The 144179-nt window shown below is 38.4% G+C and overlaps 1 non-coding gene across 1 annotated transcript; it reads right to left on the bottom strand.

The window, feature by feature from the left end:
* Window positions 1-21221: 21221 nt before the first annotated feature.
* LOC132651760 (U6 spliceosomal RNA) lies at window positions 21222-21328 on the bottom strand. Its single transcript, XR_009589325.1, has one exon. It is a non-coding gene; the product is annotated as a U6 spliceosomal RNA (small nuclear RNA).
* Window positions 21329-144179: the final 122851 nt, after the last annotated feature.

Genomic DNA, 144179 nt, shown 5'->3' with positions numbered 1-144179 from the left:
TTTTCCTGGAGGATCACTGCAGTAAACTCTTCTGTTTTTCTGTCCTAGGCATATAATACGGACATATTTTTCTGTCCTGAAGGACTAGTTTGTACTGTTAACCAAGATAAGGAGAAATGCTCACTGACCACTGAGTAAGACACAGCTGCCAATCCAGCAAGGTCAGCCAAGGCAATACTGCTCATAGAGTGTTGGCAACTCTAGTGTGGAATAGCAACAGATGTCAAATAGTTTATTGGCCCTCAGTTCTCCTTTTAAAATCACAGATATTTCTGTTTCAGCCAAACCAGTCACAGGAGTTATCTGTTTTCCTTCTCTTTTCCCTGCTCTTAAAGAACGAATACCACAGGGAACCCTAGGCCCTATTATATGGAATGCCTATTATGTTGATAAGAATGTGAAGACACATTTAGTGAGTATGCCAGTAAATGCTTAGTTCACAGTCACAACCTAGGAAATTTCAGATCAAAGACAACAGTAGGAGTCCACCTTGTCATTCAATACATTCCCCTTAATCCCACATCACTTTGAAAAGCTGTCCAATTCAATAAACAATAAAGTTTCATTTCCTACATGACATTGGCACACAGGTAAACAGGAGTAATAAAGGTGTGGGATCTGGATAAAGGGATGAGATAAAGGTTTCTTGGCTTTCAAAGAAAAAGTCTGGTGTGCACAGGATCAGAGATACTGGACACTGAGGAAAGTTTCTTTACTCATCTCCATGGAAACCTCAAGGTTCTCTCAGGTAATGATTGGCTGAGAGAGAGAATGATGTCAAGAAACAGGTGAAAGCAAATAAGAGTTTCAGGAGCCAGTTATTAAAAGGGCCAATGGACAGCATGCTTGAGAGAAAGACTGAGCAGCCCCTACAAGCCTCAACTGGTCAGCTGAAAGCACACAACCCAAAATGACACTTCCTGTGCCTGATACTCTTAGTTCAGGCAAAGTGTCACATTTAGTTCAAGTGGTCTTTAATAAAGTCACTAGTCCCTGATATGTGACTTTCACATTATCACAAATTTCATTATTATTGGTTAAATGCACATGTATTTCCACACTCAGGGAATTACTGACTGTGAAAATGCTCTCTGACCAAGGCAACTCTTTAAGCAAAAAGCATTTAATTAGGACCTTGCATATATATTTACAGAGACCATGTAGGATATCACAGTAACAAGCAGTCATCTTCTTGTTGTCTGTCAGCCGAACTCAGAGGTTTTCATACTGAATCACAAGCAGCAAACAGAGGGTGACAGAGTGAGCAAGAGAGAGAAAAAACTAGAGAAACAGATTCATGTCAACACCCATGTCAGTGTCGCCATAGTAGCATAAGCTATAGGGCAGGGGATACGCTTTCTCCAGAAATTCGCCCCCTGTAAGGTCCCTGGCAAACTCATCCCACTTGGAAAAGAGACATGTTCTGAGATTTCTACGATTTTTCAGTTGTGGCTATGGGGCTGGAATAATGAATTCTTTGATCTTTCTCTGTGACTCCTGAAACAGCACAACTAGTTTTATAAAGAAATTTATTATTACTAGATTATTAAAGCTTTAATAAAAATAGAATGTAAAAGGGATAAGTTTAAGAAAAGTAATGAATTAGATTTAGTATTAAGAATAGTAAAAAAATAATAGGCCCCTTCTTAAGAAAAAATAGCATGAGAGGTGCAGCTGGTGGGAGTTTCTCCTCCCTTCAGTGCCTTATTCCTGGGGAAGATCGTAAATCTTAAGCACGACATATGGGAGGATGGTTAACAAAGGTGTAGTTAGATTTTGATACAGAGAAAGATTTTGGCAGGCATCTGACTTAGCTCCTGACTTTCCTCTTCACTGGTTAGCAATAATGAAACTACATTTGAGGTTTCTTTTTTTTTTTTTTTTCTTTTTTTGCTTTGATCAAAAAGTTTTTAGGCCAAGATTTCTTGTGGGCACTGCTTTATGTTTGACTGTATTTTGAGTTAAGATGTAAACTTTGTATTCTTGGTAAAAGTCTAAATGTTTTGGGAAGTATGCCAATTTTAAGGTGCCTTTTATGAGATCATTATAAAAATATTAGCTTTATTTCAGTAAAGTTGTAGCAAAGTCAAAACCATCAAGGTGTCTCTGTCTGTCAATTCTTCACTGAAACCATGTCTTTCTGTCCAAAGCCTTGGTTCTCCAGCAGCGGAAGGGAGCCTGACTGGGCCAGTCCGTGGCAGATTCAGAAATATCAACAGCAAGATGGGAAGAAACAAAGATAGAAATTGACAGACACCAAGAGACTCCATTCTGCCTGGTTACTGTTATTGGCGTATCAACCTCAAAGCACACTCTCCTATAATATAGCACAAAATGAATTATATTTTTAATATTTTTTATTTTAATTTTTATGAAGTACACTTTTTTCACTATGTAGCCCCCAATAAACCACTCCCTCTCTCCTCCCAATCCCAACATCCATCCCCCCTGTCCACACATGTGCCTCCCCAAGTCCACTGATAATCTAGATCTTCTACTTACTTCTATCGTAATCCATCAGATATCATTAGGAGTGGCTGCACTGTTTTCCTCTGTGGCCTGTTAAGGCTGCTCTCCCATCAGGGTATGGTTTTCAAAAGGCAGTGCAATCATTTCATTGAAGGGCAGATCCTGTTCCCATTACTGTAAAACTCCCTTGGACACTCTATTGCCATGGGCTACATCAGTACAGGGATTCTAGGTTATCACCATGCATGGTACTTAGTTGGAGTATGAGTCTCAGGAAAGACACCTCTGCTCAGATTTTTGGTTCTGTTGCTCTCCTTGTGGAGCTCCTGGACTCTCCGAATCTTACTATTTCCCACTTCTTTCATTAGATTGCAAGCACTCGGCCCAAGAGTTGGACATAATTCTCAGCATCTGCTTTGATACTATACAGGGCAGAACCTTTCAGATGACCTCTATGGTGGGCTCCTAACTTGATCCCTGTTTTCTCCTTCGGATGTGCATCCTTTTTGACTTTTGGGATGGGGATTGAGCATTTTAAACAGTTTCTTCCCTCTTGAGGAGTTTATTTAGGTGTACCATTTTAAGTAAGTTAATCCTATATCATATGTCTATATGAGTAAATATATACAGAGTGTGTCTTTCTGCTTCTGGGATAGCACACTTCCAGTTCCCACCTTTACCTGCAAATTTCAAGATTTCCTTGTTTTTTTATTGTTGAGTAATATTCCATTGTGTAGATATTCCACAATTTCTGTATCCATTCTTCAGTTGGGGGGGTCATATGGGTTGTTTCCTGGTTTTGGCTATTACAAATAAAGCTGCTACAAAAATGATTGGGAAAATGTCTTATTGTGTATTTGAGCTTCCTTTGCATATATGCCTAGGAGTTTGACGAAGCACTATTAAGAGTTGTCTGAGGGAGGAGGGGCAAGATGATGGCGCCAGGAGGACTCTCATTCTGAGCAGCAGCAGCAGGATCAGCACAATGACCAGCAGTCAGAACTCGTGGCCATAAAACACAGTCATTGTGTTTCCCAGGTGAGAGGATACCCCACGGTGGAGGATTCAATCAGCTTTTAACTCACCCGGCTAAACCGCAGAAGAGATCCCGGTTCTGCCAGACACTGGGCTGCCAGCTGCCAGCCCCAGCCCCAGCCCAGAGCCACAAGCCAGTGTCTCTGGTCACGGTCTCAGACTGAACCGTGTGCACCACATTATCAGAGACTGGAATTTTCAGTCGAGAGATAACCCCAGGGTACAGGAAACAACTGGGATCGGCCTTAGGTCACCCAGACATCCCCTGGAAAAGACTCGGGGTCCACGGGCACCCCAGGAGCCAGCCCGGAGCGAGAGCCGGGGACCCAGGTTCCGGCACTGAGCCCTGCCTGCCTGTGCACTTGACTCGCCGCCTGAGATAGAACTGTGGGCACCAGGGCACCAGTGAATCAGTTTCACTGTCCAGTGCAAACACACAGGGAGGGAAATGGCTGGTCTGATCTCAGAGCACTCAGCCGGCACCCTCAACCTGAAAAGGTCCCCGGAAAATTACCCAGCTTAGGGAGGCACCCAGGTTCCCAAAGGCCGCAAAGGCAGACACAGGCAATCTCTGCTCACCAGACAGCTGGCAGAGACTGAGCCACCATCACACAGCTGTGCTCCAGGCACAGGCAGTTTCTGTGGCCAGCCAGCTGGTGGACACTGAGCAGTGTGCACCAGGGCAAAAAAGACACTGGGAGCCGGGTCTCCAGAAAATCCACAGGGAAGGAAGGAGACTGTACTGGCTTAAATCACCCAATCCTTCCCTAGAAAAAGTCTAGCAGACCAGTGGGGCCAAGGTGCCAGCACTCAGCTGTGCTCCAGACACAGGCACAAACGGTTGATGCACGCCTGATGTCCAACTGGGTCACAGCAGCTGATCATTAAATTTACAACCAAAAACCCAGAAACAGGGCAGCTGCCCTCAGGACTTCCCTGGGTGAGAGAAGAACCCTCTCGACTAACAAAGACCACAGTTACCACTCAGGTTTATATCTCTGAGGTGAGCAACTCCTGAAAAAAACACCAGCCATCCAGGGACTATACCAAAAAAGCTGAGAAGACATCCTTCAGGAAAAACCAGCTTTCTGCAAAGGGGATTCTCTCCATCACAGGATCCCCAGGAACCACCAGAAAATAACCCCAAACACCTAAGATAGCACAATGGGTAGAGGCCAGCGTAAAAGCTCAAGCAACAAAAGACAGAGCAATATAGCATCTCCAGAACCCAGTTACCCAGGGGCAAGTAGCCCTGGACACCCCACCATAATTGAAATCCAAGAAGATGACCTAACAAGTATGCTCATGAAGATGATAACAGAAGAAACAAATAAGATTCATAAAGACAAGAGGAAGATAAACTCAAAGAGAATATTGCCATCCGTAAAGAAATAGAGGAAGCTGCAGCCAAACAGTTTATGGCCTTTAGAAAGGAAATGCTTAAAACACTGAATGAAATGAAAGAAACAGAGTTGAAGAAACTAAAAGAAAAACAGGAAAGTACAATCAGACAGGTGAAGGAAGTAAACAAAACAACTCAAGACCTGAAGATAGAATTGGAAAAATTAAAGAAAACACAAATGGAAAAAATAATGAAAAGGAAGAATATAGGGAAGAAAACAAGAACTACAGAGGTAAGCATCACCGACAGACTACAAGAGATGGAAGAAAGAATCTCAGGTGTAGAAGATACAATGGAAGAAATCGATGTATCTGTCAAAGAAAATGTTAATTCCGAAAAATTCCTGACACAGACCATCCAAGAAATTCAAGACAATATGAAAAGACAAAACCTAAGAATAATAGGTATAGAGGAAAAAGAAGACTCTCTTCTCCAAGGCCCAGAAAATATTTTCAACAAAAATCATTGAAGAAAATTTCCCCAAGCTAAAGGAGAGGCCAATTAGAATACATGAGGCCTACAGAACACCCAACAAATTTGACCAAAAAAGAAAATCCTCCCGCCACATAATAATCAAAACAATAAGTATACAGAACAAAGACAAAATACTAAAAGCTGCAAGGGAAAAAGGCCAAGTGACATATAATGGCAAACCCATTAGAATCACACCTGACTTTTCAACAGAGACTATGAAAGTAAGAAGGGCCTGGATGGATATCATGCAGACCCTAAAGAACACAGATGTCAGCCCAGGCTACTATACCCAGCAAAACTCTCAGTTCTCAGAGACAGAGAAAACAAGACATTCAATGACAAAAACAAATTTCAACAATACCTACAAACAAATCCAGCATTACAGAAGAAACTGGAAGGGAAAATACAACCCAAGAAAGCTACATTCAAGAAAACACAGGAAATAAATAACCCCACTTCAGTAAAACAAAAAGCAACCAAGCACACAACCTGATGACCACAGCCAACATCAAAATCAAGAGATCTAACAGCCACTCTCAACATCAATGGACTCAACTCTCCAATAAAAAGACACAGATTAACAGAATGGATATGTAAACAAAACACAGCAATCTGTTGCATACAAGAAACACACCTAAGACACAAAGATAGACATTACATGAGGGTAAAGGGTTGGAAGACGACTTTCCAAGCAAACGGACCCAAGAAGCAAGCAGGAGTAGCCATTCTAATATCTGATAAAATAGACTTTCAACCAAAATTAATCAAAAGAGATGGGGAAGGACACTTCATACTCATCAAGGGAAAATTCCACCAGGAAGACATCACAATCCTGAACATCTATGCCCCAAATACAAGGGCACCCACATTTGTGAAAGAAACATTGATAAAATTTAAAGCACATATAGATCCCCACACATTAATAGTGGGAGACTTCAACACCCCACTCTCAGCAAAGGACAGGTCAACAAAACAGAAATTAAACAAAGAAACAATGTCTCTGACAGAGGTCATGAATCAAATGGACCTAACATACATTTACAGAACTTTACACCCAAACACAAAAGAATTTAACTTCTTCTCAGCACCTCATGGAACGTTCTCCAAAATAGACCATATAGTGGGTCACAAAGCAAGCCTCAACAGATACAAGAAGATTGAAATAATCCCATGTATCTTGTCTGATCACCATGGAATAAAGCTGGACCTCAACAATAACAGAAATAACAAAAAGCCTACACACACATGGAAACTGAAAAACTTGTTACTAAATGACAGCTGGGTCAGGGAAGAAATAAAGAAAGAAATTAAAGTCTTTCTAGAAATCAATGAAAATGAAGACACAATATACCCAAACTTGTGGGACACAATGAAAGCAGTGCTAAGAGGAAAGTTCATAGCACTAAGTGCCTTCAAAAAGAAATTCGAGACAGCTCATTCAAGCACCCTAATGGCTCACTTAAAAACCCTAGAAAAAGAAGAAGCAGATATTCCAACAAGGAGTAGATGGCTGGAAATAATCAAACACAGGGCTGAAATCAATCAATTGGAAACAAATAAAACAATTCAAAGAATCAATGAAACCAAGAGCTGGTTCTTTGAGAAAATCAACAAGATCGACAAACCCTTAGCCAGGCTAACTAAAAGGCAGAGAGACACCACCCAAATCAACAAAATCAGAAATGAAAAGGGGGATATAACTACAGACACTGAGGAAATCCAAACAATCATTAGGACTTACTTCAAAAGTCTATATGCAACAAAATTTGAAAATCTAAATGAAATGGACAATTTTCTTGATCAATTTGACTTACCAAAGCTGAATCAAGAACAGGTAAATCAACTAAATAGTCCTATATCCCCCAAAGAAATAGAAGCAGTCATCAAAAGTCTCCCATCCAAAAAAAGCCCAGGACCAGTTGGCTTCAGCGCAGAATTCTACCAGACCTTCAAAGAAGAGCTAACACCAATTCTCTTCAAACTATTCCACAAAATAGAAACAGAAGGAATATTATCAAATTCATTCTATGAAGCCACAGTCACCTTGGTACCTAAACCTCACAAAGACTCAACAAAGAAAGAGAATTTCCGGCCAATCTCCCTTATGAACATTGATGCAAAAATACTTAATAAAATACTTGCAAACCGAATCCAAGAACACATCAAAGATATTATCCACTATGACCAAGTAGGCTTCATCCCAGGTATGCAGGGGTGGTTCAATATACAGAAATCCATCAATGTGATCCACCATATTAACAAACTGAAAGAAAAAAACCACATGATAATCTACCTAGATGCTGAAAAAGCATTTGACAAAATCCACCATCCATTCATGTTCAAAGTATTGGAGAGATCAGGGATACAAGGCACATATCTAAACATAGTAAAGGCGATATACAGCAACCCTATAACTAACATCAAACTGAACGGAGAGAAACTTAAAGCAATCCCACTGAAATCAGGGACAAGACAAGGCTGCCCACTCTCTCCATATCTCTTCAACATAGTGCTGGAAGTCCTTGCTAGAGCAATAAGACAGTTGAAGGAGATCAAGAGGATACAAATTGGAAAGCAAGAAGTAAAATTATCACTATTTGCAGATGATATGATACTATACGTGAGTGACCCCAAAAACTCTACCAGGGAAGTCCTACAGCTGATAAACACCTTCAGCAAAGTGGCCGGATACAAAATTAACTCAAAAAAATCAGGAGCCCTCCTGTATACAAAAGACAAAAGGGCTGAGAAAGAAATTAGGGAAACAACACCCTCACAATAGCCACAAATGACATAAGGTACCTCAGAGTAACCCTAACCAAGAAAGTCAAAGACTTGTATGAAAAAAATTTCAAATCTCTGAAGAAAGAATTAGAAGAAGATATGAGAAGATGGAAAGATCTCCCATGCTCATGGCTTGGCAAGATTAACATAGTAAAAACGGCCATCTTACCAAAAGCAATCTACAGATTCAATGCAATGCCCATCAAATTACCAACACAATTCTTTACAGACCTGGAAAGAAAAATTCTCAACTTCATATGGAATAACAAGAAACCCAGAATTGCTAAAACAATCCTCTACAATAAAAGATCTTCCAGAGGTATCTCCATCCCTGGTCTTAAGTTGTACTATACAGCAACAGTTTTAAAAACTGCATGGTACTGGCATAAAAACAGAATGGTGGATCAATGGAACCGAACAGAGGACCCAGAAATAAACCCACACACTTATGGACACCTGATCTTTGACAAAGACACCAAAACCATACAATGGAAAAAAGATAGCATCTTCAACAAATGGTGCTGGTCTAACTGGATGTCTACATGTAGAAAAATGAAAATAGATCCATACTTGTCACCCTGCACAAAACTAAAGTCCAAGTGGATCAAAGACCTCAACATAAACCAGACACATTAAATCGCCTTGAAAAAAAAGTGGGAAATACCCTAGAACTCATTGGTACAGGGGAAAACTTCCTGAACAGAACACCAACAGCACAGGCTCTAAGAGCAACAGTCAATAAATGGGACCTCATGAAACTGAAAAACTTCTGTAAAGCAAAGGACACCGTCATCAAAACAAAGCGACCACCTACAGATTGGGAAAGAATCTTCACCAACCCTTTATCTGACAAAGGACTCATATCCAGTATATATAAAGAACTAAAGAAGCTGAAAAGCACCAAACCAAGTAATCCACTTAAAAAATGGGGAACAGAGCTAAACAGAGAATTCTCGACAGAGGAATACCAAATGGCAGAGAAGCACTTAAAGAAATGCTCAACCTCACTAGCCATTAGGGAAATGCAAATCAAAATGACCCTGAGATTTCACCTTACATCCATGAGAATGGCCAAGATCAAAAACTCAGGTGACAACATATGCTGGAGAGGTTGTGGAGAAAGGGGAACCTTTATGCAGTGCTGGTGGGAATGTAAACTTGGAAAACCACTCTGGAAATCAATCTGGCCCTTTCTCAGACAACTAGCAATAGCGCTTCCTCAAGATCCAGCCATACCACTACTGGGCATATATCCAAAAGAGGCTCAAGTACACAAAAAGGACATTTGCTCAACCATGTTTGTAGCAGCTTTATTTGTAATAGCCAGAAGCTGGAAACAACCCAGATGCCCCTCAACTGAAGAATGGATGCAGAAATTTTGGTACATCTACACAATGGAATATTACTCAGCAATGAAAAATAAGGAAAATCATGAAATTTGCAGGTAAATGGTGGGATCTGGAAAGGATCATCCTGAGTGAGTTGTCCCAGAAGCAAAAAGACACACATGGTATATACTCACTCATATAGACATACAACATAGGACAAACCCACTAAAACCTGTGCATCTAAAGAAACTAAGCAAGAGAGAGGACGCTAACAAAAATGTCCAATCCCATCCGGAAAGTCAAAGAGGATGGATATCAGAAGAAGAAGAAAACAGGAAACAACCTAGGAACCTTCCACAGAGGTCCTCTGAAAGCCTCTGCCCTTCAGACTATCAAAGCAGATGCTGAGCCTGATGGGCAAGTGTTGGGCAGAGTGAATGGAATTTTAGGTAAGAGCTGGGAAATAGTAAGAGCTGGAGAGGACAGGGTCTTCACAAGGAGAGCAACAGAACAAGAAAATTTGAACACAGGGAACTTCCCAGAGACTCATACTCCAACCAAGGACTATTCATGGAGATAACCCAGAACCCCTGCACAGATGTAGCCCAGGGCAGTTCAGAGTCCAATTGGGTTACACAGTAATGGGAAGAGGGACTGCCTCTGACATAATCTGATTGGCCTGCTCTTTGATCACCTCCCCCTGGGGGGGAGCAGCCTTACCAGGCCACAGTAGAGGACAATACAGCCACTTTTGATGTGAACTGACAGACTAAGATCAGAAAGGAGAGGAGAACCTGCCCTATCAGTGGACTTGGGGAGTGGCATGCAAGCAGAGGGAAGAGGGAGGGTGGGATTGGGAGGGGAGGAGGGAGGGGCTTATGGGGGGATGCAGAATGAATAAAGTGTAATTGATGAAAAATTTTAAAAAAAGGGAAAAAATAATTTAAGAACCTTAAATGACTTTCAAAAGTGGAGGAAAACATGGAGTTAGTCAATTGGCGTGGAGCACGTCTTGCCCCTGGGGGCAATGGTCTTCTGAACCTACTCAGACCTCGGACACCACCACTGCTAGTTCTAGAACTGATGCAGGATATTCCAAAGGGGGTTTAAGGTTCTCATAATATTTCCTATAAGCCCACACCTGTTTGTTTATATCCCCCATTTTTATTCATTATTAGCCAGATAGAACCAAGTAATTGTGGTAATGATACTTGCTTTTTTGCCCAATGCTGGAATGCTAGTAAATTTAGGTATGCCCTGGTTACTCCCATGCCTCACTGGGTGCCTGTGCCCATTGATGCCCCTCACGCTATGACTCTCTTCAGACAGAAAAGGGATCTTGGAACTACAGCCACCATTGTTACTGCCATCTCATTGGCGGCTGTTGGAGCTACCACCGGGGCATTAGCCATGAGTCATACTGGGCAGACTGCTCAGACCCTGAATAATCATTTAGCCAATGTAGCTCATGCCTTACTTGTACAAAAAGGAATTAATGCTCAACTAAAAGGAAGCTTGATGGTGTTCAGTCAGAGGATTGACCTCGTGCAGGAGCAAATTGATACCCTATGGCAAATCGCTCAACTTGGCTGTCAATGAAAATATGCTGGACTTTGAGTCACTAGCATATAACATGAGAATTTTTCCTGTGCTGCAAATCTGTCTAAACAATTGTTGAGCTATATTTTAGGTAATTGGACTGGAGAATTCGATACTACGATGGAGCAGCTGAGAGTGGCCATTGTCACAGTAAATTCTACCAGAGTGGACGCAGGACTAGCCACAGGATTATCATCATGGATTGCTGCAGCCATGAATCATCTGAAGGAATGGGCGGGCATGGGAGCGTTAGCAGGCCTTCTGATGTTGGTCTCCTTGGTTTGCCTGTGGTATATATGCAAGATTAGAGTCTCACAACAGCGTAATGCAGCCATGATCATTCAGGCCTTTACAGCCATTGAAGCAGGACAGTCTCCCCAAGCATGGTTGGCTACCATAAAAAGCTAAAATGTTATGCTCAGGATGTGAGGCTAAGTACTGCACTCAGGGTCAGTTGCTTTGGACCCAGAGAAGAGCATGTCTGATTGCATGCGGGTTGATGCCCCAGGTCCCGTCTCTCAGAAAAAGGTATTGGTCGGGTCTGATGCTCTTTGGGTGGATGACACCTAAATGAACATCAGTACAAAGTCCTAATTTATTTCTAATATCAGAGATCAGACCTCTACTTTTGCCTGATGTGTCTAAAATAAAAAGGGGGAACTGTAGAGAGCTGCGGAATGCTATACCTTAAAGATGGAGCTGGTTTCCCGCCTTCCACCTTCCCGATGGTGAGTGCTCTCTGTCACGAACAATTCCACATTTGGCTAAGGCTGAGGATTTGGCTTGCTTCCATGTATGTGGACCTATCTGCATTGCCCATGTGGCACGCTGGGGTTGGCTACCCAGAGGCTATTTAAGCTGTGGGCTGGCTTTCCCCAGGGTCAGATGATTGTTCAAGGTTCCTGAATAAACTGCTTTGAAAAAAAAAAGAAATTTTAATATGGATTATAGTATATTACTTTTGTACTATTACACTATTTCACATTACTTTATGTAGTGATGGTTAATGTTTACTGAGACAAAATAAAAATTAATCAAGGGAAAAAAGAGAAAAGATATCATAAAGTGAATTTACACAGCTGAAAAAAATTTAAATCACAATCATGATTGGGGAGTAGAGAAACAGCAGAAATCTGGGAACTGAGATAAAGAAATAACATAGAAAAACATGCAGCTTTTAGAGAAAAACAGAAGCCGAAATACCTGACCAAGAAGAGCAGACAACTTATATTTTATAAAGTTCTTTTATTTTTGAGATTATAATATAAGACATAATTTCCCTTTTCCTGTTTCTCTTTCAAAGTCCTGTGTATATCCCTGTTTGCTCTATTTCCAATTTGTTCACTCTCTTTTCCTTGATTAATAGTTGTTGTGTAGATGTAGCACATGAAAACATATTGTTAAATACATAAATATAACCTCTTCAGTTTATACAAAAAAAAAAAATTTGTCTGAGCAAGCACTAGATTGATTTCCAGAGTGGTTGTAAAAGTTTATAATCCCACCAGAAGTGCAGGAAGGTTACTCTTTCTCCACAACCTCTGAGCATGTGTTCTTACTTTAGTTTTTTATCTTTGCCATTCTGAATGTTGTAAGTTGAAATCTCACAGTCATTTTGATTTGCAATTTCCTGATGGCTAATGACATTGAGTATTTCTTTAAGTGCTTCTCTGCCATTCAATATTCCTCTATCAAGAATTCTGTTTAACTCTGTTCCCCATTTTTTAATTGGATTACTTGATTTTTTGCTTTTCAGTTTTTTAGTTCTTTATATATACTGTGTGGTTTAAGTTTTATGAATGTTTCTTTTACATATGTGAGTGCCCTTTTATTTGGGCCATAGATGTTCAGGATTGTAATGTCTTCCTGGTGGAATTTTCCCTTGATGAGTATGAAGTGTCCTTGCCCATCTCTTTTTGTTGAATTTGGTTGAAAGTCTATTTTATCAGATATTAGAATGTCTAACCTTCTTTGTATAGTTCCAATTTTGTATATGTGCTGCCGAAGCAAGCACCACATAATTCTTTCAAGTGGTCAATAATAAAGTCACGTGTCCTTGCCATGTGACTTTCACGTTAACACAGATTCCAATATTATTTATTAAATGCACAGTCAGTAAGTAATTTTCTGTGAAAATGCTCCCTAATCAAGGCAAATCTTTGAACAAAAAGCGTTTAATTGGTACATTGCTTATATTTTTAGGAGACCATCCATGATATCATGTCAGCAAGCAGTCATTTTGTTGTAGTTCTTCACCAAAACTGAAAGCTTCTCACAGGGAACCACACGTGGCAGGCAGAGAGAGGGAGACAGAAAGAGAACTAGAAAGACAGATTTAGAAATACAGATATGAGACCAACAGAAACAAAGATGTGGAGTGACATAAATCAAGATACAGTGACTCCATTCTGATTACTTTCATTGGCATATCAACCTCAAAGAACACTATCCTGTAATATAAATCCAAAAGGAATTATTTATTCACTTTTTTATCCCCACATAAAACCTTATCTTCTCCCAATCACACCTTCCCTCTCATTTCTGCATGCATGCCCCTCCCCAGGTCCACTGAGAGGGGAGGACTTCCTCTCCTTTCTTTTGTTCCTAGTCTTTCAGATCTCATTAGGAGTGGCTGCATTCTTTCTCTCTGTGGCCTGGTAAGGCTGCTCCCCAATCAGGGTGAGGTGATCAAAGAGCAGGCTAATCAGTTCATTTCATTGGTAGTCCCAGTTCCCATTACTGTGGAACCCACATGGAACTGCCATTGGCTACATCTTTGCAGAGGTTCTAGGTTATCTCCATGCATGGTAATTCATTGGGGTATGAGTCTCAGGAAAGGCTCAGATTTTTTGGTTCTGTTGCTGTCCTTGTTGAGCTCCTGTCCTCTCCAGATCTTCCTATTGCCCACTTCTTTTATTAGATTCCACGCACTCTGCCCAAAATTTAACCATATGTCTCAGCATCTACTTTGATAATCTGTAGGGCAGAGCTTTTTAGAGGCCCTCTTTGGCAGGCTCCTAACTTGTTCCCTGTTTTCTCCTTCTTTGCGTTTTGGTATGGGGATTGAGTATTTTAGCCAGAGTCCTCCTTCTTCATAAGTTTCTTTAGGCGTACAGATTTTAGTAGGTTTATCCTATACTATATGTTTATATGAGTGAATATAGACTGCTTGTAACTTTCTGCTTCTGAAGTAGCTCACTGAGGTTGATATTTTCCAGTTTCTACCATTGACCTGGAAATTTTATATTTCCTTGGTTTTTATTGCTGATAAAAAAAACTTGTTAATATTCCATTGTGTAGATGTACCACAATTTCTGTATCCATTTTCAGTTGGATGGCATCTGGGTTGTTTCCAGGTTCTGGCTATGACAAATAAAACTTCTGCAAACATGGTTGGGCAAATGTCCTTATTGTATACTTGAGCCTCTTTTGGATGTATTCTTAAGAGTAATATTACTGGATTTCGAGGAAGCACTGTGCCTAATTGTCTGAGAAAGCACCAGATTGATTTTTAGAGTGGTTGTACAAGTTTATATTCCCACCAGCAAGGGAGGAGTGTTCCCCTTTGTCCACAATTTCATCAGCATGTGTTGTCACTTGTGATTTTGAGAGAAACTTAAAACAATCCTACTGAAATCATGACAAGGCAAGGCTGTCCACTCTTTCCACATCTCTTGAACGTAGTTTTGGAAGTCCTTTCTAGAGCAATAAGATAATTGATGTGACTAAGCGAATAGGAATCAGAGAGTAAGAAGTCAAAGTACCAGTATTTGCAGATGACATGATAGTCTACCAGAGTGACCCAAGATTGTACCTGCATACTTATACAGATGGAAAAGTGGCTGAGTACAATATTAACTCAAAAAAAAACCAGTAGCCCTCATATATACATAAGACAAAAGGGCTGAGGAAAAATTAGCGGAACAAAAGGAATTATATTATCTACCCAGGCCATATATCCTAACCCTTCCAAGACATTTCCTTACTGAGGACTCCACATTTAAGTAGATGAGCTTCAAGGGAAAACTTCAACTCAAATCAGCAGTAAGTGGAAGAAGATGTAGGAACTTCTAGGCTAAAAGAACATAGTCATTCTAATACTTTGTCATTCAATACAATGATTAAAGTTCCTGTAAATTCCAAGGATAAAAGAACAGGACTGACAATCTCCTCTGGGGAAAACATGGAATATTTCCATAATAGAGTATTAGTCACCTAAGAAAATAACATAATATTTTCAGGCAATTGGATGGAACCCTGAGAAATCATCCTGGGTGAAGTAACTAAAATGAAGAAAGACAAATATGGTATATATTCACTTATTAGGATGTCTCCTAATAGTGGGGTTAAAGTTCCAAATGGCCATCTTTTGTGACTATAACAGTCTTCTACTAGGGGAATTGAGTGGCAGTTAATTGAGTTAACAGAAATTTTCAAGCAATGCAGGTTGTTGTTATTAAAGTATGTGGCTCTCTACTCTCAACTAATTAATCATTGCCATTTTCTTCTATCCAGAGACAAGCTTCTTTCTGCATCAAATGGGATTCCATATAAAGACCCACAGTCCAATATTATGTAGAGAGAAAACTTAAAACACCTAGAACTGAATGGAATTTCCCTTTGAAATTCTCCTTCCCCTCAGAGCTCTGGGAAGACTACAGGAGAGTTGGCAGAAATTGTGTGATAGAGGGAATTGAGGACACAAGGAGAACAATGCCCTGAGAATCAGGCCACAGAGAAAATGATTCAGCCAGCCTAGTTGAAACCTGATAGGCTAGGGTCAGATAGAAGGTGGAGGAGGACCTCCCCTGTCAGGGAAATATAAAAACATCATAGAAGAAGGAGGCTGAGTGGGAATGGAAGGAGAAGGAGGGGGTAGCAGTGGAGATACAAAATGAACAAATCATAAAGAATAAATAAGAAAAACTTTGATCAAAGTGATGAAGTATGGAGCTCTTCAGGATAGATGGCTTTTTCCTGGGGCTGGTTCCAGGGTGCTGGAAGGATGAACTCAGTTTTCTTTAAAGGACTTGGCATTGAGATTTTGATTATGTTCCAATGATTATATGAATGACACATACTTCAATTCATGTATTTTAAAGAAAAAAATTAGTATGACACATGGGTAGGAATTTGAACCTGGGAGCAATGGAAAAGTAGTACAATGTATATTAAATGAAATTCCCACATAAGAATGAAAATAATATGTTCTCAACTTTTACATTGACTTTTAATATTGAGAAAGATTTCACTAAAGAAGCAAAAAATTTGACTTTGTAGGGCATAGTTTCTAGCCCTTTCTAGGCCATTACGTAGCAGAGTATCCTAGCCATGAACTAGTGATTACACAGCTAATTCAGACTGCATGAGCACAGGTGGCACTTCTGAACAAGCAGTTCTAGCACTAACACTACATTTAGAGTGTTTGTCTGGAAGACACCTTGTAGAAACTCTTCTGCTCTTGTGTCCTAGGCATAAAACAGGGAGCCATTTCTCTGTCTGGAATGAGCAGTTTAAGTGAAAACCCCAGGATCAGGAGAATTTCTCAATGACCATTGAGTAGGACACAGCTTCCCATCCAGCCTGGTCAGCCAAGGCAACTCTGCTATCACAGGGTTGCTAACACTACAATAGAATATTACAAGCTGTCAAATAGTTTATTGTCCCCCAGTTCTCCTTTTACACTCACTGATCTTTCTCTATTTCAGCCAAACCAGTCCCAGGAATTCTCTGGTTTCCTGTTCTTTTCCCTGCTCTTAAAGACTCAGTACCCTAAGGAACTCTAGACCCTGCCAGCCTATTATATCACTAAGAATGTAAAGGTCCATTTAATGAGTATGAAGGTAACTGTTCAGTTCAAAGACACAACCTAGGAAATTGCAGATCCAAGACCACAGTATGTGACCACCTTGTCATTCCTAACAATCAATCTCCTTAATCCCATAGCACTTTGAAGCTTCCCTACTTAGGAAGCTGTCCAATTAAATAAACATTCAAGTTTCATTTGCTACCTGACATTGACACAGAGATAAACAGGAGTTAAAGTGTGGGATCTGGATAAAGGGTTGAGATAAAGGCTAGTTTGGTTTCACAAGAAATAGTCACAGGTGCACAGGATCAGAGATGTTGGACACTGAGAAAAGTTTGTTTACTCATCTTCATGGAATCCTCAAGATTACCTCAGGTGCTGATTGGCTGAGATGGAGAATGATGTCATGAAACTGGTGAAAGCCAATAAGAGTTTCAGGAGCCAGTTGTTAAAATGGCCAAGTGGACAGCCTGTTTGTGAGAAAGCACACAACCCATAGATGACATTTCCTGTGTCAAAAACTCTTAGTTCAGGAAAAGTGTCACATACTTCTTTCAAATGGTCATTAATGATTATCATGTATTCTGACATGTGACTTTCACATTATCACAGATTCATTTAGTATTTGTTAACAGCACTGATATGCCCTCTTTCATGGAAACATGTACAGTAAATAGTATTTACTGTAAATGCTCCCTGACCAAGGCAGAGACCATCCATGATGGCATGTCAGCAAGCAGTCAGTCATCATTTTATAGGCATTCTGCAAAAATGAGAGTTTTTCATACTGAACCACAAGTGGCAGTCAGAGAAAGGAAGAGTGAAAGAGAAAGAGAGAGAGCTAGAGAGAGATACAGAAATAGAGAGACCTAGACCACCAGAAACATACATGAAAAGTGACAAAAGAGAGATAGACACTCCATCTCTTTGGTAACTTTCATTGGCATGTCAACCTCAAAGTACGCCCTCCAATATTATAACTCCAAAAGGAATTTTTTTAATATTTATTTTAATTTTTATCAATTATACTTTTTCAACTTTGTATACCCTGATAACCCCTCCCCCCTCTTAATTATACCTTTCTTCCCACTTGTCCACACTTGCCCCTACCCAAGTCCACTGATAACAGATTTCTTTTCCTTTCTTCTGATTCTAGTCTATCAGATCTCCTCAGAACTGGCTACATTGTCTTCCTCTGTGGCCTGCTAAGGCTACAACTTCATCAGGGTGAGGTTTTCAAAGAGAAGGCCAATCACTTCATGTCAGAGGCAGTCCCTCTTGCCATTATTGTGAAATCCACATGGACACTGAACTGCCATGGGCTACATCTGTGTAGAGGTTCTAGGTTATCTCCATGAATGGTACTTGGTTGGAGTATGAGTTTCAGGAAAGACCCCTGTGCTCAGATTTTTTTTGGTTCTGTTGCTCTCCTTGTGGTCATCCTGTCCTCTCCAGAACTTACTATTTCCAACTTCTTTCATTTGATTCCATGCACTCTGTCCAACAGTTGACAATAATTCTCAGAATCTGCTCTGGTAGCCTACAGGGCAGAGCCTTTCAGAGGCCCTTTATGGCAGGCTCCTAACTTGTACCTGTTTTCTCCTTCTGCTGTCCATTGTCTTTGCATTTCCAGATGGGGACTGAGCATTTTAACCATTTTAACCATAGACTTTCCTGTTGATTATATTTTTTTAGGTGTAAAGATATTAGTAGGTTTATACCACCTTAGATATCTATATGAGTGAGTGTATACCATGTGTATCTTGGTGCTTCTGGGCAGCTCACTCAGGATGATCTTTTCCAGTTCCCACCATTGACCTGCAAATTTCATGATTTCCTTGCTTTTTATTGCTGAGAAATATGTCATTGTGTAGATGTACCACAATTTGTGTATCCATTTATCAGTTGGGGGGCATCTGAGTTTTTTCCAGGTTCAGACTTTTATAAATAAAGCTGCTACAAATGTGGTTGATCAAATGTCCTTATTGTGTACGCGAGCCTCATTTGGAGATATGCCAACAGTGGTATAACTTGATTTTGAGGAAGCACTATTCCTAGTTGTCTGATAAAGTGCCACATTGATTTCCATAGTGGACTTACAAGTTCATATTCCCACCAGCAGTGGTACAAGTTTACTTTTGATGACCGCTTCTATTTCCTTAGGGGATATAAGACTATTTAATTGATTTATCTGGTCTTGATTCAGCTTTGGTAAGTGGAATCAATCAATAAAATTGTCCATTTCTTTTACATTTTTAATTTTTGTGGCTTGTAGAATTATGAAGTAAATCCTAATGATGGTTTGGATTTCCTCAATTGTCTGTAGTTATATCCCCTGTTCATTTCTGTTTTTATTGATTTGGATGAGATGTCTCTGCCTTTTAGTTAGTTTGGCTAAGGGTTTGTCTATCCTCTTCAATTTTTTAAAGAACCAGCTTTTGGTTTCATTGATTCTTTGAATTGTCTTTGAATTGAATTGCTTGTTTCTAATTGACTTCAGCCCTGAGTTTGATTATTTCCAGCAATCTACTTCTTATTGATTGGTCTGCTCCTTTTTCTCTAAGGATTTTAAGCTGCTTCAATGAGATGTCTGAAATTTCTTCTTGAAGGCACTTAGTGCTATGAACTTTCCTCTTAGCACTGCTTTCATTGTGTCCCATAAGTTTGGGTATGTTGTGCCTTCATTTTCATTGAATTCTAGGAAGACTTTAATTTTTTTTTTAATTTCTTCCCTGACCCAGGTGTCATTTAGTAGCAAGTTATTCAATTTCCATGTGTATGTAGGCTTTTTGCTATTTCTGTTGATGTTGAGGTCCAGCTTTATTACATGGTGATCAGAAAAGATACAAGGGAATATTTCTTTCTTCTTGTATCTGTTAAGGCTTGCTTTATAACCAACCATATAGTCTATTTTGAGAGGGTTCCATGAGGTGCTAAGAAGAAGGTAAATTATTTTGTGTTTGGGTTTAAGGTTCTATAAATGTCTGTTAAGTCCATTTGATTCATGACCTCTGTAAGAGACATTATTTTTCTTCAATTTGTTTTGCTGACCTATCGTTGTTGAGAGTGGGGTGTTGAAGTCTCCCACTATAAATGTGTGGGGATTTATGTGTGGTTTATACTTTATTAATATTTCTTTTAAATATGTGGGTACCCTTGTATTTGGACCATAGATGTTCAGGATTGTGATGTCTTCCCAGTGGAATTTTTCCCTGATGAGTATGCAGTGTCCTTCCCCATCTATTTTGATTAATTTTGGGTGAAAGTTCATTTTAATCAGATATTAGAATGGCTATTTCTGCTTGCTTCTTGGGTCCATTTGCTTGGAAAGCAGTCTTCCAGTCCTTTCCCCTCAGGTAATGTCTGTCTTTGTGATTTAGGTGTGTTTCTTGTATGCAACAGATTGTTGGGTCTTGTTGACACATTCATTATGTTACTCTGTGTCTTTTTATTGGAGAATTGATTCCATTGATGTTGAGAGAGATTAATGACCAGTGGCTTTTATTTTGATGTTGGCTCTGGTAGTAAGTGTGTGTGCTTGGTGCTTTTTGATTTACTCTAGTGAAGTTAATTATTTCCTGTGTTTTCTTGAAAGTAGCTAGTTTTCTTTGATTGTATTTTTCCTTCTAGTCACTTCTATTAAGCTGGAATTTTGTGTAGGTAATGTTGAAATTTGTTTTTGTCATTGGATATCTTATTTTCTCAGTCTGTCTATGAGTTTTAGCCTGGATGGACATCTGAGTTCTTTAAGGGCCTGCTTGGTATCCATCCAGGCCCTTCTGGTTTTCATAGTCTCTGTTGAGAAGACAGGTGTGATTATGATGTGTTTGCCATTATATGTTACTTGGCCTTTTTCCCTTGCAGCTTTTAGTATTTTGTTGTTGTTGTTCTGTTCTTTTGATTATTATGTGGTGGAAAGATTTTCTTTTCTGGCCTAATTTATTGGGTGTTGTGTAGACCTCTTGTATTCTTAGGGGCCTCTCCTTTAAGTTGATAAAATTTTCTTCAATGAGTTTGTTGAAAATACTTTCAGAGCCTCAGAGGAGGAAATTTTCTTTTTCCTCTATTCCTATTGTTCTTAGGTTTGTATTTTTATGTTGTCTTAAATTCCTTGGACGGTCTGTGTCAGGAATTTCTTTAGCTTTATCCATTTCTTTGACAGATACATCAGTTTCTTCCATTGTATATTCCACACCTGAGATTCTTTCTTCCATCTCTTGTAGTCTATTGGTTTTGCTACCCTCTGTACTTCCTGTTTTCTTCCCTAAGTTCTTTCTCTCCACAATTTCCTCTATTTGTGTTTTCTTTAATTTCTCCAATAAAAAATATGAACCACTTAAAGAATTTGCATGTTGTCCTAGTGGATGGGTCATGCTAATCCTCTCTGTATTGTTCCAATTTTAGTATATGTGTTGTCAAAGCAAGCACCACATATTTCTTTCAAGTGGTCATTAATAAAGTCACACGTCCTTGACTTGTGAGTTTCACATTATCACAGATTCAATTATTATTTATTAAATGCACAGATATGTCTCCAGTCAATAAATTTTTTTCTGTGAAAATGCTCCCTGACCAAGGCAAATCTTTGAATAAAAAGCATTTAATTGGGACATTGCTTACATTTTTACAGTGACCATCCATGATGTCATGTCAGCAAGGAGTCTCTTGTTGTAATCCACCAAAACTGAGAGCTTTTCATACTAAACAACAAGTAGCAAGCAAAGAGAGGGAGACTGAAAGAGTCGCAGAGACAGAGTAAAAGAGACATATTCAGAAATAGAGAGACCAAGACCAACAGAAATAAAGATATAAAGTAACACAGACTGAAAGAAAGAGACTTCATTCTGTCTGGTCACTTTCACTGGCATATCAACCTGAAGGGGCAAACTTTTATAATATAAATAAAAAGGGAATTATATTTTTAATATTTTTAATTTTTATTAATTACACTTTATTCATTTTGTATCCCTCCATAAACCCTATCCACTTCCATTCCCAACTTCCATACCCCTTCTCCATGCATACCCCTCCCCAAGGCCACTGATAGAGTAGGTTTTCCTCTCTTTGCTTCTGATCCTAGTCTATCAGATCATATTAGGAGTGGTTGCATTGTTTTTCTCTGTGGCCTGGAAAGCCTGTTTTCATTATTAAGGTGAGGGGATCAAAGAGCAGTCCAATCAGTTCATGTCAGAGGCAGTCCCTGTTCCCATTACTATGGGACATACTTGGACACTGAACTGCTATGGGCTACATCTGTGCCGGGGTTCTAGATTATCTCCATGCATGGTATTTGGTTGGAGTATGAGTATCAGGAAATAACACTGCACTCAGTTTTTGGTTCTATTGCTCTCCTTGTGGAGTTCTTGTCCTCTCCAGAACTTACTATTTCTCACTTCTTTCATTAGGCTCCATGCACTCTGGCCAATGGTTGGCCACAATTCTCAATATCTGCTTGGATAGTCTGCATGCAGAACCTTTCAGAAGCCCTCTGTGGCAGGCTCCTAACATGTTCCCTGTTTTCTTCGTCTTCTGATGTTCATCCTCTTTGCATTTCAGGATGGGGATTGAGCATTTTAGCCAGAGTCTTCCCTCTTGATTTGTTTCTTTAGGTGTACAGATTTCAGTAGGTTTATCCTATTTTATATGTCTATATGTGTGAGCATATACTGGGTGTATCTTTCTGCTTCTGGGATAGCTCACTCAGGATGATCCTTTCCAGTTCATACCATTGACCTGAAAATTTCATAATTTCCTTGTTTATCTTTTTTTTTATTGCTGAGTAATATTCCATTGTGTAGATGTACCACAATTTCTGTATCCATTTTTCAGTTGGGGGGCAACTGGGTTGTTTTCAGGTTCTGGCTATTACAAATAAAGCTGCTATAAACATGGTTGAGCAAATGTCCATATGGTGTACTATGGCCTCTTTTGGATATATGCCCAAGAGTGGTATGGCTGCACTTTGAAAAAGTGCTATTCCTAGTTGTCTGAGAAAGCACCAGATGATTTCCAGAGTGGTTGTATAAGTTCACATTCCCACCAGCAGTGGAGTAGTGTTCCCCTTTTTCCACAACCTCTCCAGAATGTGTTGTCACTTGAGTTTTTGATTGCTGTAGAGGAATATAGAATGGCAGTGAAACACTTATAGAAATGCCAATGTCGTTAACCATCAGTGAATTGCAAATCAAACTGAACCTGAGATTTCACCTTATACTCACCAAAATGGTTAAAATGAAGAACTCAAATGACAACATATGCTGGAGAGCATCTCATTATATAGCAGAGAATCCTATCCATGAACTTGTGGTTATCCAACTACCTCAGACCCTATGAGCTCAGGCAGAAACTCTGATCAAGCAGTCCTGGCACTAACACTATATTTAGATGGTTTGTCTGGAGTACCACAGCAGGAAACACAGCTGCTCTTTTGTCCTAGGCATATAACATGAACACATGTTGTTTTATAGGATTAACATTAGAGCAGATGATAAAGGTAGACAAAAAGTAAGTAAAAATTTGTGGCCCTCAGACTTGTCAAAGATTTTAATACATATGGCATTTTAATATATGTAATCTTATTATGACAGAGTCCATCCTGTTAAGGCAGAAAATAAAATTAATTCAGCTTTTATACAGCTATACATTTAAAACAAAAGTTTGCCCAATTGTTGAAACTTTAATGGTATTTACTGATGGTTCATTGGTGTGCTGCCTATGCTTATAAAAGAAAAAAAAATATTTTCAAGTGACTAACAGAGCTGAGCAAATAAGAGTTATCTGCAATATTGGTTATGTTTCAAAGTTTTAATAAGCAGTCTTTGAACATTTATACAGATAGTGCATATGCAGCTCATTTGCCTAGTTTAGAGACTGCAAGTCAAATTCAGACATGTTCTCCTGAATAAATATTAATTTTTACAAATTAAAAATTTGATACAAAAAACTTTCCCTTTTTTTAATAGGACATTTGAGGGCACATTCTAATTTAGCAGGACCCCTTCTAAAGGAAATGCATTGGCAGATAGTCACCAAAGTTTATTGTTCACAGTTAAAAAGAGCCCAGGATGCCCATAATATGCATCATGTTAATAGTCAAACCTTGAGACTTAAATATGGATTGCCTAAGGAACAAGTGCATAATATAGTCAAGGCTTCCAGTACTTGTCCTCAATTTCAGCCTGTTCCTCATTTGGGAGTCAATCCTAAAGGATTGGCTCTAAATCAAATTTGGCAAATGCATATTACTCATATTCCTGAATTCAAACAATTGAAATACGTGCATGTTTGCATAGATACCAATTCTGGATTTTTTTTTTTTTTTGCCACTCCTTAACCACGGAATGCTGTAAAGAATGTTATTGCCTACAGACTTTTAAGGTTCTAGGAATTCCTAAGCAATTTAAAACTGACAATGGAACAGGATATACTAGTAAAACTTTTAAAAGATTTTGTTAACAGTTTCAAGTTTCTCATATAACTAAAATACCTTATAATCCGCAAGGACAAGGCATTGTAGAGCATGCCCACTAAACAATTAAAATTCATTTGCAAAAACACAAAGAAGGGGGAGGTAATCCCCTGGATACCTAAGAATCACCTTAATCATGTTGTTTTCATTCTGAAATTCTTAAATTGGAATAAGCATGGTAAATCTGCAGCAGATATATTATGTCATAGAGAAAACTTTTGCTAAGGTAAAATTGCTATGGAGCCGACCCTGTACTCATATTGGAATGAGGATCTGTCTGTGTTTTTCTGCAGGAAAATGGTGTAGTTACCAGAATGTCTGTTGTGTCAAGTGGATAAGGAGTTTCTTCTGACAACGATAATGATGTCAATGAAGACAAAATGACTCTTTATTGGGCATAGTGGCAAGTTACTAATCCACCTCTACTACATTCACCTTCCTGAAATGATGCTGAAGTCCTTGTTTATGTCAGCAACACTTGGTTGCTGGGTTTTCCTGCTTTTGAAGCAACACAAGTAAAACAGATTCTTAACTTTTCAGAAATAGGAAGAGGTCAACCTCTTTGCTTTACCAGAGAGAGTATTCATCACAAACCCTATCAATCTCCCATGTACAGGTCATAGCTTGGAATGCCTACTACTCTAAGTTGGAGTGGCAGCTCAAGCCTTCCTTTGCAACCAGGCAAAGTGGAACATTGGAGGGATATTATTTTCTCTTTTTTTTACAAGAATTAAGTATGAGTCTTACATCTCCAATGAGTTACCCACCCTGTGAGAAATGGGATCAATACACTTGTCCTCAAATGATGGTTCCTTGGACAAGATGCATCAGAGAAACTGCCACCATATACTCCTGGGACAATGACCAAGCATTTGCAGTCATGGACTGGACTGGTCTATCGTTAAGGGTATTAAGAACTTGGCTTCTGGTAAAGGCAATCAAAATTCCTTTGTTTTAGAAAGAGCTGTTAGTGCTGGACTTTGGAGTAAATCAAATAAAAATTGGCAAACCAACATATGGAAATTGGGGCCTGAGTTTGGATATATAGGCAATTCTCTCTGGGAATTCAAGTAGCTTTGGGAAATTAATCAAGTATACTTCTGTTTTGGCATGTGTTAATCCTCCTTATTTACTCCTAATTGGAAACATTTTGGCAAGACATTTTGAGAACAATGATACCTATTCAATTTGATGTGTATATTACAAGCATCCTAATTGTTTTAGTGCTGATAATAATACTTTTTCAGTATTAGTTGTTAAGCAACATGCTTTTGTTATGATTCTTTTTTTTTTGTTGTTGTTGTTGTTTTTTTTTTTTTTTTGTTATGATTCTTATTAGGGTTTCTGATTCTTGGTATGATGAAAGAGAATTTAATTGGGCTCAGGTCTAGAATCACCTAGTTAGTATTTGGTCTAGCAAAAACTTATCATTGGACTTGTTAACTATGAGAAATAAGATCCATCACATAGAATCTGCCAAGAAACCTAGGTTAGAATTGGCCAATACAGCCTGTCACCTCCTCAGGAGGTGCTTTCCATCCTTTACTGTGTGCTTAAGTGACCCTTTCAAGCATGGCTGATATGGCTTAATTGGTCTGTGCCTGCTATCCTTGTGTGTTACAGTTCAATAACATCAACACATACAAGTGCAGTTGCATGAATTTAAAGTAAAGATCTCTAACAAGCTCATTTGATATGGAAGTAAGGTCATGACTGATAAGAGTAAAATTTTGTTTTTTACAACCTCAGATAGAGGCTTGTAAAAAATTGCATCTGAGACCTTGATGACAAGTAAGGAAAAATGCACATTTTGCCGACCTAATACAGGCTTTCCATAGGACAAAGAAGGGGGACTGAAGGAATCTGGTAATTGGAATTCTGCCTCATGGCCATGGCAGATGCGGTCTTACCTAAGTTTCATGTTTCAGAGACAGTCCTTGGCGGTCTCTGCAAGTAGGCTGTTCTGAGCCTGAGAAGTAGGTAGCAAGCTCCCATGAACTTTGGGAACTAGAGAGCAAACTTGGTGTAAACTTGAGTGAATTTCTGGATATCTTGGAGGTGGCACAGTTGTGTTGATACTGTGAAAAAAATTGCTTGTACCCTTTGTTTTACCATGGTTGTTTGCATGTTCATTAAACTGAGACTTGAACAGGAATCTGTCTTTTCTCCATTCTGTGCATCTCTGTTCCCCATTTATGCTCCCTCTTTCAGATAGACCCTGTTAGATGAGTCCACAGGACTGTCAGGTTACCCCTCCTTTCCCTGCTCTTAAAGACTCAATACCCTAGGGAACCCTAGATACTTCCAGTCTATTATTGCAATAAAATGTGAAGGTACATTTAGTCAATATGCCAGTGAGTGCTCAGTTCAAAGTCACAACCTAGTAAATTAGAGATCCAAGATCACAGTAGGAGACCACCTTGACATTTTGTACATTCCACTTAATCCCACATCACTTTGAAACTTTCCTACTTAGGAAGCTGTCCAATTAAATAAACATTAAATTTTCATTTTCTACCTGACATTGTCAGAGAGGTAAACAGGAGTAAAGGTGTGGGATCTGGACAAAGGGGTGAGATAAAGGCTTGTTGGGTTTCACAAGATAGGGTCAAGTGTACACAGGATCAGAGAAACTGGACACTGAGGAGAGTTTATTTACTCATCTCCATGGAAACCTCAAGATTCTCTTAGGCACTGCTTGGTTGAGAGGGAGAATGATGTCATGCCAATGTTGAAAACAAGTAAGAGTTTCAGGAGGCGGTTATTTAAAAGTCCATATACCCAAAAGAGGCTCAAGTACACAATAAGGGCATTTGCTCAACCATGTTTGTAGCAGCCTTATTTGTAATAGCCAGAATCTGGAAATAGTGAAGTTGCCCCTGAGGGGAGGAATGGATGCACAAATTGTGGTATATCTACACAATGGAATATTACTCAGCAATGAAAAACAAGGAAATCATGAAATTTGCAGGTAAATTTTGGGATCTGGAATAGATCATCCTGAGTGAGCTATCTCAGAACCAGAAAGATACACACAGCATATACTCACTCATATAGACATATAATATAGGATAAACCTACTAAAATCTGTAACCCTAAGAAAAATAATCAAGAGGAAGGACTCTTGCTAAAATGCTCAATTCTTACCCAGAAAGGCAAAGAGGATGGTCATCAGAAGAAGGAGAAAAGAGGGAACAAGTAAGGAGCCTTATACAGAGGACCTCTGAAAGGCTCTGCCCTGCAGACTATCAATGCAGATGCTGAGATTTATGGACAAACTTTGAGCAGAACAGGGAATCTTAGGAAAGAATTGGGAAAAAGTAAGATCTGGAGAGGACAGAAACTCCACAAGGAGAGCAATAGAACCAAAAAAATCTAAGCACAGGGCTCTTTTCCTGAGACTGATACTCTAACCAAGGACTAACATGGAGATAACCTAAGACCCGTAGACAAATGTAGCCTGTGGCAGTTCAGTATCCAAGTGGGTTCCATTGTAATAGAAATAGGGACTGTCTCTGATATGAACTGATTGGCCTGCTCTTTAATTACCTCCCCCTGAGGGGGAAGCAGAATTACCAGGTAACAGAAGAAGACAATGCAGCCACTCCTGATGAGACCTAATTGACTAGGATCAGAAGAAAGGAAAAGAAGACCTCCCCTATCAGTGGAATTGGAGAGGTGTATGCATGCAGAAGGTGGAGGAAGGAAGGGATTGGGATGGGAGGAGGGAAGGAACCACAGAGGCGATGCAAAGTGAATAAAGTGTAATTAATAAAGAATTACAAAATACAGGTGAAAACCAGTAAGAGTTTTAGGAGCCAGCTATTAAAATTGCCAAGTGGACACCCTGCTTGAGAGATAGGCTGAGCAGCCCTACATGCCTCTCAATCTGGACAGCTGAAAGCACACAACCCAGTGATGACAGTCACTGTGTCCAAGAATCTTAGTTCAGGATAAGTGCCACACATATCTTTTAAGGTGTCATTAATAAAGTCTCGTGAGCTTTACATGTGCCTATCACATTATCACAGATTCCATTATCATTTGTTAAATGCACAGATATTTCCTTAGTCAAATCTTTGAACAAAAAGCATTTTATTGGGACCTTACTGATATTTTAACAGAGACTATCCCTGTTGTCATATCAGAAAGCAATCATCTTGTGGTAGTCCTTAAGCAGAACTGAGATTTTTCATACTGAAACTCATTCAGCAATGAAGAGAGAGTGAGACTGACAGAGACAGAAAGAGAAAGACTAGAGAAAGAGAGAGGTTCAGGAATAGAGAGACTGACCTTGACAGAAACAAAGATATAAAGTGACCGAGACTGAGAGATAGAGACTCCATTCTGTTTGGTCACATTCATTGGCATATCAACCTCAAAGCACACCCTTTAATAATGTAACTCCAATAGGAATAATATTATCTAGCAAGGCCATAACTCCTAAACCTTCCCTGAAATTTCTTTACTGGGGATTCCACATGTAAACAGGGTAGCCCCAAGGAACATTGAAATTCAAATACCAGGACGTAGAAGAAGACGGTAGGACTTATAGGCTAAAGAACATAGTTATAATTCAATACAATGATTAAAATCCCAGCAAATTCCAAGTAATAAAGAAGAGGACTGACAAATCTCCATATTTCCAATCTCCAATATTTCCAATCTCCAATATTTCCATAAGGGATTATTATTCAGCTAATAAAATGACAAGAAGATATTCTCAGGCAAATGGATGGAACCAGAAAAAAATCATCCTCCGTGAAATAACTAAAATGCAGAAAGACAAATATGGTATGCATGAGGGGTCAGTTGACCCCTGAACAAGTGACCTTGAAAACCATGGGCAACATTAGAAACACTGTTTTTCAGAGCTCAGGATGCCTATGCAGAAAAGTGCTTTATGATAATTGCCCGTAACAGGAAGGAAGACATGGTAGGCAGGCAGGGAAATCATGAGGCAGAGATACAGCAGAGAGATTTTAATGAGGACTTAAAAGTCAATGCTAATAAAATTGAGGAATTGGGAGAAATGGCCTTATCCCCTTTAGCTTGTAAATGAAGGTTATTCCTGGTTCCCAGTTGAAGGCACAGTCAATTTGGAAACTTGGGAAAGGAATCTCACAAACTAAAGAGTTACTTGGGAAAATTAGAGCAGCCAAATAAGCAGAAAAAAAAGTACTTCCAAAGTTATTTCAAACAGTCATAAAGGAGCTCAAACAGATTTGTGTAATTTGAGAGTAGAAAATGATTTAGGAGCTAGATAAAACGGAGGATAAAACGGAGTCAGAAACATAAACTGCCAAGTCTCATAATTCAGACTGGCCTCCTGCTCACTCTGCCCCTGTGGCTTTCCTTACCACATGTGCAGGAGATACAGGAGCACTGAAGGAGGATACTACTCTTCTCTGAGAGAAAGTCCAATTAGAAATGGAACAAGTTCAGGTATTAAGGGAATTAGAGAAAATAAAATTACAAAATCATTATCATCATCAAATAGTAATAATATTAATAATAATAATAATTTGGATTGTTTGCACTAGTAAATTTTAAAATATGGTTTTGACTTTTAAAAGTATAAGTGTGTCTGCTAGCTTCTGTTTTGGTTTCTGGTTTTGATTTGCTCCCTTGCTAATGAGGTCTGGGAAACTTGGATAGCTTCCAATCTGGTCGAGGAAATTTTGAGGAAGCTCCAGTTCCCCAGGAAGAGGTCCCTATAGGTTCTACTCCTTTTGGGAACAGAAGAGAGGGTCACTGGGACACTATTCTCTTTGATAAGAGGGCTGCTGGAGCCTGCTCTTCATCTGGAAGCTGTGGAAAGCACAGTAGATCTCTGCTCCTTCAGGAATCTGTGTGTAGGGGACCCATGAGGCGGTCCACTCCTTCTGGAATCTGTGGGACTTGTGTCCTGTAGGAGCTGCTCAAGTTCTGATATTTGAGTATTCTGGTTATTCTAAGGTAATGATGTTACATTTCTATGTTCCTTATATATCTGTGTGTGTGTGTGTGTGTGTGTGTGTGTATTTTTATCTGTAGACTTGGATAATTTTAGACATGAGACAATTTGAATCAACACCTCTGAATTTGATCCTGGACCATCACAGTTAAATTCTGTAAAACACTTTAAAATTGATCAGGTATTTTAAAACAGTTACCCTTTGGGCAGTCTAGCAAAGAACTTAAAACCATTTCTCAAACCATTGGGGGAAAGAAAAAACCTTGGTATTTATTTTATTAAGTTTACAAAGTAAAACCAAACCATGCTGTTTAAGCCAATTAAACAAAACTGCAGTTATTATAGTATATTCTTGTAAAAAACTATAAAATATGTTGAGCTTCATTTAAAAAGGCTAGAGATTCTTCAATGCAAAATGTTTGCTTATGCTCTTTTACAGGAAAAAAAGGACTACAATTCCATGATAGCACAAGGTTATGCAGGTTATGTTCAGATCATTATTAACCATTATATAAAATATATGCCTGGCTGCCAGAATCTAAATAAATGATTTAATGTAGTTTCTTTCTGGCCTATAGATTTGGTACGGGCAGAATAGTACACTTTTGCTTAGGGCTACAGACTAAGTTTAGTTCTCTGTTTAATGATAAATAAAACTTTTGTCCTTTAATTTTTTGATGGTAAGTCTTAATACAATATGATAGGATTAATAAGGTTTCCTAGCACCTTTATAAAATTGGTAACCATTAAGTATACCTATATTGATGTACCTAAAATTTGGTTCTAAAGCATACTTTTAAAAAATATGTGAAAATTGAGATTATAACATCCTCTTTTATAGGATGAAGTTTAGAACAAATGATAGAGGTAGACAAAGAGTAACTAATATATGCTGGTCTTCAGACTTGTCAGAATTCTGATATATATGGTATTTTAACATATGTAAGGTTATTATGACAGAGTCCAACCTGTTGAGGCACAAAACAACAAATTAATTCAGAATTAGGCTGTTTTGTTTTTTTTGTGTCTGTTGGGAGTAAAATTGTTACACACTTCCAACATGGTGGAGCATGGTGACCTTGCCCAAAATGGTGGAGCATGGTGACCTTGTGCTCCTGCCTCTGGGGCAGGGCATAGTCATCCCACCACACTGTAAGCTCTGGAAGGCCAGCTTTCACAGGTCTAGACTGCCTGGTCTCAGTGAGCAACACTTGATGTCTCCTGGGACGACAGCCCACTTTGGTGTCTCCTGTGGCAGCAGGCCCCATGCCTCCTGTTCTCACTGAGGTGTAGCAGCAGGAGGAATCAGTATGTTTGGCCTGCCTCAGAAGAGTCAATTTTGGTCCCAGTAAATTTGGCCAGCTGGTGAGTGTTTTTGTTTCAATGTCTCTGTGCAGCATTTATTTGTGTCTAACTTCTGTTTCTTTTGTGAAAGCCCTCATGGTGTTTGTAGAAGTGGTGGGAGGTGACTGAGTAGACACACTTGAGAGTCACAGCTGTGGGACTCCAGAGGAAAAGTGCCTGGTATTGGTATTGGTTTTAGAGATTGGATTGTTTTCACTGGTGAATTCCGGTTTTAAAATCTTGTTTTGATCTTTAAAATTATGGTTATGCTTTGTACTTCTCTCCTATAAAAGTTGTACTTTATTTTGATATTGCAAAAACAGGTTTTAAAAAATGTTGAAATGTTTAAGGCTATACACAATGTTTAAAGTTTAACAGACATTTCAGACAATAATCTTGGATAGTCTGACAGAAAACTTGAAACAGTTTCTTGATCCTTTGGGGAAGAACAAAAAAAATGGTATTTATTTTTACTAATTTTACTAAATAAAACCAAGCCATATGGTTTGAGCTAATTGAGAAAATTGCAGTTTTTACAATTTATCTTGTGGAAGTTGTTTGTTTGTTAAGCTGCTTTGTTTACAGAAACCAAGGTTCTACCCTGGTCTTCACCTTGAGACAGAAAGGAGGAAGTTTCACCAAGTTCTTTAAAATTAGTTCTAAGTTCCTTAGAGTTTGTTTATATGACATTGGACCACCTTGTCTGCTACTGGGAAGTAATTTTAGAAGAAAGAATTTGGCAGTTTCAGAACTTCTTTTTGTATTAATGTAATTTGTTTTTGCTTTGCCTATAAAAAGCAAATCCTGGATACTGGGCTCCAGCAGAATCATATCAAGATGGAAAGGATTTTGATGAGAGGCTTTTATATTGTCTGAAAAGCAAGGGAGAGAGCAAGAGATATTAAAAAAAATAACTTGTCTAAAGTAAAAATGTCTGGTTAAGCCAGAAGAACGAAGCTAGGAACCTGAAGGTATATAAAATATTGCAGAAGGATAGTAAATGTATTATAAAAAGCCAGAGAGTTAATAGATTTGAGAAAGAACTGTAATTAAAAATATGTTGTAATTCATTTAAAAGGCTGGTGATTCTTCATTGTGTGTTTTTTTTTTTTATGCTCTTTTAAGGAGAAAAAAATTCTGGCTGATAGGTTTGATAGGGCTAGAATAATTTGTACAGTTTAAAATTGTTCTGTACCCTTCTGTCATCCAGTTGGTTCTAAAACTTATTTGATCACAATGTTAAAACTTTTGGTCATGAAAACAATGTAAATTTTTCACAGAACGTATTGTATCTTGGGAGGTAATAATGCCATCAGCAACACCTAATAGCTATGTTTGGTATTGTCAGTCACAGCCTGTCTAACACATGGCTAGCCACCATGATGGTTGGGGAATAGAGAGGGTGGAGCTGTAGTTTTGTTGCCATATATGTTTAGGGCTTACAGCTGAGTTCAGTTACACATGGCCAGCCACCATGCTCGTCCAGAGATAAAGAAGGTGTATCCATGAAGTTGTGATCATCTTTGTTTAGGTCTCTCAGTTATGTTCAGTCCCTGATTAGTGCTAAGTGCAAAGCTTTGTACTGTTCAATTTTAATGAAAGTGGTAGGATAAGCAAGATTTGCTAACCTTTCTATAAACTGTATCTGATTAAAAGGTTTGCTTTGATTTTAGTTCAGAAAGAGCAGATTTAAAGCTATGCTAAATACTGCAGTTGAGCCTTATCTAGTCTATTTGCAGGTGACAGCACACAACACAGAGATGACAGTTCCTTTGTCCAAGACTCTTATTTTAGGAAAAATGTCACATATTTCTGTCAAATGGTCATTAATAAAGTCATGTGTACTTAACATGTGAGTTTCACATTTTCACAGATACCATTATTATTTGTTAAATGCACAGATATGGTCTTAGTCAGTGAATTACAGTGAAAATGCTTCCTGACAAAGGCAACTCTTTGAACAAAAAGCATTTAATTGGGACCTTGTTTATATTTTACAGAGACCATCCATGATGTCATGTCAGCAAGCACTCATATTATTGTACTCCTTCAGCAGAACTGAAAGCTTTTCATACTAAACCACAAGTATCAGACTGAAATAAGGAGGCTGAGAGAAAGAGAGAGAGAGAGAGAGAGAGAGAGAGAGAGAGAGAGATAAGAGGTAGATAGACAGATTCAGATATGGAAAGACTGAGAATGACAGAAACAAATACATGAGGGACATAGACCAAGAGACAGAGATTCCATTCTGTTTTGTCACATTCATTGTCATATCAACCTAAATGCGCACACTCCAATAATATAACTCTTATAGGAATTATATTATTTAACAAGGCCATACCTCTTAATCCATATGAGTCATTTCCTGACTGGGGATTCAACATCTTAATAGATGAGCTTCATGTGGACATTTCAATTCAAATCACCAGGAAGTGTAAGTAGATGGATGGACTTCTAGGCTAAAAGAACATTTTTATCCTGATCGTTTGTCATTCAATACAATGATTAAAGTCCCATCAACTTCCAAGCTCTAAAGAACAGAACTGACATTCTTCTTTAGGGAAAATATGGAATATTTCCATACTACAGTATTATTCAACTAAGAAAATGACATCATGACATTTTAAGTAAAAAGATAAACCCAGGAAGAGTAATCCTGGGTAAAGCAACTAAAATGCAGAAAGAAAATATGGTATGTATTCATTTATTTGGAGGTCTCTTATAGTGAGGGATAAAGTTTCATTAGGCTATCTAATGTGACCAAGCCAGGTTTCCACTATGGGGATTTGATGGCAGGTAATTGAATTTTTGGGTCAGGGCATCCTACAAAAATTTTCAAGCACCCAGGCTGTTGTTATTAAAATATGTTGCTCTCTGCCCTTAAATGATAGATCAGGGCCATGTTCTTGGCTCCATAGAGATGCTTCCTTCTGCATCAAATGTGATTCCATACAGAGACCCACAGTCTGCTATGCAGACAGAGACCTTAAAACACCCAGCACTAAAAGGGATTCTCCTCCCCTCAGAACTCTGGGAATCCTGCAGGAGAGGAGGCAAGAAGAGTGTCATAATTATAAGGAATTGAGAACACTAAGAGAACAATGTCCTGAGAATCAGGACACAGAGGAAGATGATGCAGCCAGCCTTGATGAGACCTGATGCCAGAGGCTGACCACCCCAGTAAAATTCTTATGACTCAAACTCCCCTGTTCCTGGCCTTGGGTAATTGTCTAACAAACATCCTTCAAGATAAATTGTCTCCACAGAGAGAGACAGGCTGGAACTTCCTAAGAGAAACTACAAGATGTTCCTTTTCCAGGCCTGCTGAGGCTGACTCCCCCCACCCTGCTTGCCTGCTTCCTGATAAGACTGCCTTAAAAAGAAGTAGCTTTTTTTCAATAAACAAGACTTTGACAAGACTTTGGTCAGCTTGGTCTTGCTTTTCTTTCTCGCCCATTTTGCTTTTCAGGTGAAGGCCTTTTCGAATCCCCAAGAATAACCAGTCCTGCGGGCAGGACACCTGATAAGCTAGGATCTGATAGAAGGGGGAAGAGGACCATTCTTATCAGGAAAATAGTGAAAGGGTACAGGGGTAGAAGGAGGAGGGTGGTGGGACTGTAAAAGAAGAGGAAAGGGACACAAGAGGAGATACAATATGTACAAATCATAATAAGTAAATTCATAAGAAAAACTTTGATTAGGGAATTGAAGTATAGAGCTCTTCAGGATGGATGGCTTGTTCTTAAGGGTTGTGCCAGGGTGCAGCAAGGATGAACTCAATTTTCTTTGTGGGCTGTGGCACTAGGACTGTGATAAAATTTCAATTAGTATATGAACAATATATACTTCAATTGTATTTTACAGAAAATAAAATCTTTAGTGTAACACATTGGTAGAAATTTGAAACTAAGATCCATGGAAAAGGAGTGTGATGTATGTTCTATAAAATTCAAACATAATCAATAAAAATAATATGTTGAAAACTTACAATGACTATTAATATGGAGAAAAGATTCCACTAAAGGGGGGGGGCTGAGTTTGACTTTATAAGGCATGCTTTCCAGGAACTCATTATGTAGCAGAGAATCCTAGCCATGAACTAGTGTATACCCAGCCAACTCAGATCCCATGAACTCAGGTAGCATCTCTGAACAAGTAGTCCTGGAACTAATACTATGATTAGAGGCTTTGTCTGGAGGACTACAGCAGGAAACACAGCTCTTCTTGTCTCCTTGTCATATAACACAAACCCATTTTGCTGTCCTGATGGCCCAGTTTTTACTGTAAACCCCAGGACCAGGAGGATTTTCAATGACCTCTGAGGAGGACACAGCTGCCAATCCAGCCAGGTTAGCCAAGGCAACTCTGCTTTGGCTAACAATGAGAGGGTTTCCAATACTAGTGTGCAACAGCACCAGCTTTCAAAGAGTTTACTGCCCCAGAGTTCTCTTTTTACACTCACCCATCTTTTTCTATTTCAGCCCAACTAGTCCCAGGAATTGTCTAGTTTCCTACTGTTTTCGCTGATCTTAAAGACACAATACTGCAGAGAACCCTAGGGCCTGACAGCCTATTATATCAATAAGAATGTGAAGGTATATTTAGTGAGTATGCAAGTAACTGCTCAATTCAAATTCACAACCTAAGAAATTTCAGATCCAAGAAAACATTATGAGACCACCTTGCCATTTGGCACATTCCCCTTAATCCCACTTCATTTTGAAGCTTTCCTGCTTATTAAGCTGTCCAAAAAAAAATTAAAGTTTCATTTCCTGTTTGTGGTATGCCATTAGAATGGAATTTTGACATGACAATGATATTATGATATCACAATGCTATTATGACATCACAATGATATAACATCACATTTCTATGATGACCTCACAATGATATTTTGACATCACATGGCATCATGACTTCAAAAATCATCATGACATCCCAATGCTATTAGGATATCATAATGCTATAACAACATGATTTCAGTAACACATCAGAATGGAATTATGATATTACAATGCTATAATGACTTCACAATGGTATGACTTTACAATGATATTAGGACATTGCAATGCTATCACAATATCTCAATGCTATTATGTTATCACATGATGTTATAACTTCACAATGCTATTATGACATTCCAAAAGTATTATGACTTCACAATGGTATTATGACATCACCATGATATTGTGATATCGCAATGGTATTATAACATGATTATGGAATGACATCACAATGAAATTTTGACATTTAAAAGCTATTATGAGTTGACAAAGGTATGAGTTCACAATGTTATTAGGACATCAAAATGCTATGATGACATCACAATATTATTAGTACATTACAATGATATGAAATCACAATGCTATTATGACATTACAATGCTACTACGACATCACAATGTTGTTATGACTTCACAATGCTATTATGAAAAAACAATGATATATTGACATGATTGTGTATGACATTGCAGTGGAATTTTAACAGAATTGTTATTGTGACTTCACAATGGAATGACTTCACAATGCTATGATAACATCACAATGTATTATGACATCACAATAGCATCATGACATCAACTTTCAACATGACATCCCAATTATTTTATGACATCACAATGGTATTATGACATCACAATGATATTATGACATCACAATTCTATTATGCTATCAAAATGCTATTATGATACCACATGATATCACTTCACAAATGTTATGACATTAAAATGTTGTTATGTGTTCACAGTGCTATGATGATATCACAATGGTATTATGTCATCATAATGGTATTTTGACATCTCAATGATATTATGATATCTTAATGCTATTAAGACATAACAAAGTAATGACATCCTAATGATATTGTCACATTACAATAACATTGTGACATCACAATACTAGGATGATATCACAATGCTATTATGCTATCACAATTGTGTCATGATTTCACAATGCTTTTATGAGATCATAATGAAATTATGACATCACAGTGCTATTATGACATGATAATGGGGTCATGACCTCAATGTGGACATCACAATGCTATGATGACATCAAAATTGTGTCAAGACCTCCCAATGGTATTATGACATCACAATGGATGACATTACAATGTTATTATGACTTCATAATAGTGTGACATTATAATGATATTAGGACATCACAATGCTATGATGATTCACAATAATATTATTCAATCACCATGGTGTTAGGATTTCACAATTGTATTATGACATTACCATGATATTATAAAATCAGGACCTGTTTGTGTTATGACATCAAAATGCTATTATGACATCTAAATGATATTATGACTTGAAACAGTATGATATCACAATGAAATTTTGACATCACAATGCTATTGTGACATCACAATGCTATTATGACATCTCAATGCTACGATGACTGTTATGATATCACAATGGAATTAAAACATCACAATGCTATTATGTCTTCACAACAGTATGACTTTAAAATGATATTAAGATGTTATGATAACATCACTATGCTATTTTGATATCACAATGCCATTATGACATTACAATAATGACATCATATTATATAATATCACAATGGAATTATGACATAACAATCGTATTATGACTTCACAATTGTGTGACATTTCAAAGCTATATGTCAACTCAATGATATGACATCGCAATGCTATTATGAAATCACAATGCTCTTTTGATATCACCAGGCTATTACATCATAATGCGATGACAACATCATATCATATACTATTACAATGGAATTATGATATAATGATATCACGAAGTTATTTTATCATTAAAATGCTTTTTGATATCACAATGGTATTATGACTTCACTATGTTATTATGATAATCTTATGATGAAATCACAATGGAATTATAATATCACAGAAGTATTATGATCTATTATGACATCACAATGCAATAATGACATCATGTGGTATAATATCATAATGGAATTATAACATCACAGTGATAATATAACATAATAATGTAATTATGACTGACATCACAATGCTATCATGAAATAACATCATTGTTATCATATCCCAATGGTATTATGACATCACAATGCTATTATGACATCATTTTTTAATTTTTATTTTTTTAATATTACAGTTACAGTTTGTTAACTTTGTATCCCTGCTGCATCCCACTCCCTCTTTCCCACCCAAACCAACCTTCCCACGCTCATCTCTTCCCTGCCCCTCTCCAAGTCCACTGATAAGGGAGAACCTCCTCTGCTTACAAATGATATTGGTTTATCAGGTTTTTTCAGGACTGACTGCAAAGTCCTCCTCTGTATCCTAGAAAGTCTGCTCCTTCCTGGGGGTGGGGGGGTCAAAAAGCCTGCCACTGAGTTTATGTCAGAAACAGTCCCTGTTCCCCTTATTAGGTACCCACTTGGATACTGAGCTACCAAGTGCTACAACCTGAGCAGGGGATTTAGGTTGCATCCATACATGGTCCTTGTTTGGAGAAACAAAAGACCCCTATGCCCAGATATATTTGGTCCTTGTGGAATTCCTGTCCTCCCCAGGTCATATTAACTCTCCCCCTCACACCTTTTTTTTTTATTCCCTGCATTCTGCCAGAGGTTTGTTTATTAGTCTTACTCTCTGCTTTGATACACTGCTAGGTAGAGACTTTCAGAGGCCCTCTGTGGTAGGCTCCTGTCCTGTTGTTTGTTTGCTACTACATCCAATGTCCATCCCATTGTATATTACATCCCATCTTTCTATATTACAACATTGTTGTTTGACATTGCAATGGAATTTTCACTTCACAATGGCATTGTTACCTCAAAATATTATGATATCATCACAATGTTTTTATGACAAAACAATGATATCATAATAACACAACGGTATTATGACATCACAATGCTATGTTGAAATCCCAATGGAATTATGACATCACCGTGGTATGATGACATACCAGTGTTGTCATAATATCCCAATGGTTATATGATATCCCAATGTATTATAATATCACAATGCTATTATGACATCAAAATGCTATTATGATGTGACAATGCTATTATATCTTCACAATGATATGACATTGCAATGCTGTTAGGAGGTTTCCTGCCCTCTAGCTCCTCTCTTCTTTCCTGTCTTCTGGCTCCTCCCAGCTCAACATAGTTGCTTTATTTTGGCCTGTTTACACCAGTTGAGATAGGATGCTTAGAATAAGTATCACAATGCAATATCTGGATTGAAACCAGAGAGAGGGGGGTGGGGAGAAATCAGCAATTGAATGAATAAGGGTAATGTGTATATTTTTCAAAAGAACATTATACCAGCAACTTCACAATGTTATTATGACATCTCAATGTTATTTTGACATCACACAGATATTATAATGTTTAAAAATGCTATTATGATTTCAAAAAGGTATGAGTTCACAATGGTATTAAGATATCAAAATGATACGACATTACAATGCTATTATAATATCACAATGTTATTATGACATGAGAATGCTATTATAATATCACAATGGTATTATGGATTCACTATGGTACTACAACATCACAATACAATAATTACATTAAATATGATATCTGAAAGTATCTTAAGTATGATATCTCAAAGCTATTATACCATCACAATGATATGACATCAAAATGCTATTATGACATTACAATTCTATTATGATGTCACAACAGTATGGCTTCACAATGTTATTAGTACATCACAGTGATGTGATGAAATTAAAATGCTATTGTGGCATCACAATCGTAGTATGATATCACAATGCTGTTATGACCTCACAATGCTATTAAGATGTGATTGGGTTATGATATCACAATGGAATTATGACATCACAATAGAATTTTGATATCGCAATGGCATTATGATATCAAAATCTTATGATGCCATCCTAATGCTATTGCAACATGATTGCGTTATGTCATTAAAATGGAATTATGAAATGACAATGCTATTATGACTTTATAATGATAATAGAACAATTCAATACTCTGATAACATCACAATTCTTATATGCTATCACAATGGTATTAGGACTTCACAATGCTATTATGACATTATAATGGCATTGACATTATAATGGCATTGTGATATAACAACTTTGTGATGTTATAATAATATGGTGAAATCATAATTCCATTGGGATGTCATAATACTAATGTAAGGTCATAATACAAGTGTGATGTCATCATAGCATTGTGATGTCATTCTGTTGTGATATCCTAATACCATCTTTTCGTCATTGCATTGTGATATCATAATAGCATGGTGATATCATAATAGTATTGTGATATAATACCATTGTGAGGTCATCATAGCATTGTAATGTTATACTATTGCGTTGTCATAAGACCATTTTGGTATCATGATACCATTGTGGTGTCATGAGAGCAGTGTGATATCATCATAGTATTGTGGTGTCATAATACTATTTTGATGTCATAATTGCACTGTGAAGTCATCAAAGCATTGTGATGAAATAATAGTGTTGTGATGTCATCAAAGCAATGTGATATCATCATTGCATTGTAGTGTCTTAATACTATTTTGAAGTCATGTGGTTGGGAAATCATAATAGCATTGTGATGTCTTGATAGCATTTTAATTTCATACTATTATGTTGTCATAAGACCTTTGTGATATCATAGCATCACTGATATGTCATGAGAGCATTGTGATATCATCATAGTATTGTGGTGTCATAATACCATTTTGATGTCACAATATCACTATGGCATCACCAAAGCATTGTGATGAAATAATAGTATTATTGTGATGTCATCACGGCATTGTACTGTCATCATTGTATTGTAATGTCTTAAAACAATTGTGAAGTCATCAGTTGTGAAATCATAATAGTATTGTGATTGTCGTCAATACAGTATTGTGATGTCATGATAGCACTGGGATGTTATAATAACATTGGGATGTTATAATAACATTGGCATGTCATAATACTACTGTGATGTCTTCATAGCATTGTAATGTCATAATAGCACTGTGATGCCTTTATAGCATTGTGGTATCATCATTGAATCATGATATAATAATATCATTGTGATGTCATAATAGCATTATGAATTCATAATACCATTGTGAAGTCAAAATACCATTGTGATCTCCTAATACCATAGGGATATCATACAATTGTGATGTTATAATACCATTGAGATTTCATAATAGCATTTGAATGTCATCATAGAATTTTAATGTCCTAATTACATTATGATATTATATCATTTGATCTCATTATTGCAGTCATAATAGAATAGTGATATAATATGTTTGTGATATCATAAATCCACTGTGATTTCATCATAACATTGAGATGTCAGAATACCATAGTGAAGTCATAATACCATTGTGATGTCAAAAAGCAATTTAATGACAAAATAAAATTGTGATATGATTATATCATTGTGATGTCATAATTCCATTGTAATAGTATATAATATGATGTTGCATTGTGATATCAAAATAGGATTGTGATGTCATAATAGCATTGTGATGTCATATCATTGGGTTGTCATATAGCTTTGAAATGTCACACAATTGTGAAGTTATAATACCATTGTGATGTCATTATAGCACTGAAATGTCCCAATAGCATTGTAAAGTCATACCGTTATGAAGTCATAAAAGCATTGTAATGTCATAATTCCATTGTGATGTCTTAACACATTCATGTCATATTGGCATTGTGATGTCATAATAGCATTGGGATGTCATAATATCATTGGGATGTCAAAATACCATGTAATGTCATACCATTTTGGCTTTGTTTTTGTTGTCAGAGTCATGGATCTGGTTGCCATATATTTAATGGTGTTGATTCTTCTGGAGGACTTCTTCAAGAAAGTGCAAGGAGAAAATGGGAAAAACAACGAAGGAATGGAATACTAAGTTACAGACAATAGAAAGGGCATCCTCCCTTATAAAAATTAGATTAATAACAGCTAAAAATCAAAGCTTTCCAGCTGCAAGATACTTCTAAGCTCTTTCTGGTAATGTCCAACAATTCACTAAAACACTAAAATATGAATTCCAAAAAACAACCAACTAGGCTTTGCTTGTTAGAGCATAACAACTGACCCAAAACTTGAAATTTTCTTGTCTCTTTGCTTAATTTTCATTTAAAGGCCTTGAGTTACAATTATATTGATTTGAGAAAAAAATATTTGAACAAGTTGATGAAGGCACAAGCCTTTAATACCAACACAATGTAAGAAGAAATAGGCATATCTGTGAGTCCCTGATCAGCTTAATTTACATAATAAAAGCCAGAATGACAACTCCTGCTGTTTAGCCACTTGCAGAGATATTGTAAGATTCAAAATGACAAATTGATTTTTTAGGTTACCATGTAATTTTTTTTTTCTTAATGATAGATGTTATGTCCTTACTGGTTTACAGATTGAATTCACATCAATTTTAGGTTTATATGAGGATAGATGATGTCACAGTACTCTAAAAACACCAGCCAATCTCAGAAAGTGGGACTTCCACAGAAGAACTGGTGCAAAAGGGCAGTTTGCTTAAGAGATATGTTTTGTTGGTCAATGTAAGGATTCAAAAGTAGGCTGGGAAACAAACATGCAAACTGCATGCCTGCCATGTCAAAAACCTTTTTAATGCTGACTAAATTAACATGTCACACTGCTCTGGATTTATCCTTTCAACATGAGATATTTTCACGGGGATAAATATTGGTCGTGCCTAATGCAAGATCGACAAAGGAGGCTTACAGCTGGAAAGTTCACACCAGCTGAGTTAAGTATTAAAAACTCAAAAATTAAAATGTTTTATGTTTAAAAGGCAAAATTGTCATAACTCCATTATGATGTCATAATATCACTGTGATGTCTTCGTAGCATTGTGCTGTCATAATACCGATGGGATGTCATAATACCGATGGGATGTCATAATACCATTGGGATGTCATAATACCATCATAATTATAGTATTGTGATGTCATCATAGTATGGTGATATCATAATAGCATTGTGATGTCATAATACCATTGTGAAGTCAGATACCATCAGGGTATCATAAAAATATAATGTCATAATACCATGGGGATATTATGATAACACTGGAATATCATCACAGAATTATAATATCATAATTCTATTTTTATATATACCATATGATATCATTATTGTATTGTGATGTCATTAAAGCATAGTGATATCATAATACATTTGTGATGTCAGAAATCCACTGTGATGTCATCATAACATTCTGATTTCAGAATACTATTGTGATGTCATTATACCATTTTGATGTCATAATTCCATTGTGATATTATATGCTTTGATGTCCTTATTGCATTGTGATATCATAAAAGCATGGTGATATCATAATAGCATTGTGATGTCATCATAGCATTGAGATGTCCTAATATCATTGTAAAGTCATACCATTGTGAAGTCATAATAGCATTGTCATGTCATAATTTCATTGAGATGTTATAGCACAGTCATGTCATAACAGTATTTTTATATCATAATATTAAGATCATGACCCCCATTATCATGTCTTAATAGCACTGTGATGTTCTAATAGAATTGTGATGTCATAAAAGCATTGTGAAGTCATAACACCATTGTGATAGCATAAAAGCATTGTGATATCATCATAGCATTGTGATGTCATCATAGCATTGTGATGACATAATAGTATTGTGATGTGATACTGCCATTGGGATGTCATTACCTTGTGAAAGTCTTAATACCACTGAGATATCTTTGTAGCATTGTGAAGTTAAAATAGCATTATAATGTCATAATACGATTGTGATATCACAGCATTGTGAACTCATAACAACATTCTGATGTCAGAACACCATTGTGAAGTGATATTATTGTGATGTCATAATTGCATTTTGATATCTTAATAGCTTTGTGATTTCATACAACTATCATGTCATAATAGCATTGTGACATCATGTTGAAGTTTGATGTCATGATGCTATTGTGTTGTCATGATGCCACTGTGATGTCATAATACATTGTGATGTTATCATAGCATTGTTAAGTCATAATAGTAATTCTGTGTTAGAATTCCACTGTAATGTCATAACACAATCATGCTGTAATACCATTGTGATGTCTTAAAAGCATAGTGGGGTCATAATACCATTGTGAAGTCATTATACCATTGTGATATCATAAAAGCATTGTAATGTCATAATAGCATTGTAATGTCATAATAGCATTGTGAAGTCATAATTACATTGTGATGTCATAATAGCATTGAAAATCCTAATTTCATTGTAAAGTCATACCGTTGTGAAATCATAATAGCATTGTAATGTCATAATTCCATTGTGAGGTCATATTACAATCATGTCATAATAGTATTTTGATGTCAGCATAATATTGTGATGTCATAGTACCATTGTGATAGCAATATTCCATTGTGATGTCAAACCACAATCATGTCTTAATAGCATTGTGGTGTCATTAAACCATTGGGATGTCATGATGAATTTTGTTTTCATAATGCAATTGTGATATCATCATATCATCGTGATTAAATAACAGCATTGTGATTTCATAATAGTATTGTGATTTCATAATAGCGTTGTGATGTCATATCATTCTGATGTACTAATAACATTGTGATATCATTTTACCATTTTGAGGTCAGAGTAGCATTGTGATATCATAATAGAATTGTGATGTCCTAAAATCATTGTGATGTCATCATAGAATTTTGATGTTCTAATATCACTATAAAGTCATAGTTTGTGAACTCATAATAGCATTTTGATGTCAAAATTCCAATGTGATGTCATACCACAATCATGTTGTAACACCATTGAGTTATCATAATAGCTCAATGATGTCATAATAGCATTGGGAAGTTGTAACACAGTTGTGATAACATAATAGCATTGAGATAGCATCATTGCATTGAGATGTCCTAATATCATTGTAAAGTCATACCATTGTAAAGAAATTATAGAATTATAATGTCATAATTCCATTGTGATATGTTACCACAATCAAGTCGTAATAGCATTATGATATCAATAGGATTGGAATGTCATGATGAATTTTGATCTCAGAGTATCATTGTGAAATCATAATAGCAATGTGACGTCATGTCATCATATGTCATCATATGATTGTGATGTCATCACAGCAATGTAATGTTATATGATCGTGATGTCATAATAACATCGTGGTATCATAATATCATTGTGATGTCAAAATTCCATTCTGATGTCATAGTACAATGATATAATACCACTGTGGTGTTATCAAACAATATAATGTCATATCATTGTGATGTCATAATAGCATTATGATGTCATTATACTATTAATAATCATAATGGCACTGTGACCTCATACCATTGCCAAGTCATAAGAGCATTGTGTTGTCCCAAAAGCATTGAGATGTTATGATGAATGCTGATTTCATGATGCCATAGTGATGTCATAATACCATTGTCATGTCATCATAGCAATACAATGTTATATCATTGTGATGTCTAATAGCACTGTGAAGATCTAACACCATTATGATAACATATTATTGTGATGCCCTCATAGCATTAAGATGTCCCTAATATAGTTGTGATGTTATAATAGAATTTGAAGTCTTTTTTTTTCAGAGATTTAATTATTGGATTTATTTATTAATTAACTTAATGCATAGCGCATACAATTCAGTGTTATACACATATTAAAATCACCATATCTGGCTACAGTTGAAAGTTTACACGTTCAAGCTAGATGTAATTAATCTGATTGAAGCCCAACTGTTGGACATTGGCACCTCCAGCATGCTGTGTTAAATCTACGTATGTGGGCTCCGTGATGACAACACATATTGTGGCTGTAGAGTCAAGTGGAAACACCATTGGGATGACATTTCTGAGGCCTGCCACATCTGGCAAATGAAATCACAGTATATTTGCCCATAATTTTATAAGGAAAACCCTCAGGAGAAGCCAGTAAGTCTGTGGAAAGCAAATTGCCCCAGGTCCCGCCTCTGAGAAAAAGGTATTGGTCGGGTCTGATGCTCTTTGGGTGGATGACACCTAAATGAACATCGGTACAAAGTCCCAATTTATTTCTAATATCAGAGATCAGACCTCTACTCTTGCCTGATGCGTCTAAAACAAAAAGGGGGAACTGTAGAGAGCTGCAGAATGCTATGCCTTAAAGATGGCGCTGGTTTCCGCCTTCCACCTTCCCGATGGTGAGTGCTCTCTGTCACGAACAATTCCACATTTGACTAAGGCTGAGGATCTGGCTTGCTTCCATGTATGTGGACCTATCTGCATTGCCCACGTGGCACGCCTGGGTTGGCTACCCAGAGGCTATTTAAGCTGTGGGCTGGCTTTCCTCAGGGTCCGAGGATTGTTCAAGGTTCCTGAATAAACTTGCATTAGAGGAATTAGTGCCTTGTCCTGAATGCCTTGGTCTGAAAAGCTGGATCTTGAGTAATGGAGGATGTGAGGATGCAGAAACCACAGACACTGAAGACATGGAAGGTACATATGCAGAAAACCTAAAATTCCGTTCACCTGCCCAACAGTTGCCCATCCGGCTCAGCATCTGCTTTGATAGTCTGAAGGGCAGAGGCTTTCAGAGGCCCTCTGTGGTAGGTTCCTAGGTTGTTTCCTGTTTTCTTCTTCTTCTGATGTCCATCCTCTTTGCCTTTCTGGATGGGGATTGGACGTTTTAGTTAGGGTCCTCTCTCTTGCTTAGTTTCTTTAGATGCACAGGTTTTAGTGGGTTTGTCCTATGTTGTATGTCTATATGAGTGAATATATACCATGTGTGTCTTTTTGCTTCTGGGACAACTCACTCAGGATGATCCTTTCCAGATCCCACCATTTACCTGCAAATTTCATGATTTCCTTATTTTTCATTGCTGAGTAATATTCCATTGTGTAGATGTACCACAATTTCTGCATCCATTCTTCAGTTGAGGGGCATCTGGGTTGTTTCCAGCTTCTGGCTATTACAAATAAAGCTGCTACAAACATGGTTGAGCAAATGTCCTTTTTGTGTACTTGAGCCTCTTTTGGATATATGCCCAGTAGTGGTATGGCTGGATCTTGAGGAAGCGCTATTCCACTGTGATGTTATCAAAGCAATATAATGTCATATCATTGTGATGTCATAGTAGCATTATGATGTCATTATACTATTAATAATCATAATGGCACTGTGACCTCATACCATTGCCAAGTCATAAGAGCATTGTGTTGTCCTAAAAGCATTGAGATGTTATGATGAATGCTGATTTCATGATGCCATAGTGATGTCATAATACCATTGTCATGTCATCATAGCAATACAATGTTATATCATTGTGATGTCTAATAGCACTGTGAAGATCTAACACCATTATGATAACATATTATTGTGATGTCCTCATAGCATTGAGATGTCCCTAATATAGTTGTGATGTTATAATAGAATTTGAAGTCTTAATAGCATTTTGATGACATAATACCATTGTGAGGTCATAATAGCATGATGATGTTATAATACCATTGTGATGTCATCACAGACTTGATTTCATAACATCATTGTTATGTCATATCATTGTGATGTCATAAGTATTTAGATGTAATAACATTTTTGTTTCATAATAACTGTGTTGTTATAATAACATTGTAATGTCAAATTACATTATGATGTCAAAATTCCATTGTGATGTTGTACCATAGTCATGTCATGTAATAGCACAGTGATGTCATAATGGCATTGTGATGTCTAAGTAGCAAAACATTGTGATATCATAATAGCATTGTATTGTCAAAATATCTTAGTGAAGTAATTACATTGTGATTTCAAGTCATTGTGTTATCCTAATAGCACTGAGATGTCATGATGCCGTTGTGAAGTCATAATAGTATTGTGATATCATAAATGCTTTGTGATGAAATAATACCATGGTGATGCCATTATAGCATTGTGATGTCTAAAAAAATATTTTAGTCATAATCCCATTGTGATGAAATGATAGCATTGTGATGTAATATTAGCATTGTGATTCACTAATACCATTTTGAAGTCAGCTGGTAGTGAAGTCATGATGGCGTTGTGATGTCATGATAGCATTGGGTTATTGTAATAGCATTGTGCTGTCATAATACCATTGTGATATCATAATAGCATTGTGATGTCTTAATAATATCATGGTGTCTTAATAACTTTATGATGACAGAATATCATAATGATATCATAAAACCATTGTGCTATCATCATAAAATTTTGTGGTCATTAAAGCTTTGTGATGTCATTATACCACTGTGATGTAATAACAGCATTGTTATGACCTTTTTGAGGTCATAAGAGCATTGTGATCTCATAATATTGTAATGTCATAATAGCATCATGATGCCTTAATACTATGATATTATAGCTTTGTGATGTCATAATAGCATTGTGATATCATAATAGTACTATGATGTCATAATACAATATTGCGATCATAATAGCATTGTGAAGTCATAACACCATTGTGATAGCATAAAAGCATTTGATGTCATAAAAGCATTACAATGTCATTATAGCATTTTGGGGTCATAATAGCTTTGTGAAGTCATAATATGATTGAGGTGTGATAACAGCATTGTGATGTCATAATAGCTTAGTGATGTCATACTATAATTTTGAGGTCATAATATCATTTTGAGATCATAATAGCATTGTGAAATCATAATAGTATTTTGATGTCAAAATAGCATTGTGATGTTATAATACCATTGTGATGTCTTAATACCATTTTGAGGTCATAAAAGTATTGTAATGTCACAGTAGAATTGAGATGTCATGAAAGCATGGTAATGTCATAATTGCATTGTGAAGTCAAAACACCATTGTGATACATAATAGCATTGTGATGTCATCATAGCATTCTGATGTGAATAAAATGATTACATTGTGATGTCTTCATAACATTGAGATCTCCTAATATGATTTTAAATTCATACTGTTGTGAAGTCATAATAGCATTGTAATGTCATAATTCCATTGTGATGTCATGACACAAGCATGTCGTAATAGTATTGTGATGGCATAACAGCATTGTTATGTCTTAATAACATTGATCTCATAAACCAATTGTGATGTCATTATAGCATATTGACTTAATAATGTGATTGTGATGTCATAATACCCTTGCGATGTCATCAAAACATTGGGATGTCTTGATGAATTTTGATGTCATGGTGCCGCTCTGATGTTATAAAATCATTTGGAAGTCATCACAGCATGTGATGTCATCATACCATTGTGATGTCATAACATCATTGTGATTTCATAATAGGATTGTGACATCATAATAGCACTATGAGATCACATCATTATGATATCATAATAGCATTTAAATGTCATATTAGCATTGTAACATTATAATAACATTGTGATAAAATAACACCAAATGTCAGGGGTGTGTTATAAGGTATGGCCTTGTTAGATAATACAATTCCTATTGGAGTTATATTATAGGAGGGTATGCTGTGAGGTTGATATACCAATGAAAGTGACCAGAGCGAATGGAGTCTCTGTCACTTTCTATCTTTGTTTCTGCCAGTCTCAGTCTCTCGAATTCTGAAACTGTCTCACTAGCTCTTTCCTTCTGTCTCACTCTCTCTGACTGCCACCTGTGGTTCTGTATAAATCTTCAGTTCTGCTGAAGGTTTACAACAAGACTGCTTGCTGATGTATGTCCTGGATGGTCTTTGTAAAAATGTACGAAAGATTCCAATTAAATGTTTTTTGGTCAAAAAGTTGTACTGGTCAGGGAGCATTTTCCCAGTAAATATTTCACTGACTGAGTACATATCTGTGCATTTAGCAAATAATAAAGGAATCTGTGATAATGTGAAAATCACATGTCAAGGACACGTGACTTTATTAATGACTACTTAAAAGAAATATGTGACACTTTTCTTGAACTAAGAGCTAATGATGTTCCACACTAGTGATGCCAAACTTCAATAAGCAGGGTTGCCTTCGCTGACCTGGCTCAACTGACATCTCTGTCCTACTGAATGGTCAGTGAGCAATCCTTATGTTCCTGGGGTTTACAGTTAAAACTGGGCCTTCCAGACAGAGACATGTGTCCATGTTATATACCTAGGACATAAGAGCAGCTGTGTTTCCTGCAGGGGTCCTCCAGACAAACCCTCTATACATTGTGTTAGTGCCAGGATTGCTTGTTCAGACATGCCACCTGAACTCATGGGGTCTGAAGTAGCTGGGTAACCACTAGTTCATGGTTAGGATTCTCTGCTACACAATGAGTTCCTGGAAAGCATGCCTTACAAAGTCAAACTCTGCCTTGTATTAGCAGACTCCTTTCTCCATGATAAAAGTCTTTCTAAAAGTTGTCAACATATTATTTTTAATACTTATGTGGGAATTTCATATAATACATATTACACTCATTTTCCATTGCTCCCAGGTTCAAATTCCTACACAAATGTCATATTAAAAATAAAATTGTTTTTTTCTTCATGATTTATTCATTATATATCCTGATTGAAGCTCCCTCCCACTATCCCTCACTCTTCTCCTCGTTTCCCTTCCCTTAGTCCACTGAAAGGGGGAGTCCTCCACTATTGCCAAGATTTTGAATTAATGCTGGAAAAACAAAACAAAACAAAAAAGTTTGGTAAAAAAATAATATTGTTACAAAACTTCAGAAATATTTATTTCTTTTTTTAACATTCTAATAATTTTTATGTAATATTAGATATGAGTCATATACATATGTTACATTGTAATGACACATACACCATTCTTCCTTCAATTCAACTATGTTGTTCATATACTCATGGGAACATGATGAGAACCCCAGTGCTAAGTCCCATAAAGAAAACTGAGTTCATCCTTGCCACACTGTGGAACCACCATCAAGAATAAGTAATCAGAACTGAAGAGCTCTATACTTCATCCTCTTAATTACAGTTTTTCTTATGTATTTACTTATTATGATGCATTCAATTTGTATACCCTCTGCTGCCGTGTTCTTCTTGTCTTTCCAGTCCCACACCCACTCTTTCTTTTACATAGTCATATCTCTAATTCCCTGATAGGGCAGGTACTCCTCCCACTTCTATCTGACTAGTTCATCATGGCTCATCAAGGCTGGCTGCATCATCATCTTCTGTGTGCTGATTCTCCTGGCATCATTCTCCTTTTGTTCTCAATTCCCTCTACTTATGACACTCTCCTTCCCTCCTCTCTTGCAGGCTTTCCAGAGATCTGAGGAGAGGGAGAATTCCATAAATCCTAAATGGGATTTAGGGTTAGAGATGGGAGTTTTAAGGCCTCTCTCTGCATAATATTGGACTGTGTGTCTTTGTATGTAATTCCATTTGATGCAGAGAATGCATTTTTTCTGGATCCAAGACATGGCACTGATCGATTAGTTGAGGGCAGAGACCAACATATTTTAATAACAACAGCTTGGGTTGCTTTAAAATTGTGTAGTTGTTGGCTTGGCCCAACAACTCAATTAATTGCCATCCAATATCTCTAGTAAAAGTCACAATTGATGGCCAAATGGATCTTTATCTCCCACTATTAGGAGACTTCCTAATAAGTGAATACTTACCATATTTCTTTGTGCATTTTAGTTACTTCACCCAGAATGATTTTTCCTGGTTCCATCCATTTGATTGAAAATATCATGATGTCATTTTCTTACCTGAATAATACTCCATTATGGAAATATTCCAAATTTTCCCCAAAGGATATTGTCAGTCCTCTTCTTCAGAACTTAGAAGTGATCCATTGAGTTTGATGTTAGCTATAGGCTTGCTGTATATTGCCTTTACTATGTTTAGGTACATGTGCCCTATATCCCAAGACTTTAAACATGAATGTGTGTTGGATTTTGTCAAATGCTTTTTTGGCATCTAAGGAGATGACCGTGTGGTTTTTCTCCTTCAGTTTGTTTTTTAGCCTTTAAACATTGTAGCTAATGACAAACTATCAGGATAACTATGTTCTTTTAGCATAGAATTTCCTCCATCTTCTTCCATTTTCTAGTGATTTGAACTGCAATGTCCCCAAGAAGCTTATCTACTTACATGTTTAGTCCCCAGTAAAGAAATGTCTGGCTAGCTTTGTATCCCTGCTCTATCCTGCTCCCTCATTCCCTCCCAATCCTACCCTCCCACCATAAACTCCTCCTTTCCCCTTTCTAAGTTCAATGATTGGGTAGAACCTCCTTCCCTTTCATCTGATACTGGTTTATCAGGTTTCTTCAGGACTGGCTGCAAAGTCCTCCTCTGTGGCCTAGCAAGGCTGCTCCTCCCTGTAGGGGGAGGTCAAATAGCCTGCAATTGAGTTCATGTCAGAAACAGTCCCTGTTCCCCTTATTAGGGTACTCACTTGGATACTGAGCCACCAAGGAGTACATCTGAGCAGAGGTTCTAAGTTGCATCCATACAAGGTCCTTCTTTGGAGAAACAGTTTCATAAAAGACCCCTGTGCCCAGATATATTTGGTCTTTGTGTAACTCCCGTCCTTTCCAGGTCATATTAACTCTTCCTCCTCTCCACTTTTTTTATTCCCTGAACTCTGCTGAAGGTTTGGTTATGAGTCTTGTTATCTGCTTTGATACACTGCGGAGTCTTTCAGAGGCCCTCTGTGGTAGGCTTCTGTACTGTTACTTGTTTGCTCCTACATCCAGTGTCCATTCCATTTGTCTTTCTAAGTGAGGATTGATCATCATACCATGGGCCCTCTTGCACGTTTATCTTCTTTCAGTGTATACATTTCAGTATGTTTATCCTACCTTATGGGTCTATATAAGTGAGTATATACCATATGTGTCTTTCTGCTTTTGGGATACCTCACTCAGGATGTTTGTTTCGAGCTCCCACCAGTTGCCTGCAAATGTCATGATTTTCTCATTTTTAATTGCGTAGTATTCCATTGTGTAAACTTAACACAATTTCTCTATCTATTCCTCGACTGAGGGACATCTGGGCTGTTTCCAAGTTCTAGCTATTAAAAATAAAGCTGCTAGAAACATGGTTGAGCAAATGTCCTTATTGTGTATTTGAGCATCTTTTGGATTTATGCCTAGGAGTGGTATAGCTGAATCTTGAGAAAGCACAATTCCTAATTGTCTGAGAAAGCACCAGATTGATTTCCAGAGTGGTTGTAAATGTTTGCATTCTCACCAGCAAAGGATGAGGGCTCCCCTCTCTTCACAACCTCTCCAGCATGTGTTGTCACTTGAGTTTATGATTTTTGCCATTTGGTGGGTATCAGATGAAATCTCAGGGTCGTCTTGATTTGCATCTCTCTGATGGCTAAGGACATTGAGCATTTCTTTAAGTGTTTCTCTGCCATACTGTATTCCTCTACTGAGAATTCTATGTTTAGCTCTGTACCACATTTTTTTTTAATCGGATTGCTTGATTTGCTGCTTTTTAACTTCTTCAGCTCTTTATATATTCTGGATGTCAGGCCTTTGTGAAAGAAAGGGTTGGTAAAGATGCTTTCCCAGTCTGTAGGCTGTCATTTTGTTATTATGACACTGTCTGTTGTTTTACAGAAGCTTTTCATTTTCATGTAGTTCCATTTACTGATTGTTGTTTTTAGAGCCTGTGCTGTTGGTGTTCTGTTCAAGTAGTTTCCCCCTGTACCAATGAGTTTCAATGTCTTACCCACTTTTTCTTCTAACTGATTTAGTGTATCTGGTTTATGTTGAGGTCTTTGATCCAATTGGACTTTAGTTTTGTGCAGGGTGATAAATATTCATCTATTTTCATTGTTCTGCATGTAGACAACCAGTTGGATCAGCATCATTTGTTGAAGATGCTGTCTCTTTTCCACTGAAGGTTTTGGCTTCTTTGTTAAAAATCAAATATCCATAGGCATGTGGGTTTATTTTTGTGTCTTTTACTCATTTCCATTGATCCACTATTCTATTTCTATGCCAATACCATCCCATTTTTATTAGTCTTGCTCTATAGTACAGCTTGAGATCAGGGAGATGCCTACAGACAATCTGTTGTTGTACAGGATCATTTTGAAAATTCTGGGTTTTTTGCTTCTGCATATGAAGTTGATAATTTTGCTCTCAAGATCTATGAAGAATTGTGTTGGTATTTTGATGGGAATTGCATTGAATCTTTAGATTGCTTTTGGCAGAATAGCCATTTTAACTATGTTAATCCTACTGATTCATGAGCAAGGGAGATCTTTGCATCTTCTGATATCTTCTTCAATTTCTTTCTTCAGAGACTTGAAGTTTTTCCTTATACAGGTCTTTTACTTGCTTGGTTAGAGTCACTCCAAGGTACTTTATATTAGTGGCTATTGTGAAGTTTGTTATTTCCCTAATTTCTTTCTCTGCCCTTTTGTCTTTGGTTTATAAAGGGCTTCTGATTATTTTGAGTTAATTTTGTGTCGAGCCACTTTGTTGAAGGTGTTTATCAGTGGAAGGAGTTCTTTCGTTTAATTTTTGAGGTCTCTCATGTATACTCTCATATCATCTGCAAATAATGATACTTTAACCTCTTCCATTCCAATTTGTATTCCCTTGATCTCTTTTAGTTGTCTTATTGCTCTAACTAGGACTTCAAGTTCTGTGTTGAAGAGATATGGAGAGAATGGGCATCCTTGACTTGTCTCTGATTTCAGTGGGATTGGTTTGAGTTTCTCTCCATTGAGTTTGATGTTAGCTATAGGCTTGCTGTATATTGCCTTTACTATGTTTAGGTACATGTGCCCTATATCCCAAGACTTTAAAAATGAATGTGTGTTGGATTTTGTCAAATGCTTTTTTGGCATCTAAGGAGATGACCGTGTGGTTTTTCTCCTTCAGTTTGTTTATATGGTGGATTACATTGACGGATTTCATTGGTGGATTTATATTGAATCAACCTTGCATTCTTGGGATGAAGCCTACTTGGTCATGGTGGATATTTTTTATGTGTTCTTGAATTCGGTTTTCCAGTATTTTATAGAGTATTTTTGCATCAATGTTCATAAGAGAGATAGGTCTGAAATTCTCTTTTTCTGATGGGTCTTTGTGTGGTTTACATGTCAAGGTGACTGTGGCTTCACAGAATGAGTTTGGTAATGTTCCTTCTGTTTCTATTTTGTGGAATAGTTTGAGGAATACTGATTTTAGCAAACTGTAACTAATAAAAATAAAAATAAAAATAAAGAAAATACTCTATAAATTATTCTTTATTCTATTACCATGTCTCTTTGGAATGAGATTTTGTTCAGAAATTCTTCTGTGAGTACTTAGTTTAATTGGACATTCTTTTACATTTTTATTATAGTACTGTTTTTTAATACTTAAAGCTTCATTCAAAATTAAACACATATTTTTCATTTTGTTTTTCCTTTATGTACATGGATGTTTTGCCTGCATATATGTCTGTCTACCCCTTGTATTCAGTCCCCATAGAGAAAAAAAAATGAAGTTAGATCCAACAGAACTAAATTTACAACTAGCTGTGAAGTATCATGTGAGTGCTGTGAATCAAACCTCTCTCCTCTGTGAAAGTAGCTGCTATTCTTAGCCACTGAGCTCTCTCTCTTGCCCCCATTCAGTGTCTTAATATAATGTATGCTACTTGTGTGATGAACAATAAATTTTCCTTAGGTTAAGGTTGTTATTCACTGACATTTAAAATTTTCACTAATCCCCCCTATCTGCTATCAGAAATACATAAGATGTTAATAATTTTGAGATCTTTTATAGGGAGAGGGATTCTGGTGTATCCTGTACAATATGAAGTTCTAAACAATGTTTACATATTTATTATTTTACTCTGTGTGTATCAGGGGTCAAGACATGCCATAAGACACATGTGGAGTCCAAAGGGCAATATATGGGAGTCCTTTCCTTCCACTGCATGGGCCCCGATAATAAAACACAGGTCATCCTAATTGATAGAGGAAGCCTTTATGTGATGAGGCATGCAGTGGCCCAGATATGTGCATTTGTATTAGAATACTTATGCCAAATATGTTACAGAATTATATTTTGGAAGAATCTATACTTAGTACATACATATTTTGTTTGTTTGTTTGTTTTCAAGAGTGTTTATCTGTGTAAACTTGGCTGTCCTGGACACATTTTGTAGACCAGGCTATCCTGGAGCTCACAAAGATCTGCTTACCTCTGCCTTCCTGGATGATGGTATTACAGGCATGTGTCAAATATAGTATATTTTAAATGTTATCCATTTTAAATTTTCACCTTCAAATAGGTGTTTACTTTAATGAATTGATCCTTTTTTTTTTTTTAAGAAATGTTTGGTTAGGGTTAGGAGGTATGACCTTGTTAGATAATATAATTCCTTTAGAAATGATAATATAGGAGGGTGTGCTTTGAAGTTGATATGCCAATAAAAGTGACCAGACAGAAGGGAGTCTTTGTCTCTAAGTCTCTGTCACTTTATATCTTTGTTTCTGTCGGTGTTGGCCTCTCTATGTCTGAAGCTCTCTCTAGTCTTTCTCTCTCTGTCTCTGTCAGTCTCCCTCGCTTCATTGCTACATGTGTTTCAGTATGAAAATCTCTCAGTTCTCCTGAAGAATTACAACAAGATCACTGCTTGCAGACGTGAAATCATGGATGGTCTCTGCTAAAATATCAGCAAGGTTCCAATAAAACGCTTTTTGTTCAAAGATTTGCTTTGATCAGGGAGCATTTTCATAGTAAGTAATTCACTGACTGAGGACATATCTGTGCATTTAACAAATAATGGAATCTGTGATAATGTGAAAGTCATGTGACTTTATTAATGACCACTTGAAGGAATTATGTGACACTTTTCCTAAACTAACAGTCTTGGACACAGCAACTGTCATCTCTGGGTTGTGTGCTTTCAGCTGTCAAGATTGAAGCATGTAGGGCTGCTCAGCCTTCCTCTCAAAGCAGTCTGTCCACTTGGCCCTTTTAGTAAACTGGCTCCTGAAACTCTTACTGGATTGCACCTCTTGCATGACATCATTCTCCCTCTTAGCCAATCAGCACCTGAGAGAATCTTGAGTTTTGCATGGAAATGAGTCAAGAATCATTCCTCAGTGTCCAGTATCTGTGATCCTGTGCACATGTGACTTGTTTTTGTCAAACCCAACAAGCTTTTATCTTATCCATTTATCCAGATAACATACCTTTATTCCTGTTTATCTTGGTAACAATGTCAGGTAGGAAATGAAACTTTAATCTTACTTTATTTAATTGGACAGTTTCCTAAGTAGGGAAGCCACAAAATGATGTGGGATTAAGGAGAATGCACAGAATGACAATATGTTCTCATACTGTGGTCTTGGATCTGAAATTTCCTGGGTTGTGACTTTGAAGTGAGCAGTTACTCTTGTACTCACAAAATGGACCTTAACATTCTTATGGATATAATAGGCTGGCAGGGTCTAAGATTCCCAGGGTTATTGAATCTTTCAGAGCAGGAAAAAGAGTAGGAAACCAGATAATTCCTGGGACTGGTTTGGCTGAAACTGAGACAGTTTGGTATCTGTTAAAGGAGAAATGAAGGGCAAGATATTATATAAGAACTTGTGCTATTCCACACTAGTGTTGGCAACCATTTATGAGCAGGGTTGCCTTGGCTGACCTGGCTGGATGGACAGCTCAGTCTACTCAGTGATCAGTGAGCAAGTTTCCTGGTCTTGGGTTTATAGTTAAATCTTGGCCATCAGGACAAAGAAATGTGTTGATCTTTTATGCCTAGGATACAAGAGTAGTTGTATTACCTGCCGTGGTCCTCCTGACAAACCCTCTAAACATAATGTTAGTGCCAGGACTGCTTATTCAGAGATGCCACCTGAGCTCATGGGGTCTGATATAGCTGGGTAACCACTATTTTATGGCAAGGATTCTCTGCTACATAATGACTTCCTGGAATGAATACTTAACAACTTTAGACTCTGCCCTACTTTAGCGGAATCTTTTCTCCATATAAACAGTCATTGTAAAAGTTGTCAACATATTATTTTTATTGATTATCGGGGAATTTCATATTACATACTTTACACTCCTTTCCATTGCTCACAGCTAAGGACACTGTCTTCAAAACAAAACGACAGCCTACAGATTGGGAAAGGATCTTCATCAACCCTATATCTGACAGAGGGCTAATATCCAGTATATATAAAGAATTCAAGAAGTTAAAAAGCAACAAATCAAGTAATTCAATTAAAAATGGGGCACAGAGCTACACAGAGAACACTCAATAGAGGAATATCAAAGGCAGAGAAACACTTTAGAAATGTTCAATATCATTAGCCATCATGGAAATGCAAATCAAAATGACCCTATGATTTGTAAATAATCTAGAGCCCCTGCACAGACACACCCCATGGCAGTTTAGTGTCCAACTGGATTCCATAGTAATGGATGAGGGACTGCCTCTAACATGAACCTATTGGGCTGCTCTTTGATCACCTCTTCCTGATGGTGGAATAGCCTTACAAGGCCATAATGCAAGACAATGCATCCACTCCTGATGAGATCTGATAGACTAGGATCAGAAGGGAGGAGAGTAAGACATTCCCTGTCAGTGGATTGTGGAGGGGCATTCATAGACAAATGGGAGGGAAGGTGGGATTGGGAAGGAAGAGGGGTTATGTGGATATACAAAATGTAATTGATAAAAATTAAAATAAAAACAAATCAAAAATATATTTCCATTTAGAGTTATGTTATGGAAATGTGTATTTTGAGGTTGATAGGGTAATTAAAGTGAACTATGAGATGGCATCTCTGTATCTCAGTCTCTGTCACTTTGTATTTTTGTTTCTGTAGGTCTGTGTCTCTCTATTTCTGAATTTGTCTCTCTAGCTCTTTCTCTTTGTTTGTCTTTCAGTGTCCCTTTCTCTGTCTGATGCTTGTGGTTCTGTATGAAAAGCTTTCAGTTCTCCTGAAGGATTACAACAAGATCACTGCTTGCTGACATGATATCTCTGTAAATATATAAGCAAGGTCCCAATTGAACACCTTATGTTCAGAGAGTTGCCTTGGTCAGAGAGCATTTTCCAAGTAAATATTTCCATGTCTATGAATTTGACAAATTAAAATTGAATCTGTGATAATGTAAAGTCACATGTCAAGGACAAGTGACTTTACTAATGACCATTTGAAAGCAATGTGTGACAATTTTACTGAACTAAGATTCTTAGAAACAAGAACTGTCTGTCATCTATGGGTTGGGTGCTTTCCACTGCCTAGATTGAGGTATGTAGGGTTGTTCAGCCTTTCTCTCATGCAGGCTTTCCACTTGGCCCTTTTAATAACTGGTTCCTAAAATTGTTACTGGCTTTCACCTGTTGAATGACATCAATATCCCTCTCAGCCAATCAGCACCTGAGTGAATCTTGAGGTTTCCATGGATATGAGTGAACAAAGTTTCCTCACTGTCCAGTATCTGTGATCTTACATGTGACTTTTTCTTGTGAAACCCAACAAGTTTTTATCTCTTCCCTTTATCCAAATCACACACCTTTATTGTTTACCTCTGTGACAATGTCAGGTAGGATATGAAACTTTAATGTTTATTTAATATGACTGCTTTCAAAGTAGGGAAGCTTCAAAGTGATATGGTGTTAGGGGGAATGTACTGAATGATATGGCGATCTCCTATTGTGGTCTTGGATCTGAAATTTCTGAGGTTTTGACTCTGAACTACTATTTACTAGCATACTCACTACATGTACCTTCACATTCTTATTGATATAATAGGCTGGCAGGGTCTAGTGTTCCCTGGGGTACTATGTCTTTAAGATCAGGGAAAAGAGAAGGAAATAGACAATTCTTGTGTCTGGTTTGGTTGAAACAATGAAAGATCAGTTAGTATAAAATGAGAACTGAGCAGCAATAAATTATTTGACAGCTGGAACTATTCTACATTAGTGCTGGGGAGGATTGCCTTGGTTAACCTGGCCAGATCAGCTGTTCTGTCCTACGCAGTGGTCAGTGAGCATTCCTCCTGGTCCTGGACATTACATTTAAAACTGGGCGATGAGGACAGAGAAATGGGTATTTGTCATATGCCTAGAATATAAGAGCAGTTGTGTTTTCTGCAGAGGTCCTGCAGACAATCCATCTAAATGTAGTGTTAGTGCTAGGACTGATTGTTCAGAGGTGCCGCCTGAGCTTATGGGATCTGAGGTACCTGGGTAACACCTGTTCATGGCTAGGATTCTCTGCCACATAATGAGATTCTTGAAAGAATGCCTTACAATGTCAAACTCTTCCCTCTTTTAGTGGAATCTTTTACCATGTTAAAAGTCATTATAAAAGTTGTCAACATATTATTTTTATTGATTATGTGGGAATTTCATTTAAAATACATTGCACTCCTTTCCCATTGCTTCCAGGATCAAATTCCTACCCATGTGTCACACTACTTCTTTTTTCTTTAAAATACATCAATTTTAGTATGTGTTGTTCTAATACTCATTGGAGCATGATCAGGTCTCAGGGGCCAGTCCATTAAAGAAAACTGAGTCATTCTTGCTGCACCATTGTACCACCACCAAGAAGAAGCCATCAGTTCAGAAGATCACTATATTTCATCACCTTGATCACAGTTTGTCTTATGTGTTTATTTATTAATTGTTGTTCATTTGTATCCCATCTGCTACCCCCTCCTTCTTCTCCTTCCAGTCCCACCCACCCTCTTTCTTCTACCCCTATTCCCTTTCTCTAATTCCTGAATGGGGTAGGTCTTCCTCCCTCTTCTATGTGACCTTAGCTTAGTAGTTTTCATCAATGCTGACTGCATCATCTTCCTCTGCAGACTGAATTTTCAAGGCATTGTTCTTCTTGTGTTCTTCATGACAGTTTTCCTGCCTCCTCTCCTACAGGCTTCCCAGAGGTCTGAGGGGAGGAAGAATTTCATAGGAAAATCCATTTTAAGTGCTTGGTGTTTTAATGTCTCTCCCTGCATTATATCGGGCTATAGGTCTATATTCACAATCCAATTTGATACAAAAGAAAGCATCTCTGTGGATACAAGAACATGGCACTGATCTATCAGTTGAGAGCAGAGAGCAACATATTTTGATAACAAGAGTCTGCGTTGCTTGAAAATTTCCATAGGATGCCCTGGGCCAACAACTCAATTAACTGCCACTAACCACCCTAATGGAAGATTGGTTGTTCACAAATGATGGCCTATTGAAGCTTTATTCCACATTATAAGGAGTTCTCCTTATAAGGGAATACATGGCATGTTTGTCTTTCTTCATTTTAGGTATTTTACCCCAAACGATTTAACCTGGTTCAATCCATTTGCCTGGAAATATCATGATGTCGTTTTCTTAGCTGAATAAGAAATATGTTGTTATGGAAATATTCCACATTTTCCCCAAAGCAGATTGTTAGCCCTTTACTTTAGAACTTGGAAGTGGCTGGGACTTTAATCATTGTATTGAATGACAAACCATCAGGATAACTATGTTCTTTTAGCTTAGCATTCCTTCCATCTTCTTCCACTTCCTGATGATTTGAATTGCAATGTTCCCTTGAAGATCATCTCTTTACATGTTTAGTCCCCAGTGAGAAATGTCTGGGAAGGGTTGGGAGGTATGGACTTATTCGACAATATAGTTTCTTTAGGAGTGATAATATAGGAGGGTGTACTGTGAGGTTGATATGCCAATGATTGTGACCAGACTGAATGGAGTCTCTGTCACTTTATATCTTTGTTTCTGTTGGTCTCAGTCTCTCTATTTCTGAATCTGTCTCTCTATCTTTCTCTCTCTGTCTCCCTCTCTCTGCTTGCTGCATGTGGTTCACTATGAAAACTCTCAGTTTTGATGAAGGACTACAAGATGAATGTTTGTTGATGTGACATGTGGCATCCTGGATGGTCTCAGTTTAATAAAAGATGAGTCTGGCAACTGATCTTCTATGCAAGAGATTTATTAGTTGGATATTAAGGAAATAGGGGAAGGTAGAGCAGGACATGAGGGGGAGAAAGAGGACGGGGTGCTCCAAAAGAGAGAGAGAGAAGAATAAGAGAGAGGAAGAAGAGTGGGAGAGGGACCATGTGTTGTGTTGTCACTTTAAGGGGCAAGGTAACCATGCCTTCCAGGTGTGGCCACCTGGCTGGCAACACATGATAACATCATAAGTTGCTAGGTAACCCAGAAGCAGGTTTTGTTACAAAATACTAACATTCTCTCTTTTTTCTAAAATTAAAAAAATGAGGAGCTTGGGCTGCTTTTTATAATGTAAGTTAAAGTATATAAATGTATGGATATTGGCAGCAGCTGTTGCTTATCATGCAAGGGGTTGAGAGAGAGAAGAATTACAGCAACAAAATGGTCAGATTACAACATCAGGAGTAAGGGAAGTCTGCTCTGGAAAATTTAGGGTATAGGATTGTCAGTAGAGAGTTGCCAGCCATGCAAGGCAGCAAGTAGGGACCAGCGAACACTGGGATAACCTGGAGCTGCTTTTCCTGGTCCTGAAGTACATCATTTCAGCCTTTTTGTTAAAAATAAGTGAATAATGGGTGTAGATTCTCTTCTGGTTACTTCCTGCAGACACTGGGGTTGCTGTAGGGAGGTCAAAAGGCTGAAATGTTGGCCAAGTCAAGGAAGAACAGGCTGTTTTGATGCTTTCCAGGGTTTGTAAGAACATCCGTGGATGGGTGGGAAAGTGCAGGTCCAGCTTGATGAGGTCAGAGTTGAACACTCGTAGCTGCTTTGACGATGTTCTGGCTATAGGAATCATTTCTGTCTGGCAGGACACTGTAACATATATATAGGCAAAAGATAATGTTAAATAGCTTATGGAGAACATCCTTTAGGTATACATTGAAAACTTTTGGAAGAGCAAACAGAGGTGGAAGGTTTGGATCAATGAGACTTGAACATGGGAACCTCTGTCTACCTGGGGGGACCTTTATTTATCCAATCACTGGCAGTATTTAAAGAAGGCTTTGTTTTGAATTTGTCATTGAGGTGAGGTTGGGTTATAGAAGAGTGTAAACTTAGAGGCTCTGGTGCCAGCTGCACTAGGTGTAGAAACCTGAAATTCTCCAGAGGACATCTTATCTGGAGGGATGGGTGTCTGGGCATCTTCCATTGGGGGCAGAAGTCAGGGACATTCCAAATGCATCATAATGGCAAGGTGTGAATTGACTGAGAGGTGGTACCTGGTCCAATTGCTTATCATCTTTTGGCCAGGGACCAGGGCACAAATGCCCAGTGAGGTACATCTGAGGTGCAGATGCCTACCAGGGCATGGCAGAAGCTCAGATGCCCAGCAGGGCATGGCCAAGGGCATGACAGTTTACTTCGGTAGAACTTCCCACGAGCAAGCACGCATGAGAGGGGGAGAAGAGTATGTGTGTAAATGGGGACATACCGCCCAAGGGAAAGTGGGGCCCTAAAATGGAGGTCAGCATAGAGGGGCAACCCTAGAGAGTTAAGGCTATGGCTTGGGTGGGGAGCCTGTTTCTTAAAAGATAATACAAAGTTGCCAGACCTCTGTGGTCAATCTTCCTCTACCAAGAGGCGCATTTTTATGCTGAAAAAAGAAATGGAGTAAACTCACCAATCTACTGGCTGTTCAATTAGGAGAACTCAACAATCCAGCCAGTGTTGCATGCAGTTAATAAGCAGTCTGATAGCCATGAAAGGAAGTCCCAAAGCCAGGGAAAGGGGAGGAGTCCCAACTTTTGAGATAGGCAATAAGTGCCTAAGAGGTGGATTTAGGTGGACTTTCTGCATCTTTCAAGAATTACTTTTAAGTTCTAAGAAGGAGATAAAACTTTAGACATGTTAGTATCACAATTGTACTCTGTATTGAAATATAGACTGTACATATTTGTGTTAATAGCACAAATAATTTTTAGGTGAGCTATGAAAATGCAAAAGCCTTTTATGAAGTAAAAGGGAAACTCACTTGATCTAAACTTTTAATATAAGCATACATATTATGGAGGCTTACAATCTTGGGCTTAGAACGATAATAGTACATGGTATAGTGCCATGTTTTTGTATGAGAGTCAGATTAATAAATTAGAGCCCTATTGATAAAGGTTAAAACTCTGGACACTTAATACAACAGTAGCATAGCAACAGGAGGAAATATTAAGTCTTTTTACCTATTTAAGATACCTTAAATCACCTTATACCTTGTAACCTTTATAACTTGCATTTACCAACCTTAAAACACTTTCTTAGACCCTCAAACATTTATAATTTGCATTACCAACCTTAAAATACATGTTAGACTCTCAAACATGTATACTCTCAAAGATTGTATTTATCAATCTTGAGACACCTTTTTAGACTTTCAAACATGTCTTAAAACATTTTCTTAGACCAGCAAACACTTATAATTTGCATTACCAACCTTAAGACACATTTTTAGACTCTCAAATATGTTTTTTTTTTCTTTTTTTGAGCGGGACCTTTGTATTTAGTTATTTTCCATGAGACATAGTTGAGACTGCTATGAACACTCATTGTGCTTTAGCTAAATGGATGATAAAAAGGTTTCATTTAGGCCTGTTTTTGAGTCTAGCAACAAGACATATTGTGTCTAGGCCTGACAATAGCAGCTCTAGGCTTAAGGCCAGAAAAGAACTGAGAAGTCATCCAACACAGAAGTTGGCAATATGTCTGTGGGACCTCATTGTGAAGTCAAAAACAGACCAGTGATATTATTGCTCAGGGTTTAGCCAGAGTTGTGGAGGTTGCTGAGTCAAGGAGCCATTTGTTCTCTGCCAGGAAAAAAGAGTTAGAAGGCTGGAAGTGTCTGTGGTTCTTATGCTGGTTGAACCTCCATGGCTGGGCACAGAGGACAAGCCTGCATGAGAGCACTTTGACTTTCAGAGGTCAGTCTACCAGCAGACAGCTATGATATGTTGCAGCAGCAGCAGGACCAGCATCCACTTTGGCTGCATTTGAAAAAGTCACCTGTCAGAACTAACTTTTGGCTATGCAAACTCTTGCCTTTTTTGCTCAAGCCTCTATGAGCAGGGTTGCTTTGTCTGACCAGCGGCCTCAGAGCGCAGCTAAGGTCTGGAGCCAGTCGGGATGGCTCTTACTATTTTTATCAACTCCTATATGGTGACCCAAGGACCATCCTCAGCTGTTTATTAAAAATTGCAGTGAGACCATCTGTAGGGCTTTAAATATGTATCTATTAGATGACTATTAACTTGCACTTGTTAATCATTAAATATTAGGACTTTAGGTTTTGTCCTTGCTAAGTTAGAACCTTAAAAGCCATGTATATAATTTATTAAATTGAGAGCACTGGAGTTTTTATATGATTTAATATATAAAAGTTTATAGCTTATAATAGTCTAAGGCTCGGGAGGGGCAAGATGGCGGCGCCGGGAGGACTCTCATTCTGAGCAGCAGCACAGCAGGATCAGCACAGTGAACAGCAATCAGAACTCTCGGCCATAAAACACAGTCATTGTGTTTCCCAGGTGAGAGGATACCCCACGGTGGGGGATTCAATCAGCTTTTAACTCACCCGGCTAAACCGCGGAAGAGATCCCGGTTCCGCCAGACGCTTGGCTGCTGGCCGCCAGCCCCAGCCCCAGCCCAGAGCCACAAGCCAGTGTCTCTGGTCACGGTCCCAGACTGAACCTTGGGCACCACACTATCAGAGACTGGAATTTTCAGTCGAGAGATAACCCCAGGGTACAGGAAACGATTGGGACTGGCCTTAGGTCACCCAGACATCCCCTGGAAAAGACTCGGGCGGGTTCCACGGGCACCCCAGGAGCCAGCCCGGAGCCAGAGCCGGGGACCCAGGTTCCAGCACAGAGCCCTGCCTGCCTGCGCGCCTGACTTGCCGCCAGAGATAGAAACGGCGGGTCTGATCTCAGAGCACTCAGCTCACCCCCAACCTGAAAAGGTCCCCGGAAAATTACCCAGCTTAGGGAGCCACTCAGACTCCCAAAAGCCACAAAGGCAGACACAGGCAGTTTCTGCGCACCAGACAGCTGGCAGAGACTGAGCCGCCATCACACAGCTGTGCTCCAGGCACAGGCAAATTTCTGTGGCCAGCCAGCTGGCGGACACTGAGCACTGTGCACCAGGGCAAAAAAAGACACTAGGAGTCCGTGTCTCCAGAGAATCCACGGGGAAGGAAGGAAACTGTACTGATCTAAATCACCCAATCCTTCCCTAGAAAAAGTCTAGTAGTCTAGTGGGGCCGAGGCGCCAGCACTCAGCTGTGCTCCAGACACAGGCACAAACAGTTGAGGCGCGCCTGATGTCCAACTGGGTCACAGCAGCTGATCATTAAATTTGCAACAAGAAACCCAGAAACAGGGCAGCTGCCCTCAGGACTTCCCTGGGTGAGAGGAGAACCCTCTCGACTAACAAAGACCACAGTTACCACTCAGGTCTATATCCCTGAGGTGAGCAACTCCTGAAAAAACACCAGCCATCCAGGGACTATACCCAAAAAGCTGAGAAGACATCCTTCAGGAAAATCCAGCTTTCTGCAAAGGGTATTCTCTCCACCACAGGATCCCCAGGAACCACCAGAAAATAACCCCAAACTCCTAAGATAACACAATGGGTAGAGGCCAGCGTAAAAGCTCAAGCAACAAAAGACAGAGCAATATGGCATCTCCAGAACCCAGTTACCCAGGGGCAAGTAGCCCTGGACACCCCACCATAACTGAAATCCAAGAAGATGACCTAACAAGTATGCTCATGAAGATGATAACAGAGGAAACAAATAAGATTCGTAAAGACATAGAGGAAGATAAACTCAAACAGAATATTGCCATCCGTAAAGAAATAGAGGAAGCTGCAGCCAAACAGTTTATGGCCTTTAGAAAGGAAATGCTTAAAACACTGAATGAAATGAAAGAAACAGAGTTGAAGGAACTAAAAGAAAAACAGGAAAGTACAATCAGACAGGTGAAGGAAGTAAACAAAACAACTCAAGACCTGAAGATAGAATTGGAAAAATTAAAGAAAACACAAATGGAAGAAATAATGGAAAGGAAGAATCTAGGGAAGAAAACAGGAACTACAGAGGTAAGCATAACCAACAGACTACAAGAGATGGAAGAAAGAATCTCAGGTGTAGAAGATACAATGGAAGAAATCGATGTATCTGTCAAAGAAAATGTTAAATCTGAAAAATTCCTGACACAGACCGTCCAAGAAATGCAAGACAATATGAAAAGACAAAACCTAAGAATAATAGGTATAGAGGAAAAAGAAGACTCCCTTCTCCAAGGCCCAGAAAATATTTTCAACAAAATCATTGAAGAAAATTTCCCCAAGCTAAAGGAGAGGCCAATTAGAATACATGAGGCCTACAGAACACCCAGCAAATTTGACCAGAAAAGAAAATCCTCCCGCCACATAATAATCAAAACAGTAAGTATACAGAACAAAGAAAAAATACTAAAAGCTGCAAGGGAAAAAGGCCAAGTAACATATAATGGCAAACCCAAAAATAGTCTAAGGCTATACTATAGATTAAGAGAACAAGACCAAGCATATTTTAACCTTTTGATAGTAGAGATAACAGCAAATTGACCAGTTTTAACATAAATAAATACCTCTAAAATTAATAGATCTTAATTTAGAATATTGGTAAACAACTTGTATGTAATAACAAACCAACAATATAGTAGAACAGTATAAAGTAATTTTAAGTTTATATTTGAGCAGGAGACCGTAATAACCTTTATTAATTTAGGAACTGAAAAGACATAGGCCTTTAGATTTATATTTTAAACCAACTGAATTTGAATAGATATTTATAAATTTGAAATTTTATTATTATATAAAATTTACTTTGAAGCAGGGTTGAATTATAAGATAGTAAAATGTAACTTTGAATTTTTTAAAAATCCATACCAATTTTAAATGAGGCTTGTTGCTGTAGCCTAATCTAAAAGATAAGACTTATAAATGTAAACCCAATGAGAAAATTATATAAAGCATTAGATTAAGAATTTAAAGCATTTTAAAATATAAGAGTAAAGTGTACAGAAATCAGAAAAAAAAAAAAAGCTTCAAAATAGGCTCTTAGTCAGAAGAAAGCACAGAGCCAGGAGCTAAACTAAAGCAGTTAGTGGGGGAGGGGCAAGTGCTTGAAAAGGCAGGAGTCTCTTTGCTAGAACTCAAGATGGCAGTGGTACCATGTTAAGTCTATCGTCCTACCCATTTCCTCCTAAAACCAACATGGCATCGGAAATCTCACAGGAAATTTAAAAATCTCTGCAGCTATCTTCTGCAGGGTTTTTAGAAATTTCTTAGCTAAAGCAGTGCATCAAGTTTTCCAAAGTTGATTTTTGCGTGTGTGAGTCTCCTTGACTGGGAGAACTGGCCAAGGTGGAGTTTCACTGTCTGCCAACATAGGCAGTGGCTGTTGTGGCAGGCACATACAGGCAGTGCCATAGCAGGAGTGGAGCACGGATACCACGCCTCTAAAGCAGCACACCAAGTTTTCCAAAGTTGACTTTTGAATTGGGACTCAGGGCACTTGCCAGGAGGCAGACACCATAGTGGAAATGGAGCACAGGTACTGAGCTGCTGCCAGAGTAACTGTTCTCATGAGAGCAGTTAAAGTAGAGGTCTTTAGGTATAGAGCAGAGAAAATCAGTTGAAACAATCCTATAAGATTATGGGAGTCCAAAAGGGGTCCTGGCAAAGCCAGGAGAGATGCTTTCCCAGTGACATGCACCAAAGTTAGATTAATAATCAGTCTGGCAACTGATCTTTTATTCAAGAGGTTTATTAGTTGGATATTAAGGAAAGAAGGGAAGGGAGAGCAGGACATGATGGGAAGAAAAAGGGGGGGGTGCCTGAAAAGAGAGAGAGAGAGAAGAAGACTAAAAGAGAAGAGTGAGAGAGGAACCACGTGTCAGGTTGTCCCTTTAAGCGGCAAGGTAACCATGTCTTCCAGGTGTGGCCACATGCCCAGTGACACATGATAACATCATAAGTTGCTAAGTAACCCAGAAGCAGGTTGTCTTCCAAAATACTAACAGTTTCTGAACTGAGCAGTTACTAGTGGACTCACTGAGTGGACCTTCACATTCTTATTGATGTAATTAATAGGCTGGCAGGGCCTAGGGTTCCCTGGGGTACTGAGTCTTTAAAAGTGGGGAAAATAGAAGGAAAACAGGCAATTCCTGGCAGTGTTTTGGCTGAAACAGCAAAAGATCAGTGTATATAAAAGGAGAAACTGAGGGGCAACAAGTTATTTGACAGATTGTGCTGTTCCACACTAGTGTTGCCAAGCCTCTATGAGCAGGGTTCCTTTGTCTGACCCGCTTTGTTCTACTCAGTAGTCAGTGAGCACTCCTCCTGATTTACAGTTAAAGATGGTCCAGATGGACAGAGAAATGAGTCCTTGTTATAAACCTAGGACAAAAGAGCAGCTGTGTTTCCTGCTGTGGTCCTCCTGACAAACCCTCTAAACATAGTGTTAATTTCACGACTGCTTGTTCAGAGGTGCCACCTGAGCTTATAGGGTCAGATGAAGCTGGGTAACCACTAGTTCATGGTTAGGATTGTCAGTATATAATGGTTCCTGAAAAGCATGCCTTACAAAGTCAAACTCTGTCTCCATTAGCAGAATCTCTTCTCCATGTTAAAAGCCATTATAAAAGTTTAAAACACATTATTTTATTGATTATGTGGTAATTTCATTTAATATACATTACACTCCGTTTCTTTTGCTCCCAGGTACAAATTCCTACCCATGTGTCACACTAAATTTTGTTTTTCTTTAAAATACATCAATTTTAGTATGTAGTGTTCATATACTCATTGGAACATGAGTATATAATCATGATATGAGTACATGATATGATATGATATGATCGTGAGTACATGATCTCAGTGCCAACTCCCTTAAAGAAAACTCAGTTCTTCCTTATAGCACCAGGGAACCACCCCTAAGCAGAAGCCATCAGTCCTGAAGAGCTCTATCAATTCATCACCTTGATCACAGTTTTTCTTACATATTTATTTATTATGATTTGTTGATTTGTTCACTTTCTAGCCCCTCTGCTATCCCCTCCCTCTTCTCCTTCCAGGCCCAACCACCCAACTTCTTCTACCCCTATGCTCTTTCTCTAGTTCCCTGATAGGAGCGGTCCTCCTCCCCTTTCTATCTGACGCTGGCTTATCAGATCTCATCAAGGGTGGCTGCATCATCTTTCTCTGTGGCTTGATTTTCAGGGTATTATTCTCCTTGTGTCCTCAATTCCCTCTACTTATAACACTCTTTCTGCCTCCTCTCCCTCAGGCTTCCCAGAGCTCTGAGGGGAGGGAGAATTTTATAGGGAAATCCCATTTAGAACTGGGTGTTTTAAGGTCTCTCTGCATAATATCAGACTGTGGGTCTCTGTATGCAATCCCACTTGATGCACAAGGAAGTATCTTTGTGGATCCACCACCATGGCAATGATCAATCAGTTGAGGGCAGAGAGCAGCATATTTTAATGGTCTGGGTTACCGGAAATTTCCATAGGATACCCTTGCCCAACAAATCAATCAACTGCCAGCCAATTGCACTTGTAGAAGACTGGTTTGTTCACAATAAACAGGCTATTGGAACTTTATCACCCACTATTAGGAGACCTCCTAATAAGTGAATACATACCATATTTGTCTTTCTGCATTTTAATTACTTTAACCAGGATGATTTTTCCTGGTTCTATCTATTTGACTGAAAATATCATGATGTCATTTTCTTAATTGAACAATACTCTGTTTTGGAAATATTCCACATTCTCCAAAGGAGAATGTCATACCTATTCTTTAGTCTTTGCAAGTTACTAGGACTTTAATCATTGTATTGAATGACAAATTATCAGGATTACTGTATTCTTTTAGCCTAGAAGTCCCTACGAAGGTGTGTTTTGAGGTTGACATGCCAATGTAAGAGAGCACACAGAATGGGTTTCTGTGCCTTTGTTTCTGTCACTTTTTATGCTTGTTTCTGTAGGCCTCGGTCTCTCTGTTGCTGAATCTGTCTCTCCAGTTCTTTCTTTCTCTCTGTCAGTCTCCCTCTCTCTGCCCACTGGTGGTGGTTCCATTGGAAGACCTTTCAGTTCTGCTGAAGGACTACAAGTTGTCTGCTTGCTGATGTGACATCATGGATGGTCTCTTTAAAAATATAAGCAAGGTCCTAATTAAACAGTTTTTGTTCACAGATTTACCTTCCCCAGGGAGTGTTTTCACAGTAAGTAATTCACTGATTGAGGACATATCTGTGCATTTAACAAATAATAATGAAATCTGTGATAATGTGAATGTTACATGTCAAGGACACAGGTTTTCATTAATGACCACTTGAAAGAAATATGTGACACTTTTCCTACCTAATAGTCTTGGACACAAGAACTGTCATCTTTGGGTTGTGTGTTTTCAGCTGCCCAGATTAAGGCATGTAGGGCTGCTCAGCCTTTCCCTCAAGCAGGCTCTCCACTTGGTCATTTTAATAACTGGTTCCTGATACTCTTTCCATGGAGATGAGTAAACAAACTTTCCTCATTGTCCTGTATCTCTGATCCTGTGCACTTGACTCTTTGTGGTGAAAGCAAACAAACCTTTATCTAATCCCTTTATCCATATCCCACCCCTTTACTCCTGTTCACCTCCCTGACAATGTCAGGGAGGAAATGTTTATTTAATTGGGCAGCTTCTTAAGTAGGAAAGCTTCAATGTGATATGGGATTAAAGGGAATGTACCAAATCACAAGGTGGTCTCAAACTGTGCTCTTGGGCTAGTTTTCACTCCTCCACCTCTGACAGAGCATATCCCCGGGAAGAGAAGGCCAGAAGCCTGTGTTGCGAGCCGTATCTGGCCCTCCGAGGAAAATGAGCACTTTCTTGGCGTTCGGAATAGTCTCAAACACTTTCCAAGACTCCCCGCACCCCTTCCCCAGGCTTGACCCTCCTGTTCTCCTGTTCTCAGAGCTCTGTTCCTGTGGGCTACCACTTTCATCCTCCTGAAAGAGGCCTCAGGATCTGCCAGCAGAGCTGCAGCAGCAGGTGGCGACGCTCACCTGAGCCGGTTCCGAGGGTGGCGGCGGGCCCGGCGGCCCGGTGTCCCCGCAGCCTGGGCCTGGGCCTGGGCCTGGGAGGTGTTCCTCTAACCCCCTCTCCACTGCCCAGCGCGGAGAGGCTGCGCGTGGGGTTCCCCGGCTCTGCGCGCCCGCGGGGCACACGCTTGCAGGCGCGCTCGCCAAGAGGGGCGTGGCCGGAAACTTGCGAGAAGTTAGCTGCAGTCACGGAGCCCAAGGGCGAAGCTGACCCACTGCGCCCCCGAATTGGCCATCTCTAAAAATATTTTTTTAAATGTTCTACCTGGACTTTTTTTTTATTCTGTTGGGCACAGTTTTCTTGCTTGGTAATTAGAGCAATTATAATCGACACTCTTACAAAACAAAATAATAAAATAAAAAGAAAAATAAAGTGTAGTTTTGTACCCCGATCTTCCCCCAGGGAGTTTCTGCTGAAGACAGCTTGCTTGCCGCCTTATTGGCAGTTTGCAAGGAACAAATATGTATAAACAGTCGATTTTTTTGAAATGTCATTTTGTAATTTACGTTCACTTTGTACACACACAGGACCCCTAAGCATCAGTTGTAATGACGGTGTTGAGATGAATTGTTTTGCACTCCTCATTATTTAAGAATTAGGCTTGTTTTGTTGCTCATTTCAATTGAAGAATAGCATTTGTTTCTGAAAATGTTGATTGTGGTAACAGGCCAGTTAGCAGTGGCATGTTAAATAAGTTTTTGTTTTCCTTAGCTCTCATGTTTGTAAATGCTCATTTTGTATTGTTTTTGCTATTCTGTTGCTAAAGCAATTGAACTGTTTTCTCTAGAATCATGCTTCTTTAGCACACTCCAGAAGACACTGTAAGTCACAGACTCTGGGTGGTTAAGGCACAGTAAGCAGTAAGCATAATTACATATACCAGTGTAATTATATATACTGTTTCATGATGATAAACTACAAAATTATTAGCTCTGAGCTTTCAAGCTACCAGCTTGTATAATAGGTTTAAGACAAAAATATTATACATGGTCATACAAAGAACACTTATGTGGGGGATACAATATATGAGAACTGTTATTCACAAATGATTCTAATAATGGAAAAAAATAGAGCAGGGAAAAGAGAAGGTAACTTGACAGTCTTGCAGGCTAGTCTAACAGGGTCCACCTGAAAGAGGGAGTGTAAATGGGAGACAGAGACATTAAGAATTGAGACAAGACAGTTTCCTGTTCAAGTCTAAGTTTACTGAACCTGCAAACAACACTTATAAAGCAAAGGTTACAAGCAAAATTATTTTCACAGTAGCAATACATCTGTGCCACCTGGCAAGGCATCCAGGAATTCACTCAAGGTTACACAAAGTTTCCTCTCTGGTTCCCAAGTTTTCAGGGAGCTTGCTAACTACTTCTCAGACTCAGAAACCACCAAGGATAGTCTCTGAGACATTGAACTTAGGTACGACCTGCATCTGCCATAGCCAGGAGGCAGAATTCCAATTAATAGCCTCCTTCAGTTAACTTTTCTTTGTTTTATGGAGAGCCTGTGTTAGGTTGGTGAATTGTGCATTTTTCCTTACTCGTAATCAGGGTCTCAGATGTGATTTTTTTGAGCCTCTGTCTTAGGTTGGAAAAAGAACAATTTTACTCTTACAGGTCATTGACTTACCTTCCTATTAAATGGGGTTGTCAGAAGTTTTTGAATTAAATTCATGCAACTGCACTTGCAGGCCAGGCATTGGAGTTGTTGAAGAAGGAGCTATAACACAAAAGGAAGGCAGGCACAAGCCAACAAACCTGTGCCCTCCAGGCCCACAAGTGTCAATCCCCACCTTAGCACAGAGTCAAAGAATAAAAAACACCTCCTGAAGCTAATAAATATATCCCAGGCTGTATTGACCAATTATAACCTAGGTTTCTTGGGCAGATTCTATGTCATGGATCTTATTTCTTTAACATGTTCAATTAGAAGTTTTTGCTAGACCAAATAACAGCAATGTGATTGTGAACCTAAGCCCAATTAAATTCTGTTTCATCATACCAAGATTCAGAAACCCTAATAGGAGACCAACACCAGAAGGCCTGCTAACGCTCCCATGCCCGCCCATTCCTTCAGATGATTCATGGCTGCAGCAATCCATGATGATAATCCTGTGGCTAGTCCTGTGTCCACTCTGGTAGAATTTACTGTGACAATGGCCCTGTGGTATATATGCAAGATTAGAGTCTCACAACAGTGTGATGCAGCCATGATCATTCAGGCCTTTACAGCCATTGAAGCAGGACATTCGCCCCAAGCATGGTTGGATACCATAAAAAGCTAAAATGTTATGCTCAGGATGCGAAGCTAAGCACTGCACTCAGGGTCAGCCGCTTTCGACCCAGAGAAGAGCATGTCTGATTGCATGCGGGTTGATACCCCAGGTCCCGCCTCTGAGAAAAAGGTATTGGTCGGGTCTGATGCTCTTTGGGTGGATGACACCTAAATGAACATCGGTACAAAGTCCCAATTTATTTCTAATATCAGAGATCAGACCTCTACTCTTGCCTGATGCGTCTAAAACAAAAAGGGGGAACTATAGAGAGCTGAGTAATGCTGTGCCTTAAAGGTGGAGCTGGTTTCCGCCTTCTACCTTCTGGATGGTGAGTGCTCTCTGTCACGAACAATTCCACATTTGGCTAAGGCTGAGGATCTGGCTTGCTTCCATGTATGTGGACCTATCTGCATTGCCCACGTGGCATGCCTGGGTTGGCTACCCAGAGGCTATTTAAGCTGTGGGCTGGCTTTCCCCAGGGTCCGAGGATTGTTCAAGGTTCCTGAATAAACTGCATTGAAAAAAAAAAACAACAACAATACAAAAAAAATAAAGCCAAAAATTTCAAGCAAAAAAACAAAACAAAACAAAACAAAACAAAAAAACCCTCATAGGAATCATAACAAAAGCAGCTGTCTTAACAACTAATAATGAAAAAGCATTATTATCAGCATTAACACAATTAGTAAGATTATAATATACACATTCAATTGAATAGGTATCATTGTTCTTAAATATCTTACTACAATGTTTCAAATAAGCAGTAAATAAGGAAGATTATCACATGCCAAAACAGAAGTATATTTGATTAATTTAGTAAAACTACTTGCATTCCCAGAGAATGCCTATATGTCCCAACACAGCCCCCAATTTCCAATACATAGGTTTGCCAATTATTATTCGAGGTCCTCCAAAGACAAGCACTAACAGATTTTTCTAAGACAAAAGAATTTTTTTTTGTTTTTCTTTTATTTTCTTATTTATTTATTTATTTTTTACTTTTATTCATTACACTTTATTCACTTTGTGTCCCCTCCCATAAGCCTCACCCTCGTCCCCTCCGAATACCACCTTACCTCCCCTTTCTTCATTCATGCCCCTCTCTAAGTCTACTTATAAGGGCAGTCCCCCTCTCCTTCCTTCTGATCTTAGTATGTCAGATCTCATCAGGAGTGGCTGCATTGTCATCTTCTGTGGCCTGGTAAGGCTGCTCCCCCGTCAGGGTGAGGTGATCAAACAGCAGGCCAATCATTTTATGTCAGACACAGTCCCTCTTCCCATTACTATGGAACCCACTTGGACACTGAACTGCCATGGGCTACATGTGTGCAAGGGTTCTAGGTTATGCATGGTACTTGGTTGGAGTATAAGTCTCTGGAGAGACTCCTGTGTTCAAATTTTCTGGTTCTGTTGCTCTCCTTGTAGAGTTCCTGTCCTCTCCAGCTCTTACTGTTTCCTACTTCTTTCATGAGATTCCATGCACTGTGTCCAATAGTTGGCTATAAATCTCAGCATCTGCTTTGATAGTCTGCAAGACAAAGCCTTTCAGAGGCCCTCTGTGGCAGGTTTCTTACTTGTTTCCTGTCCTCTTCTGCTCAAGTACACAATAAGGACATGTGCTCAACCATGTTTGTAGCAGCTTTTTTTGTAATAGCCAGAAGCTGGAAACAACCCAGATGCCCCTTAACTAAAGAATGGATACAGAAATTGTAGTAAATCTACACAATGGAATATTACTCAGGAATGAAAAACAAGGATATTATGAAATTTTTAGGTAAATGTTGGAAACTGGAAAGGATCATCCTGAGTGAGCTATCTCAGAAGGGGAAAGGCACACACGATATATACTCATTCATATAGACATATAATATAAGATAAACCTGCTAATAAATCTGTATATCTAAAGAAATTAATCAATCCCCACCCGAAAGGCAAAGAGGAAGAAGCTAAGTTCTTTACACCCTTAATGATAGACCAGTCCATCCCATGACTATAAATGCAGCATCACTGTCCCAGGAGTAGATGGTAGGCATTCATTTGATGCATCTTATCCAAGGAACAAGAAGTTGAGGTCAAATGTGTTGATCCCCTTTCTCATTGGGTGGGTAACTCATTGGAAATGTAAGACTGTCATTCTTAACTCTGGTAGGAAGGGACAATAATACCCCTCCAATGTTCCACTTTGCCTGGTTGCAAAGGGAGGTTTGAGCTGCCATCCCAACTTTAGAGTAGTAGGCATTCTGAACTATGACCTGGAGTCCTGATGAATACTGTCTCTGGTAAGGCAAAAAGGATGACCTCTTCTTCCTGAAAATTTAAGAGTCTGTTTCATTCAAAAGCATGAAAACCCAGCAACCAAGTGTTTTTGACATAAACAAGGACTTCTGGATCATCCCAGGAAACTTTAGTAGTAGAGTGGGACTAGGAATGTATGTCCAATAAACAGTAATCTTTACTGAAGGGGTCTTCATTGACATCATTATCATTGTCAGAAGAAAACTCCTTATCCACTTGTCGTACCAAACATTCCAGTAGTCATTGACTTGCATCATTTTCCTATGGAAAAACAGAGACAGATCCTCATCCCCATGTCAGTAGAGGTTATTGATTTATTAAAGGATGTCTCCATTTTACTTTAGCAAATGTTTTCTTGGTTTCTGTATGCCAAAATCTGTCTGCTGCTGATTTACCATGCTTATCCAAATTTAAAAACTTGAGAATGAAAAGAACATGATTAAGATGATTCTTAGGTGTCCATGAGGTGTCCTTTCTTTCTTTCTTTTTTTTTTTTTTCAAATAAATCTTAGTTGTGTCATGGGCATACTCTACCATGCCTTGTCCTTGAGGATTGTAAGGTATTTCAGTTATATGAGAAACTTGAAACTTTTAAAAAATCTTTTGAAAGATTTGCTAGAATATGCTCTTCCATTGTCACTTTTAAATTGCTTTAGAGCACCTAGAATATTAATAGCCTGTAGACAAGGAGCAATAATATTCTTTGCAGCTTTTCCTGGTGGAGGAGTGGCAAAAATAAATCCAGAATAGCTATTATGCAAACATGTACATATTTTAGTTTTTTTTTTAAATTCAGGAATATGAGTAATACGCATTTGTCAAATCTGATTTGTAACCAGTCCTTGGGATGGACTCCCAAATGAGGAACAGGCTGAAAGTGAGGACAAGTACTCCAAGCCTTGGCTATATTATGGGCCTGTTCCTTAGTCAATCATATTTATTTCACAATAACTATTAAGATGATGCATATTATGGGCATCCTGAACACTTTTTAAATGTGAACCAATATTTGTCTTTTTTCATTTTAACAACTTCACCCAGAATGATTTTTCCTGGTTCCAAACATTTGTTCTTTTAGCCTAGAAGTCCCTCCATCTTCTTCCATACTGATGATTTGAATTGCAAATCCCTTTGAAGTTCATGTCTTTACATGTTTAGGCTCAGTGAGGAAAAGTCTGGTTAGGTGTATGGCCTTATTACGTAATATAATTCTTTTTGCTTCCCTAATTTTTTCAGCCCTATTTTATTTTGTATACAGGATGGCTACTGATGTTATTTTGAGTTGATTTTATATCCAGTCACTTCTCTGAAGGTGTTTTTCAGCTGTAGGAGTTTCCTTGTAGAATTTTTGGGGTCACTTAGGTATAGTATCATATCATCTGCAAATAGTGATACTTTGACTTCTTCATTTATCATTTCAATCCCATTGATATACTTCAATTGTTTAATTGCTCTAGCACAGACTTCCAGAACTATGTTGAAGAAATATGGAGAGGGTGGGCAGCCTTGACTTGTCCCTGATTTCAGTGGGATTTATTTAAGTTTCTTTCCATTTAGTTTGATGTTGGCTATAGGCTTGCTATATATTGCCTTTAGCATATTTAGGTATGTGCCTTGTATCCCTGATGTCTCCAATACATGAATAAATGTTGAATTTTTTCAAATGCTTTTTCAGTATCTATGGAGATTATCATCTGTTTTTTCCACCCTTCATTTTTTAGTATGGTATATCACATTGATAGATTTCCATATATTGAACCACCCCAGCATAACTGGGATGCAGCCTACTTGGTCATAGTGTATGATATCTTAGATGTGTTCTTGTGTTCAGTCCAAGACATAAAGTGTGACCCTAACCAAACAAGCCAAAGACTTCTATGAAAAAAACTTTCAAGTCTCTGAATAAGAATTAAAAGAAGATATCAGAAGATGGAAAGATCTCCCATGCTCAGGACTTGACAAGATTAACCTAGTAAAATGGCCATCTTACCAAAAGAAATCTACAGCTTCAAGCCAATTCCCATCAAATTACCAACACATTTCTTTACAAAACTTGGAAGAAAGATTCTCAACTTCATATGGAAAAACAAGAAACCAAAAATTGTTGAAACAATCCTCTACAATAAAAGGTCTTCTGAGGGTATTTCCATCCCTGATCTCAAGCAGTACTATACATCAACAGTAATAAAAACTGCATGGTACTGGCATAGAGACAGAATGGTGGAGGGAACTGAATTGAAGACCTAGAAATAAACCCATACATATAGACACCTGATTTTTGAAAAAGATGTGAAAACCATACAGTGGAAAAAAGATAGCATCTTCAACAAGTGGTGCTTGTCTAACTGGATGTCTACATGTAGAAAATGCAAATAGATCCATACTTATAACCCTGCACAAAACTAAAGTCCAAATGGATCAAAGACCTCAACATAAAACCAGATACTCTAAATTGGTTAGAAGAAAAATTGGGGAAGTGCCTAGAACTCATTGGCACAGGAAACAACTTCCTGAACAGAACACCAGAAGCACAGGCTCTAAGAGCAACAAGCAGTAAATAGGACTTCATGAAACTAAAAAGCTTCTGTAAAAAAAAGTACAGTGTCATCAAAAGAAAAGAATGCCTATGGATTGGTAAAGAAATTCACCAAGTCTCTAAGTGATAGAGGTCTAATATCCAGTATATATAAAGAACTAAATTGACTCCCTACCCCCCAAGGGAGGAGTAGTTCTGCTAGGCCACAGAGGATGACTTCTCAGCCATCCCCGATGATACCTGATAAAACAGGGCCAGACAAAAGGGCAGGAGGTCCTCCCCATTCCGTAGACTTGGAAAGGGGCAGGGATAAGTTGAGGGAGGGAATAAGGGAGAGGGATACAGCTGGGATACAGAGTTAATAAAATGTAACTAATAATAACAACAATAAAAAAAAAAGAAAAAAAAAGAAGTTGAAAGGCAACAAATCAAGTAAGCCAAATAAAAAATGGGGAACAGAGCTAAATAGAGAATTCCCCATGGATGAATATTGAAGGCAGAGAAACACTGAAAGAAATGCTCAGCGTTATTAGCCATCAGGGAAATGTAAATTTAAAAAAACCCTGAGATTTCACGTTACACCCATCAGAAATGACAAGATCAAAAACTCAAGTGACAACACGTGCTGGAGAGGTTTCGGAGAAAGAGGAACTCTCCTCCACTGCTGGTGGGAATGTAAACTTGTATAACCATTCTGGAAATCAATCTGGGCTTCATCAGAAACTAGAAATAGCTCTTCTTCAAGATCCAGTTATACATATATAACATATAAAACATATATAACATATAAAACATATATAACATATATAACATATAGTTAGGCATATCTCTAAAAGAGGCTCAATTACAAATAAGGATATTTGCTCAACTGTGTTCTTAGCTTTATTTTTAATAGCCAGAACCTGTAAACCCAGATGCTCCCCAACAGAATAATAAATACTAAAATTGTGGAACTTCTACACAATAGAATATTACTTAGTCATAAAAACCATGGAAATCACGTAATTTTGAGGTAAATGGTGGAAACTGGAAGTGCGCTATCCCAGAAACAGAAAGACACACACAGTATATACTCATTCATATAGACATATAATATAGAATAAACATATTAAAATCTGTACACCTAAAGAAACTAATCAAGAGGACTGTGGCTAAAATGCTCAATACCCATTCCAAAAGGCAAAGAGGATGGACATCAGAAGTAGGAGAAAACGGGGAACTGGTTAGGAGCTTGCCACAGAGAGTCTCTAAAAGGCTCTACCCTGAAGACTATCAAAGCAGATGCTCAGACTTATGGACAACTATAGGGCAGAGAGCTTGGAATCTAATGAAAGAAATGGGAAATAGAAAGATCTCGAGAGGAGCTCCACAAGGAGAGCGACAGAACCAAAAAATCTGAGCAAAGAAGTCTTTCCTGAGACTCATACTACAACCAAGTAACATGCATGGAGATAGCCTAGAAACCCTGCACAGATGTAGCCCAGAGCAATTCAGTGTGCAAGGGTGTTGCATACTAATGGAAACATTGACTGTCTCTGACATGAACTGGTTGACCTGCTCTTTTGTAAAGCAAAAGACACTGTCATCAGAAAAAAATGACAGCCTACAGACTGGAAAAGGATCTTTACTAACCCTATACCTGACAGAGGACTGACATTGTGATGCATAAGATTGTGGTGTCATAATTCCATTGTGATGTCATTACATAATCAGGTCGTAGTAGCATTCTGATGTCATCATAATATTGTGAAGTCATCATAGCCTTGTAATGTCATAAAAGCATTGTGATCTCACAATAGGATTGTGATGACATAAAAGTCATTGTGGAGTTAAAACACCATTGTGAAAGCATAAAAGCATTATTTTTGTGGAGTTATAACACCATTGTGAAAGCATAAAAGCATTATTTTGTCATCATAGCATTGTGATATCATAATAGCATTGTGATATGATGATATCATTGGGATGTCATAACATTGTGATGAAGCATTGAGATACCGTAATAGCATGGTGAAGTCAAAATAGCATTGTGATAACAAAATTTCATTGTGATGTCATACTACAATCATTTTTGTGAAAGCATTGTGATGTCATAATAGCAATGGGATGTCATGATGTATTTTGATGTCAAAAATGCCGTTGTTATGTCATAATAGCATTGTGATGTCATACCACAATCATGTCTTAATAGCATTGTTAAATCATAATAGCATTGGGATGTCATCATGAATTTTCATGTCATAATGACATTGTGATGTCATAATAGCACTGTGATGTCATAATAGCATCGTGATGATGTAACACAATTGTAATGTCATAATAGCTTTGTGATGTTGTCATAGAATTGTGATGTCATAATACCATTGTGATATCAAAATTTCATTGTGACGTCATACCACAGTCATATCTTAATAGCATTGTAATTCCATAATAGCATTGGGATATCATGATCAATTTTGATGTCATAATATCATTGTTATGTCATAGTAACATTGTGAAGTCATCATAGCATGGTGATGTTTTAATATCATTGTGAAGTCATAACACAATTGTGATGTCATAATAGCATTGTGATGTCATAAGATATTTTTAAATAACAATAGCATTGTTATGTCATAATAGTATTGTGAAGTCATAACACCATTGTGATGTCATGATAGCATTGTGATGTCATAAAACCACCCTTCTTCTTCTAACCCTATGCCCTTTTTTGAGTTCCATGGTAGAGGAGTTCTTCCTTCCCCATCTATCCGATCTTAACTTTTCAAGATTCATCAAGGCTGGTTACATCATCTTCCTCTGTGGCCTGATTATCAGGACATTGTTCTTGTTGTGTCCTCAACTCCCTCTACTTGTGACACTCTTCCTACCTTCTCTCCTGCAGGCTTCCCAGAACTCTGAGGGGAGGGAGATTTAATAGGGAAAACCCATTTTAAGGTGTTTAAAGGTTTCTCTCTGCATAATATCAGACTATGGGTCTCTGTATGGAATCCCATCTCTGTGGATTCAAGAATATGGCACTGATCTATCATTTGAGGGCAGAGGGCAATATATTTATATAACAACAGCCTCAGTTGCTTTATAAATTCCATAGGATTTCTTGGCCCTACAACTCAATTAACTGCCACCCACTCCCTCCTTATTGGAACACTGGTTTGGTCACAATAGATGGCCTATGGGAACTTTATCCCTGACTATACATACCATATTTGTCTTTCTGTATTTTAGTTACTTCATCTAGGATGATTTTTCCTGGTTCCAGCCATTTGCCTAAAAATAACATGATGTCATTTTCTTAGCTGAATAATACTCTATTTTGGAAATATTCCACATTTTCTCCAAAGAAGATTGTCAGTCCTATTCTATAGACCTTGGAAGTTGCTGGGACTTTAGTCATTGTATAGAATGAAAAACTTTGTGGATAACTATGTTCTTTTAGACTACAAGTCACTCCATTGTTTTCCACTTCCTGGTGTTTTAAATTGCATTGTCCCCTTCAAGCTCATCTGTTATATATTGAGTCTCCCATAAGCAAATATCAGGGAAGGCTGATAAGGTATGGCCTTGTAAGATAATATAATTCCTATTGGAGTTATATTATAGGAGGGTGTGCCTTGAGGTGGATATGCCAATGAAAGTGACTATAGAGAATGGAGTCTCTGTCTCTCAGACTCTGTCGTGTTATATCATTGTTTTTGTCGGGCTCAGTCTGTTTATTTCTGAGTCTGTCTTTCTATTTTTCTATCTCTGTCTACATTTCTCTGCCTGCTGCTTGTGCTATGAAAAGCTCTCAGTTCTGCTAAAGGACTACAAATAGATGACAACTTGCTCATGTGGCATGGGTGGTTTTTATAAAAATATGAGCAAGGTCCCAGATTTGTCTTGGGAAGTAAGCATTTTCACAGTAAGCAATTCACTGTCTGAGAACATATCTGTGCTTTTAACAATTAATAATGGAATCAGTAAGAATGGGAAAGTCACATATCCAGGACAAATGACTTTATTAATAACCATGTGAAAGAAATATGTGACACTTTTCCTGAACTAAGAGTTTTAGACACAGGAACTGTCATCCCTGGGTTGTGAGCTTTCATCTGCCCACATTGAGGCATGTAGCGCTGCTCAGCCTTTCTCTCAAGCCTGTTGTCCCATTGTCCCTTTTAATTGCTTGCTCCTGAAACTCTCACTGGCTTTTACCTGTTGCATGACATCATTATCACTCTCAGCCAATCAGCAACTGAGAGAATCTTGAGGTTTGCATGGAGATGAATAAAAAAAAACTCTCCTGAGTATCCAGTATCTCTGTGCACAAGTGACATTTTATTTTGAAACCAAACATGCTTTTATCTCATCCCTTTATCCAGATCCCACTGCTTTACTCCTGTTTATCTCTATGACAATCTCAAGTAGGAAATGAAACATTAATGTTTATTTAATTGGACAGCTTCCTAAGTACGGAACTTCAAAGTGAAGTAGGATTAAGCAGAATGTAACAAATGACAAGGTGGTCTCCTACTGTGGTCTTGGTTAAGAAATATTGTAGGTTGTGATTTTGAACTACACAGTTATTTGCATCCTCACTAAATGTACCTTTACATTCTTATTGATATAATAGGCTTGCAGGGCTTTGGGTTCCCTGGGCTATTTTGTCTTTAAGAGTAGGGAAAAGAGAAGGAAACCAGGTAATTTCTGGGACTGTTTTGGCTGAAACAGTGAAAGATTGGTTATTGTAAAAAGAGAACTGAGGGGAAATAAATTATTTAACATCTAGTGTTGTTCCACACTAGTGTTAGTAACCCTCTATGAGCATGTTTGCCTTGGCTGATCTGACTGGATCTTAAGCTGTGTCATATTCAGTGGTTAATGAGGAAACCTCCTGATTCTGAGGTTTACAGTTAAAACTGGGTCTTTAGGACAGAGCTATTTGTCTGTGTTATGGCTAGGACACAAGGGCAGCTGTGTTTCCTGTTTTGGTCCTCCAGAAAAACCTCTAAATGTAGTTTAGTGCCAGGACTACTTGTTCAGAAGTGCCACCTGAGCCTGTGGGGTCTCAGGCAGGCTGGGTAATAACTAGTTCATGGCTACGATGCTTTGCTACATACTGAGTTCCTGGGAAGCATGCCTTACAAAGTCAAACTTTGCCCTCCTTTTGCGGAATCTTTTCTCTATGTTAAGTCATTGTAAAAGCAGCCAACAAATCATTTTTACTGATTATGTGGCTATTTCATACAATATACATTACAGTCTTTTTTCAAAAATCTCAGGTTCAAATTCATACCGATGTGGCACAATTTTTTATTTCTTTAAGATACCTCAATTGAAGTATGTGTTGTTCATTCGTCATTGGAACATAATCAGAGTCTCAGTGCCAGCTCCCTTAAAGAAAACTTAGTTCATCATTATTGCATCCTAGCACCACCCCCCAAAATAAGCCATCTGTTAGTATAATATTCTTTTAAAATGTATACACCTTACCCTTGTTCTTTCAAATACTAATTCCCCCCCCCCCACACACACAACTCTCTCATTTCAATCCGGAAATTGCATTGTGATACTTATTCTAAGCATCCTGTCTCACCTTGGTGTAAACTTCCAAATAAAGCATATATATATATATATATACATATATATATATGTCTGAACAAGTAGGTGAAGGCACATGCCTTTCTTACCAACACAGTGTAAAAAGAAACAGGCAGATCTCTGAGTTCAGGATCAAGCTAATTTACATAAAAAAATCAGGATGCTAACTCCTGCTGTTTAGCCATTTACAGAGATAGTTTAAGATTCAAAATGACAAAATTTTCTTAAAGGTTACCATGTAAATTCTTTTTTCTTAATAATAGATGTTATTTCCTTACTGGTCTAAATGTTGGATTCACATCATTTTTAGTTTTCTGTTGTTAAAAATTTAGAAGCAGGAGTCAACCAATAATCTCTCTGAGAGATTTATTAGGCAGGTAAGGAGGGAGTGGGAAGCAAGACATGGTGGAGAGAGAGAAAGAAAAGGGAAAGGGGATGGGGTGCCCCAAGAGAGAAAGAGAGAGAGAGAGAGAGAGAGAGAGAGAGAGAGAGTAAGAGGGTAAGAGGATAAGAGAGAGAAGTAAGAAAGAGTAAGAGAAAGTAAAAGAGAAAGAAAGAGTGTAAGAGAGAGACCACATGTAGGGGTTAGCCCTTTAAGGAGCAAGATAACCATGCCTTCCAGGTGTGGCCACCTGGCTGTTGACACATGATGACATCATAGGTTGCTGGTTGTGTTCCAAAATACTAACATCTGTAAAGAAAGATAATGTCACACTGCTCTGGAAAATGCCTTATCCTTTTAAACATGAGACATTTTCACCCAGGAAAAACGTTGGTTGTGCTTAAAGATTCCAGCCTAGCTTAGCCCTAAAAGCTCAAAAATTATATTCATATGTTTAAAAACAAAACTGTCCATCCAATATCAATAAGGGGCAAGCGAAAAAATAGCCAAAGTCAATTTAAAAATCCAGGTACAAGATGCCTAGAATATGTTTAATTGCAATGGGTTAGAGAGTTTATAAGCTAATGCTAAGAGAGTTTAAATCAAGTTTGGTTATAAGGCATAACTGTCCACTCCATAATAGTAAGGGGCAAGACAAAAAATAGACAATATCAATGTAAAGTCCAGGTACAAGCTGCCTAGGATATGCTTAAGTGCTAAAGGTAAGAGAGTTTATATGTTAATGCTAAGAGAGTTTATATAAATGCTAAATGTAAGAGGGATTTTAAATAAAGTTTGGCTATAAAAGCATAACTGCCCATCCTGTATAAATAAGGGGCAAGGCAAGAAATAGCCACAAACAATGTAAAACCCAGGTACAAGATGCCCAGGGTATGCTTATTAATGTAAAACCCAGGCACAAGATGCTTAGGGTATGCTTAAATGCTAAAGGTAAGAGGGAGTTTAAATAAAGTTTTACTATAAAGGCATAACTACCCATTCTATCCATAAATGGGGAGAGGACAAAAAGCTACAAAATATATAAAAATCTAGGGCTAATCCTCAGAAAAGTTACAAGATACTTACCCTATGCTTATATTCTAAATTAAAAAGAAGTTTATATAAAGTTTACTTAAAACATTTTCTATTGCTCAGGGCAACCAGGTTGTCTCTCTAATGGGAGGCTTCTGTAGGGAAATAGGTAGCAACTTGGCCTCATACATCAGGCACGCAAAAGCCCCAAAAGGTATTTTAATCTATTCAACTTTGTTTTGATTTCAACATGATAATGATTATATGTTCAATAATAACGGTAACTTATACTGCTAATCCCTGTACATGAAAACAACTCTAAAACTGACTGAGACATAAAAATGCAGCCAAAACTTCAACAATACTTGGCCAATAAATTCTTGGCTATAATATCTTCAACATGTATTATGCTAACCTTTTATTTGATATAGATTAAATTGGCTTACAGCTTAGTTTCATCCTGCACATCTCATACATTTATAATTTTAGAATTCTACAATGCTTTTGAGAAATTATATATTTGCAGATCAAAAGAACAGGACAATAGAGATGTGGATCAAACCTAACAGAATCATTCCTCAGCATGCTGAGACATTGATACATCTGTTCCAGCATCTTGCATGTTCCAGTATTCTGTTTGTTCCTGCCTCAGCTGCTTCAATTGCTGTTTTCTCTTCAAAGCCTGATCCCAAAAGAACTTTGAAGAAAGCTACTAATTTTAACTGGTCCAGAATTTTAGACTTTTCCAAAGAGGACTTTTATCAAGCCTGAAATTTATCAACATTCAAATATTATTGGACCAACAATGTTATTGCTTGCTTAATTAATAATTTTTACTAATCTTATTTGGGCTCTCTACAGGATTTCTACATGTTCAAAATATCAGCTCAAATAAATCTATGAGAACGGCATCCAATTTTCCTTAAAGGAGGTTGGGTATGTCTGTGGTTGTTTGCTATGGTTAAGAAATTTTATTGTCATTGGGCGATGTTTATTATTAATGGTTTCATTCAAAGCGAAAAAAGGAATATACAGGGATGTTTTACAGGAATAGAAAAAAGGTGGATTATTGAATCTACTCAACTTAAGGTTTTATTTGTTATTCCTAAATAAGGTTAGTTTTAACTCTGGTATATGAATTTGCATATTCATATAAAATGCTAAAATAAGTATTTTTGATACATTGGTATAAGCTTTAGAATATTGATAGACAGTCAAGGTTACTTCCTATACTTTTAAACTACTAAAAAAAGTGGTTAGGATATTAGGTATGCAAGCTAATTGCTAGTTATTCAACTCATAGTCATGTCAGACATTAGTCAAATTTATCACAGGAGTATACATTCTGGAATTTACAGATAGATATGATTTTACAGACAGATTGATAATATAAAGATAGGTAGTCTTCAGAGAGCTAAAGAATATGGCATTTGAAATATTTTTATTATTTTAAAGATTTTTTTTGACAATGAGACAAGTCATCTTCTGGCAGCACTTCGACTACATCAAAGAAGATAATGAGCATTGAAGAACCTCCATATAGTGATGGCTTCAAATGTGGCAAACAAGCCACTCAGGTAAAGAAAATACCCTTGCTTCACAATAGACAAGTTCTGCCAAATATGGGCAAGCTTAAATGCAGGAGAGGTCGACAGCCAAACTCTGCCAAGACAGGGTAAGCAAGTCCTAAATAGTTCCTGCTTCTCATTTATGTCTGTCAAATAGTCTGATCCAGAAGGCTGAAGATGTTGCTTCAATGTTATAAAGAGTTATGGGTGACTGTTCAGGCACAAACTGTTTTTGTCAGTTGTTTTTTTTTTTTTTTTTTTTTTTTTAATTTGGAACCTGCTAACATGCACTTCCTGTTTACTGAAGTAATTTTATTCCTTCTCAAGTCATGGATCGGGTTGCAGACCAAAGAGTTATAGTGCCACAATTAAGCTCAAATTGTTTAGAAGTTAAGAAATCCTTTCATATAGGTAATACCAATAAGGATAAAAGTTAATTTAGGTATAGAACTTTTAACTTGTCAAGATAGATAGGATAATCATATACTTTTTCCTAAGTTGCTAAATACACATGGACTAGATATTGCATATGTAGATTTTACCTAACAGTTTTCATAATTTCATAATTATTATTGTATTGAAAGAAAAGGAGCCTTTTATTGGACTTAAAGGGGGAAATGTTGGTATAATGTTCTTTTAAAATGTATTCACCTTACCCCTGTTTTATTCAAATGCTGATTTCTCTTTCCCCCACCCCCACAACTCTCTGGTTTAAATTGGGACATTGCATTGTGATACTTATTCTAAGCATCCTGTCTCAACTTGGTGTAAACTTCCAAATAAAGCAACTAGACACAATGTTGAGCTGGGAGGAGCCAACAGACAGAAAAAAGGGAGGATCCAGAGGGCAGGAAATGATTGGGAGGAGAAGGGGCAAGAGGAGAGCTTAGAGACAGAACTGAAGAAGAGGTCTTGGAGGACATGGAGCATGAACCAGACCTAGGATTTCACAAAAAGCAAGTATAATGTGGGAAATCTCAATGTTGTGAAAATATGAGTGTTTGGAGGTTTAGGATGGAGTAACTATTGCCCAGCATTGGGTTCTAGGTTAACTAAATAAAACCAGTGTCTTTGTGGTGATTTGGTTATACAGATGCTTAAAATTAACAGCAAGCATTACTAAAAAATAAATCAATAGTAAATATTAATCACTACTTACAAAAACATCAGTCCTGACGAGCTCTATATTTCATCACCTCGATCACATTTTTTTTCACTTTGTATCCCCTATACTGACCCCTCCATCTTCTCCTTTAAATCCCACCAATCCCCCTTTTAAACCCCTGTCCATTTTCTCTAGTTCCCTGATTTGGAAGGACCTCTTCCCCATTCTATCTGACCTTAACTTATCAGGTCTCATCAAGGCTGGCTGCATCATCTTCCTCTGCAGTCTGATTCTCAGGACATTTTTCTCCTTGTGTCCTCAATTCCCTCAGCTTATCACACTCTTTCTGCCTCCTCTCCTGCAGGCTTTCCTGAGCTCTGAGGGGAGGAAGAATTTCAAAATGAAATCCCATTTAGAGCTTGGTGTTTAAATTCTGTCTCTGTATAATACAGGACTGTGGGTCTCTATGCATTCCCATTTGATGTACAAGAAAGCATCTCTGATTTATCAGTTGAGGGCAGAGAAAAAAATATTTTAATAACAACAGCCTGGGTTGCTTGAAAATGTCTGTAGCATGCCCTGGCCCAACAACTCAATTGTCTGCCAGCCAATCCCTCTAGTGGAAGACTGCCTTGGTCATAATAGATTTCTTAACAGAACTTTACCCCCACTATTAGGAGACCTTCTAAGAAGTGAATACATACCATATTTAGCTTTCTGAATTTAGTTATTTCACTCAGGATGATTTTTTTTCTGGTTCCATTCATTTGCCTGAAAGTATCATGATGTCATTTTATCAGCTGAATAATATGCTGTTATGGGAATAATCCACATTTTTCCCAAAGGATGTTCACAGTCCCTTTCTTTAGATTTTTGAAGTTGCTGGGACTCTAATCATTGTGTTAAATGACAAATTATCTTGATAACTATGCTCTTTTAGCATCGAAGTACCTCCATCTTCTTCCAGTTTCTGGTTATTGGAATTGCTATGTCTCCTTGAAACTCATTTATTTACAAGATTATTCCACAGTGAGGAAATGTTAGATGGTATGGCCTTGTTAGACTATGTAATTGCTACTATTATATTTTCGGAGGGTGTGCCTTGAGGTTTATATGCCAATGAAAGTCACCAGACATAATTGAGTCTCTGTGACTTTATATCTTTGTTTGTGAAGGTCTTGGACTCTCTATTTCTGAATCTGTCTCTCTAGCTCTTTTTCTCTTTGCCTGCCATTTGTGGTTCAGTATGAGAAGCTCTCAGTTTTCTTGAAGGTCTACAACAAGATGACTGCTTGCTATTGTGACATCATGGATGGTCTCTGTCAAAATATGACGAAGGTCCATATTAAAGGCTTTTTATACAAAGAGTTGCCTTGGTCAGGGAACATTTTCACAGTAAGTAATTTACTGACTGAGGACATATCTGTGCTTTTAACAAATAATAATGGAATGTGACATAATGTGAGACTCACATGTCAAGTACACGTGAATTTACTAATGACTACTTCAAAGATATATGTGACACTTTTCCTGAACTAAGAGTCCTGGACACAGGAATTGTTGTCTATGCCCAGATTGATGCCTGTAGGGCTGACCACCCTTTCAATCCAGCAGGATGACCACTTGCCCCTTTCAAAAGCAGGCTCCTGAAACTCTTACTGGCTTTCACTTGTTTCAAGAGATTATTCTGCCTCTCAGCCAATCATCAATTGAGAGAATTTTGAGATTTCCATGGAGATTAGAAAAAAACATTCATCAGTGTCCAGTACCTCTTATCCTGTGCACATAGGAGTTTTTCTTGTGAAAACCAGCAAGCCTTTATCTCATGCTTTTATCCAGATCCCACAGGTAGGAAAGGAAAATTTAATGTTTAATTGGACAGCTCCCTAAGTAGGGAATTTCAAAGTGATGTGGGATTAAGGTAAAGGTATCCAATGACAATGTGGATATTGTCCTAAATGTCATTGTCCTACTGTGGTCTTGAATCCCAAATTTCCTGCGTTGTGGCTTTGAACTGAACAGTTACTCATGTCCTCACTAAATGTACTGTTATTATTATTATTATTATTATTATTATTATTATTATTGATATAATAGGTTAGCAGCATCTAGGGTTCCCTAGGGTAATGAGTCTTTAAGAGAAGGGAAAAGAGAAGGAGATCAGAGAATTCCTGGGTCTGGTTTGGCTGAAACAGAGAAAGATTGTTGAGTGTAAAAGGAGAACTGAGGGGCAGTAAACTATTTGACAAATGGTGCTCCTAATAAGTGAATACATACCATATTTTCTGTATGCATTTTAATTAATTCACACAGAATGATTTTTCCTGGTTCCATGCATTTCCCTGAAAATATCATGATGTAATTTTCTTAGCTGAATAATTCTCCATTATGGAAATATTCCACATTTTTCCCATAGGAGATTGTCAGGCCTATACTTTAGCATTTGTAAGTTGTTGGGCCTTTAATCATTGTATTGAATGATAAACTTTAAGGATAACTATTTTCTTTCAACCAAGAAGTCCCTCCATCTTCTTCTACTTACAGGTGGTTTGAATTTCAATGTCCCTTTGAAGCCCATCTATTTACATGTGGAGTCACCAGGGAGGAAATGTCTGGGAAGGGTTAGAAGTTAAAGCATTCTTAAATAATATAATTTATTTTGTTTCCCTAATTCCTTTTTCAGCCCTATTGTTTTTTGTATACAAGAGGACTATTGATTTTTTGAGTTGATTTTGTATCAAACACTGTGCTGAAATTGTTTATCAGCTGTAGGATTTCCCTGGTAGAATTTTGGGGTCACTCATATCATATCATACTATCATATCATCTGCAAATAGTGATAGTTTGACTTCTTCCTTTCCAATTTCTATGTCCTTTATCTCTTTCTATTGTCTTATTGCTCTAGCAAGGACTTCTAGAACTATGTTGAATATTTATGGAGAGACTAGGCAAGCGTGCCCTGTCTATGATTTCAGTGAGATTGCTTTAAGTTTCTCTCTATTTAGTTTGTTGTTGGCTATAGGCTTTCTGTATATTGCCTTTACTATATTTAGATATATGCCTTGTATCCCTGATCTCTCCAAAACTTTAAACATGGATGGATGTTGGATTTTGTCAAATGCTTTTTCAGAATCTAGGGAGATTATCATGTGTTTTTTTTTTTTTTTTGTTGTTGTTGTTTTGTTTTGTTTTGTTTTTTTTAGTATGTTAATACTATGGATATTTTTTGGAAGCTGTTAACATGCACTTCCTATTTACTAATAACAAATTTTTCTTCCTCAAGTCTCTGATGGGTTGAAAAACAAATAGTTATACTGCCACAATTAAGCTTAAGTTGTTTAGACGTTAAGAAATCCTTTCACATAGGTATACCGATAAAAGTTAATTTAGGTGTAGAACTTCTAACTTTTCAAGATAGATAGGATAATCAGATAACTTTCTCCTAAGCTGCTAAATAGACATGGACTGGACATTGCACATATAGATTTTACCTAACAGTTTTCATACTTATTATTGTATGGAAAGAAAATGAGACTTTTATTGGACTTAAAGGGGGAAATGTTTGTATAATGTTCTTTTGAAATGTATACACCTTACACTTGTTCATTCAAATGCTGATTTATACCCCCCTCCTTTAGTTTTAATCTGGATATTGCATTGTGATACATATTCTAAGCATCCTTTCTCAACTGGGTGTAAACAGGACAAAATAAAACAACTAAAAACAATGTTGTGCAAAGGGAGGAGCCAGAGTAAAGGAAAGAGGGGAGGAGCCAGAGGGCAGGAAATAAGTGGGACGAGAAGGGGTGAGAGAAGAGCTAGGAGAGAGAGCTGGAGGACAGATCTTGGAGCAATGATGTAGAGAGATATACTGGACCAAATATATAACTAAAAGCAAGCATAATGTGGTGAAACCTAAATGTTAGGAAACTATGAGGGCTTGGAGGTTTGGATGGAGTAAATAATACCTGGCATTGTGTTCTAGGTTAACTAAATAAACTCAGTCTATGTGTTGCGATTTGGGTATACAGCTGTTTAGGACTAACAGCAGCATTATTAGAAGATAAATTAATAGTATATATTAATAGTCACATACAACAGGGTCTCTGCAAGGAATCACATTTGAGGCAGAAGGAACCATCTCTGTGGCACTGATCTATCAGTTGATGTCAGACAGCAACATATTTGCTTAACAACAGCCTGGGTTGCTTGAAAATTTTTGTAGGAAACCCTGGCCCAACAATTCAATTTACTGCCAGACAATTTCTCTAGTGGAAGATTGGTTTGGTCACAATTAATGGCCTATTGGAACTATATCCCCCACTATTTCGAGGCCTCCTAATATGTAAAAACATACCATATTTCTCCTTCTGCATTGTAGTTACTTTACCCATGATGACATTTCCTGGTTCCATCCATTTGCCTGAAAATATCTTGTTGTCATTTTCTAAGCTGAATAATACCCATTATGGAAAATTTCCACATTTACCCCAAAAGAGAATGTCTGTCCTGTTCTTTAGAAATTACAAGTTGCTGGGTCTTTAATCATTTCATTGAATGATAAACTATCAAAATAACTATGTTCATTTAGCCTAGAAGTCCCTTCATCTTCCTTCAGTTCCTGGTGATTTGAATTACAATGTCCACTTGAAGCTCATCTATTTACTTGTTTATTCCCCAGTGAGGAAATACCTGATAAGGGATAGGAAGCATGGCCTAGTTAGATAATATAATTCGTATAGGAGTTATATTATAGGAGGTTGTGCTTTGTCGTTGATATGTCAATGAAAGTGACCAGACCGACTGGAGTCTCTGTCTCTTGGTCTTTGTCACTTTATATCTTTGCTTCTGTCAGTCTCGGTGTTTATTTCTGAATCTGTCTCTCTAGGTTTTTCTCTGTTTCTCTCAGTCTCCTTCTCTGCCACTTGTGATTCACTATGAAAATCTCTCAGTTCTGCTGAAGGACTGCAACTGAATGACTGTTTGCTGACATGATATCCTGGATAGTCTCTGTAAATAATATGAGCAAAGTCCCAATTAAACACTTGTTTTTCAAAGAGATGCCTTGGTCAGGGAGCATTTACCTAGTAAGTAATTCACTAGATAAGGACATATCTGTGCATAATAATTAATAATGGAATCTGTGATAATGTGAAAGTCACATGTCAAGGACACATGGCTTTATTAATGACCACTTTAAAGAAAAAGGTGACAATTTTCCTTAACTAAGAGTCTTAGTATGAGGAACTATCATCTGGGTGTGTGTTTTCAGATGTCCAGATTGAGGCACATAGGGTTGCTCAGACTTTCTCTTAAGCAGGCTGTCCACTTCACCATTTTAATAACTGGCTACTGAAACTCTTACTGGCTTGTACCTATTTTATGACATCATTCTTTTTCTCAGCCAACCTATTCCTGAGATAATCTTGAGGTTTCCCTGGAGATGAGTAAACAAAATTTCCTCAGTGTCCAGTATCTCTGATCCTGTGCACAAGTGACATTTCCTTGTGAACCCAATAAACCTTTATCTCATCCCTTTATGCAGATCCCATACCTTTATTCCTGTTAACCTCTGTGACAATGTCAGGTAGGAAATGAAACATTAATGTTTATTTAATTAGACAGCTTCCTAAGTAGGAACCTTCAAAGTGATGTGGGATTAAGGGCAATATAGTGAATAACAATGTGGACTCTAAATGTGGTCTTGGATCTGAAATTACCTGGTTGTGACTTTGATCTAAGAAGTTACTGGCATACTCTCTCTACACATTCTTATTAATATAATAGGCTGGCAGGGATTAGGGTTCCCTGCTGTACTGAGTCTTTAAGAGCACAGAAAAGAAAAGGAAATCTGACAATTCCTGGGACTCATTTGGCTGAAACACAGAAAGATTTGTGAATGTAAAAAGAGAACTGAGGAGCAATAAACTATTTAACAGCTCATTATGTTCCACAGTAGTGATGCCAAACCTCTATAAGCAGGGTTGCCTTTGCTGACCTGGCTGGTTCAGTAGCTGTGTCCTACTCAGTGTTCAGTGTTCAGTGAGCAATCCTCCTTGTCGGTTTACAGTTAAAACTGGGCCTTCAGAACAGAGAGATGTGTCCATTTTATATACCTAGTACACAGAGCAGGTGTGTTTCCTTCAGTGGTCCTCCAGACAAAAGCTCTAAAAGTTGTGTTAGTGCCAGAACTGCTTGTTCAGACGTGACACCTGAAAGCATGAAATCTGAGTTAGCAGGGTAACCAATAGTTCATGGTTAGGTTTCTCTGCTACATGACTTCCTGGAAAGCATGCCTTGCAAAGTCAAACTCTGCCCTCCTTTAGCAGAATCTTTCTTCATGTTAAAAGTCTTTGTAAACATTACGAAGATGCTATTTTTATTGCTTATGTGGGAATTTCTTACACATTACTCTCATTTTCCATTGCTCCCAGTTTCAAATTCTTACCTATATGTCACATTAATTTTTTTTTAATTTACAATACTTCAGTTCAGCTATGTGTTGTTCATATACTCATTGAATCCTAAAGAGAACCCCAGTGTCAACTCCCATAAAGTAAACTGTGTTCATCCTTGCTGCACTCTAGAACTACCCCCAAGAAGAAGCCATCAGCCATTAAGAGCTCTATACTTCATCTTCTTGATCACAGTTTTTCTGCAGTATTTATTTATTCTGATTTGTTCAATTTGTAAGGCCTATGCTGCCCTGTCTCTCTTCTCCTTCCAGACACACCCATCCTACTTTTTCTATGACTATGCCCTTTCTCTAGTTCCCTGATAGGGGAGATCCACCTCCCCTTACTATCTGACCCTAGCTCATCAGGTCTCATCAAGGTTAGCTGCATCATCTTCCTCTGGTCTGATTCCCTGGGCATTGTTCTCCTTATGTTCCCAGTTACCTATACTTATGACACTCTCTTTCCCTCTTGTACTACTGGCTTATGAGACATCTGAGGGGAGGGAGAATTTCATAGGAAAATCCCACTTAGACCTGGGTATTTTAAGGTCTCTCTCTCTGCATAATATTAGACTGATGATCACTGTATGCAATTCCATTTGCTGCAGAAGGAAGCATCTTTGTGGATCCAAGAATATGGCACTGATCTATCAATTAAGGGCAGAGAGCAAAATATTTTATTAACAACAGCCAGTGTGCTTTAAATTTTCCATATGATGCCTTGGCCCAACAATTGAATTAACTGCCACCCAATCCACCTAATGGAAGACTGGTATGGTCACAATAGATGGCCAATTGGAACTTAAAACTTAATGCCCCACTATTAGGAGACCTCTTAATAAGGAAATACATACCATATTTTTCTTTCAGCATTTTAGTTACTTTACCCAGGATGATTTTTCCTGGTTATTTACATTTTCTTGAAAATATGTTGTTCTCATTTTCTTAGCTGAATAATACTCCCTTATGGGAATATTCCGAAGGAGATGGTCAGGCCTGTTCTTTAGTCTTTGGAAATTTCTGGGACTAATCATTGTATTGAATGACAAACTTTCAGAATAACCATGTTTTTTAGCCTAGAATTCCCTCCATCTTCTATTACAACCTGATGATTTGAACTGAATTGCAATGTCCCCTTGAAGCTCATCTATTTACCTGTGCAGTCTCCATTGAGGAAATGTCTGGTTAGGATTAGGAGATATGGCCTTGTTTGATAATAGAATTCCTTTTGTATCACTAATTTCTTTCTCAGCCCTTTTATCTTCTGTATACAGGAGGGCTACTGTTTTTTTTTTTTTTTTTTGAGTTAATTTTGTATCCAGCCACTTTGCTGAATGTGTATATCAGCTGTAGGATTTCCCTGGTAGAAGTTTTGGGGTCACCAATGTATCATATCCTCTGCACAGAGTGATATTTAACTTCTTCATTTCCAATTTGTATCTCCTCGATCTCGTTCAATTTTCTTATTGCTGTAGCAAGAACTTCCTGAACTATTTTGAAGAGATATGGAGAGAGAGGGCAGCCATGCCTTGTCCCTGATTTCAGTGGGATTGCTTTCAATTTCTCTCAATTTAGTTTGATGTTTGCTATAGGCTTGTTGTACATTGCCTTTATTATATTTAGATATGTCCATGTATCCCTGATCAATCCAATAATTTAAACAAGATTGGATGTTTAATTTTTCTAATGCTTTTTCGGCATCTATGGAGATTAGCATGTGTTTTTTTTTTAATTTTTTTAATATGGTAGATCACATTGATGGATTTCCATATATTGAAACACCCCTGCATACCTGGGATGAAGCCTACTTTGTCATAGTAGATGATATCTTCGATTTGTCCTTGTATTCAGTCAAAACCATAAGGTACCTTGATGTGACCCTAAATAAGCAAGACAAACACTGCTATGAAAAAAATTTCAAGTCTCTGAAGAAAGAATTGAAGAAGATATCAGAAGATGGAAAGATCGCCCATGCTCATGGCTTGGCAGGATTAATATTGTAAAAATGGCCACCTTACCAAAAGAAATTTACAGATTCAATGCAATCCCATCAAATTACCAACACACTTCTTCACAGACCTTGAAAGAAAGATTCTCAACTTCATATGGAAAAACAAGAAACCCAGAATTGCTAAAACAATCCTCTACAATAAAAGATCTTCTGGAAGTATCTCCATCCCTGATCTCAAGTGTGTTATAGAGCAACAGTAATGAAAACTGCATGGCAATAGCATAGAAACAAAATGGTGGATTAATATACCCAAATAGAAGACCCAGAAATAAACCCATACACTTATGGACACCTGAGTTTTGACCATTGTGCCAAAATCATACAATAGAAAAAAGATAATATCTTGAATAAATGTTATCTTTATATGTGCTGGTCTAACTGGATGTTTACTTGTAGAGAAATGCAAAGAGATCCATACTTATCACCCTGCACAAAATTAAAGTCCAAGTGGATCAAAGACCTCCATATAAAACCAGACACAATACATCTGTTAGAAGAAAAAGTGGTGAAGAGCTTTGAACTCATTGGTACAGGAGATGACTTCCTGAACAGAACACCAACAGAACACACTCTAAGAGCATCAATCAGTAAATGAGGCCTCATGAAACTGAAAACCTTCTGTAAAGCAAAGGACACTGTCTTCAAAAGAAAATGGATGCCTACAGGTTGGGAAAGACTCTTCACCAAGTCTTTATATGTTAGAGGGCTAAAATCAAGAATATATAAAAAACCTAAAGAAGTTGAAAAGCAACAAATCAACTAATCCAATTGAAAATGGGGAAAAATTCTCAATTAGAGGAATATTGAATGGCAGAGACACATTTAAAGAAATGTTTAACGTCATTAACCATCAAGGAAATGCAAACCAAAACGACTTTGTGATTTGACCTTACACCCATCAGAATGGTCAATATCAAAAACTCAAGTGACAAGACATGCTGGAGAGACTGTGGAGAAAGGGGAATGCTCCTCTCCTGCTTGTGGGAATGTACACTCTTACCATTGCTGGTTAGAAATTAAACTTGTACAGCCACTGTAGAGATCAATCTGTACATTTCTAGACAACTAGTAATAGAGCTTCCTAAAGATTAAGGTATCCACCACTAGGCATATGTCCAAAAGAGGCTCAAGTACACAATAAGGACATTTGCTCAACCATGTTTGTAGCAGCTTTATTTGTAATAGCAAGAAACTGAAGCAACATACATGCGTTCAACTGAAAAATAAATACAGAAATTGTGGTACATCTACAGAATGGAATATTACTCAGCAATAAAAAACAAGGAAATCATGAGATTTGAGATAAATAGTGGGAACTGGATGTGAGCTATTCCAGAAACAGAAAGACACACATGGTATATAGTCACTAACAAACATATACGATAAACATACTAAAATATGTACACTTTAAAAAACTAAGAAAGAGGAAGGACTCTGGCTAAAATGTTCAACTACCATCACAAAAGACAAAGAAGATGGATTTTAGGAGAAGGAGAAAATAGGGAACAAGTTAGAAGCCTGACACAGAGGGCCTCTGAAACTCTGAAAGGCTCTGTCCTGCAGACCATCAAAGCTGATGCTGAGACTTATGGCCAATTCTTGGGCAAAGTGCTTGGAATAATGAAAGAATTGGAAATAGTAAGACTCTGAAAGGACAGGAGGTCCACAAGCAGAGCGACAGAATAAAAAATCTTTCTTGAGACTAATACTCCAACCAAGTAACATGCATGGAGATAGCCTAGAAACCCTGCACAGATGTAGCCCATGGAAATTCAGTGTCCAAGGGGGTTCCATAGTAATGAGAACAGGGACTGAGTCTGACATGAACTGATTGTCCTGCTCTTGATCACCTCTTCCAGATTGGAGAGTAGACATACCAAGCCACAGAGAAAGACAATGTAGCCACTCCTGATTAGATCTGATAGACTAGCATAAGAAGGAAGGAGAAGATCTCTCCTTTCAGTGGACTTGGGGAAGAGCTTGTGCGGAGAATGGGGAGATAAGGTGGGATTGAGAGGGGAGGAAAGAGGTTTTATTTGAGGATACAAAGTGAATAAGAGTAATTAATAAAAATAAAAATATTTAAAATATATAATTCCTTTTGTAGTTATATTATAGGAGGTGTGCTTTGAGATTGATATGCCAAAGAAAGTGACCAGATAGAATGGAATCTGGCTCCCAGTCTTTTTCACTTTATATCTTTTTTTTTCTGTCAGTCTCAGTCTCTCTATTTCTAAATCTGTCTCTCTAACTCTTTCTCTCTCTGTCTCTCTCTGTCTCCCTCTCTCTGTCTACTGCTTGTGACTCAGTATGAAAAGATCTCAGTTCTGCTGAAGAACTACAACAAGATCAATGTTTGCTGATGGTCTCTATCTAAGCAAGGTCTAATTAAACATTTTTTTTTCAAAGATTTGCCTTTGTCAAGGAGCGTTTTCCCAATAAGTAATTCACTGACTGAGGACATGTCTGTGCATTTAATAAATAATAATGGAATCTGTGATAATGTGATGGAACTATAACTTTATTATAGTTATTAATGACCACTTGAAAAAAATATGTGAAACTTTTCCTGAACTAAGAGTTTTGGGTAAGGAACTGTCATCTCTGGTTTGTGTGCTTTTTGCTACCTAGATTGAGGCATGTAGGGCTGCTCAGACTTCCTCTCAAGCAGAATGAGCACTTGGCCCTTTTAATAATTGGCTCTGAAAGTCTTGGTGGTTTTAATCTGTTTCATGACATTATTATCCTTCTCAGCCAGTCAGCATTTGAGAGAATCTTGAGATTTCCATGGAGCTGAGTAATCAAACATTCCCCAGTGTCCACTGTCTCTGATCCTGTGCACATGTGACTTTTTCTTGTGAAAATGAACAAGCCTTTATTTCTTTCCTTTTTCCATATTCAGCAGTTTTACTTCTGTTTACCTCTGAGACAATGTCATGTAGGAAATGAAACTTTATTCTTGCTTTATTTAATTGGACAGTTCCTTAAGTAGGGAAGCTTCAAAGTGATGTGGGATTAAGGAGAATGTATCAAATGATATGGTGGTCTCCTACTGCATTTTGGATCTGAAATTTCCTAGGTTATCTCTTTCAACTGAGCAGTTACTCAAATACTCTCTTAAAGAACCTTCACATGCTTATTGACATAATAGGCTGGCAGGGTCTTGCGTTCCATGGGATATTGTTTCTTAAAGAGCAGGTAAAGGAGAAGGAAACTAGATAATGCCTGAGACTCGTTTAGCTGAAACTTAGAAAAGTTGGTGTTGTAAAAGGAGAACTGATGAGCCAGGTATTATATGACAATTGGTGCTATTCTACATTAGTGTTTGTAACCCTCTATGAGCAGGGTTGCCTTGGGTCACCTGGCTGGATAGGCAGCTGTATCTTACTCAGTGATCAGTGAACAAGTTTCCTGGTCCTGGGGATAACAGTTACAACTGGGCCATTAGGACAGAGAAATGTGTCTGTGTTATATGCCCTGGATACAAGAGCAGCTGTGTTACCTGCTGTGGTCCTCCAGACAAATCCTTGAAAAGTAGTGATAGTGCCAGGACTGCTTATCCAGTGGTTCCACCTGAGCTCATGCTGTCTGACATACCTGGGTAACCACTAGTTCATGGCAAGGTTTTGCTGCTACATAATAAGTTTCTGGAAAGAATGCCTTACAAAGTCAAATTCTGCCCTTCTTTAGTGGAATCTTTTTGTCTGTGTTAAAAGTCATTGTAAAAGTTTTGAAAGTATTATTTTGAAAAGTATTGATTATGTAGGAATTTAATATTACATACATTACACTCCTTTTCCATTGCTCACAGGTTCATTCTTACCAATGTGACACACTTAAATTTTCTTTTTCTTTCAAATACATCAATTGAAGTAAGTTTTGTTCATGTAATCATTGGATCATGATGAGATTCTCAATCATGCAATTAAAAAATGGGGGACAGAGCTAAACAGAATTCTCAAGAGAAGAATATTGAATGGCAGAGAAACACTTAAAGAAATGCTCACTGTCGGTAGCCATTAGGGAAATACAATTCAAAATGACCCTGAGATTTCACCTTACACCCATCAGAATGGCCAAGATCAAAAACTCAAGTGACAACACATGCTGGAGAGATTGTGGACAAAGTGGAACCTTCCTCCACTGCTTGTTGGGAATGTAAACTTTTACCACTGCTGCTGGGAATGTAAACTTGTACAACCACTCTGGAAATCAATCTTGTGCTTCATCAGATAAGTGAGAATAGCGCTTCCTCAAGATCCAGCTATACCACCCCTAGGCATATATCCAAAAGAGGCTCAAGTACACAATGAAGATATTTGCTCAACCATGTTTGTTGTAGCTTTATTTATAATAGCCAGAAGCTGGAAACAACCCAGATGCCCCTCAACTGAAGATTGGATACAGAAATTGTGGCACAAATACACTATGGAATATTAGGTCATCCTGAGTAAGCTATCCCAGAAGCAGACAGATACGGTATATACTCACTCATATAGACATATAATATAGGATAAACCTACTGACATCTGTACATCTATAGAAACTAATCAAAAGGGAGTACTATGCTAAAATGCTCAATCTGCATCCGGAAAGAAAAAAGAGGATAGACATAAGAAGGAGAAAATGGAACACATTAGGAGCCTGCCACCCATGGACTGTGAAAGTCTCTGCCCTGCAAACTATCAAAGCAGATGCTGAGACTTATGGCCAACTTTTGGGTGGAATGCTTGTAATCTAATAAAAGAAATGGGAAATAGTAAGATCTGGATAGGCCAGGAGCTCCATACGGGAGCAACAGAACCAAAAATTCTAAGCACAAGGTTCTTTTTCTGAGACTCATACTCCAACCAAGTACAATCCAGGGATATAAACTAGAACCCCTGCGCAGATGTAGCCCATGGCAATTTGGTGTCCAAGTGAGTTCCAGAGTAATGGGAAAAGGGACTTCCTCTGATGTAAACTGTTTGGCTTGCTCTTTGAAAATAACACCCTAATGGGGGAGCATCCTTACCAAGCCACAGAGGAAGACAATCCAGCCATTCCTCATGAGATATGATAGACTATGATGAGAAGGAAGGAAAGGAAGATCTCCCATATGAGTAGACTTGGGGAGGGGATGAGTGGGAAAAGGGGAGGGATGGTGTAATTGGGAGGGTAGGAGTGAGAGGTTTGGGGCAGATAAAAAGTGAATAAAGTATAATTAATAAAAATTAAAATGAAAAATATATTAAAAAATTCCTTTTGGAATTATATTATAGGAGGGTGTGCTTGGAGACTGATATGTCAATAAATGTGACCAGATATAATGGAGTCTGTTTCATGGTCTATGTCAATTTATATCTTTGTTTTTGTCAGTCTTGGTCTCTCTATTTCTTAATCTCTTTCTTTAGCTCTTTCTCTGTCTCTCTCTGTCACCCTCTCTCTGCCTACCCCTTGTGATACAGAATGAAAAGTTCTCAGTTATACTGAAGAACTACAAGATAACTACTTGCAGAAATGAAGTCCTGGATGGTCTCTGTAAAAATGCAAGTAAGGTCCTAATTAAAACCTTTTTGTTCAAAGATTTTCCTTGGTTAGGGAGCATTTTCGCAGTAAGTAATTCACTGACTGAGGACATATCTGTGCATTTAACAAATAATAAAGGAAAATATCATAATGTGAAATTCACACGTCAAGGACATGTGAGTCTATTAATGACCACTTGAAAGAAATATGTGACACTTTTACTGAACTAAGATTCTTGGACACAGGAACTGACTTGGTGCCAGCCTGTGCATCTGACTTGCTGCCCCAGATAGAACTGTGAACCGCAAGGCACCAGAGACTGAATTTCTCTGTAAGGTGCAAACCCACATAGAGGGGAACAGCTGTTCTGATCTCAGAGCACTCAGATGATACTATTACCGCCAAAGGTCTCAGGAAAATTTTCCCAATTTCCGCAGATGCCCAGGAACCCAATCGCCTGAAAGGCAGAGTGACATGCACCTGTGCCTGGAGGTTCTACTCACCATTCCAGACAGAACAGCAGTCCCTGAAGCAAAGTCTGGATGTCCCTGTCAGGAGGAAAACCCGCAGCAGGAGAATCATCAGGTCCAGAGCTCAGGACACCCAGCTCCAGCAGACTTTCTGGATTTACGAAGACTGTAGTCTCTAATCTTCTACTGAAGGCATGAGTGCCAATGCTCACCTGACATTGGTGAGTACGGCTAGGGCACTGGGGCAGACAGCTGCATCCTCAGACCTAAAAAAGCCAGAGTGCCATTACAGCAGCCCTCAGATACTACTCTAAGTTTCAACCAGTTATCCCTAGCTAAAATGACAAAACTGTGGGAATCCCTGGTTCTTCAAGAGGGTTATACCCAACAATTACACGTTAAGAGCAGAAGCTGCAGCTTACTAAATTCAGAGCAAGAACCCCAGCAGCAGGGCAGCCATCAATAAGACCTCATTTGATGAGAGAAAAGTCTTCCTGAACATGACAGTTACCACAGAGGTCCATATGCCTGAAGTGAACAGTGACAATTCCTGAGAAGTACCACCATTCAGTTGACCATACTGAAAAAGCTGAAGAGAACTCCTTGAGAAACCCGACAAGTAGATTCTCCCCACCCTAGGACCCAGCAGGCACCAGAAATTATCAGATAACAACTGAGACAGAGAGATGGGTAGAAGCTGTCAAAAAAAGCACAACCAACAAAAGGCAAAGCAATATGGCCCAGAACCCAGGTATCCAGGAGCAAGTAGAGCTGGACACCCTAACGTAAGTGAAATTCAAGAAGATTATCTTTCATCTATGCTCATGAAGAAGTTAATGGAGGAAGCAAATAAAATGCGTAAAAATTTAGGAGAAGATATAATAAAACAGATTGTGGCCATTCCTAAAGAAATACAGGAAGATGCAGCTAAACAGTTTGTGGTGTTCAGAGAGGAAAAGATTAAATCACTGAAAGAAATAAAAGACACAAATGAATGTTCAAAGAAACAGGCAAAGGAATTGAAGGAAAATACAGTCAGACAGGTGAAGGAAATCAACAAAACAATTCAAGGTCTGAAGATAGAATTGTAAAAATTAAAAAAAAAACACAAATGGAGGAAATCATGGAGAGGGAGAACCTAGGAAAGAAAACAGGAACTACAAAGGTAAGCATAACCAACAGACTGTAAGTAATGGAAGAAAGAATCTCAGGTGTGGAAAATACAATGGAAGAAATCCATGTATCAGTAAATAAAATAATAAATGTAAAAAAATTCATGACACATTCTATCCCAGAAATCCAAGACAACATAAAAAGGCAAAACATAAGAATAATAGGAATAGAGGAAAAAGAAGATTCTCTCCTCCAAGTCCCAGAAAGTATTTTCAACAAAATGATTGAAGAAATTTTCCCCAATTAACAGGAGAGGCCTATAAGGATACAAGAGACCTATAAAACACCAAGTAAATTGGACCAGAAAAGAAAATCCTACCATAACATAATATTCAAAAGAGTAAGTGTATATAGAACAAAGAATAAATATTTAAAGCTGCAAGGGAAAAAGGCCAAGTAACATATAGTTGCAAACCCATCAGAATCACACCTGACTTCTCAACAGAAACTATGCCAGCCAGAAGAGCCTGGTCGGATACCATGCAGATCCTAAGAGAAAAGAGATATCAGCCAAGGCTATTATATCCAGCAAAACTCTCAGTTCTCATAGATGGAGAAAACAAGATATTCATTGACAAAAACAAATTTCAACAATACCTACACACAAATCCAGTGATAGAGAAGATACAAGAAGAAAAAAAATACAACCCAAGAAAACTAACTACTTTCAAGAAAACACAGGAAGTAAAGAACCTCACTACAGCAAAATAAAAAGTAAGCAAACACACTAACACATTATCATAGCCAACATCAATATCAAAGGATCTAACAGGAACTGGTCATTAATCTTTTTCAACGTCAACGGACTCGATTCTACAATAAGAAGACACAGACTAACAGAATGGATGTGAAAACAAGACCCAAAAATCTGTTGCATACAAGAAACACACCTAAAGCAAAAAGATACACATTACCTGAGAATAAAGGGATGGAAGATGGTTTTTCAAGCAAATGGAGCCAAGAAGCAATCAGGAGTAACCATTCTAATGTCTAATAAAATAGATTTTCAACCAAAATTAACCAAAAGAGATAGAGAAGGACACTTCAAACTCATCAAGGGAAAAATCTACCAGGAAGATATCACAGTCCTGAACACTTATGCTACAAGTGCAAGGGCACCCACATTTGTAAAAGAAACATTAATAAAACTTAAACCACACATAGACCCACACCCACTAATAGTGGGAGACTTCAACACCCCACTCTCAACAAAGGACCAGTCAACAAAACAGAAATTAAACATAGAAACAATAATTGGGGCAGAGGTCATGAATCAAATAGACTTCACAGACATCCACAGAACCTTTCACCCAAACACAAAATAATTCACCTTCTCAGCACCTCATGGAAACTTCTGCAAAATAGACTATATAGTTGGTCACAAAGCAAGATTAAACGGATAGAAGAAGATCAAAATAATCCCTTGTATCTTATCTGATCACCATGGAATAAAGCTGGACCTCAATGACAAAAATAGCAGAAGTCCTAGACACACATGGAAACTGAAGAACTTGCTACTAAATGACAGCTGGGTCAGAGAAGAAATGAAGAAAGAAATTAAAGACTTCCTCGAATTAAAAAAAAAATGAATGCACAATGGGACACAATGAAAGCATTGCTAAAAGGAAAGTTCATAACACTAAGTGCCTTCAAGAAGAAATTCAAAACATCTCATTCAAACAACTTAATGGTTTACTTAAAAACCCTAGGGGGGAAAATCAGACACACCAAAGAGGAGTAGACAGCTAGAAATAATGAAACTCAGGGCTGAAATCAATCAATTAGAAAAAAATAAAACAATTGAAAGAATCAATGGAACCAAGAGCTGGTTATTTGAGAAAATCAACAAAATAGACAGACCCTTGGCCAAACTTACTAAAAGGTAGAGAGAAACTATCCAAATCAACAAAATCAGAAAAGAAAAGGGGGTCATAACCACAGACACTGAAGAAATCCAAACAATCATTAGGTCTAACTTCAAAAACCTATAATAATGCCATAAAATTAGAAAATCTAAATGAAATGGACAATTTTCTTGATTAATTCCACATGCTAAAGCTGAATCAAGAGTTGGTAAGTTAATTAAATAGTCCTATATCTCCTAAAAAAAATAGAAGCAGTCATAAAAAGTCTCCCATCAAAAAAAAAAAAAAAAAAAAAAAAGCACAGGACCAGATGGTTTCAGTGCAGAATTCTACCAGACCTACAAAGAAGAGCTAACTTCAGTTCTCTTCAAACTAATCCACAAAATAGAAACAGAAGGAACACTATCAAACTCATTCTATGAAGCCACCTCACAAAGACCCAACAAAGAATGAAAATTTCAGGCCAATCTCCCTTATGAACATTGATGCAAAAATACTCAATAAAATACTTGCAAAACGAATCCAAGAACACATCAAATATATCATCTATTATAACCAAGTAGGCTTTATCCCAGGCATGCAGGGTTGGTTCAATATACAGAAATCCAACAATGTGATCCACCAAATAAACACACTGAAGGGAAAAAGCCACATGATCATCTCCTTAGATGGTGAAAAGGCATTGAAGAAAATCCAACATTCATTCATGTTTAAAGTATTGGAGAGATCAGGAATAAAATGAACATAGTAAATGCAATCAGCAAGCCTACAGCTAATATCAAGCTAAATGGAGAGAAACTTAAATCAATCCCACTGAAATCAGGGACAAGTCAAGGATGCCCAATCTCTCCATATCTCTTCAACATTGTTCTTGAAGTCCTTGCTAGAGGAAAAAGACAATTAAAGGAGATCAAGGGGATATTAATTGGAAAAGAAGAAGTCAAAGTATCACTATTTACAGATGATATGATTAAATACCTGACAGACCCCAACAATTCTACTAGAAAACTCCTATAGCTGATAAACACCTTCTGCAAAGTGACTGGATATAAAATTAACTCAAAATTGCAGTAGCTCTCCTGTATAAAAAAGACAAAAGTACCAAGACAGAAATTAGTGAAACAACATCCTTCACAATAAACACAAAGGACATAAAGTACCTTGGTGCGAACCTAATCAAACAGTAAAGACTTTATGAAAAATAATTCCAGTCTCTGAAGAAAGAATTAGAAGAAGACATCAGAAGATGGAAAGATCTCCAATGCACATAGCTTGACAGGATTCATATAATAAAAATGGCAAACTTACCAAAAACAATCTACAGATTCAATGCCATTCCCATCAAATTACTGACACAATTCTTTACAGACCTTGAAAGAAAAATTCTTGCCTTCATATGGAAAAACAAGTAACCCAGAATTCCTAAATTAATTTTCTACAATAAAAGATCTTCTGGAGGTATCTCCATCCCTGATCTCAAGATGTACTATAGAGCAACATTAATAAAAACTTCATGGTACTGGCATAGAAACAGACTGGTGGATTAATGGAATTGAATATAAGACCCTGAAATAAATCCACACACTTATGAACACCTGATTTTTTACAAAGATGCCAAACCATTCAATGGAAAAAGACAACAACTTCAACAAAAGGTGCTGGTCTAACTGGATTTCTACATGTAGAATAATGCAAAAAGTTCCATACATATCACCCTGCATAAAACTAAAGTCCAAGTTGATCAAAGACCTCAATATAAAACCAGACACATTTAATCTTTTAGAAGAAAAAAATGTGGAAAGCCTTGAACTCATTGGCACAGGAGACAAATTCCTGAACAGAACACCAACAGGACAGGCTCTAAGAGCAACAATCAATAAATGGGACCTCATGAAACTGAAAAGTTTCTGAAAAGCAAAGGACATTGTCATCAAAACAAAACGAATGCCTACTCATTGGTAAAGACTCCTCACCAAGTCTGTATGTGACAGAGGGCTATTATCCAGTATATAAATAAAGAACTAAGAAAGTTAAACAGCAACAAATCAAGTAATCCAATTAAAAACTGGAGTACAGAGCTAAACAAAATTCTCAATAGAGGAATATCGGATGGCAGAGAAACACTTAAAGAAAAATACAATGTCCTTAGTCATAGTAAATGCAAATCAAAACAACCCTGAGATTTTTACCTTGCACCCATCAGAATGGCCAAGATGAAAAACTCAAGTGACAAAACATGCTGGAGAGATTGTGGAGAAAGGAGAACCCTCCTCCACTGCTGGTGGGAATGTATACTTGTACAACCACTCTGGAAATCAATCTTGCACTTTCTCAAACAACTAGGAAGAGTACTTCCTCAAGATCCTGCTATACCACTCCTAGGCATATACCCAAAAGAGGCTCAAGTATACAATAAGTATATTAGGTCAACCATGTTTGAAGCAGCTTTATTTATAATAAACAAAAGCTAGAAACAGCCCAGATGGCCCTCAGTGGAGGAAAGAATACAGAAATTGTGGTACACAATGGAATAGTACTCAGCAATAAAAAAACAAGGAAATCATGAAGTTTGTAGGTAAATGGTGGAATCTGGAAAAGATCATCCAGAGTGAGCTTTCCAAGAAGCAGAAAGACACACATGGTATATACTCGGTCATATACACATATTAAAATCTGTACACCTGGGAGGCCAAGATGGCAGCACCAGGAGAATATTACATCTGAGTAGCAGGACAACATTTTCCATACAGCAACCAAGAGACTGAAATCTGGGCCCTAAAACAACAGAGATAGTGCTTTCCGGGTGAGAGGAAACCCACACAGCATGGGAATCAGTCGGGTCCACTCTCAGGCCAACTAGCCAGAACCCAGAAGAGATCCCGGGTAGCAAGTGCTCTAGATCGCTGGACCAGAGCCACATGCCTGCATGTCCCGATCAACTTTCCAGGCCGAATGGTGGGCATAAAAACACCGGAGACTGGGAGTCCCAGTTGCAAGAAAAACCCACGGGGAAGGAAAGTAGCAGGACTGGCCACAGGTCACCCAGTCTTTCCCTGGAAAAAGTCTTGCAGACTGGCAGGTACAAGCCGCCATCACTGAACTGGGCTCCAGCATGAAGAGTGGCTGCGTGCCCAGCTCTCTAGCACACATGGACCTGTGCACCCTAATGCAACAGAGACTGGGAGTCCCTGTTGGGACAGGACCCCACAGGGAAGGAAGGAAACTGCTGTTTTGGGCGACACCAGGCTTTACTTGGAGAAAGTCTCTTGCAGACCAGCAGCTATGAGCCACCATCACTGAACAGGTCTCAAGCCACCAGCACTGAGAGTGGCTGTGTGTCCAGCTCTCTGGCACAGAAGGAGCTGCGTGCCCCAGTGCAACAGCATCTGGGAGTCCATGTCATGAGAAGGCCCCACAGGGAAGGAAGGAAACAATGCTGACTTGGGCCACCCAAGCTTTGCCTAAAGAAGGTGTCACAGACTGGCAGGTACAAGCCAACATCACTGATCTGGCCCCAAGCTGAAAGCACAGAGAGTTGTTGGGCACTCAGCTCCCACAGATTAGTGGGCTGGCATGCACTCTTTGAGCCCAGAAACCAGCTTTGTATCAACTATTCCTCACAGACAGAACCGTGCGCCCCAGGACACCAGAGATTTGGAGTCACTGTCTTGAAAAATCCTCATAAGGAATGAAGCAAATGGGGCAGACTGAGACCACCCAGTATATCTCCAGAAAAGGTCCCACAGACTGGCCCAACCCAGGGATCTGTTGTGCACCAGATAGCCTGCTGTTACCAGGAGAGCAGTACTCACTGCCACAGATTACTGCTTGGGCACAGAGCCCCAACAGGATCCCCGAGATCAACCCCCAGATACTGCTCCAAGATGCATCCAGTTATCCCTAACAAAACCGACCAAACCATGGGACACACAGATTACAGCAGCAGATAATTAAATTCACAACAAGAAACAGGGCAGTTGTCTTCAGGACTTCTCCCTGTGAGAGGAGAGGCCTCTCGACTAACAAGGACAACAGTTACCATTCAGGTCTCTGTGCCTGAGGTGAACAGCAGCAACTCCTGAAAAATGCCAGCCATCCAGTGACTATACCCAAAAAGCTGAGAAGGCTTCCTTCTAGAAAAACCATCTTCCTCCCAAAGGGATTCTCTCCACCACAGGATTCCAGGAACCACCAGAAACCAGCTCCAAACAACTAAGATAGCTCAATGGGTAGAGGCCAGTGCAAAAGTCCAACCAACAAAAGCCAGAGCAAAATGGCATCTCCAGAACCCAGTTATGCAGGGGTAAGTAGCCCTAGACACTCCAGCATAATTGAAATTCAAGAAGGTGGCCTAACGTCTATGATCATGAAGAGGATAACAGAAGTAACAAATAAAATGCGTAAAGAAATAGAGAAAGATAAAAACAATCAGATTATGGCCATCAATAAAGTAATACAGGAAGTTGCAGCCAAACAGTTTTGGGCCAATAGAGAGAAAATACTTAAATCACTGAAAGAAATAAAAGAAACAGAGAATTGTTCAAACAAAGAGCTGAAGGACTTGATGGAAAAACAGGAAAATGCAGTCAGACTGGTAAGGAAATCAACGAAATGGCTCAAGATCTGAAGGCAGAATTGGAAAAATTAAAGAAAACACAAATGGACGAAATTATGGAGAGAAAGAATTTAGGGAAGAAAACAGGAACTACAGAGGGTAGAATAACCAATGAACAACAAGAGATGGAAGAAAGAATCTCAGGTGTGGAAGATATAATGGAAGAAATAGATGTGTCTGTCAAAGAAAATGTTGAATCTAAAAAATTCCTGACACAGAATGTCCTAGAAATTCAAGACAACATAAAAAGATAAAACCTAAGAATGATAGGAGTAGAGGAAAAAGAAGATTACCTCCTCGAAGTCCCAGAAAATATTTTCAACAAAATCATTGAAGAAAACTTCCTCAAATTAAAGGAGAGGCCAATAAGAATACAAGAGACCTACAGAACACGCAATAAATTAGACCAAAAAAGAAAATCCTCCTGCCACATAATAATCAAAATAGTAAGTATATAAAACAAAGAAAAAAATACTAAAAGCTGCAAGGGAAAAAGGCCAAGTAACATATAATGGCAAACACATTAGAATCACACCTGACTTTTCAGCAGTGACTATGAAAGCCAGAAGTGCCTGGACAGAATATCCTGCAGAACCTAAGAGACACAGATGTGAGCCCAGGCTATTATACTCAGCAAAACTTTCAGTACTCATAGACAGAGAAAACAAGATATTCAATGACAAAAACAAATTTCAACAATACATACACAGAAATCCAGTGTTACAAAAGACACTAGAATGGAAAATACAACCCAGGAAAACTAGCTACTTTCAAGAAAACACAGGAAATAATTAAACTCACTACAGTAAAACAAAAAGCAACCAAGCACACAACCTTATAACCACAGCCAATATCAAAATCAAAGGATCTTACAGCCATTGGTCATTAATCTCTCTCAACATCTATGGACTCAATTCTCCAATAAAAAGACACAGACAAACAGAATGGTTGTGTAAATAAAATCCAGTAATCTGTTGCATACAAGAAACAGACCTAAGTCTCAAAGATAGACATTACCTGATGGTAAAGGTTTGGAAGAAGGCATTCCAAGCAAATGGACCCAAGAAGCAAGCAGGAGTAGCCATTCTTATATCTGATAAAATAGACTTACAACCAAAAATAATAAAAAGAGATGATGAAGGACACTTCATACTCATCAAGGGAAAATTCCACCAAGAAGACATCACAATCCTGAACATCTATGCCTTAAATACAAGGGCACCCACATTTTTAAAAGAAACATTGGTGAAACTTAAACCACACACTGTTGTAGGTGGTTATTAATATTTACTATTGGTTTATCATCTAGTAATGCTGCTGTTAATCCTCAGCAGCTGTATAACCAAATCATTACACAGAGACTGGGTTTTTAGTTAACCTAGGACACAATGCTGGGCAATATTTACTTTCTCCTAAACTTGGAAGGCCTCAGTTTCCTAACATTTAGATTTCCCACATTATACTTGCTCTGTCTGAAATTTTAGGTCTGGTTCATGCTCCATGTTCTACAAGATCTCTCCTCCAGTTCTGGTCACCTTCCTCTTCTCTCTCTCCTCTTGCCCCTTCTCCTCCCACTCATCTCCTGCCTTCTCTGGCTCCTCCCATTGCACAACATTGTATCTAGTTGCTATATTTTATCCTGTTTACACAAGAGTTGAAACAGGATGCTTATAATGAGTATCACAATGCAATATACAGATTGAAACCAGAGAGGTGGGGGTGGGGAAATCAGCATTTGAATTAAAAAAGGGAAAGACATTATACATTTTAAAAGAACATTATATCAACACCACAAATGGATCCCCACACATTAATATTCAGAGACTTCAACACCCCACTCTCAACAAAGGACAGGGCAAAAACAAACAAAGAAACAATGTCTCTAACAGAGGTCATGAAACAAATGGACCTCACAGACATCTACAGAAGTTTACACCCAAATACAAAAGAATGTATCTTCTATTAGCACCTCATGGAGACTTCTCCAAAATAGACCATAGACCAAAAGAGACTTGGTCACAAAGGGAGCCTCAATAGATACAATAAGATTGAAACAATCCCTTGTATCCTGTCTGATCACCAAGGAATAAAACTGGATCTCATCAACAACAGAAATAGCAAAAACCCTACACACACGGAAACTGAACAACTTGCTATTAAATGAGAGCTGGGTTAGGGAAGAAATAAAGAAAGGAATCAAAGTATTCCTAGAAACCAATGAAAATGAAGACCCAACATACCCATACTTATGGGACACAATGAAAGCAGTGCTAGGAGGAAAGTTGATAGCAATGAGTGCTTTCAAGAAGAAATTCGAGACAGCTCATTCAACCAATTTAAGGCTCACGTAAAACCCTAGAAAAAGAAGAAGCAGACATACCAAAGAGGAGTAAACAGATGGAAATAATCAGACTCAGAGCTGCAATCAATCAATTAGACACAAATAAAACAATTCAAAGAATCAATGAAACCAAAAGCTGGTTCTTTGAGAAAATCTACAAGATAGAAAAACCCTTATCCAAGCTAACTAAAAGGCATAGAGACAACATCCAAATCAACAAAATCAGAAATGAAAAGGGGGACATAACTACAGACACTGAGGAAATCCAAGCAATCATTAGGACTTACTTCAAAAGTCTGTATGCCACAAAATTTGAAAATCTAAATGAAATGGACAATTTTCTTAATCGATTCCACTTACCAAAGCTGAATCAGGACCAGGTAAATTAATTAAATAGTCCTATATCCCCCAAGGAAATAGAAGCAGTCATCATCGAAAGTCTCCCTTCCAAAAAAGCCCAGGACCAGATGGTTTCAGTGCAGAATTCTACCAGACCTTCAAAGAAGAGCTAACTCCAATTCTCTTCCAACTATTCCACAAAATAGAAACATAAGGAAGACTACCAAACTCATTCTATGAAGCCACAGTCACCTTGGTACCTAAACCTCACAAAGACCCAACAAAGAAAGAGAACTTCAGGCCAATCTCCCTTATGAACATTAATGCAAAAGTACTAAACAAAATACTTGCAAACCAAATACAAGAACACATCAAAGATATCATACACTATGACCAAGTAGGCTTCATCCCAAGTACAGAGGAGAGGTTCAATATACAGAAATCCATAAATGTGATCCACCATATTAACAAACTGAAAGAAAAAAAAAACACATGATAATCTCCCTAGATGCTGAAAAAGCATTTGACAAAATCCAACATCCATTCATGTTTAAAATATTGGAGAGATCAGGGATACAAGGCACATATGTAAACATAGTAAAGGCAATATACAACAAGCCTATAGTCAACATCAAACTGAATGGAGAGAAACTTAAAGCAATCCCACTGAAATCAAGGACAAGACAAGGCTGACCACTATCTCCATATCTCTTCAACATAGTTCTGGATGTCCTTGCTGGATCAATAAGATAGTTGAAGGAGATCAGGGGATATAAATTGGAAACGAAGTAGTCAAATTGTTACTGTTTGCAGATGATATAATAGTACAGGTGAGTATCCCCCAAAACTCTATCAGGAAACTCAAACAGCTGATAAACGCTTTAAGCAAAGTGGCCTAATACAAAACTAAGTAAAAAAAAATAAAAATAAAAAAAGAATGAGTAGCCCTACTGTGTACAAAAGACAAAATTGCTGAGAAAGAAATTAGGGAAACAACACCCTTCACAAAAGCCACACATGACATAAAGTACCATGGAGTAACCCTAACCAAGCAAGTCAAAGACTTGTATGAAAAAAATTTCAAGTTTCTGAAAAAAAAGATGTAGAAAAAAGATCTTCCATGCTCATGGCTTGGCAGGATTAACATAGGAAAAATGGCCATCTTACCAAAAGAAATCTACAGATTCAATTCAATTCCCATCAAATTACCAACACAATTCTTTATGGACCTGGAGAGAAAAATTCTCGACTTCATATGGAATAAGAAGAAACCCTGAATGGCTAAAACAATCCTCTACAACAAAAGATCTTCTGTAGGTATCTTTATCCCTGATCTTAAGTTGTAATATAGAGCAACAATTATTAAAAACTGCATGGTACTGGCATAGAAACAGAAGGGTGGATCAATGGAACCAAACAGAAGACCCAGAAATAAACCCACACACTTATGGACATCTGATCTTTGACCAGGATGCCAAAAACATACAATGGAATACATACAGCATCTTCAACAAATAGTGCTGTTCTAACTGGAGGTCTACATGAAGAAAAAAGCAAATAGATCCATACTTATCACCCTGCACAAAATTAAAGTCCAAATTAATCAAAGACCTCAATATAAATCCAGATACATTAAATCAGTTAGAAGAAAAAGTGAGAAATAACCTAGAACTCATTGGTACAGGAGGCATCTTTCTGAAGAGAACACCAACAGCACAGGCTGTAAGAGCAACAATCAATAAATGGGACCTCATGAAACTGAAAAGCTTCTATAAATCAAAGGACACCATCTTCAAAACAAAACGACTGCCTACAGATTGGGAAAGAATCTTCACCAACCTTCTATCTGACAGAGGACTAATATCCAGTATATATAAAGAACTAAAGAAGGTGAAAAACAGCAAACCAAATAATCCAATTATAAAATGGGGAACAGAGCTAAACAGAGAATTCTCTGTAGAGGAATATTGAATGGCAGAGAAACACTTAAAGAAATGCTCAACATCATTAGCCATTAGGGAAATGCAAATCAAAACAACCCTGAGATTTCACCTTATACCCATCAGAGTTGTCAGGTTGTCGAGAAAAGGGAACCCTCCTCCACTGCTGGTGGGAATGTAAACATGTACAACCACTCTAGAAATCAATCTGGCTCTTTCTCAGACAACTAGGAATAGAGCTTCCTCAAGATCCAGCCATACCATTCCTAGGCATATATCCAAAAGAGGCTCAAGTACACAATAAGGACATTTGCTCAACCATATTTGTAGCACCTTTACTTTTATTTTATTTTGTTTTTTTTTTATCAGTTACATTTTATTAACTCTGTATCCCAGCCATGTCCTGATCCCTCATTCCTTCCCAGTCCCTCCCTCCCTCCCTCATCTCCACCGTGCCCCTTTCCAAGTCCACTGATAGGGGGAACCTCCTCCCATTCGTCTGATCCTGTTTTATCAGGTATCTTCAGGACTGGCTGCAAAGCCCTCCTCTGTGGCCTAACAGGACTGCTCCTCCCTTCGGGGGTAGGGAGACCAAAGAGCCAGTCCTTGAGTTCCTGTTAGAAATAGTCCTTGTTCCCCTCACTTTGGGAAACCAATTGGTTACTGAGCTACCACAGGCTACATCTGAGTGGAGGTTCTAGGTTATATCCATACATGGTCCTTGGTTGAATGTCAGTCTCAGAAAAGACCCTGTGCCCAGATATATTTGGTCCTTGTGGAGCTGCTATCCTTTCCCCATCAGACTAACTCCCCTTCTTTCTTATGATTCCCTGTACTCTGCCAAAGGTTTGGTCATGAGTCTTTGCTTTGAAAACACTGCTAGTTAGAGTCTTTCAGATGCGCTCAGTAGACTCCTGTCATACGTTCAATGCACATCCCATCTGTCTTTCTAAACAAGGATTGATCATCTTACCCCATGTCCACTCAATTGATTATCTTTTTTAGGTGTATAGATTTCATTATGTTTATCATATCTTATAGGTCTATATAAGTGAGTATATCCCATGTTTGTCTTTCTCCTTCTGGGATATTTCACTCAGAATGATCTTTTCTAGATCCCACCATTTGCCTGCAAATTTCATGATTTCCTCCTTTTTGATTGCTGAGTAGTATTCCATTGTATAAAAATACCACAATTTCTGTACCCATTCCACTGTTGATGGACATCTGGGTTGTTTCCAGGTTCTGGCTATTACAAATAGAGCTGCTATAAACATGGTTGAGCAGGTGTCCTTTTTGTGTACTTGAACAAACTTTGGGTATATACCTAGCAGTGGTATAGCTGGGTCTGGAGGAAGCACTATTCCTATTTGTCTTAGAAAGCGCTAGATAGCTTTCCAGAGTGGTTGTACCAGTTTACATTCCCACCAGCAGTGGAGGAGGGTTCCCCTTTCTCCACAACCTCTCCAGCATGTGTTATCGCTTGAGTTTTTCATGTTGGCCATTCTGATGGGTGTAAGGTGATATCTCAGGGTCGTTTTGATTTGCATTTCCCTGATGGCTAATGAGGATGAGCATTTCTTTAAGTGTTTTTCTGCCATTCGATATTCCTCTGTCAAGAATTCTCTGTTTAGCTCTGTTCCCCATTTTTTAATTGGATTACTTGGATTGCTGCTTTTCAGCTTCTTTAGTTCTTTGTATATACTGTATATTAGTCGTCTGTCAGATAAAGGGTTAGTGAAGATTCTTTCCCAACTGTAGGCAGTCATTTTGTTTTGATGACGGTATCCTTTGCTTTACAGAAACTTTTCAGTTTCAGGAGGTCCCATTTATTGATTGTTGCTCTTAGAGCCTGTGCAGTTGGTGTTCTGTTCAGGAAGTTGTCTCCTGTGCCAATGAGTTCTAGGCTGTTCCCCACTCTTTCTTCTAACAGATTTAGAGTATCTGGTTTTATGCTGAGGTCTTTGATCCACTTTGACTTTAGTTTTGTGCAGGGTGATAAATATGGATCTATTTTCATTTTTCTGCGTGTATACATCCAGTTGGTCCAGCACCATTTGTTGAAAATGCTTTTTTCCATTGAATGGATTTGGCTTCTTTGTCAAATATTGAGTATTCATAGGTGTGTGGATTTATTTCTGGGTCTTCTATGCGGTTCCATTGATCCTCCTTTCTGTTTCTATGCCAATACCGTGCAGTTTTTATTACTGTTGCCCTGTAGTACAGCTTGAGATCAGGGATGGAGATACCTCCAGATGATCTGTTGTCGTACAGGATCGTTTTGGAGATTCTGGGTTTTTTGTTTCTCCATATGAAGCTGAGAATCTTTTTTTCAAGGTCTGTAAAGAATTGAGTTGGTATTTTGATGGGAATTGCATTGAATCTGTAGATTGCTTTTGGCAGTATGGCCATTTTCACAATGTTAATCCTACCAATCCATGAGCATGGGAGATCTTTCCATCTTCTGATATCTTCTTGGTTTTCTTTCTCCAGAGACTTGAGGTTTTTCTGAAACAGGTCTTTCACTTGTTTGGTTAGAGTCACATCAAGGTACTTTATGTTATTAGTGGCTATTGTGAAGGGTGTTGTTTCCCTAATTTCTTTCTCAGCCCTTTTGTCTTTGGTATATAGGAGGGCTTCTGATTTTTTTGAGTTGATTTTGTATCCTGCCACTTTGCTGAAAGTGTTTATCAGCTGAAGGAGTTCTCTGGTTGAATTTTTGTGTCGCTCATGTATACTATCATATCATCTGCAAATAGTGACACTTTGACCTCTTCCTTTCCGATTTGTATCCCCTTGATCTCCTTTAGTTGTCTTATTGCTCTGGCTAGGACTTCAAGTACTATGTTGAAGAGATATGGGGACAATGGATAGCCTTGTCTTGTCCCTGATTTCAGTGGGATTGATTTAAGTTTCTCTCCATTGAGTTTGATGTTAGCTATAGGCTTGCTATATATTGCCTTTACTATGTTTAGATATGTGCCTTGTATCCCTGATCTCTCCAAGACTTTAAACATGAATGGGTGTTGGACTTTGTCAAATGCTTTTTCGGCATCTAAGGAGATGATCATGTGGTTTTTCTACTTCAGTTTGTTTATGTAGTGGATTACATTGATGGATTTCCGTATGTTGAACCACCCTTGCATTCCTGGGATGAAGCCTACTTGGTCATGGTGGATGATATCTTTGATGTGTTCTTGGATTCGGTTTGCAAATATTTTATTGAGTATTTTTGTGTCAATGTTCATAAGAGAGATAGACCTGAAGTTCTCTTTTTTTGTTGGGTCTTTGTGCGGTTTAGGTACCAAGGTGACTGTGGCTTCATAGAATGAGTTTGGTAGTGTTCCTTCTGTTTCTATTTTGTGGAATAGCTTGAGGAGAATTGGAGTTAGCACCTCTTTGAAGGTCTTGTAGAATTCTGCGCTGAAGCCATCTGGTCCAGGGCTTTTTGGAGGGGAGACTGTTAATGACTGCTTCGATTTCCTTGGGAGATATAGGGCTATTCAGTCTTTCTACCTGATCTTGACTTAGTTTTGGTAGATGGAATCTTTCAAGAAAATTATCCATTTCATTTAGATCCTCAAATTTTGTGGCATATAGGCTTTTGTAGTATGACCTAATAATTGTTTGGATTTCCTCAATGTCTGTGGTTATGTCCCCGTTTTCATTTCTGATTTTGCTGATCTGGATAGTTTCTCTCTGCTTTTTATTTAGTTTGGCTAAGGGTTTGTCTATCTTGTTGATTTTCTCAAAGAACCAGCTTTTTGTTTCATTGATTCTTTGGATAGTTTTATTTGTTTCTAGTTGATTGATTTCAGCCCTTAGTTTGATTATTTCCAGCCATCTGCTCCTCTTGGGTGTATCTGCTTCTTTTTTTTTCTAGGGTTTTCAGTTGGGCCATTAAGTTGTTTGTATGTGATGTTACAAATTTCTTCTTGCAGGCACTTAGTGCTATAAATTTTCCTCTGAGCACTGCTTTCAATGTGTCCCATAAATTTGGGTATGTTGTGCCTTCCTTTTCATTGAATTCTAGGAAGTCTTTAATTTCTTTCTTTATTTCTTCCTTAACCCAGCTGTCATTGAGTAGTAAGTTGTTCAGTTTCCATGTGCGTGTCGGCTTTTTGTTGTTTCTGTTGCTGTTGATGTCTAGCTTTAGTCCATGGTGGTCAGATAGTATACAAGGGATTATTTCGATCCTTTTGTATCTGTTGAGGCTTGCTTTGTGACCCACTATATGGTCTATTATGGAGAAGGTTCCATGTGGTGCTGAAAAGAAGGTGTACTCTTTTGAGTTTGGGTGATACGATCTGTAGACATCTATTAGGTCCATTTGATTTAGGGTCTCTGTGAGTGCTTTTATTTCCCTACTTGGTGTCTGTCTAGTTGATCTGTCCCTTGGTGACAGTGGAGTGTTGAAGTCTCCCACTATTAAGGTATTAGGATCAATGTATGATTTAAGCTTTAATAATGTTTCATTTACGAATGTCGGTGCTCTTGTATTTGGGGCATAGATATTCAAGATTGTGATGTCCTCTTGGTGGATTTTTCCTTTGATGAGAATATAGTGGCCCTCCTTATCTTTTTTGATTAACTTGGGTTGAAAGTCTATTTTATTAGATATTAGGATGGCTACTCCAGCTTGTTTTCTGGAACCATTTGCTTGAAAAACAGTTTTCCAGCCCTTTACTCTGAGGTAGTGTTTGTCTTTGTTGCATAGGTGTGTTTCTTGGATGCAACAGAATGTTGGATCCTGTTTCCTTAACCATTCTGTTAGCCTGTGTCTTTTTATTGGTGAGTTGAGTCCATTGATATTGATAGATAATAGTGACCAATGCATGTTAGTTCCTTTTGTAATGGAGTCGATGATCTAACCCTGTTTCATTGCTTGTTTTCTTTTCATTTTTGTTGGGACATTATCTGTATGCCCTGTTTTCTTGGGTGAATTTGTTTTCATTGGATTGGAGTTTTCCTTCTAGTATCTTTTGTAGGGATGGTTTGCTGTGTAGATATTGTGTAAATTTAGTTTTGTCATGAATATTTTGTTTTCTCCATCTATGTTGATTGAAAGCTTTGCAGGGTATAGTAGTCTGGGTTGACATTTGTGATCTCTTAGAGTCTCCATGATACTTGCCCAGGCCCTTCTGGCTTTCCTAGTTTCTGATGAGAAGTCCGGTGTGATTCTGATAGGTCTACCTTCATATGTTACTTGGCCTTTTTCCCTTGATGCTTTTAATATCTTTTCTTTTTTCTGTAGATTTAGTGTTTTGACTATGATGTGACATGATGTGTTTCTTTTCTGGTCTAGTCTATTTGGAGTTCTGTAGGCCTCTTGTATATTTATGGACATCTCTGTCTTTAAGTTGGGAAAATTTTCTTCTATGATTTTCTTGAAAATATTTTCTGGACCTTGGAGTCTGGAGTCTTCTTTTTCGTGAATTCCTATTATTCTTAGATTTTGTCTTTTCATAGCATCCTTGATTTCTTGGATATTTTGTGATTGGCACTTTTCTGATTTTACTTTTTCTTTGAGAGAAGTATCCATTTCTGCAAGTGTGTCTTCAGCTCCAGAGATTCTCTCTTCCATCTCTTGTATTCTGTTGGTGATGCTTACTTTTGTGGTTCCTGATCTTTTCTCCAAGTTCTCCAGCTCAAGGGTTTTCTCATTTTGTGTTTTCTTTATTGATTCTAATTCTGTTTTCATGCCTTGCACCATTTCTTTCATGTGTTTGAATTTGGATTCCTGTCTCTCTACGATGGCCTCTATTTCTTTTTTCCTTTCCTTCTTATATGCCACTAATTTTTCCTCTACTTGTGTATCTATTTGTTTGGCTATGTTTCCCTGTGTTTCTTTAAGGATATTGTCTATTTCTTCTTTCTTTGCCTCCAATTGACTGGCCATCTCTTTGAAAGACTTGTTCATTTCTTCCTTATGAGCCTCAAATAATTGGGTAAGCATGGCTTTAAAATCATTTTCCTGTGCTTCTGCTGAGTTGGAGTATCCATCGATTTTGGGGTTTGCTGGTGAAGTCATGATGTCCTGATTTATGTTGGAAGTGTTCTTTCGCCTACCTCTGGCCATTGGCTTATCTGAAACCTTCCCTGTTTGTTTTTGGATTCTGCAGATCAGATTGGTGCTGTCTCTCTCTGGTATCTGGAGAGTTCTTCAGGAAGCTGAGTACTCTCAGCGTGTGCTGAGGACTAGCTGTACCTGTGGGAGGAAAGTACGCAGGTGCAAATGGGGCAAATGCAAGCGTGTGTGCACGCGCGCGCGTGTGTGTGTCTGTGTGTGTAAGTGTGCGTGGATGAGTTTCTCGAGGGACAGAGTGATGGCTAATGTTGAATCCTTGAGTGTGTGGGAGGGGCTCTGCACTGTATATGTCACAGGTGCTAATGATGATCGCAGTGCAATTTCTGGCATTAACTGTCTTAACTCCTCAATCAGGCCCACAGGGCAGGAACTTCAATGTCCCTAGTGCCCCTCTTTTTCCCAAAGTGGGTATGTGGGTGGGAGGGGGGTTCTATGCCTGGCTTCTGATTTAGAAGGACCCAGGATCTGGGGAACTGCAGATTCTCAAGGGTGCACTCACTTAAGGCAGGTCTCTTGGCAGAGATCGTGGTATCTGGGGCTCTCTGCTCTCTGGTTTGGCCCTGCTTCTTTGATGTGTTCTGCCAGTTCTGTGCTGCTGTCACTGCCAGGTTCTGAGGTCTTGCTGCAGCTGGAGATTTCAGGGTGGTCACTTCAGCAGGGATGGGGTAACTAGGCTCTCTGTTCTCTGGTTTGGCCCTGGTTAGTCTTAAACTGGAGGGCTGTGGTGCCCCGCCAGTTCAGTGCTGCTCCGCTGCCACATCCCGCTGTAACTAGAGACTGGGTTGCTAGTCCCAATGCTTTCTTGGAAGTCCTGGGATCTCTTTGTTGTGCTCTCCAAGCTTGGGAGGCCCAGCACCTGGTGTGTCCAGGTTGTATGACGTTTCTGCCTGGTTTTGGTGAGTATATAGCGTATTCTCTGTCACTGTGGGATTGGGCGGGCTGTACCATCAGTGATGGCGATCCTGTGGAGCTAGTATGGTGTCTAGTAGATTCGCGCCCTGGAAGGATGGTGCAGCCCCTGCGCGAATCTGGGACTCCGGGACACGTACTGCTGGCTTTTGTCTGCTGCTAAAGTGCTTGGGGCTCCGTCTCAGCGGCTGTATACCCCAGGCGGTTAGGTCTGCGCTGAGAAAGATGAGTCAGTTGTGCCACTGTGCCAAGGAGGAAGGAGGTCTGGGGAAAGGGAGTGCCCCAAGAACAAAGGATCGTTTCTCTCCTTTCCCAAGCAAGTCTCCGGGTGACCGGAGGCCAAAGTTTTCACCTCCTGCGATGTTTCCTGTTGTTCAGAAAGCCTCGCTGTGGTTTTCCTGGGTTGGGGGTCCTTCCATTCTCCAACTCAGAAGATCAGGTATCCCACCGCTCAGAAACTGTGTGTGCTAGTGCTAGTCGCCATCTTGGCTCCGCCCCCGCAGCTTTACTTTTAATAGCCAGAAGCTGGATACAATTCAGATGCCCCTCAACTGAAGAATGGATGCAGAAATTATGGTAGTCTACACAATGGAGAATTACACAGCAATGAAAAATAAGGAAATCATGAAATTTTCAGGTAAATGGTGGGAACTGAAAAGGGTCATCCTGAATGAGCTGTCCCAGAAGCAGAAAGACACACATGGTATATACTCACACATATAGACATATAGCATAGGATAAACCTAGTAAAATCTGTCTGTCTAGCAAAACTAATCAAGAGAGATTACCCTGACTAAAATGCTCAATCCCCATCCTGAAAGGCAAAAAGGATGGATATCAGAAGAAGAAGAAAACAGGAAACAACCTAGGAACCTGATACAGAGGGCCTCTGAAAGCCTCTGCCCTGCAGACTATCAAAGCAGACACTGAGACTTATGGCCTACCGTTGGGCAGAGTGCATGGAACCTTATGTAAGATGTGAGAAATATTAAGAGCTGGAGAGGACAGGAACCACACAAGGATAGCAACAGAACCAGAAAACTTGAACACAGGGAATTTCCCAGAGACTCATACTCCAACCAATGGCTATTCATAGAGATAACCTAGAACCCTGGCACAGAAGTAGCACATGGCATTTCAGTGCCCAAGTGGGTTACGTAGTAGTGGAAAGAGGGAATGCCTCTGACATAATCTGATTGGCCTGCTCTTTGATCACCTTCCCCTGAGGGGAGGCGTAGCCTTACCAGGCCACAGAAGATGACAATGCAGCCACTCCTGATGTGATCTGATAGACTAAGATCAGAAGGAAGGAGAAGAGGACCTCCCCTACCATTGGACTTGGGGAGGGGCATGCATGAAAAGGGGGTGGGAGCGTAGGGCTTATGGGGGGATAAAAGTGAATAAAGTGTAATTAACAAAAATTAAATTAAATTTAAAAAAAAGAAATATGACGTGAAAAACCATCTGTACACTTAAAGAAACTGATCAAGAGTTAGGACTCTGGCTAAAATGCTCAGTCCCTATCCAGAAAGGCAAAGAGGATGGACATCAGAAGAAGGAGAAAAAATGGAACAAATCAGGTGACTGACACAGGGAACCTTGGAAAGGCTCTGCCCTGCATACTATCAATGCAGATGTGGAGACTTGTGGCCAAACTTTGGGCTGAAATCAGGGATTCTTATGATAGAAGTGTGAAACTGTAAGATCTGGAGAGAATAGGAAGTCTACAAGGAGAGCAACAGAACTAAAAAATCTGAGCACAGGAGTCTTCCTGGGACTAATACTCCAACCAAGGATTATGCATGGAGATAAACCTAATACCCCTGCACAGCTGTACCCATGGAAGTTCAGTATCCAAGTGGGTTCCATAGTAATAGGAACAGGGACTGTCTCTGAGGTGAACTGATTGGCCTGCTCATTAATTACCTCCCCCTGAGGGTGCAGCAGCATTACCATGCCACAGAGGAAGACAACGAAGCCAGTAGTGTTGAGACCTAATTGACTAGGATCAGAAGGACAGAAATGAAGACCTCCCCTATCAGTGGACTTGTGAGGGTTATACATGCAGAGGAGTAAAGGGAGGAATGGGGATTGGAAGAGGGAGGCTACCTCAGGCATATACAAAGTGAATAAAGTGTAATTAATGAAGCATTAAAGAAAAACAAAAAATTGTCCATCCCATATCAAAATGGGGGTAAGCCCCAAAATAGACAAAACCAATGTAAAAATCTAGTTACAAAAATCTTAGCATTGGATATACTTAATGCTAAGGGTAAGAGAGTTTATATACTAATGCTCAGAGTTTATATAAAGTTTGGCTATAATGCCCTAAATGCCCATCCTGTATAAAAAAGGGGCAAGCCAAAAAAATAGCCACTATCAATGTAAAGCCAAGGTAGAAGATGCCTAGGATATGCTGAAATGCTAAAGGTCAGAGGGAGTTTATATGAAATTTGGCTCTAAAGGCATAAATACACATTCTATATAAACAAAGAGATAGGACATACAGCATATATATATATATATATATATATATATATATATATATATACATACATTAGGGCTAAACCTCAAAACAGGTACAAGATACCTACGGTATGCTTATATTCTAAATTAAAAAGGAGATTATATAAGGTTTACTTAAAACATGTGTTTCCTATTATTCAAGGTAACCAGATTGTCTCTCTAATGGGATAAATAGGTAAATAGGTAGCAACTTGGCCTCATGCAACAGGTACACAAGGGCCCCAAAAGAAATTTTGATCTATCCAACCTTGTTCTGATGATAATGATTGTATGTTCAATAGTAATGGTAACTTATATTGCTGATCCTTTTACATGAAAATAACTCTAAATCTGGCTGAGACATAAAATATATCTCCACAACTCTAACAATACTTGACCAATAAATCCTTGGCTATAATATTCTCAAAATGTATTATGCTCTTTTTTTAATTGCATAGATAAATTTGGCTTACAGTTTAGTTACATCCTACACATCTCATACATTCATAATTTTAGAACTCTGTATTGCTTCTGAGAAATTATGTTTTCAGAGCAAAAGAACTGGACACCAGAGATGTTGGATCAAATATGAAGGATTCATTCTTCACTCTGCTTAGAAATTGACACATCTGTTCTAGCATCATGCATGTTCCAGGATTCTGCTTGTTCCTGCCTCAAATGCTTTCATTGCTGTTTTCTCATCAAAGCCTGCTCCTAAAAGAACTGTGAAGAAAGCTACTAATCTTAGTTGGTCTAGCATTTTAAACTGTTCCAAAGAGGACTTTTCTTTAACCTGAAATTTCTCACGTTCAAAGACAGGGCCACAAATGTTATTGCTTACTTATTTAACCTATTTTCCCCATTTTATTTGGGGCCCTATACAGAATTTCTACATGTCCAAAATGTCAGCTAGAAGAAATCCATGAGAACAATGTCCACTTTTCCTTAAAGGGAATTAGGTATGTTTTTGGTTGTTTGCTATAGCTACAAAATTTTATTGTCATTGTGAGATGTTTATTATTAATGGTCTTATTCAAAATGAAAGAAGGAATATACAGGTTTATCTTATAGGAATAGAAAAAAAAGGTAGATTATTGAGATTATTGAATCTACTCAACTTAGGGTTTTATTTATTATTCCCAAATAAGGCTAATTTTAACTCTGGTATATGAATTTGCATATTGATGCAAACATACGTATTTTTGATACATTGGTATAAGCTTTAGTATATTGATAGAAAGTCAAGGTTACTTCCAATACTTTTAAACACTATTAAAACCTGGTTAGGATATTAAGTAATTCAAGTTAATTGCTATTCAACTCAGTCATGTCAGACACTAGTCTAATTTATCACAGGAGTATACATTCTAGGTGTAATAGATATGATTTTGAAGACAGATTGATTATATAAAGATAGGTAGTCTTCAAAAGCTTCAGAGACCTATAGAATATGGCATTTAAAAGTGCCTTTATTGAGGGGAGCCAAGATGGCGGCGCCGGGAAAACAGCGCATCTGAGCAGCAGGACAGCAGTTTCCTTGCAGAGACCAGGAGACTGAACTCGGGGCCCTGAAACTACATCGATCCTGTTTTCCAGGTGAGGGAAGGCTCCCAGGGCGGGGGAATCGGTCCGGTCCACTCACGGCTACCAAGACAGAACCTGGAAGAAATCCTGGGTAACACAGGCTTTGGGTCTCCAGGCTGGAGCCGCAAGTGGGCGGGTCCCAGCCACTTTCCCAGGCTGATCCGTGGGCTCAAGGGTACCTGAGACTGGGAGTCCCAGTCCTGGGGGGACCCCACGGGGAAGCAGGGTTGCGGGTCTGATTGTAGGTCACCCAGTCTCTCCCCTGAAAGTCTCTGCCGCCATTACAGCCGAGCTCCGGCCTCTCACAGAGAGTTTTGTGCTCAGCTCAGCTATACAGACAAGCTGGGCACCCCAGTACAACAGGGACTGGGAACCCCTGTCCGGAGAGGACCCCACAGAGAAGGAAGAAACCGTGCTGCTGGGGTCACCTAGGGAAAGTCTAGCAGACTGCAGATTTCAAACAGACAGAACTGAGTGCCCCAAGACACCAGAGCAGTACTCACCCGCCACAGATTACCACAGCCAATCACTAAATTTACAGCAAGAAACCCAGAAGGAGGGCAGCTTCCCCCAGGACTTCTCCCAGTGAGAGGAGAGCCCTCTTGACTAATCAGGACCACAGTTACCACCCAGGTCTCTAGGCCTGAGGTGAGCTGTAGCAACTCCAGAAAAACAGCAGACATCCAGGGACTATACCCAAAAAGCTGGGAAGGCTTCCTTCAGGAAAAAACATCTTCCTGCCAAAGGGATTCTCTCCACTACAAGAGTCCAGGAACAACCAGAAACTAAATTCAAACAACTAAGATAGCCCAATGGGTAGAGGACAGCTTAAAGTTCAACCAACAAAAGCCAGAGCATTATGGCATCTCCAGAACCCAGTTATCCACGGGCAAATAGCCCTAGACACCCCAACATAAATGAAATTCAAGGAGACAACCTAACATCTATGCTCAAGAAGATGATAACAGAGGAAACAAATAAAATACGAAAAGAAATAAAAGAAGCTGAAGCCAAAAAGTATGTGGCCTTTAGAGAGGAAATGCCTAAATCACTGAATGAAATAAAAGAAACAGTGGATTGTTCAAACAAACAGCTGAAGGAATTGATGGAAAAACATGAAAATACAGTCAGACAGGGGAAGGAAACCAACAAAATAGCTCAAGACCTGAAGATAGAATTGGAAAAATTAAAAAAAAACACAAATGGAAGAAATTGTGGAGAGAAAGAACTTAGGGAAGAAAGCAGGAACTACAGAGGTTAGCATAACCAATAGGCTACAAGAAATGGAAGAAAGAATCTCAGGTGTGGAAGATACAATGGAAGAAATAGATGTATCTGCAAAGAAAATGATAAATCTAAAAAATTCCTGACACAGACCGTCCAAGAAATTCAAGACAACATAAAGAGACAAAACCTAAGAATAATAGGAATAGAGGAAAAAGAAGATTCCCTGCTCCAAGGCCCAGAAAATATTTTCAATAAAATCATTGAAGAAAATTTCCCCAACTTAAAGGAGAGGCTAATAAGAATACAAGAGACCTACAGAACACCCAATAAATTAGACCAGAAAAGAAAATCCTCCCACCACATAATAATCAGAACTGTAAGTATACAGAACAAAGAAAAATACTAAAAGCTGCAAGAGAAAAAGGCCAAGTAACATATAATGGCAAACCCATTAGAATCACACCTGACTTTTCAACAGAGACTATGAAAGCCAGAAGGGCCTGGACAGATATCATGCAGACACTAAGAGAACACAGATGTCAGCCCAGGCTACTATAACCTGCAAAGCTCTCAGTCCTCATAGACAGAGAAAACAAGATATTCAATGACAAAAACAAATTTCAACAATTTCTACATACAAATCCAGCATTACAGAAGACACTGGAAGGGAAAATACAACCCAAGAAAGCTAGCTACATTCAAGAAAACACAGGAAATAAATAACCCCACTACAGTAAAACAAAAAGCAACCAAGCACACAACCGTATGACCACAGCCAACATCAAAATCAAAGGATCTAACAGCCACTGGTCATTAATCTCTCTCAATATCACTGGAGTTAATTCTCCAATAAAAAGACACAGACTAACAGAATGGATGTGTAAACAAAACCCAGCAATCTATTGTATACAAGAAACACACCTAAGGCACAAAGATAGATATTACCTGAGGGTAAAGGGATGGAAGATGGTTTTTCAAGCAAATGGATGCAAGAAGCAAGCAGGAGTAGCCATTCTAATATCTGATAAAATAAACTTTCAGCCAAAATTAATCAAAAGAAATGGGGAAGGACAGTTCATACTCATCAAGGGAAAATTCCACCAAGAAGACATCACAATCCTGAACATCTATGCCCCAAATACAAGGGCACCCACATTTGTGAAAGAAACATTGGTAAAACTTAAACCACATATAGATCCCCACACACTAATAGTGGGAGACTTCAACACCCCACTCTCAACAAAGGACAGGTCAACAAAACAGAAATTAAACAAAGAAACAATATCTCTAACAGAGGTCATGTATCAAATGGACCTAACAGACATTTACAGAACCTTACACCCAAACACAAAAGAATTTACCTTCTTCTCAGCATCTCATGGAACCTTCTCCAAAATAGACCACATAGTTGGTCACAAAGCAAGCCTCAACAAATACAGGAAGATGGAAATAATCCCTTGTATCCTGTTGGGTCACCATGGAATAAAGCTGGACCTCAGTAACAACAGAAATAGCAAAAAGCCTACACATACATGGAAACTGAACAACTTGCTACTAAAAGACAGCTGGGTCAGGGAAGAAATAAAGAAAGAAATTAAAATCTTCCTAGAACTCAATGAAAATGAAGACACAACATAGCCAAACTTGTGGGACACATGAAAGCAGTGCTAAGAGGAAAGGTCAAAGCACTAAGTGCCTTCAAGAAGAAATTTGAGACAGCACATTCAAGCACCCTAATGTCTCACTTAAAAACCCTAGAAAAAGAAGAAGCAGACACACCAAGAAGGAGCAGATGGCTGGAAATAATCAAACTCAGGGCGGAAATTAAGCAATTAGAAACAAATAAAACAATTCAAAGAATCAATGAAACCAAGAGCTGGCTCTTTGAGAAAATCAACAAGATAGACAAACCCTTAGCCAAGCTAACTAAAAGGCAGCGAGACACCATCCAAATCAACAAAATCAGAAATGAAAATGGGGACATAACTACAGACACTGAGGAAATCCAAGCAATCATTAGGACTTACTTCAAAAGTCTATATGGAACAAAATTTGAAAATTTAAATGAAATGGACAATTTTCTTGATCGATTCCACTTACCAAAGCTAAATCAGGACCAGGTAAATCAATTAAATAGTCCTATATCCCCCAAGGAAATAGAAGCAGTCATCGAAAGTCTCCCATCCAAAAAAAGCCCCAGGACCTGATGGTTTCAGCACAGAATTCTACCAGACATTCAAAGAAGAGCTAATACCAATTCTCTTCAAACTATTCCACAAAATAGAAACAGAAGCAACATTACCAAACTCATTCTATGAAGCCACAGTCACCTTGGTACCTAAACCTCACAAAGACCCAACAAAAAAAGAGAACTTCAGGCCAATCTCCCTTATGAACATTGATGCAAAAATACTCAACAAAATACTCGCAAACCGAATACAAGAACACATCAAAGATATCATCAACCATGACTAAGTAGGATTCATCCCAGGTATGCACGGATGGTTCAATATACGGATATCCATCAATGTGATCCACCATATTAACAAACTGAAAGAAAAAACCACATGATAATCTCCCTAGATGCTGAAAAAGCATTTGACAAAATCCAACATCCATTCATGTTTCAAGTATTGGAGAGATCAGGGATACAAGGCACATATCTAAACATAGTAAAGGCGATATACAGCAAACCTATAGCCAACATCAAACTGAATGGAGAGAAACTTAAAGCAATCTCACTGAAATCAGGGACAAGACAAGGCTGCCCACTCTCTCCATATCTCTTCAACATAGTTCTGGAAGTCCTTGCTAGAGCAATAAGACAGTTGAAGGAGATCAAGGGGATACAAATTGGAAAGGAAGAAGTCAAATTATCACTATTTGCAGATGACATGATAGTATATGTGAGTGACCCCAAAAACTCTACCAGGGAACTCCTACAGCTGATAAACACCTTCAGCAAAGTGGCAGGATACAAAATTAACTCAAAAAAATCAGTAGCCCTCCTGTATACAAAAGACAAAAGGGCTGAGAAAGAAATTAGGGAAACAACACCCTTCACAATAGCCACAAATGACATAAGGTACCTCAGAGTAACCCTAACCAAGGAAGTCAAAGACTTGTATGAAAAAATTTCAAATCTCTGAAGAAAGAATTAGAAGAAGATATGAGAAGATGGAAAGATCTCCCATGCTCATAGCTTGGTAGGATTAACATAGTAAAAATGTTCATTTTATCAAAAGGAATCTACAGATTCAATGCAATGCCCATCAAATTACCAACACAATTCTTTACAGACCTGGAAAGAAAAATTCTCAACTTCATATGGAATAACAAGAAACCAGAATTGCTAAAACAATCCTCTACAATAAAAGATTTTCTGGAGGTATCTCCATCCCTGATCTTAAGTTGTACTATGGAGCAACAGTTTTAAAAGCTGGATGGTACTGGCATAGAAACAGAATGGTGGATCAATGGAACCAAACAGAGGACCCAGAAATAAACCCACACACTTATGGACACCTGATCTTTGACAAAGACGCCAAAACCATACAATGAATAAAAGATAGCATCTTCAACAAATGGTGCTGGTCTAACTGGAGGTCTACATGTAGAAAAATGAAAATAGATATATACTTGTCACCCTGCACAAAACTGAAGTCCAAGTGGATCAAAGACCTCAACATAAAACCAGACACATTAAATTGGCTTGAAAAAAAAGTGGGAAATACCCTAGAACTCATTGGTACAGGGGAAAACTTCCTGAACAGAACACCAACAGCATAGGCTGTAAAAGCAACAATCAATAAATGGGACCTCATGAAACTGAAAAGCTTCTGCAAAGCAAAGGAGACCATCACCAAAACAAAACGACTGCCTACAGATTGGGAAAGAATCTTCACCAACCCTTTATCTGACAGAGGACTCATACCAAGTATATAAAAAGAACTAAAGAAGCTGAAAAGCAGCAAACCAAGTCATCCACTTAAAAAATGGGGAACAGAGCTAAACAGAGAATTCTCTGTAGAGGAATACCAAATGGCAGAGAAACACTTAAAGAAATGCTCAAACTCACTAGCCATTAGGGAAATGCAAATCAAAATGACCCTGAGATTTCACCTTACACCCATGAGAATGGCCAAGATCAAAAACTCAGGTGACAACACATGCTGGAGAGGTTGTGGAGAAAGGGGAACACTTCTCCACTGCTGGTGGGAATGTAAACTTGTACAACCACTCTGGAAATCAATCTGGTGCTTTCTCAGACAACAAGTAATAGTGAATCCCCAAGATCCAGCCATACCACTGCTATGCATATATCCAAAAGAGGCTCAAGTACACAAAAAGGACATTTGCTCAACCATATTTATAGCAGCTTTATTTGTAACAGCCAGAAGCTGGAAACAACCCAGATGCCCCTCAACTGAAGAATGGATGCAGAAAATGTGGTACATCTACACAATGTAATATTACTCAGCAATGAAAAATAAGGAAATCATGAAATTTGCAGGTAAATGGTGGGACCTGGAAAGGATCATCCTGAGTGAGTTGTTCCAGAAGCAAAAAGACACACATGGTATATACTCACTCATATAGACATACAACATAGGACAAACCCACTAAAACCTGTGCATATAAAGAAACTAATAAAGAGAAAAGACCCTAACTAAAAAGTCCAATCCCCATCCTGAAAGGCAAAGAGTATGGACACCAGAAGAAGAAGAAAAGAGGAAACAACCTAGGAACCTACCACAGAGGGCCTCTGAAAGCCTCTGCCCTACAGACTATCAAAGCAGATGCTGAGCCTGATGGGCAACTGTTGGGCAGAGTGAATGGAATTTTATGTAAGAACTGGGAAATAGTAATAGCTGTAGAGGACAGGTTCTCTACAAGGGAGCAACAGAACAAGAAAATTTGAACACAGGGAACTTCCCAGAGACTCATACTCCAACCCCTGCACAGATGTAGCCCAGGGCTGTTCAGAGTCCAATTGGGTTACATAGTAATGTGAAGAGGGACTGCCTCTGACATAATCTGATTGGCCTGCTCTTTGATCATCTCCCTCTGGGGGGAGCAGCCTTACCAGGCCATAGTAGAGGACAATGCAGCCACTTTTGATGTGACTGATAGACTAAGATCAGAAAGGAGAGGAGAACCTCCCCTATCAGTGGACTTGGGAAGTAGCATGCATGTAAAGGGAGGAGGAAGGGTGGGACTGGGAGGGGAGGAGGGAGGGGCTTATGGGGGGATGCAGAATGAATAAAGTGTAATTGATGAAAAATTAAAAAAAATTGAAAAAATAATTTAAGAACCTTAAATGACTTTCAAAAGTGGAGTAAAACATAGAGTTAGTCAATTTACATGGAGCACATTTCGCCCCTAGGGGCAATGGTCTCCTGAACCTACTCAGAACCTACTCAGAACACCACTGCTTGTTCTAGAACTGATGCAGGATATACCAACGAGGGGGTTAATGCTTCTCATAATATTTCCTATAAGCCCACACCTGTTTGTTTATATCTCCCATTTTTATTCATTATTAGCCAGATAGAGCCAAGTAGTAGCAGTAATGATACTTGCTTTTTTGCCCAATGCTGGAATGCTAGTGAATTTAGGTATGCCCTGGTTACTCGCATGCCTCGCTGGGTGACTGTGCCCATTGATGCCCCTCACGCTATGACTCTCTTCAGACAGAAAAGGGATCTTGGAACTACAGCCGCCATTGTTACTGCCATCTCATTGGCAGCTGTTGGAGCTACCACCGCCACATTGGCCAGGAGTCATACTGTGCAGACTGCTCAGACCCTGAATAATCATTTAGCCAATGTAGCTCATGCCTTAGATGTACAAAAAGGAATTAATGCTCAACTAAAAGGAGGCTTGATCATGTTCAATCAGAGGATTGACCTCGTGCAGGAGCAAATTGATACCTATGGCAAATTGCTCAACTGGGTGGTCAATGAAAGTATCCTGGACTTTGTGTCACTAGCATACAACATGAGAATTTTTCCTGTGCTGCAAATCTGTCTAAACAATTGTCTACCTATATTTCAGGCAATTGGACTGGAGAATTCGATACTATGATGGAGCAACTGAGAGTGGCCATTGTCACAGTAAATTCTACCAGAGTGGACGCAGGACTAGCCACAGGATTATCATCATGGATTGCTGCAGCCATGAATCATCTGAAGGAATGGGTGGGCATGGGAGCATTAGCAGGCCTTCTGTGTTGGTCTCCTTGGTTTGCCTGTGGTATATATGCAAGATTAGAGTCTCACAACAGCATAATGAAGCCATGACCATTCAGGCCTTTACAGCCATTGAAGCAGGACAGTCTCCCCAAGCACGGGAGCTAAAATGTTAAGCTCAGGATGTGAGGCTAAGCACTGCACTCAGGGTCAGCCATTTTTGACCCAGAGAAGAGCATGTCTGATTGCATGCCGGTTGAGGCCCCAGGTCCCGCCTCTGAGAAAAAGGTATCGGTCGGGTCTGATGCTCTTTGGGTGGATGTCACCTAAGTGAACATCGGTACAAAGTTCCAATTGATTTCTAATATCAGAGATCAGACCTCTACTCTTGCCTGATGCGTCTAAAACAAAAAGGGGAAACTGTAGAGATCTGAGTAAATCTGTGCCTTAAAGATGGAGCTGGTTTCCGACTTCCACCTTCCAGATGGTGAGTGTTCTCTGTCACAAACAACTCCACATTTGGCTAAAGCTGAGGATCTGGTTTGCTTCCATGTTTGTGGACCTATCTGCATTGCCCACGTGGCACGCTGGGGTTGGCTACCCAGAGGCTATTTAAGCTGTGAGCTGGCTTTCCCTAGGGTCAGATGATTGTTCAAGGTTCCTGAATAAACTGCATTGGAAAAAAAATGAGTTTATATAAAGTTTATTTAAAACATGTATTTTTTAATTGGTGGAGGCATCCAGCTTGTGTCTCTAATGGGAGGCTTCTGTAGGGAAATAGCCAGCAATTTGGCCTAATACAACCGGCATGCAATTGCCCAAAAAGATATTTTGATCTATCCAAAATTGTTATGATTTCAACATGATAATGATTGTATGTTCAATAAAAATGGTAACCTATATTGTTAATCTCTTTACTTGGGAATAACTCTAAAACTGACTGAGACAGAAAAATGTATCTCCATCCAAAACTTCAACAATACTTGGCCAACCAAGTATTATGCTAACCTTTTAATTGATATAGATAAAATTGGCTTACTTAACTTTCATCCTGCACATCTCTTACATTCATAATTTTAGAACTCTATGATGCTTGTGAGAAATTATATGTTTGCAGGACAAAAGAACTGGATACCAGAGATGCTGGATCAAACCTGACAGAATTATTCTTCAGCATGCTGAGACATTGACACATCTGTTCCAGCATGTTGCATGTTCCAGCTTTCTGCTTGTTCCTGCCTCAACTGCTTCAATTGCTGTTTCTCATCAAAGCCTGCTCCCAAAAGAACTTTGAAGAAAGCTACTAACAAATCTTAATTTGTCCAGCATTTTAGACTGTTCCAAAGAGGACTTTTATTAAGCCTAAAATTTCTCAACACTCGAAGATTAGACAACAAATGTTATTGCTTGCTTAATTAACCATTTATTTCCAATTTTACTTGGGCTACCTACATGATTTCTTCATGTCCAAAATGTCCTCTTAAAGAAATACATGAAAACAATGTCCAATTTTCCTTAAAGGGGGTTGGGTATGTTTTTGGTTGTTTGCTATGCCTACAAAATTTTATTAGGGTTTTATTTGGTATTCTCAAATAAGGTTATTTTTAACTTATTGGTAAAGGATTTTGTATATTGGTGCAAAAATAATTCTCTTTTTGATACATTGGTATAAGATTTAGTGTATTGATAAAAATTCAATGTTACTTCCAATACTTTTAAACTGCTATTAAAAACTCGTTACGGTATTAGGTAATGCAAGTTAATTGCTAGTTATTCAACTCACAGTCATGTAAGACAGTAGTCTACATTATCACAGGAGTGTACATCCTAGGTTTTAACAGATATATATGATTTTGTAGACAGATTGATTACATAAAGATAGATAGTCCTCAAATCTTCAGAGACCTACAGAATATGGCATTTAAAGTTCCTTTATTATTTTAAAGATCCTTTGAGATGGGACAAGTAATTTCCTGGCAGCACCCTGCCTAACTGAAAGAAAAACCATCATATGGAGATGGCTATAAATGTAGCAAAAAAGCCACTTGGGTAAAGAAATATATAGTATATATAAAGAACTAAAGAATCAGAAAAGCAACAAACCAAGTAATCCAATTAAAAAATGGGGAACAGAGCTAAACAGAGAATTCTCGATACAGGAATACCAAATGGCAGAGAAACACTTAAAGAAATGCTCAACCTCATTAGCCATTAGGGAACTGCAATTCAAATGACCCTAAGATTTCACCAGTCTGTTTCTATGCCAGTACCATGCAGTTTTTATTACTGTTGCTCTATAGTACAGCTTAACATCAGGGATGGAGATACCTCCTGAAGATCTTTTACTGTAGAGAATTGTTTTAGCAATTCTGGGTATCTTGTTGTTCCATATGAAGGTGAGGATTTTTCATTCAATGTCTGTAAATAATTGGGTTGGTAATTTGATGAGAATTGTATTGAATTGGTAGATTGCTTTCGGTAAGATGGCCATTTTTACTATATTAATCGTGCCAAACCATGAGCATGGGAAATCTTTCCATCTTCTGATATCTTCTAATTCTTTCTTCAGAGGTTGGAACTTTTTTTTTCATACAAGTCTCTGAGTTATTTGGTTTGGTTCACACCAAAGTACTTTATTGTCATTTGTGGCTTTTATGAAAGGTGTTGCTTTCCTCATTTCTTTCTTGGTTCTTTTGTCTTTTGTATGCAGGAGGGCTATTGATTTTTTTGAGTTAAATTTGTATCCTGCCACATTGCTGAAGGTGTTAATCAGCTGTGACTGTTTCTTGGTAGAATTTTTGGGGTCACTCTGATATATTATCATATCACCCGCAAAAGCTTTTGTAAAGCAAAGGATACCATCATCAATACAAAATGATGGCCTACAAATTTGGGAAAGAATCTTCACTCTTTATCTGATAGAGGACTAATATCCAGTATATACAAAGAACTAAAAAAGCTGAAGAGCAGCAAGCCAAGTAATCCAATTAAAAAATGGGGAACAGAGATAAACAGAGAATTCTTGACAGGAGAATATCAAATGGCAGAGAAACAGTTAAAGAAATGTTCAACCTCATTAGCCATCAGGGAAATACAAATAGAAACAACCCTGAGATTTCACCTCACACCCATCACATCCTGAGAATCAGAAAATCAAGTAAAAACACATGCTGGAGAGGTTGTAGAGAAAGGAGAACCCTCCTCCACTGCTGGTGGGAATGTAAAGTGGTACAACCACTTTGCAAATCTGGTGTTTTCTCATACAATTAGGAACAGTGCTTCCTAGAGACCAAGCTATACCAATGCTAGGTATATACCCAAACTTTACTCAAGTAACAAAAAGGAATCGTGCTCATCAAGATCCAGCTATAACACTCTTAGGCATATATCTAAAATAGGCTCAAGTACACAATAAGGACAATTGCTCAACCTGCTTGTAGCAGCCTTATTTGTAATAGCTAGAAACTGGAAATAGCCCAGTTGCCCCTCAGTGGAGGAAGGGATGCACAAAATGTGGTATATCTACACAATGGAATATTACTTAGCAATAAAAACCAAGGAAATCATGAAATTTTCAGGTAAATGGTGAAATCTGGAAGATCATCCTGAGTGAGCTATCCCAGAAGCAGAAAGCTGCACATGATATATACTCACTCTTATAGACATATAATATAGGATAAACCTCCTAAAATCTGTACACCTAAAGAAACTAATCAAGAGGGAGGGCTCTTGCTAAAATGCTCAATTCCTATCTAGAAAGGCAAAGCTGATGGGCATCAGAAGGAGAAAACAGTGAACATGTTAGGAGCCTGCCACAGAGGGCCTCTGAAAGGTTCTGCACTGCAAAATATCAAAGCAGATATTGAGACTTATGGCCAACTGTTGGGCAGAAGGCATGATATCTTATGAAAGAAGTGGGAAATAGTAAGATCTGGAGAGGATAGGAACTCCACAAGGTGAGCAACAGAACCAAAACATCTGAGCACAGGGTCTTTCCTGAGACTCATACTTCAACCAAGTACCATGCATGGAGATAACCTAGAACCCCTGCACAGATGTAGCCCATGGCAGTTCAGTGTCCAAGTGGGTTCCATAGTAATGGGAACAGGGTCTGCTTCTGACATGAACTGATTGGTCTGCTCTTTGAAAGCCACACCGTGATGGGGGAGCAGTCTTAACAGTGTACAGACATAGACAATGCAGCCACACCTGATGAGATATGATAGACTAGGATCAGAAGGAAGGAGAGGAAGGCCTCCCCTATCAGTGGACTTGGGCAATGGCATGAGAGGACAAGGGGGAGCAATGGTGGGAATGGGAGGGGAAGAGGGAGGGTTATATGGGCTGATATAAAGTGAATAAAGAGTAAATAATAAAAATTAAAATGAAAAATATTTAAAAAAATATAATTCCTTTTGATGTTGTATTATAGGATGGTGTGCTTGGAGTTTGATATGCCAAAACAATTGAGCAGAAAGAATGGAGTCTGTCTCTAGGTCTCTGTCACTTTATATATTCATTTTTGTTGTTCTCGCTCTCTCTATTTATGTATCTTTTACTCTAGCTCTCTCTCTCACTCTCTCTCTCTCTCTCTCTCTGTCACCATCTCTCTGCCTGCAGATTGTGGATCAATATGAAGAGTTCTTAGTTCTGCTGAAGAGCTACAATAAGATGACTGCTTGCCGACATGATATCCTGGATGGTATCTGTAAAAATATAAGCAAGGTCCCAATTAAATGCTCTTTGTTCAAAGATTTGCCTTGGTCAGGGAGCATTTGCACAGTAAATAATTCACTGACTGAGGACATATCTGTGCATTTAACAAATAATAATGAGATCTGTGATAATGTGAAAGTCACATGTCAAGGACACATAACTTTTATTAATGACCACTTGAAAGCAATATGTGACCCTTTTCCTGAACTAAGAGTCTTGGACTCAAAAACTGTCATCTCTGGGTTGTGTGCTTTCAGCTCCCCAGATTGAAGTATGTAGGGATGCTCAGACTTTCTAGCATGCAATCTCTCCACTTGGCCCTTTTAATTACTGGCTTTCACCTGTTTGATTCTCCCTTAGCTAATCAGCACCTGAGAGGATGATTATGGAGATGAGTAAAAAAAAAAAATCCTTAGTGTCCAGTATCTCTGATCCTGTTCACACATGTGACTTTTTCTTGTGAAACCCAAGAAGCCTTTATCTCATCCACTTATCCAGATCCCACACCTTTGCTCCTGATGTGCAATAAAAGATTTGACAGCTAGTGCTGTTCCACACTAGGGTTACCAACCCTCTATGTGCAGGTTTGCCTTGGCTGACCTGGCTGGAGGCAGCTGTGTCCTACTCAGTCATCAGTGAGAAATTCTTCTCACTGTGTTGGTTTACAGTTCAAACTAGTTCTTCAGGACAGAGAAATATGTCCATCTTATATGCCTAGGACACAAGAGCAGTGTTTCCTTCAGTGGTCCTCCAGGCAAACCCTCAAAATGTAGTGTTAGTGCCAGGATTGCTTGTTCAGAGTTGCCACCTGAGCTCATGAGGTCTGAGGTAGCTGAGTAACCACTAGTTCATGGCTGAGATTCTCTGCTACATAATGAGTTCCTGGAAAGCATGCCTTAGAAAGTCAAACTCTGTGCTCCTTTAACGAAATCTGTTCTCCAGGTTAAAATTCATTGTAAAAGTTGTCAACATATCATTTTTATTGATTATGTGGGAAATTCATATACTATACATTATATTCTGTTCCATGGCTCCCAGGTTCAAATTCCTACCCATGTGTCACACTAAATATTTTTATCTTTAAAATACATCAGTTGAAGTATGTGTTGTTCATATACTCATTGAAACACAATCACAGTCTCAGTGCCAGATCCCTTAAAAAAAACTGAGTTCATCCTTCACGCATGCTGGTACCAAGAAAAGGCCTGAAGAGCTCAATAATTCATCACCTTGATCACAGTTTTTCTTCTGTATTTATTTTTTACATATTGTTAAATTTGTTCCCCTCTGCTGTCCCCTCCCCTTCTCTTTCCAGTCTCTTTCTTCTACCCCATGACCTATCTCTAGTTCCCTGATAGGGTGGTCCTCCTCATCCTTCTATGTGAACCTAACTTATCAGGTCTCAAAAAGGCTGTCTGCATCAGGTTCCGCTGAAGTCTGTTTCTCAGGTCATTGTTCTCCTTGTGTTCACATTCCCTCTACTCATGACACTCTTCCTGCCTCCCCTCCTGCAGGCTTCACTGAGCTCTGAGGGAAGGAAGAATTTCATAGGGAAATGCCACTTAGAGCTGGGTGTTTTAAGGTCTCTGTCGCTGCATAATATTGGACTGTGAGTCTCTGTATGCATTCTGATATGATGAAGAATGAAGCATCTCTGTGGATCAGGAACATGGCATTTATCAATCAGTTAAGAGGAAAAAGCAGCATATTTTAATAACAACAGCCTGGGTTGCTTGAAATTTTTGGTAAGATGTGTTGGCCCAACAGTTCAATAAACTGCCACCCAATCCCCCTATTTGAAGACTTTTTTTGGTCACAATTAGATGGCCTATTGGAACTTTATCCCCCACTTGATAGGAAACCTCCTAATAAGTAAATACATACCATATTTGTCTGTATTAATTTTAGATACTTCACCCAGGATGATTTTTCCTGGTTCCATCAATTTGCCTGAAATAACCTGATGTCATTTTTCTTAGCAGAATAATACTCCTTTATGGAAATATTCCATAGTTTCCCCAAATGAGATCATCAGTCCTGTTATTTAGTCCTTTGAAGTTGCTGGAACTTTAACAACCATTGTATTGAATGACAAACTATCAGGGTAACTATGTCTTTTAACCTCGAAATCCCTCCATGTTCTTCCTCTTCCTGGTGATTTGAATTGCAATCTCCCCTTAAATAGATGGGCTCATCTATTTAAATGTGGATTTCCCACAGAGGAAACATCTGGGAAGGGTTAGGAAGTATGGCCCTGTTAGAAAATATAATTTCTTTTATATCCCAATTTCTTTCTTAGCCCTTTTGTCTTTTGTATATAGGAGAGCTACTGATTTTTTGAGTTAATTTTATATCAAACCACTTTGCATAAGGTGTTTATCAGATTTTCCTGGTGGAATTCTTGGGCTCAGATATGCTATCATAAAATCTGCAAATAATGACACTTTGAATTCTTTTTTTCTGAATTGTATCCCGTTGATCTCCTTCAATTGTCTTGTTGCTCTTGAAAGGAATTTCAAAACTACGATGAAGAGATATGGAGAGTGTGGGCAGCCTGGCCTTTTCTCTGATTTCAGTGGGATTGCTTTAAGTCTCGCCCCATTTATTTTGATGTTGGCTACAGGCTGGCTGTATATTGCCTTTACTATATTTACATATGTGTTTGTATCCCTGATCTCTCCAATACTTTAAACATGAATGATATTGGATTTTGTCAAATGCTTTTTCAGCATCTAAAGAGATTATCAATGTGGTTTTTTTTCTTTCAGTTTTTAATATTATGGATCACACTGACTTTTTTCGGTATATTGAACCACCCCTGAATACCTGGGATGAAGCCTACTTGGTCATAATGGAGTATATGTTTGATGTGTTCTTGTGTACAGTCAAAGACATAAAGTTACTTTGGCGTGATATTAACCAAGCAAGTCAAAGACTTGCATGACAATGATTTCAAGTCTCTGAAGAAAGAATTACAAGAAGATATCAGAAGATAGAAAGATCTTCCATCCTCATGGCTTGACAGGCTTAACATTGTGAAAATGGCCATCTTACCAAAAGCAATCAACAGATTCAATGCAGTTCCCATGACATCACCAACACAATTCTTCACACACCAACTGAAAGAAAAATTCTTAACTTCACATGGAAAAAACAAGAAAGCCAGAATTTCAAAAACAATCATCCAGAGTAAAAGATCTTCTGGAGGTATCTCTATTCTTGATCTCAAGCTGTCTTATAGAGCAACAGTAATAAAAACCTCATGGTAGTGGCATAGAAACAAAATGTTGAATCAATGGAACTGAATAGAAGACACAGAAATAAACCAGCACACTTATGGACAACTGAGTTTTGACAAAGATGCCAAAACCATACAATGCAAAAAAAAAAAAAAAAAAAAAAAAAAAGATAGCATCTTCAACAAATGGTGCTGGTCTAACTGCATGTCTACATGTAGAAAAATTCAAATAGATCCATACTTAAGAGCCTGCACAGAACTTATGTTCATGTGGATCAAAGATTTCAACGTAAAACCAGAAACATGAAATCGGTTAGAAGAAAAAATGGGAAGAGCCTTGAACTCGTTGGCACAGAAGACCACTTTCTGAACAGAACACCAACAGCACAGGCTCTAAGAGCAGCAATCAGTAAATTTCACCTCATGAAACTGAAAAGCTTCTGTAAAGCAAAGGACGCTGTCATCAAAATAAAACAAATGCCTACAGATTAGGAAAGAATCTTCACCAAGCCTCTAGGTGACAGATAGCTAATATCCAGTATATATAAAGAACTAAAGAATTTGAAAAGCAACAAATCAAGTAATCCAATTAAAAAATGGGGAACAGTGCTAAACAGAGAATTTTTGATAGAGGAATATCAAATGACAGAGAAATACTTAAAGAAATGTTCATAGTCATTAGCCATCAAATGCAAATCAAAATGACCCTGAGATTTTACCTTGCACTCATCAGAATGGCCAAGATCAAAAACTCAAGTGACAACCAATGCTGGAGAGGTTGTGGAGAAAGGGGAACCCTCCTCCACTGCTGGTGAGAATCTAAACTTTTGCAACCACTCTGGAAATCCATCTGGCACTTTTGTAGACAACAAGGAATAGTGCTTACTCAAGATCCAGCTATATTACTCCTAGGCATATATAAAAAAAATGCTCATGTACACAATAAGGAAATGCGTTCAGCCATGTTTGTAGCAGCCTTACTTGTAAGAGCCAAAACCCGGAAACAACCCATATGCCTCCACAACTGAAGAATGATTACAGAAATTTTGGTACATCTACACAATGGAATATTACTCTGCAATAAAAAAAAAGGAAATCATGAAATATGCAGGTAAATGGTGGAAACTGGAAAGGATCATCCTGAGTGAGCCATCCCAGAAGCAGAAAGACACACATGCTATATACTCACTCATGTAGACATATAATATAGGATAAACCTACTAAAATCTGTACACGTAAAGAAATTGTTCAAGAGAGAGGACAGTGGCATAAATGCCCAATTCTCACCCCGAAAGACAAAGACAATGGACATCAGAAGAAGGAGTAAACTGGGAACAAGTTAGGAGCCTGCGACAGAGGGCCTCTGAAAGGCTCTGCCCTGCAGACTCTCAAAGCAGATGCTAAGACTTATGGCTAACATGGGTAGAGTGCATGGAATCTAATGAAAGAAGTGGGCAATAGTAAGTCCTGGAGAGGAAAGGGGCTCCACAAGGAAAGAAACAGAACCAAAAAAGTTGAGCACAGGGTTC

The sequence above is a fragment of the Meriones unguiculatus genome (assembly GCF_030254825.1).
Source record: "Meriones unguiculatus strain TT.TT164.6M chromosome Y unlocalized genomic scaffold, Bangor_MerUng_6.1 ChrY_unordered_Scaffold_25, whole genome shotgun sequence".
Lineage (NCBI taxonomy): Eukaryota > Metazoa > Chordata > Mammalia > Rodentia > Muridae > Meriones > Meriones unguiculatus.
This window is presented reverse-complemented; position numbering and strand designations above follow the sequence as displayed.